Source organism: Phyllostomus discolor, chromosome 2 (assembly GCF_004126475.2).
Source record: "Phyllostomus discolor isolate MPI-MPIP mPhyDis1 chromosome 2, mPhyDis1.pri.v3, whole genome shotgun sequence".
Lineage (NCBI taxonomy): Eukaryota > Metazoa > Chordata > Mammalia > Chiroptera > Phyllostomidae > Phyllostomus > Phyllostomus discolor.
The window spans coordinates 150,531,555-150,652,633 of NC_040904.2; the positions used below are offsets into that span (position 1 = coordinate 150,531,555).

A 121,079-nucleotide genomic window follows, 5' to 3' on the forward strand; every position below is an offset into this window, starting at 1 on the left:
GTACTCCTTGTCAGAACATGCCATTGCTATTTAGATATCTGAGTTTTGCAAATGAATAGACACTACCAAATAAGCAATGTGTATGCATTAACTCAGTTGAGTGTGGTGATGAGCCTCACACTCATCCTCACAGCATGCCAATTTTACAGAGTTGGTATATGAATTTCATGGGTGTGAAATAACTCCTATGTTATTGCAAAGCTAAGCAATGGCAGAGCAGGAATCAGGCTTGTCAGTAATGGAGGCCAGCGTCTGATGACATGTGGGCAGGGGACTTGCTTTGAAGAAGTGTTTGCATAGCTAGCTCATTGCTCTGTGGAGCACATTTCTCTGGACCAGATCGAAGGAGTGATGGGAACTGGGGGCCTTTGGCTTCCCCACAGCAAGCTACTTCTTGGGCTGCCGTTGCTTTTCTGACTCCAAGATCGACTCTCTTTCCATTCATGTATTTGAAACATGAGATCTCAGGAAGAAAATTTTAAAGACAAATATGACGCCCTGGCTGGGGTAGCTCAGTGGATTGAGCGCAAGCTGGGAACCAAAGTGTCCCAGGTTCAATTCCCAGCCAGGGTACATTCCTGGGTTGCAGGCCATAACCCCCAGCAACCACACATTGATGTTTCTCTCTCTCTCTCTCTCTCTCCCTCCCTCCCTTCCCTCTCTAAAAATAAATAAATAAAATCTTTTAAAAAAAACTTAAAAAAAAAAGACAAATATGTAGTTAGTAGATTATCGATCCATAGATTTGTAACTCAAAGTTCTATTCTCTGAGTCTTTTCTGGTACATTCTAAATCACCACAGTCACCATTTCTCACACACTTGGGGACCCAACAACATTGTAGGGGTTTTTTTTTTTTTTTTTTAGACTTTCCAAGGTCCTGTTTTCTCACTTCTAGGTCTGTCTTTGCACAGGTCCTTCCCGTACCCGAGCACTCCCCTTCCACCCCTGCTTTCTTCTGTTCCTATACCCGACCTTCGGGGGGGCGAACTCCTGTCAAGTTTCAGCTCCAGTGTTACCTCCCCCTCCCACACTCCCATAGCATCCTATTATAACCCCCGCCACACCTGCTATTTTTAAGGGAGGCACTGCGGAGCCAACCCTGTGCACTTGAATATGACTTTGCCTGATAGTGCAAGGTTGGGCTATGCACTAAGCCTCTCCATTTTATTTATTTGTTTATTTGTTTTTTTAGAGAGAGGGGAAGGGAGGAAGAAAGAGAGTGAAAGAAACATCTATGTGAAAGAGAAACATCGATCAGTTATCTCTCCTACGTGCCTCGACCAAAGACCAAAACTGAAACCCAGGCATGTGCCCCGACCGGGAATCAAACCAGCGACCCCTCACTTCGCAGGTGACACCCAACCAACTGAGTTATGCCACTCAGGGCTAACCCGCTCCATTTTTTACTTTCCTCACCTTTCAGTGGGGATAACAGTGGCACCTGAGCTTTGAGATAGGTCCAGGATCACTGAGAGAACATGTTTCGAGCATAGAGCTGACCGCTTTTGCAGCAAACCCCCGACTCATGTCAGCCATTACCATCAATTGTTTATAGTAATAGGGGAGGGATGTCACTTGGCAGCCACCACCGTATCCCTACACATTGCACGTACCTATACATGTTTGCTCAATAAATAAATTTCCAGTTGCACAAACATAGCATGCCCACAGCTCCTGGTTCCAACCACCATTATCTCTGGTCGGGATTCTGAAATAGGCTCCTGAGCAATGTTCCTTCTCTGTCCTTGCTCCCCTGCAGTCCAGCCAGAGGGATCTTTTCCAAACTTGTCAGGTCATGTTGCTTTTCGAGTTTCATACTTCACTTGGAATAACAACTAAAGTCCTTGCAAGTGTCACCAAGATTCTGCGTGGCTTGGCTCCCTGTTATCCGCCTGGCCTCATCTTCTGCTGCCTCCTCTTGCTTACTCAGCTTGAGCCACACTGGCCTCTCAGATGGTCCTCAAGCATACTAGGCCTGCTTTTGCTCCAGGGAGTTTACCCTGGCTGTTCCTTTTGCACGGACCACTCTTTTCAGCAATAACCATGAACTAACTCCATCCCCTCCTTCATGTCTTGCTCTAATGCCACTTTCTCAATCACACCTCCATAAATTACCCTATTTCAAATTGCAGCCCCACTACAAGAAAAGGAGAAGGAAAGGAAAGGAAAGGAAAGGAAAGGAAAGGAAAGGAAAGGAAAGGAAAGGAAAGGAAAGGAAAGAAAAGGAAAGGAAAGGAAAGGAAAGGGATGTGTTTATGGCATAGACAGTGGTGATGGTCTTACTGATATATATGCGTCTCCAAAATCATCAAGTTGCAGACATTAAATATATACAGCTTGTCATATGTCAGTCATACCTCAACAAAGTGGCCTTTTAAAAAAAGCAAAACACAAAGTTGCAACCTTGTCTGTGCTTACCTTCAACAATCCAATCCTTCTTACCCTCTTTAATTTCCTTCATTTAATTCATTCCAATTTAACATTTTCCTTAACTTATTTATTATGTTTAGTGTTTCTTTTCTGACTCTCTTTTAGAATGCTAGCTCCACAAGTGCAGGGACCCTCGTTTATTCATGGATATATTCCCAGTGCCTAGAATACTCCCCGGCTCACACCAGGCCCTGAATAACTATTCCCTCAAACACGTGGTTACGATGCATGTGAATGTACAGCTATACGTGGTTTCACTTGATAGTTACTGGTCAGGTTAGCAGCGGGGCCAATTCACGTAGGTGAGAAAAGCAAACACTTCTTCATTTGTAGTTTTGACATAATGCCCTAGATAGATTTCAACTAAATGGATATTCTCAACAAAAGGAGCAATCATGGCACAAAGCCCCACCTCTGTGCAGCCTCCGGCCTTGGGCAGTTTGGATGCTCCGAGGCTAGGTGTGGCCCCGAGCATGCGCCCCGATGGAATGTGCTGATTAGCTCTCAGATGTGCCTGAGCAGCTCTGGGGGAGCAGCTCGTCAGCTCAGGTCTCTCCGTGGGGAAAGGGTTTCTCATTAGCAGCTCCACTGGAATCCCTCTCGGCCTATCTCTAGCCTCTTGCAACTCAAAAAGCATTCTCCCCCATAGTCTCTTTTGTCAATCTTTCTCCTTGTCGATTGCAAAGACAAAGTGATCACTTCTTAATTTATGATTATAATGGCCATTTGGATGAAATATTTCAATCCCATTTCAACTAAGTCTGCAGAACACACAATAATTTCTGTCTACCTTGTATTACACACAAATTGTAACAGGAACATGTTACTGTGTAGACATCACAGGGCAGTCAATTGGACTCAAAATAAGAAGCTTTAACAGATAGATCAACACAATGTAAAATGTAAAATGGAGACAACCAAGCACCACAGGCTACAGAGGGCTTGAACTACAGAAATGTGTTCTCTCATGTTCTGGAGGGTGGAAGTCTGAGGTCAAGATGTCAGCATGGGCGTCCCCCGTGCGAGCTGTCAGGGAGCGGCTGCCTGGCCCCTGTCCTGGGCTTACGTTAGAGGTGGTCATCTTCCCCGTGATCTTCTCATTGCCTTCCTTCTCTACAGGTGTGTATCTGAGCGTCCTCTTCTTATAAGGACACCAGTCAGATTGCATTAGGGTCCACCCTAATCACCTAATTTTAATTTAATTATATCTTTAAAGGCCTTATCTTTAAATACAGTTCCAGTCTGAAGTAGCAAGAGTTAGGACTTCAATATATGAAATTTGGGGGTGACACTATTAATCCCATAACAATATGCAAATCATATTGCAGTGAAACTGTTTAAAAATAACATACTGAGTACTTACTAGGTGCTAGGTACAAAGCCAGTAGACCATGGAGCCGCACTTCGAACCAGAGGATCCAACTCCAGAGCCCGTACTCTTAATCCTTATGTTAACAGTCGGTTCTTCATTTATTTACCTTTTAAAACTCCTCACCTGAGGATATGTTTATTGATTTTAAGGATTTTATTTATTTATTTTTAGAGAGAAGGGAAGGGACAAAGAAAGAGGGGGAGAGAAATATCGATGCAAGAGAGAAACATTGATTGGTTGCCTCTCCTAAGTGCAGAGACTGGGGACGGAACCTGCAACCCAGGCCTGTGCTTCGACCAGGAACTGAACCAGTGACACTTTGCTTTCTGGAAAGACACCCAACCAACTGAGCCACACCAGTCAGGGCTGTTTATCGACTTTAGACAGAGAGAAAGGGAGAGAGAAAGAGAGAGCGAGAGACAGACAGACATGAATGTGAGAAACATCGATTGGTTACCTCCCATAAGGGACCCTACCAATGATTGAAACCCCAGCCTAGGTATGTGCTCTGCCCAGGAATTGTACCTGCAACCTTTGGGTGTTTGGGACGACGCTCCAGTCAACTGACACCCCTGCTAGGGCAGGCCTATAACTTCTTTAGTGGAAGATCTTTTTTTTTTTAATATATTTTATTGATTATGCTATTACAGTTGTCCCATTTCCCCCCTTCTCTCCCCTCCACCCTGTACCCCCCTCCCGCCCACATTTCCCCCCTTTAGTTCATGTCCATGTGTCATACTTGTGAGTTCTTTAGTTTCTACATTTCCCGTACTATTCTTGCCCTCCCCCTATCTATTTTCAACCTACAATCTATGCTACTTATTCTCTGTGCCTTTTCCCCCTCTCTCCTCCTCCCGCCCCCCTGCTGCTAACCCTCCATGTGCCCTCCATTTCTGTGGTTCTGTTCCTGTTCTAATTGTTTACTTAGTTTCTATTGGTTTTGCTTTAGGTGTGGTTGTTAATAATTGTGAGTTTGCTGTCCTTTTACTATACATGTCTTTTCTTTATCTTCTTTTCTTAGATAAGTCCCTTTAGCATTTCATAAAGTAAGGGCTTGGTGATGATGAACTCCTTTAATTTGACCTTATCTGAAAAGCACTTTATCTGCCCTTCCATTCTAAATGAGAGCTTTGCTGGATAGAGCAATCTGGGATGTAGGTCCTTGCCTTTCATGACTTGGAATATTTCTTTCCAGCCCCTTCTTGCCTGTAAGGTCTCTTTGGAGAAATCAGCTGACAGTCTGATGGGAACTCCTCTGTAGGTTGTAGGTGACTGTCCCCTTATCTCTTGCTGCTTCTAGGATTCTCTCCTTCGTTTTTACCTTGGCTAATGTAATTATGATGTGCCTTGGTGTGTTTCTTCTTGGGTCCAACTTCTTTGGGACTCTCTGAGCTTCTTGGATTTCTTGGAAGACTGTTCCCTTTGCCAGACTGGGGAAGTTCTCCTTTATTATTTGTTCAAATACGTGCTCAATCTGTTGCTTTTCCCCTTCCGATTCTGGTACCCCTATAATTCGGATATTGGAACGTTTAAAGGTGTCTTGGATGCTCTTAATCTTTTCCTCAATTTTTTGAATTCTTATTTCATCTTGCTTTCCTGCTTGGTTGATTCTATCTTCCTTCTGGTCCACTATATTGTTTTGAGACCCAGTTTCCTTCCTTTCACTATTGGCTCTCCTCCGCATATCTTCCTGCATCTCTTTTATGGTAACCTGCATCCTTTCATCTAGATTTCGTCCAAAATCTACCAGTTCCGTGAGCTTTCTGATCACCAGTGTTTTGAACTGTGCATCTGATAGATTGGCTAATTCTTGGTCGCTCAAAAGGATGAGTCCTGGGGGACTGATCTGCTCTGTTGAAAACATATTTTTTTTTCTCCTGTCTCTCCCTTTTTTTTTTTTTTTCCGGTCTGGTTGCTCTAGTTACGGTGGGAGGCAGAGCCTTAGGTGCTCACCAGTCGCTAGATTGTGACGTTATATGTGGGGGCGGGAGTGGGGACAGGAGAAAACAATGGCGATAGTTCCGTTGTCCTGGGCTCAGACCCTTGTCTGGGCTTCCGGGCCGTGAGTTCTGCCCTGGTCCACAATCGCTACACCTCTGAGTCTGCCAGCCGCAGCCTGCGTACTCAGGGGTCACCGCTGCCTTCTTACACGCCCCATGGCTTTTGCGCCGATTTCGCGCCAAACCTTCCCCCTACCTCTGCGCGCCGTCGACCCGAGCCAGCCCCGCGCCCGCCCGGTTCGTCTTCTCCTACCAGTCCGGATGAACGTGTCTACTTCAACTTCTTGGCTGCCCGACTTCCATTCAGATAAATCCTCTGCCGGATCTGGGTGTTATTCTGATAGTAAATTATTGTTGTAAATTATTGTTTTTCTAATCTTGGTTGTACGAGGAGGTACGGTGCGTCCACCTATTCCTCCATCTTGCCGGAAGAGTGGAAGATCTTTAAGCCAGCCCTGTCCATTGTTCTTGGGCATCCGGGTGATTTGAGAGAGAGATTGATTTGTTGTTCCACTTATTTATGCAGTCATTGGTTGATTCTCATATGTGCCCTGAACAGGGATCCAACTTGCAACCTTGGTGTATCCAGACAATACTCTAACCAACTGAGTGCATGGCCAGGACCACATGCCTTTGAAATGCAGTGTACTGCTTGAAGGTGGACCTACCCTTAATGAAGCACAGGATCTTATAATCCAATCCCAACCTTTCTCCAGCTCTTCTGTAATAGTAACATATCTTACTTTCCCTTCTTAATTTCAAATGCTTAAATGAAACTGCAAAATTTTTATTTTCCAGAGCATTTGAGATTTTCCTTCCCTACAATTATCATCAGTTTTGGCTCAAATAAATTCTTATACAATTTTTGAATAGGTTTAGGCATTTCTTACATCAACAACGCTACACGCACACAAACACACACATATGGAGATATAATTGACATACATTTTAGTAGCTTTGGGTGTACAAAGTAATGATTCAATACTTGCGTACCCTGCAAAAGGATTATAAGTCTAGTCACTGTACCCTAACAAAAAAAGTTACAAAAAATTTTTTGGGTGTGTGTGATAAGGAATTTCAAGATTCATTCTCTTGGCAATCTTCACATTATAATAAGTGAAAAAAGCAAAAATTAAACCAGATACATGACAGTTCACAGAAAAAAAATTGCCAATAGGTGTATGAAAAACACTCAGTCTCATTCAGAATTCAAAGAAATTCTGAAACCAGTGAAATAGCCCTGGTTGGTGTGGCTCAGTGGATTGAGTGCTGGCCTGCAAACCAAAGGGCTGGAGGTTCTATTCCCAGTCAGGGCACATACGTGGATTGCAGGCCAGGTCCCCAGTAGGGGGTGCACAAGAGGCAGCCACACACTGGTGTTTCTCTCCCTCGTTCTCCTTCCCTTCCTCTCTCTACAAATAAATAAATAAAATCTTTAAGAATAAAACCCAATAATGGTTTAAAGAAAACATTGGAATATTTTTCACCTATGAGATTGTCAAAAAGTTAGCCAGAGGGTAGGGAAACAGACACTCTAATACATATGGTTTTGAGTATAAATTGATATAAACTTTTAGCATAAATTTGGCAATATCATTAAAATTTAAAAATACATACCTTCTTTTTTGACCTAGCAATATTATTTCTAACCATTTTACTACAGGACGATTTTTACTTTGTCCTATAGACGTCGCACATGTATATGCAAAGATGTTCATTACAGCACTAAAGAACTCGGGAACAAGTTAGATCTTCATCAATAGCTAAGTAATTAAATAAATGATGGAACATTCATGCACTGAAACATAGGCAGCCCTTAAATAAATAAATGATGTAGATCTCTAGGTGCTTTTTAACAAAGATATTTACATTAGTAAGGGTCCAGCCAAGAACACAAAACTCATGTTAGATAATTCAACAGAGGGAATACAGGAACTACAGTACAGAAGTGTAGAGGCAAACTATCTTATATCTAGAAGGTGGTGATTTGGGGACATGGGCAGCCCTGCATACAAGGCAGACAGGAGGGGTATTGGGAAAATAGGGTCAAAATTACTCTACTGAAGGTTACTCTGCTTCTTTTGGGGTATCAACCTCAATGCATCTCTGTAAACCAACTCTCTATTCTTCTCCAAGCACGTATCTGCACCAGCCCTAGTTCAAGCATCAGTAATGGTTGAATATAATCTCAGGAGATAAACTGATCCAGATTGGGCTAAGCATCCACCCAAGTCCAGTCATCTCCGGTCAGGCAGGGGAAGGGCCACAGGACTCAGCCCTGTGAGGGGGGACAACATGGGAAACTGTATTGGTGCTGATGCCGTCTACCAAGGTAGGAATTCATGACAGGGAGATGGAAATGGAAGATGATAACTGAAGTTTTGTACACGTCCAAATATATTGTCGAGGAGGTAAATGAATAGAGTCCAAAGTTCAGCATGGGAATTTGGACTGGAAATCTAGGCTTGGGGCAATGAAAACAGAATTTTGAAACTGTGGGTAAGAAAAAAAATAGTGCTGATTCAAGCGAGAACTCTAGAGAATAAAAAAAGTTTACAGGATAAACAGAGGGAAATAAAAGCCTAAAAGAGACTGAGAAAAACTGGCCAAAAGGACAGGTGAGGGAAAGAAAAAAAAAAAGCATGAAGAGAAGAAAGAAATTTTCAAGAAAAAGAAAGTGGTCATTTTTGTTAGCCAAGATAAACCCTGAAAACTGTCCAGTTGGACATCACCCCAAGGTCTCGGATGATGTTGGTGTCAGAGTGAAGGAAGAAACCAAATTGCAATGAGTTGAGGAGGTTATGACATAAATTTCTCAGGGTTGAATGCTTTTGTGGCCAATCAGGGAACAGCCTTGATGAGATTTACATAGAAGAAATGTCAGGTGTTTGTACTTTAAGATTCCTTTGCAAATCTCTTTTGAATAGAGTAGCCTAGACTAACCCCATCAGCTCCGGACGTTTACAAAAGCCCAGGCCCTCAGGTTTTCCTCCGAATTCACAGAGCAAACCTAGAGCTCCCTCTTGAGGCCGCCGATCTTCGTGTATTACTAGCCTGGGAAACCTAAGAAGGGTCAGCAAACTATATGGTTCTGGGTCTGTATCTGGCCCTCCACCTGGCTGTATGTGGCCTGTGAACCAAGAATTTTTTTTTTACATTTTTCATTGTTTGAAAAAATCAAATAAAGGAAAATATTTTGTGATGTGAAAATTATAACATTCAAATTTCAGTGTTATTAAATACATAGCACAATGCTCATTGTTTAGGAATGGCTGCTTTCAGGCTACAGTAGTGGAGTTGAAGAACAGTGGCAGAGAATGTACAGCTCACAAAGCCTCAAACATGCACTGCCTGGCTCTCTTCAGAAAATGTCTATCCTAGAAGATTGGCCAGGGCCATCCTGGGACTTTAGAGGGTTTTTTAATTAATTAATTAAGAGAGAGGAAGGGGAGGGAGAAAGAGAGAGACAGAAACATTGATGAAAGAGAGAAACATTGATAGTTGCCTCCCCTTGTGCTCAGACCCGGGGCTGAACCCACAGCCCGGGCGTGTGTCCTGACCAGGAATCGAACTGGCAAACTTTCACTTTGTAGGATGACGCCCAGCTAACTGAGCCACACCGGTCAGGGCTAGGTTGTTTTTAGAGATATGAAAATAGCTTAGTTCTGGTCATTAAACTTCAATAGAAACTTACTATAAATGTGTCTGGTCTACTAGGGGTGGGGGGTAATGGGGGGAAGGGGGGAGGGTTGGGTGGGTGGGCTGGAATGGGAGTAGGGGGGAGAAAACTGTACTTGAACAATGATTAAAATAAAAAAAAAATGTGTCTGGTCTCTTCAAGTCTTCAGTATAGGAACAACTCGAGCATAAATAGACCCACACGAATGCCCCTATTTCAGGCCAAATCTAGCAGGTTTTCACCTTTGCTTTATTTGTACTTATTTGTGATATCTTGGGACGCTGCTGGGCAAGACTCTGTGCCTAGCCCTGGGAAGGCTAGGGTAGATGGAGGAAAGTCAAGATCTCAACTTGAGTCACAGCGCCTCAGTGTGGAACAGACCCAGGGCAGGTAGGGGAAGCTCAGAGACAGAGAACAGTATAACGCCAGCTAACATTTACTGAGCATTTTCTGTATGCTAGACATGCCCAGTGCTTTACATATAAATGATCAAGATAAGCTAAACTAACTCCCCCTCTTTCACCAAGACTGAAGAGTCTGAAAAATGATAATAGGGATATAGGATTAACATCATAGTTTCCCAGCCGGACCCAGGAGATCATGGCTTCTATTTGTCCCTCTTCAGGTGACTGAACTACAGCACAAAAGAGAGGCAGGCAAGATGCAATGGTAGTTCAGAGGAAGGTAAACTTACTTGTAAGTGGGGAAAGGGACATTTGGAATTGGGAGGAAGGAAATATGTTAACACCAACAAAAAAGATGGGAGAGTGCAGGGCATATTTAAAATCTAAGATTCTACAGGTTGAAATGGAGGGTGTGTACAAACTAATCTTTCAATTTACACATTTATTTCCCATTTGCCATGAAAGTTCTTCCAATGATGCCCCACGGGGGAGGCCTTCTTAGGTTTAATGACACACCGACTCACAGCTCTGGCTGCAGCCCGCATGCGGATGCTCCCTGTGGTGCAGCACAGGCAGCACAGATGGCCATCAGGGCTCCTGGCAGTCCCTGTGGCCATCCCCTCTGCAGTGCCGCGTAGATTCAAGGGAGCCGGGCCTTGTTCCCTACAGGAACTGGGGTCTCTTGTAACAACCTCACAGGGACAGATAGCTTCCAGTGTTTCTGTGAGAGACACACGTTACCAGAGCCACAGCATTCAGGAAAGTCCAAAGCTGTGACTCCCTGCCAGGGACTGGTGCTTCAAAGTAGTTTCCAGAACTGGGGTGCTCTCTCTCAGGTGCAGTGCTGCCTAGCGGCATGGTTGACGCACTATTCTTGTCAAGTTGTCTGCAGAAGAGAACTAGAAAGTTAACCAAGGTTCAGATTTCTCATGCAGAAAGGGAAGAGGTTTTGTTAACCCTTTGCCCATCTTCCCCAACACCCACTCCAAAATCTGTTTTCCTCAAAAGTAACTCCTGTTAATAACTTTTCTAAGAATCAACATTAAATTGTATACATAGCTTAGTTTATCTCCAGTTTTTCACTATTACAAACAAGCAAAGGACATCCTTATATATATAAGAGAATGTTTCCTAGCAGTACAATTATTTGGTTAAATGATAGGTTAAAGTGCTGGTAATATTAAATTGATGTTAATCTTAAATGCATGCCAACAATGTATGAGTATCAATTTCCCTTCACTCTTTTTGTGTATTAGAAATCTTTAAGTGTTATCTGTACACTGAATGAGAAATGGTCTTGCGTTAACTTGCATTTCCCTAATTACTAAGTTCACACATCATCACATGTTTATGGACCACCATTTGTATTTTCCTTCTGTGAATTACTTGATCATACTCTTTGCTCATTTTTTTTTATTGACTTTTATATTGATCTGTGGGTGTTAAAGAGAAAAATCACAGGCTCCAAAGGGCATCACTTGTGCTAAAAGCCCCATGACCTAATTGCAGTTTCAACCTTCACGAGAAATGTCATCTCAACCAGCATCTGGAATGTTCTGGTCAACACCAATGAGATCATCTGTCACACAGGCCCTCTTCATTCCCCTGCCCCACAGAAAAGAAGAGGTAATCTATGTGATAAAAACACCTGCCAGAATGGCTATCATCAATAAATCAACAAACAACAAGTGCTGGCGAGGATGTGGAGAAAAGGGAACCCTTTTTTACTATTGGTGGGAATGCAGACTGGTGCAGCCACTATGGGAAGCAGTATGAAGATACCTCAAAAAATTAAAAATGGATCTGCCTTTTGACCCAGCGATCCCACTTCTGGGAATATATCCGAAGAATCTCAAAACACTATCGAAACTCAAAACACTTATGAAAACATAAGCATGCCCATGTCCACTGCAGTGTTATTTACAATCACCAATCATGAAAGCACAGACATCCATCCTTAGATGAGTGGATAAAACAACTATGGAACATTTATACAATGGAATACTACTTTGCTGAAAAAAGGAAGAAAATTTTACCCTCTGTGACAGTATAAATGGACCTGGAGAACATTATGCTAAGTGAAACAAGCCAGTCAGAGAAAGAGAAATACCATTTGATTTCACCCGTATGTGGAATCTAATGAGCAAACTGAACTAAGAAGGAAAATGGGGACAGACTCCTAGATGGAGAGCAGATGAGAGCTAGTGGCAGGGAGGTGAGGGGGTGGAGGGATGGAGCAAAAAGGAAAAGGGACTCAAGGACATGGACAGCAGCGTTGTGATTGCTGGGGGAAAGGGGGAGTAAGGGGGATAAATTGAATGGAAAAAACAGAATAAAAACATATTTAAAAAATAAAATTCAACCAAAAATATAAAATCTTTTGAGATAAAATTCAATAGTATTACAACCACTTTTAAAATATGCAGCTCAGTGTTCCTGGTAGATTCACAAGGTTGTGCAATCACCTCTACCAATTCCAGAACATTTCGTCACCCCACACGGAAATCCCCTTCGCTCCGTCCCCTGGTATCACCTTTTCGTTCTCATGGAATTGCTCATTCTGAACATTTCATATAAATGGAGGCATACAACGTGGCTTTTGTGCCGTCTGGCTTCTTAAATTTGTTTTCCAGGTTCATTCATGTTGTAGCAGAATCTACTTATTTCCACGGTATGACTATCCTACATTTTATTTATTCACCAGTTGACAGATATTTGGGTTGTATCTTTTTTGCTTATTATCCATAGCCTGCCATAAACATTCATGCACAAGTTTCTGTGTAAAAATGTTTTCATTTCTCTTGGGTGCACACCTACAAGTAGAACTGCTGGGTCATCAGGGTAACTAAGCTTAGCTTTTTGAGGAATTGCCAAACTGTTTTTCCAAGCAGCTGTACCCATTTCACATTCCCACCAACAACATATGAGGGTTCCAAGTGCTACACATCTTCACCAATTTATCGTTTTAAAATTATGACCATCCTCGTGGGTGTGAAGTAGCATCCTGTGATTCTGGTTTGCCTTTTTTTAATGATTCATTATGTTGAGCATGTCCTCCTGTGTTTATTGGCCACTTGCATTTCTTTGGAAAAATGTCTATTCAATCCTTTGCCCATTTTAAAATTGGGTTGTCCTTTTATTATTGAGTTGTAAGTAGTTTCTCTGCATAATCACGGGAGCCTACTTAGATTAAAGCCAACACAGAAATAAGAGCTGACAGAGGGTAAGACGAGCCATGACGACAGATTTTGAACTCTTGTATTCACCAACTGATGTGCAGATTCAGGAATGTGACTCTTTCCCCAGTAGTTTTTCTGATCCATCCCCAGGGCCGACCCTACACTGCAGGCACTGGGGTAAGAGAGAGAAGAAAGCTGAACGATGCCGGCACAATTAGAAGTGCTATCCCCAACTCCCAGAGGGCCTCTGGCAGAAACTTCAAACCAGTGACCTTTACACACCCTCCATGCTTCTAAACACAACTTAAAAAATAAAGCGACCAAGTGAAAAGTAACCAACCCACCACTGCAGATAGAGAAAGGTGTCTTAAAGTGCTAGAGTGGCTAGTTATAACTCTAGAGAACACAGATTCCCTGCATTATGCAAAGGCATGGTTGCATTTTTAGGGCCTTTATAATTTATGTTAATGTTACGTGGTTTCCAAAATACTTTCCTATCTACTATTGTCTCTAGGTTGCCAAGAGGGTTCAGCTAACATGGCCTTAAACATTAAGTACATTAAGTGTTTGAATTATAGTAGGTGAGGCCAAAAGTGGAGGGCTCACCATGTGGATTTGAACAGGAGAGGCTGAGAAACATAGACAAATTAGGGGTAGTGGGTGACGCTGGTGCACAGGTGTTTCCTATGTGTTTTTGGAACATGCAGGAAAGATTAAATTTTTCTATGTGAAAACCAATGACACTATAGTATGAAGGCAGAACAATACAAGATATGATCTTTGCCATCAAAGAGTTTCTGTATACTACAATGGATGCCAGTAAGAGACATGTGATCACGACAGTATGGAGATACATTAATTGTAATGAAACAGTTCCAGGTGCATCAAAGTGAAAAGGGAAAGCAAGAACCACCTCACGAGGCAGGAACAGGATCAGTAAACTACATTTACTGAGTATTTACTGGGTGGGTACGGGCACCTCAGATACAAGAGAATCAGGATGAAGAAAGTTAAGAAATTAAATATACACATTAATCTTACCACTAACTCTAACTACCAGGGAAGTACAAAACAGAAGTTATAATTTATAATGCATTTTTGATGCCTGTCAAAAGGAGCTATACATACAATGTAATCAAAAATTTTTAATTGTGCTTAACATCATAGAATTACCCTAAAATGGGTTGATAAAAATGCCTACACAGCATCCATGTTTTAGACATATATTTTACATTACATACTGCTTAAAAAGCACAGCTACTTTGACCTCGTTGCTGAGAAACCTGTGCCAACAACTACATACATAGTTCTTCTAGGAGGCGCTTGCAGTCCATCCCTCCTCTGAAGTCCACCTTATTTTCAGTTTAGCTTCCTGTCAAGTTCTCTTCAAAACTGTTCATATCTCTTTTGTCTGGTCATCTTCTTCGAGTTTCCTGATTTCATTTTTTAAACAATTTATAGTTTCACGGCTTGCTTTTAATCTCTCCTTAAGCTCTGCAATTTCAAAGCTTGTTTTCTTCTTCGCAGCTTCTAATTTTTCTCTGGTTTTCACTTCAAGCTCTGCAACTAAAAAAAACATATACTTTTATTGGATTATTTCATTTTTTATTAAATGCCTAAGATATGTCATAGAGTAATAAATAAGGCATTTCCTGAGGTCAATATTTCCAAGAAGAAATGTGGACAATTTAAGATATATAACATGAAACATAGGGGTGTGGGTAAGAAAATCTGAGCTCCCAAGAGAGGATCTCAGATATTTTCTCTAACTAATAATGAAATTATGGCCACTAATATTTTAATTTATCATTAGGATTTTATAACAGAGTATCTTTGCTTTTCTCCATATACATGTTAATTTGGAAATAACAAGCCATACAGTCCAAAAGACATTCAGCTAGTGAGAACACTAAATAGATGGTGTTCTTAAGCTTATGTACAGGTAAAACTTACCTAATCAAAATCACACTGGTAAAACAAACCTGTATCCTTTTTTCAAAAAAGAGAGCAATAACTGTCTAGGTTTAAATTTCAGCTCTATCATTTATTAGCTGTGCCACTCTGAATAAGTTATTAATTATCTCTGTGCTCATTTCCTCATTTTTAAAAATGGAGATTATAATAGCAAACACCTCAATATTATTTGTTGAGGAGATTTTAAATCTTTATATAAATGAATTGAGGAGATTTTAAATCTTTATATAAATGAATTCATTTATATAAAGTGTCCAGAATACTATCTGGTACATAAAAAGCCGTATTAACTACTATTATGACAGAGGAACATTAAATGACATTTAAAACATTCTAGCTGGCTATGTAACCAATTGCTAAAGAAAATGTCACTACTGCAAAATAAAATTCATCTATTTAAATATTCCACTTAGTGGTAGCACTGTTTTACAAAGAGAAAAGCCTAGTTTCACCCAACATCTCCACCTTGTGGACATTTCAGGTAATTGCTGATGAACATGAAAAGCAAAGTTGTACTTAGGCTTTAAGTATAGCGTAAAATGATCCCTAATTGGAAGCAGCATGGTTTGGTGAAGGAGAAAAATAAAACCCCTTTGAAATCAGAAAGGCTTGAGTTCGAACACACCCTCAGCCCTTATTAGCCGAACAATGACATCTCTAAGTCTCCCTCAATCTTGTCTATCTATGTGATACGGTTAAAACTTTGTATTTCTCAGAGGATTTATGAAGATTAAGAAATACAGTTGGCCTTGTATTCATGAGTTCTGTACCTGTAGATCAAAAGTATTGGGGGGAAAATGTAATGTTATTGCTAACGTGTACTATGCAGTTAAGCCTAGATCACCACATCTGCACTGAACACATACAGGCTTTCTCTTGTTCCCTAAAGAATACAGTTTACCAATTTACACCACACTTACTTATTTATAATAGAATTATAAATAATCTAGAGATGATTTAAAGTATACAGGAGAATATGCAGAGATTATATACTACACCATTTTATATAAGGAGCGTGTGCATCAGAGGATTATTGTATCCTCAGAGTGTACTGGGACCAATCCCCAAGGAATACCAAGGGAAGATGGTATGTATATGTAAAGCAACTAGCATGTTAAAAACATGTGATAATGTTTTCTTATTTTGCTCATTGCTGGTTACTTTCTTTTTGTGATATATTTTGTAACATGTAAATATTTATATTGCTCTTCTGGTCAAGATGGAGGCATAGGTAAACATGGCTCCTCACACAACCACATCAAAATTACAACTAAACTATAAAACAACCATCACTCAACTTGATTTCTTGAGAAATCAAGTTGAATGGAAGTCTGACAGGTACAGAATTAAAGAGGAAACGACATCCATCCAGACTGGTAAGAGGGACAAAGATGCAGAGCAGACTAGCCCCACACCCATGTGTGGTGGATAAAAATCAGGAGGGATATCTCGGGAGTGAGGGGTCCTAGCTCCACCCCAGGCCCCCCAGCCCAGGGTTCCAGTGCCAGCAAAGTTAACTCCCTATAACTTCTGGCTTAAACACCAGAAAGGACTGAGTCACTGGAAGAAAATGCTGGATTCTCAAGCAGTTCCTCTTAAAGGGACACACACAAACTTAGACTCACTCCCTCTGAGCTCCAGCACCAGGGTAGCAGCTTAAAAGGCACCAGTGGCATACAGGGAGAAACCGCAGTGGCTGGCAACAGAGTGAGAGCTGCGGGACAGCTTTGTATCAGGCAGAACTACAGGCAGAGGCCACTGTTTCTTTTCTGAGCCTTCACCACAGAGAGCCACACAGCAGGCAGGTGGGTACCATATCTGAGACTCCATCAACCTGGCTCACACTATTTACCCTGCCCTGGTGATTCCCTGAGGCTCCACCCCACCCAAGCTGTTTCCAGAGGCTTTTCTATATGGATGACTTGTCTAGGCTTATGCTGCAGATTTTTCTAAGTTTTCTCAAAGAAGCAGCATCTGGCCTTAGCATGCCTTGCTCCTCTTGCTATGTGGCCCCAGGCTCAGCATTAGCAGCAGTGGGCCTTGGTTCAAAGCCTGGCCTTGCTTGGGCACCTCCAAGCCCAGCACAAGTAGAAGCCATCTGCAGATCGCTTTATAGTTTATGCTAAGTGGCTCCAGAGAGACCACAGGCAGTAGCTGACCTTGGCCTGCATCACCCAGGAGACTCTAGAGCCTGTGCACAAAGTGGACAGCTAAAGATTATGTTGGGGCACCATCACCCAAACACCTCCACAAGCAACATGCTCAAGCGGTAGACTCAGAGGGCTCCAGAGCCCTGCTGAAATAAGTCCTGCTCTGTGGAGTGGGCCCCTGCGCAGCTGATGCTCACGAAGGGCAGAGATTGGTTGTCAGTGGCTATAGCCACTCCTTGCAGCTGACTGGCCTGAATAAATCCCTCCCATCAGCAACCAAGGCTCAACTATAAGAGAAGGATGCACTCAGCCCACACAAAGGGCGCACCTCAAGTACCCAGCTTGGGTGATAAGTGAGGTTGTGCCACTGAACCCTACAGGACACCTACTACATTAGGCCACACTACCAAGAGAGGGAGTCATAGCAGCTCTACATAATACATAGAAACAAACACAGGGAGGCTGCCAGGATAAGCAGACAAAGAAACATGGCCCAAATATAAGAGAATAAAACTCCAGAAAAAGAACTGAACAAAATGGAGATAAGCAATCTATCAGATGCAGAGTTGAAAACACTGGTTATAAGGATGCATAAGGAACTTAGTGAGGACCTCAACAGCATAAAAAAGACCCAGGCAGAAATGAAGGATACACTAATTGAAATAAAGAACAATTTACAGGAAATAAGATTAGAGTAGATGAAATCAATGATTTGAAACATAAGGAAGAAAAAAAAATAGTCAGAACAGCAAGAAAAAAGAAGCCCCCAAAATGAGGATAGGCTAAAGAGCCCCTGGGACATCTCCAATGTACTAACATCCAAATGTTAGGGGTGCCAGAAGGAGAAGAGGAAGAGCAAGAAATTGAAAATGTCTTTGAAAAAATAGTGAAGGGAAACTTCCTTAATTTGGTGAAGGAAATAGACATATAAGTCCAGGAAGCACAGCTGAGACAAAGAAATATGGCCCAAATGAAACAACAGAAGAAAACTCCAGAAAGAGAGCTAAGCAATGATAGGATAGCCAACCTATCTGATGGAAAGTTTAAAGCCCTGGTAATCAAAATGCTCACAGAACTGACTGAGCTTGGTCAAAAAATGAAAGAACAAATGAAAGATACCCAAAGTGAAATAAAGCAAAATATTCAGGGAACCAACGGTGACAGGAAGGAAACCAGGATTCAAATCAACGATTTGGAACAAAAGGAAGAAATAAACATCCAACTAAAACAAAATGAAGAAACAAGAGTTCAAAAAATGGTGAGAGGCTTAGGAACCTCTGGGACAACTTTAAATGTTCCAATATCCGAATTATAGGGGTGCCAGAAGTACAAGAACAAGACTAACAAATTGAAAACTTATCTGAACAAATAATGAAGGAGAACTTCCCCCATCGGGCAAAGGAAATAGACTTCCAGAAAGTCCAGGAAGCCCAGAGAATCCCAAAGAAGCTGGACCTGAAGAGGAACACAACAAGGCACATCATCATTAAATTACCCAAGATTAAAGATAGAAAATCTTAAAAGCAGCAAGAGGAAAGGAGAGAGTTACCTACAAAGGAGTTCCCATAGGACTATCTGCTGATTTCTCAAAAGAAACCTTGCAGGCAAGAAGGGGCTGGAAAGAAATATTCAAAGTCATGAAAGACAAGGACCTATATCCCAGATTACTCTATCCAGCAAAGCTTTTATTTAGAATGGAAGGGCAGATAAAGTGCTCCTCAGATAAGGTCAAGTGAAAGGAGTTCATCATCACCAAGCCCTTATTTTATGAAATGTTAAAGGGACTTATCTAAGAAATTGAAGAAGATCAAAAACTATGAGCAGTAAAATGACAACAGACTGACAACTATCAACAACTTAACCTAATTAAAAAAAAACAAGGAAAACAAAAACTAAGCGAACAACTAGAACAGGAAGAGAATCAGAGAAATGAATATCACATGGAGGATTTTCAGTGGGGAGGGGGAGGAGGGAGAGAATGGGGGGGAGGTTCAGGGAATAAGAAGCATAATTGGTAGGCATAAAATAGACGCGGAGACATTAACAATGGTATAGGAAACAGAAGACAAAGAACTTATATATGTACAACTCATGAACAGGAACTAAGGCGGGGGAATGCGAGAGGACTGGGAGGTGCAGAGCGGAGGGGAAATAAAGGGAGAAGTTGGAAAAATAAAAGAAAAAGAAGTATATCAAAACTTTGAACTTTAAAATGACAATAAATTCACAACAATCAACAATTAAATCTAAAAAACATACTAAGCCAACAAGCAAAACAGAAACAGAATCATAGATAGGGAGATCATTTGGAGGGTTATCAGCTGGAAGGGGGAAAAGGTGCAGGGATTAAGTAGTACACATTGGTAGGTACAAATTAGAGAGAGGGGTGTTAAGAACACCATAGGAAATGGAGAAGCCAAAGAACTTATATGCATGACCCATGGACATGAACTAAGGGTGGGGGATTGCTGGAGCAAATGGGAGTACTAGGCAGAGTAGAACAAAGGGGGGAAATTGGGACAACTGTAATAGCATAATCAATAAAATGTATTTTTAAAAGATTTAATAAATAAAAAAATGTTGTTTTCAATTTTCAAATGATGCTTCAGTTTGGAGCAAATCAATCCAATGAATAATAATTATTTGTGCAGGGCCAATTTAACTTACTGGTTTGAAGCACAAATTGTAAGGCTTTACACAAAGATTGAACAGCCTGTTGGTTAAGAAGAGTATGGACTCTGGGTTTAAAATCTTGGTTCTACTTTGTGATACCTACAACATGGTGTTAATAGTGCATCTACCTCCTATGGTTATTATGGAATACAGGTAAGAAATGTTAAGTGCTTGTCTAGTACACAGTAAGCTCTCATTAAGTGTTCATTTTAATTATTCCTTATGGAAGCAGTTATATTTTTAAAAGCTCGATCATTAGTGTTTAAGTAAATTTCCATGTGTTACTAGTATAAATATCTTTATAAACTTTTAATATGCTTCCTAATGAGCAAGCTCTAGCCTGACTACTACTCTATCTAAAAATATGACGAAGTTTTTAAAGCCTAAATTCTGAGGACTGCCTGGGATACAGTCCTGACTCTACCATGAATTATCTGCATTTGTGGGCAAGTAACTTAACCTCCCTAAAAATGCAAAGTGCACCACATTCTTGCTATGAACAACTCTTAAAAAGGTTCCTTTTGCTAATTGGATACACATATGGTCACCCATCATTTGGTTTGCACAGAACTTAAATTACTAGCATAGGCAAATATTTTCCCATTCTATTAACTAGTGATCTCTTCTTTCAGCTGTCCATGTCTTTTGTCCATTTATCAACTGAAGTCTAAAATTCCTTTTTATTTTATTTGCCCGTTTTGGGGTTTGTAAGATACTAATCTTTTGCCATATCTTCTGCAAATTTATTTTTCTTTGTCCATTTGAAATGCAGAAGTTAAATATGTTTTATGAAATCAGATTTGTCTTTCTTTTAATGTAATTTCTTCTAACATCTCAAATATTAAAACTCTACCTTAGCCAGGACAGTCATTTCTCTAATTTTTTAAATAACAGGTTGACTGACTTTAAAAAAGAAAAAAACTATTTAACTATCTTTAATTAAATTTGAAGTTGTTTTGGAAAATGCTATGAAGTAATGATCTAAATCAAGTTTTGCTCTTAAAAGCTTAACGACTGTACCAGTACCACTTTTGGAATTATCTCTTTATTGATTTGATAGTGTTAAAAAATAAAATACAAAACATGCAATTTACTGCTAAGAAGTTCCTAAAGTTATATAGCTCCAAACATAAGTTTTAGCACATAAAAATACATTTATAGAAAAGTATTTTTATAAAACACATTGTGTCTACCTGTTACACATAGATGAATTGTTAGTTTTGTTGAAAACACAAAAATGTGGTCATTTGAATTTTAAAAGAGAAATTTTCTCTCAGTTGGGCACATTTTACGGTACGGGAGAAACTACATCTATGGAGAGCAAATAACCAATAACATTAAAATATCACATTAGAGTGGCAAGATGGCAATGGAGCAGGAGAGTTTATCTGGCACCGCCTCCCAGAACCAAGCTAAAAATAAAAATAAAGAGGGGAACACCCATCGGAAAGGAACTACTGAGGACTGCCTGAGGAAGCAATACTTAACCAAGGACAGACAGGAAACACCTCATGACTGGTAGATAGGGCAGGGACCCCAATGAGGCCGGCACCACTTTCGTGGGTGGCAGCTAAGGGAGTTTCCCCTAGAGGCGAGTGAAGCACGGACATCAGACAGGGTTCCCACATGAAGCCCCAGTATTGGAACCCGCCCACCTAGCATCCAGTGGTGAAAGGCCACAGGGCTTTTTGCGCACCAGAGAGACCCTGCTGGAGACAAGCCACCTTTTCTGTTTACTTTCTTTTGGTCTAAGGGGCCAACGCATAGGTTTCTAGCTCCTGGCCATTCACCTTTGGCTCAGGGGAAGGGAAGGCATCACGGTATGCAGTCATATCAGGGGAGTCTGGAGCGGGAGGCTTGGGGGACAGGCGTGGGGAGTGGCTGTTGGGCTCCTGGTGCTGGGCTTTTATACCATAACAGAGCAGCCATTCTTCTTGAGCAAAGCCAGCCCCTCCCAGAGAAAAAACAATGACCCCAGCTGTGGGAAAACTGCTCTCCCCAGTCTCCTAGCCCATCCTCTGGAATCCTACCTGTCACAGCCTTTGAAATCCTGCTTGCCCACCCAGAAACTTGCTTCCTTTCCCCCAACCTGCAACAACGTAGGCGGACTCAGGAGTGTGAAGAGACTGGCCTTAGGGCTCAGCCTTTCCATATACTTTCCTGGGAACCAGACTGGCACCTCCAACAGGAGAGCCTAGGAATGCCATCAGCCCCAAACTCGGCTCTGAAGAGCCCATCTGCTACCCTAGTAGGAGCTTCAACCTGCTGAGTTCAGGGAAATAGTCCCAGACAGACTCAGACATGTGAACAGCTCACCATCTTCCCGGAAGACTGAACAGCACCTTCCACAGGAAATCCAGGGGTCATATCCTCCCAATTCCACTAGGAGCCCTCTCAGAAACAGAGGCCAGCAGCTAGACTAACTGCAGGACCACAGGCAGAGGTGGAGAAGTGGTACCTACAGTGCTTTCGGTCATGAGTTGACTTACCCTAGACCTTGTGATGATAAAAAGCCAGCAGTGAAGAGCTATGAGGACCAGCCTGAAGCAGCCAAGCCTGAAGGAGACAGCCACAGACTATGGATAGCTTATAGTTTTGAACAGGCTGCCTAGAGCTAGATGGGGACAGACAGTACCTGACATTGGCTTACACCAGCTTCAGAACACCAGAGCCATATCCAGAAGCAGAAGCCAGCAGGTATGCACTCAACTCTGCCAAGATGAATTCCACCTCAATCGTTTTCAATATTTGTGTTATTTTTTCTTTTGCAAAGCTTTTTAACATTTTTCTTTTTCTTCAATTTTGTTCCTATTTTTCACTATTTTTTATTTCAAATCCAATATTTTACTCTTCCCTTTTCTTACTCTATTTTGTCTTCTTCCTTTCCTTTATTTTAGTTTTAAATTTTTTCCCTTTGTCTTGATTCTATTCCTTACTCTTATTATTTCTCCTCCCTCTATCCTCTCAACATCTTTTTATTTCCTTTAGTTACTTCATATTCTTTTTTTTCCTTATAATATTCTTATTCTATTACTACCTTTACTAATCTTTGTTCATTTGTTGTTGATACTGCTTGATGTTTTCGGGGCTATTTGTTATCGGGGCTATTTTTGCTGGTATGAGATTTGTTTTCTGTGTTGTGTTGTTTTGTTCTGTCAGCACCTGTACATAAGCATACAAGACACGGTGGAGGTTGAGACTCTTAGCCAGCTGGAGGGGAGAACACACCAACAAAGAAGCCAACAATTAAAACCAAATGCAACAGGAAAGCCCACATAAACTGCATAAGGGGCATCCCTAAAACCTCCAACTCAGGAGATGAAGGAGAATGCACCATGGAGTCCCACAGGACGCCTACCACAGAGAGCCACCCCATGAAGGCAGGCAGTCAAAGCATATCTAATATGTAGAAACAAACAAAAATAGTCACCTAAAATAGGGAGACAAAGACACAACCCTCATTCAAAGAGAAAGGAGGAATTCCCAGAAAAAGAGCTAAATGAAACTGAAGCAAGCAACTTATCAGATAGAGTTTAAAGTAATGGTTATAAGGATGCGCAAGGAACTTAGTGAGAACTATGAGGAACTTTATGGGAGTTACAAAGAACTTGGTGGGAACTATACCAGAATAAAAAGGGACATAGAAACTATGAGTACGAACCACTATGAGTGGAAAGGAAGAATACAATATTTGAAATGAAGAATACACTAGAAGGAATTAAAATCGGGCTAGATGAAGCAGAGGATTGAATCAGCAAGTTGGAAGACAAAGTAGGAAAAAAACATCCAGTCAGAACAATGAAATGAGAAAAAACTCAAAATGTATGAGAAAAGTGAAGGGAGCTTTGGGACAATATGAAATGTAACAATATAGCATCATAGGGATACCAGAAGAAGAAAGGGAGCAAGGGACAGAAAATCTGCTTGAAAAAATAATGAGAGAAAAGTTCCCTAATTTGATGAAGCAAAAGTCATGCAAATTCAGGAAACACAGAGGGTCCCAATCAAGATGAACTCAAAGAGGCCAACTCTAAAGCACATCACAATTAAAATGGCAAAATTTAAAGACAAAGAGAGAATCTTAAAGGCAGCAGGGAGAAACAGCTAGTAACATACAAGGGAGCTCTGATAAGGCTATCAGCTGATTTCTCAACAAAAACACTACAGGCCAGAAGGGACTGGCATGAAATATTCCAAGGAATGAAAAGCAAGGACTTGCAACCAAGGCTAGTCCATCCAATAAGGTTCTCATTTAGAATGGGGAGTACAATAAAGAGCTCCCCAGACAAAGGCTAAAAGAGTACATCTCCACCAAACCAGCATTGCAAGAGACTGCTAAAGGGACTGCTTTAAGATGAAATAGAGAAGAACACAGGTTAAAAGGGAAAAAATGGCAATGAGTAAGTACCTATCAATGATAACTTTGAATGTGAATGGATTAAATGTTCCAATCAAAAGATAGAGTGTGGCTGAATGGATAAGATAACACAATCATCATATATGTGCCTAAAAGAGATCCATCTCAGAACAAAGATTTACACAGGTTGAAACTGAAGGAATGGAAAACATATTCCATGCAAATGGACATGACAAAAAAAGCTGGGGTAGCAGTCCTTGTATCAGACAAAATAGACTTTAAAACAAAGGCAATAACAAGAAACAAAGAAGGTCACTACATAATATTTAAGGGAGTAATCCAATAAGAGAATATAACACTTGTAAACATATATGCACCCAATATAGGAGCACCTAAATATATAAAGAAAATCATGGAGGACTTTAAGAAAGTGATTGACAGTAATACAGTCATTGTAAGGGATTTTAACATTCCACTGTTAACAATGGACAGAACTTCCAAACAAAGACTATTGCAGCATTAAACGATACTCTAAACTAAATGGACTTAATTGGTGTTTACAGAACATTTCACCCCAAAGATGCAAAATATACATTCTTCTCAAATGCACATAGATCATTTTCAAAGACAGACCACACTGTAGCACACATAACAAGCCTTAACAAATTCAAGAAAAGTGAAGTCATATCAAGCTTCTTCTCAGATCACAATGGCTTGAAACTAGAAACCAACCTCAAGAAAAAAACTCAAAAACATTCAAATACATGGAAGCTAAATAACAGGTTATTAAATAACAAGTGGGTTAACAATGGCATCAAGAAAGAAATCGAAAGTACCTCAAAACAAATGAAAATGAACACACAATAACCCAAAGTCTATGGGACACAGCGAAAGCAGTCCTGAGAGGGAGGTTCATAGCATTACAGGCCTACCTAGAGAATACAGAAAAATCTCAAATAAACAACCTAACCCTATTATCTAAAAGAGGAGCATAATAAACAAAGCCCAGAGTGAGTAGAAGGAAGGAAATAATCAAAATCAGGAGAATTAAATAACATAGACTAAAAAAACAATGAAAAAAAGTTCAATGAATCCAGGAGCTAGTTCTTTGAAAAGATAAACAAATTTGACAAACCTTTAACCAGACTCATTAAAAAAAAGAGAGAGAGGACCCAAATAAATAAAATCAGAAATGAAAAAGTAACAACTGCTACGACAGAAATTCCAAAAATTTATATGGAACCAAAAAAAACCCAAATAACTTCAGCAAACTTGAAGAAGAAGAACAAAGTCAGAAGGACCACAATACCTGATATCAAACTATATTAAAGGCCACTGTAACTAAAACAGTATGGTACTGGAATAAGAACAGACACATAGATCAATGGAACAGAACAGAGAGCCCAGAAGTCAACCCATGTCTCTATGGTCAATTAATATTTGACAGAGGGGGAAGAAGTATACAATGGAGTAAAAACTGTGTGGGAAAATTGGACTAGTACATGCAAAAAATGAAACTAGACCACCAGCTTACACCATACACCTGAATAAACTCAAAATGGATACAAGACTTAAATATAAGTCATGATACCATAAAAATCCTTGCAGAAAAGAGAGGCAGTAAAATTTCAGATTATCTCATATAGCAATATTTTGCTGATATATCTCCTAGGGCAAGGAAGAAAAAAATATACAAATGGGCCTACGTCAAATTATAAAGCTTCTGCATGGCTAAAGAAACCATCATCAAAATGAAAAGGGAACTGACTATATGGGATAATATATTTGCCAATGACACATAGCACAAGGGTTTAATCTCCAAAACATATCAAGAACTCATATCACTCAACACCAGGAAGACAATCCAATTAAAAAATGGGCAAAGGACCTGAATAGACACTTCTTCAAGGAGGACATACAGAGGCCCATAGACATATGAAAAAAATGGTCAACATCACTAGTCATCAGAGAAACATAAATTAAAACCACAATGAGATATCACTTCACACCTGCCAAAATGGCTATCATTAATAAATCAACAAACAAGTGCTGGTGAGGATGTGGAGAAAAGGGAACCCTAGTGCTCTGTTGGTGGGAATGCAGACTGGCGCAGCTACTGTGGAAAACAGTATGGAATTTCCTCAAAAAATAAAAAATGGGGCTACCTTTTGACCCAGCAATTCCACTGCTGGGATTATACCCTAAGATTCCCGAAACATCAATTCAAAAAAAGTTATGCACCCCTATATTCAAAGTAGCGCTATTTACAATAGCCAAGAGTTGGAAACAGCCTAAGTGCCCATTAGTAGACGAGTGGATTAAAAAACTGTGGTACATTTACACAGTAGAATACTATGCAGCAGAATAAAATAAGGAATTCCTACCTTTCCAACAGCACAGATGGAACTGGAAACTATTATGCTAAGTGAAGTAAGCCAGTCAGTGAAAGACATATACCACATGATCTCACTTATAAGAGAACTCTAATGAACAAAATTAACTAATGAGCAAAAGAGAGCCAGAGGCACTGAATCACAGAATAGACTGACAGCTGTAAGAGGGGAGGGGAAAGGTGGAGACGGTTTAAAAGAAAGTAAACGGATTAGTATATGAAGGACCCCTGGACATGGACAACGGTGTGGGGATGGACTACGGAAGTAGGAGATGGGCTGGGAAGTAGGATGAAAGGGTAAAAATTGGGATAAATGTTAACAGCACAAACAATAGAACATTATTAAAAAATAGCATATAAGGTGCTTTTTTACCTTTTCAAAGTAATCATATACATATCTGTTTTACGTTCATTATAAAGTAAGCAAATGCAGCAAGTGAAGCATAAAAATTTTAAATATGATTTTAAATCTTAAATGAGTATCAAGTGGAAAAATTAAAATTAGTATTCAGATCTTTCAACTTCTAGTCATAGGTTTCATAAAAATGTAAGACTATATAACAAATAGTGGTTAAATAGCAACCGCTTTCTCCCCTGTACTCGTCCCCCACCTGTTCTTTTACTGGATCACTTCTTTCAGCCCACAAATATACTGATTTAATTCCCCTGAAAACACTGCCCTCACCCTATATCCTGCTTCTGCTACCACTGCAAGTATCTCCAGTTTCTCTCTTGATCTACTTCAACTATCTTCTGTCCTTCAACTGCTCCTATTAAGGTAATCAAGGCCCTCTACCTTGCTATAGCCCACTTCTTTCTTGGCCCTCATCTAACTTGACCTATCAGCAGTATTGTACATGGCTCATTATTTCTTGATATACTTTCTACACTTGGCTTTAGGACATTACAGGCACCCAGTTTTTCTTCCTCGATACTCACTGCTTTTTTAAAATTTCCTTTGCTAATCATCTCCTTAAATCTCTAACTGTTGCAGTGATCATGGCTCAGTCCTTGGACCTCTTTTCTATTTTACTCACTCCTTTGATGATATCACTGGGTCTCACAATTTATAAATCCATCTATTTATTAACTTCTAAATTTTTATCTTCAGCCTCTCCTTGAATACTAGACTTTTGGGTGCAGTTGCCTTCTCAATGTAACCACTTAGATGTCTTAGAGGCATCCTATATCCAACATGTCCAAAACTATATTAACTAATCTTCCCCCAAAGCCTGCCCCTCTCAGATTTACCCCATCCCTATAGAAAGCAATGACAATTTTTTGGTTTCTTAGGCCCAAAACCTTAAGAGTCATTCTTGGCTGATCTTCTTTTCTTACGTGTTTTTGTTCAAACCATCAGCAAATCCTATTGTATCTATCTTCAAATAGATCCAGAATCTGACCCTTTCTCACCACTGTATACTGCTATCACTCTGGTACCACCCACCATCCTGTCTCATCTAGGTTATCTAACAGCCTCTCTGTTTCTTCCTTTTCTACTTTACAGTCTATTCTCAACACAGCAGCCAGGCTGATTGATCTTTTAATGTTAGTCCCATATTTTCTATCTTTAGCTCAAAACCCACAAATGACTTTACATGTCCTTCACCCCCCTTAAAGTCCTCACAATTACCCATAAGTTTCCACATGATCTGGTCCCCTATTAACTTCTCTGGTCTCACCTCTGACTTCTTGTCCCCTTGTTTACTCTACTACAGACTCTCTGGCCTCCCTGCTGTTTCTGGCATGCCCAGCACACTCTAACCTCAAGGCTTTTGCCCTTGCTGCTCCCTCTATAGGTAACATTCTTATCTCAGATAGCTCCAAGGATCACATTCTTTACTGCTTTAGGTATTCACTCAAATGCCACGACCTCAGGAAGCTTTCTGTGACCTAATACTTAAAAACTGCTCATCATCATCTCCACCAAAGGTGCTTCCTCCCCTGCTTCACTTGTCTCTATGCCAGCCAATCACTACGCTAGTTACACTTTATAAAATCTGTCTTCCTCCCACTAGAATGTAAGCTCCATGAGAGCAAGCCTTTTTGTCTGGTTTGGACACTGCTCTATCCTTAGAACCTTGAACAATGCCCGGCATATAACTGGTAATCAATACCTGTAAGAGGGGATGCAAAAAACTAAACCAAAACAATTATCTTCTGGACGGTGGGCCTCTTGTAGTACAGACTTTCCCCACTAGGTGAGTGTTCTAGGAACCCATCTGTATCAATGTACCAGCTGGTGCTGTGGTGAGAAGCTATGTTCAGCTTCTATGACGTTTTGGGAGACTCTTTCAGTGCGTTTTCCCATTTCATGATGGGTGATTTACAAGCGCACCTGCCCACACCATGCTGAATATACAGTAGTTTTTAACCAAAAATGGTATGACCCCCCCCGGCCCCAGTCTCCCTATCACCTGACTGCACCCTGAGTAACTTTATTTTTGTTCCCCAGAATAAAAAAGTTCTCAAAGGGAAACATTTTGCTGATGTGGAAGAGGTAAAACAAAAACACAGCAGAAGCATTAAAAAGCATCAAAATTGACACGTTCCAAAGCTGTTCTGAGCAGTGGAAAAATCTTGCTAGGCGTATTGCATCAAATGGAGAGTACTTTGAAGGTGACTGAAGTTTAAACATGTAAGTATAAATACCCATTTTTTAAATAAATAAATTTCATTTTGGGGGGGTCCCCTCTTGTCCTGTGGGCAAATGAACAGTGACATAAATGTTAACACAGGATGGCAAATAACTGTCATCTTGAGTGGCAACTGCAAACATTGGCAACAGCTACACAGAGTGATGTGCAGGGTATTCTGGAGCACTGCTGGGTTAGAGGGAAAATGTGCTGTGACTGAACTCAATGTGGCATTCTGGCATTTTCCACCTCAGTATTAATCTGAAATTATATAAAATGACGTAGGTTGAAAAAAAACAAACAAACAAGATCACAGAACACAGAAGTATAATTAGAGAATAAAAGACAAACAGTATTTCAGAGACTATGAGAAGTTTTCCCTTTTGAAAGTAGGCCTACTTTGGCAACAATTTATAATATCCTTCTTACATGTTCTTTAGTAATGCACATCTTACTTTTTTAACTCCTGAAAAATTTATGTATATATAGCATTAAAAAAATTTAAAACTTACTAATCAATCATTTCGTCATCACATAACACATTATTTTTCAGTATTAACTATGAACTCATGGCACTTACATTCTGTTTCATGCTTATAGGCTCCTAATGTTAGCTGACGAGATGTTGTTAATAATTGCTGCATCATTGCTGTTGGGTCTTGAAATATCTAATGGGATATAACGGAAAAAGGCCCAATAACTTCAAAGTTCTACAATTCAGAATGCTTTTAAAGCTCTCATTATAAAACCTTCTTACCATTTCATCATAGAACTCTGAAACCACTGTCTTTTTTCCCAGCATTGCATTGGTGTCCGATTGAAACAGCTTTAATAAATGATACAGGGTTACCTGTGAGATACAAACAGACATAACACATCTGTGCAACGATTATCTTCATCACTGTGAAACACTGTCATTTCTGTAACTGAATTAGAGACCAGAATTAGTAAACATACCAAATTCAGGACCTTATCTCAATTACTGTTTTCTGTGGCAAATCACTCAAACTCTGTGTACTTTCATTTTCCTATAGATATTACCATCCATTCACATCTAAACATGAATTCTTTTTAAAATAAGAGAAAGTTTATTTAGAAAGACACAGGGGTAAAGTCAGCTTCAGAAAAAAAAGAGCTCAGGAAACAAATTACAAAAGCAAAAGAAGGGTCCCTGGAACTTTGAAAAGATGCACAGAAAACGCACTGGGGGAGGTGGGTAGGAAAAGGCATGGACATAGTCTGTAGAGAGACAACTAAACATGGATGTTTTAAAGAAGGTAAGTAAGAGTCTGTTGCAAAGCATTTCTAGAGAGTAACTATATATAAAAATAACATAAGATACAGTTATGTAAATTAAAGTGGGAAATCACTAAAACATAAGTTCTTTTTTAAAAAAGACAAATTCTTTACTAACACAAGTGAAATTAAATCGTGAGACAGTTTTTCTGTGAAGATTAAAGTTTACAAATTTACTATGGGAGAAAAGGTTTGATACTTTCAAATGCTCAGTAGGGCAAGATAATTTGTGATCTATAAGATTATTATATAAGTTAAAAAGTCAAAGATAATTCACTTTGGCAAGAGCAACATGCCTTCAAAATACTTAAAAACAGGTGCAGTAAGATATCAAGGGAAAAGTTTTGCAACACAATGTGTGATTGCTTCAGCAAAATAAAGCTCAGTTGGCAGCCCTGGCTGGTGTGGCTCAGTGGATTGAGTGCTGGCATGAAAACCAACTGTTGCTGGTTCAATTCCCAGTCAGGGCACACACCTGGGTTGTGGGCCAGGTTCCCAGCTGGGGGCATGAGAAAGGCAACTAGTCAATGTATCTGTCACACATGGTTGTTTCTCTCGCTCTCTTTCTCCTTTCCTTCCCATCTCTCTAAAAATAAAGAAAATCTTCTTGAAAAAAAGAAAATCCAGCTGGAAAAACATCAGAGTTCATGTTGGAGAAACCAATTCAGAGGCCTCAAAAAATTTCCCAAACCTTATCAAAAATCATTACAAGGAACACGCATCAATCACAGGCCATATTTCAAGCACATAAGTCAACAAATTCAGGCAGAAACAGGCAGAAAGCAGATGAGACTACACAATGGATACTCTAGAACAGAGAAATCCACAACCTGAAAACGTAAGGAAGAGAACTGCATCACAGGTGGGAGCCAGCGCTCCCAGTGCAGCCCCAGAGAGGTTCCAAGCTCAGCTGGCAGGTGTAGAGATCAAGAATGCTGTGGCTGGCTCAGCCTGTTAACCTTCCTTCCATCTCCCTTCACTCAAAGACAAGAGGGCATATCCTCCTGTGGAATCTACAATTTTTCACCCAAACAATCAAGTATTAAGTAAAAATAAAGATATTTTCAGACAGTAATGGCTCTGAAAGTTTATTTCTCAGGCATCTTTTCTGAAGAAATTCCTCCAGTAAAATGCAAACAAAACAAAACAAAACAACAACCCTGAAATAATGAACAAAAAGGTCACCTGTCATCATTAGGAGTTGACAGGCACTACCTAAAATAAAAAAATTCAAATTTAGAGATTTAAATAAATGAGATGCATGGGAATTATATCTAGAGAAACAGAAAATAGTAACTATGGTTTTCCTGGGAAGAGGGCCAGATATGAGGGAAAAGAGGATGTTATGGGTTGAATTATGTCCCTGAAAATGTTGAAATCCTAACCCTCAGTACCTGTGGATGCTACCTTACCTGGAAATAGGGCCTTTGCAGATGTAATCAAACTAAGATGAAGTCCTTAGGGTGTGCCCTGATCCAATATGACTAATGTCCTCATAAGAGGAGACACAGAGAACGGCCATGTGACAATAAAGATGCAAAATGAAGCTATGCTGCCACAAACTGGAGATGCCTGGGGCTACCAGGAACTAGGAAAGGCAAGAAAGGATCCTCCCCTAGTGGCTTTAGAGAGAGCATCTCCAACACCTTGATTTTTGAACTTGTAGCTTCTAGAACTGTGAGAATAAATTGTTGTTGTCTAGCCACTCAGTTTGTGGTACTTTGTTATGGCAGCCCCAGGAAACTAATACAGAAGACTTGTACTTTTTATTTTTAAAGACTTTTAAAAAAAATCATGTGCCTGTTTGCCCTAACTGGTATGGCTCAGTTGGTTGGAGCAATGTCCAATAAAGCTGAAGGTCACAGGTTCAATTCCCAGTCAGGGCACATGCCTAGGTGGTGGGTTAGGTCCCTTCGCAGTGCACGTTCAGGAGGCAATGGATCAATGTTTCTCTATTTCCCTTCCTCTGTCTGGAATCAATGAACATATCACGAGATGAGGATTAAAAAAAGGCATGTGCATGTTTGGCTTGTATAATTTAAGAATAATTTAAAACTACATCATAAAACTGTCCCTCCCCTAAATTTATTAGACTACCAGAGGCATTCATGCAGATATAGGCAATGAAAAATTTCAAGACAGATGTCTTCAATTTTGAGCTGTGTTTGCTGATTCTTAGAACAATGAAAATGCCTATTACTTGCTACAGAGATAGTGTAACAGAGCCACCAGGACAGATCCTGGGAGAAGGCAGGGGGTGGTGAGAAAACCCCAAGGCAGAATTGAAGATTGAAGCTCTCCCTTCTAACAGAGGGGCTGCCAGAGAATGAATACTGCCCAAGGCAACTCTAAATGAAAGCAACTTCAACCAGCCCAGCCATGCCTGTGTGTGTGGCTGCCAGGAACCAAGTAACTCATGACTCAGTAGAAGGAAGCTCATACAGAGCATGCATGGTTCAAGACTTCTGTCCCTTTGTGCAAAACGTCAGCCAGGAGAGGGGAAAAGGCAAACATGGCAAACATTAGCACACATGGTTAAAATGCCAGGTGCTACATCGCACAGGGATTTCTGGGCCAAGTCTTTAAAATAGAATGTGCCAAGATGCGTCCTCTCTTTCCCCTCACCTGGCAAGTCTGGTTGGCCACAGAGAGCCTGGGTTCCTGAGGTGACCGAAGGGTTCCCTGGAGATGTCGTGGCCGAGCTCCAAGGCCCTGCACTTCTCCCACACAGAAAGCAGCAGCACTAGCTGAACTGCGACTGGGAACCTGCCAAGCCACCTGGATAATCCGGCTGCAGTTATCTGCATTTCATAAAGGACAGTACTTTCAGGAGTGGGAAAAGGGATTCAGGTGCATTCTCGAACTGGCAGTGTGGCAGGGCTATTTGTCTTCGGGTGTTTTAAAGGGAGTGGGGCCCTGAGGCAGAAACCTACCATCATTCCAAAACTATGTAACCTTTAAATAAACAACCCCTTTCCTTTTCACCAGACTCCTGTCTCCAGGATTATGTCTCTAGGCGACAAGCAATAAAATCGCACTGACTATTCTGGAACGGCACAAGGCTGTCCAATAACAGTATTTCTAGGCATAAAAATCTAATTTTAGCATTTCGTTTTTAGAAACAACCATTCCTTTTACAATGCCTTGGCCTATAACAGGTTATTGGATAACAGAAGTAAATCACAAGCTATCCATGTCTATCTTTTATACTTTAAATAAACCTTCACATGAGCCAACTATTATTTTCTGTAAGAGCCAACTATTAAAAAGTATAATGGTTTCATTTTACTAAATGAACACTACAAGTTTTGGGGGAATAAAATTCAGGCCCATGTAGATTTACATGGAAACCTATTTAATAAATTAATCACTGCAGCCCGGGCTGGTGTGGCTCAGTGGTTGAGTGCTGGACTGCGAATCAAAGGGTTGCCGGTTCAAATCCCAGTCTAGAGCACATACCTGGGTTTCGGGCCAGGTCCCCAGTGGGGGGGCACGCAAGAGGCAACCACACATTGTTGTTTCTCTCCCTCTCTTTCTCCCTCCCTTCCCCTCTGTCTAAAAATAAATAAATAAAATCTTTAAAAAAATTAATCACTACAGAAGTGTAAAAGATCATGTTGCCTTACTCTTCCAAGAATGGACTTTGAGGCAGCTCATAATGAAATTACATGATATAAAGACTTCTTTCAGAAATGTACTTCCCAACTGGGATAGAAGGGGACAACAAATGAAGAGATAGATAAGGCCACATGTTCTCAAAATAAAAATCAATTCAAAGCAATCCTACAAAGTTAAAAAGAGCTCTTGTAACTGTACCCTCTCTCTCAATACCGTATTTTGCTGTGTATAATGTGCTCCCATGTATGATGCACACCCATGTTTTGGGAAAAAATCTTTCATTTTAATTTTCAATTCAATTTATTTTTGTATTTAAAAGAAAACTGATTATTGTATTCCAGGGTATTATTTTGCATACAGATATTGTTATTGCTTTCTAGAGTTACATTTTTAACACATAAGCATAAATAAAAGAATTAAAAACTTTTATATAGATACAGAATTAGTACTACCCATGTATAATGCACATCCCTATTCTTCCCTCAAAAATTTGGGCAAAAAAGTGAGCATTATACACAGCAAAATATGGTATCTGCTAAATTCTGTGCTCTCTTCTCCCTTGCAGATTATTTTCATTAAGGATTCAACTTTGTGTCAAGATATTTGAACAATCAAACAAATAATAAATATTTAAGAATTTCTTGCCAAACAAATGTAAAGGTTGTGACAGTACTCTAGGAAGACAGTAAAAAGAAAGAATGGTAGGAGATTCAGAACATTTATCACATAGAAAATATTTAAATGAGCTACAGATATTTTATTTGGGAGAAAATAAAACTAATGTATAGTTATCAATAAAAAGTAGAGCTTTCTTAAAACTAAAACTACCTCAAACCTGAATAGGATGTTTCACTTAATGAGAGAAGTCAATATTCTCCGTACTGAAGTTGACAAATCCAGAGATTCTTATTTGAGAGATGGCCTATCGGAAGTCCCACCTAGTTCACAGTATGGCCTACATCACTGGGTTCTAAATCTTACCATGAATTAAAATCACTTGGGGTGCTGGCCCCTCTCCAAACCTACTGAATCAGACTCTCCACAGGATTAGGCCTATCAGTTTGAATTTTTAAAAAATACCTCAGGTACATCTGATGCAGCCAGTTAGAAACTAAGTCTCTGAACCCCTCGCCCAGGTGATATTCAAGTCCTTTAAAAGTACATACAGTTTTAAAAATGTAATCTGATAACTGAAGTGTAAATGTCTGGTGCTAAAGGAATGAGATTGACTCTATCAAGATGATAATTAATAGTGATGAGTGGTAAAGACCTGAAACGAATTAAACACCAGGCACACCAATGAGAAATGAGAGAACCGTTAACTGGGTTCTGACTCTATGGGTTAAAAATGAAAGAGGCATACTGGTTTTAGTCAAAAGAAAGTGTAAGGTCTAAATGCAAATACTTGGGTTCAAAACTAGCTCTGCCACCACTAACTGTGTTTTTGAGCCTGTGACTTGAACTCTGAGCCTTAGTATTCTCATACCTAAAATGAGGATATCTCCAACCTCACAAAGTTGCTAAGGAATCAAAAGTGAAAGCTTTGAGGGACTTTTTACAATGTCAAGCAATAATCTGATAAGAAGAGATCAAAAGATGAAAAAGTCAGTGATTACCAATAAGGACTCATGAATAAGATATAAAGTAAAGCTGCTAGTACTGATGGCAGCTTGAAAAAGCAGAAAGTCTGCTTTTAGGGCTTTTAACTATAAAAAACTGGACACTCCCATTTCAGACAGCATATGGCTTCAATCTGTTTATTACTATTAACCAAATGATACTAAAGAATTTAAATTTTTTGCTGTAATCATATAACTTTCCTGGTTCATTTCTAATACATGTTCACACTGTAATCCTTATTTCTGTATCGAAAAATACAAATTTTGGAATGCATATCATTTAAAAACGAAAGATCTTAATTCATGGCAAGATACACCATACTATAAATGTCAACATATAATAAACAAAAATGTCAACATATAATCAGCTCTTCATTAAGTATTGTTACATTTTCACAATTACTAAAAAACCTATTTTTATATTTACAAAGATTACCATTACTCACAGGTCTTTCATTAGGATCAATGAAAAATATTTTGATGATTATTTCGAATTCACCCCATCCTGTTTCAGTAATCTCATATGGAGGCTTAGTAACAACTGAAAAAGAGAAAGAATAAAACAATTATTAAGTGTAAATTACTGATGCAATTTCCTCTTTTTAAATTTGTATATTATAAATAAAAAAAACTATACTGTACCTCTTAAAGGATTGCCATAGCTTTCATGTAATTTAAATTGAATTTTCTTCACATATGCTGACATATCCTAAAATACAGATGAATTAATTAGTTCTGCCATCTAACATATAAAACTAAGAGGGAAATACACTGAACATACATATTTAGTTTTATAAAATACACTTCCCTTCAAGTATTATAGAATCCAATTTTCTAAAAAACATGTTTAAACAAGGAAGCCTGTTGCTGAATTCTTTCATAATTCATAATATATAGGAATATACAGCCTTCCGCCGCGGCCCCATTGAGGAACAGCAGCCATGGCTCTCCGCTACCCCATGGCCGTGGGCCTCAACAAGGGCCACAAAGTGACAAAGAACGTCAGCAAGCCGAGGCACAGCCGCCGCCGTGGGCGCCTCACCAAGCACACCAAGTTCGTGCGGGACATGATCCGAGAGGTGTGTGGCTTTGCCCCCTATGAGCGGCGCGCCATGGAGCTGCTCAAGGTCTCTAAGGACAAGAGGGCCCTGAAGTTCATCAAGCAAAGGGTGGGGACACACATCCATGCCAAGAGGAAGAGAGAGGAGCTAAGCAATGTCCTTGCAGCCATGAGAAAGGCAGCAGCCAAGAAGGACTGAACCCCATACCCTCTGAGCAATAAAACCTGTTCGGAAAAAAAAAAAAAAAAAAAAAGGAATATACATATCAATTCACTTGTTTTGCAAATCATTTTTATATATTTATCTATATATAATACTCTAAATCAGTTGATTTTTCCATAAAAACAATAGTATACTATCAATATTTTTTATAGAAATAACCATATAAACCAAAGTAAATTTAATAACTAAGCAACTTCAAAGAACAAATTATGTTATGTAAAACTAAGGTCAACTAAACTAAGTGACCTAAAACTGTTGGATATAAAACTCCTTTTCTTAATTTTATTTTGAAGCACATAAACATATTCATAAGCTCTGACACATAAAAGGGATTCTCCTAGTGAACGTGGCTTTTTCAAAAATATTTCATTAAAGAAAAATAGAAAAATGCAAAACAGAGTAAGAGGCACTCAATAGTAATGTTTATTAATCTTTTTACTTGCTTTCAGGAATTTTTTATTACCTACATATATATTTTTGGATTTTATTTATTTTTTACATATGTATTTTTAAATTGCAATCATACTGTAATGATAAACTAGTATCGGCTTCCATTACTTAACATTATATTGTGAACATTTTTGGGGGGCAGATTTTTTAAAGTATCTTTGAAGGCTCTTTTGGAAATCATTCATTTTTTTTTCCACAAACATGTGTGACTACCAATATTGAGTACCAGATTCCATAATGGTAACTAATAATGAGTCTTGCCCTCAGGATCTCTCTGTGGATTATGGGGCAGACGAGAACAGCATTTCGGTGTAATCTGTGTTATAAAGGTACAAAGTTCAAGACTGTAGGAGGGGCACCTAACATAACAGTCTTGGCAGATCAAGAAAGTAGTTCTAAAGAAAATACACTTGAACTAAGACTAAAGGAACAGTAAGAATAGAGTGGGTGGAAAGGAATGAGAATGAAGGGGTTTAAGAGTGCTCCTTTGGGAAATTGAGAGTAATTTAGTACTGGCAGAATGTAGGGTATAAAGGAATGATGAGGTAAACACAAATAAGCTATATGCTTCAGAGGATAAGGAGAGACCATGGCATGCCTTCTAAAATATGATATTTTTCTCTATTTTTATTTTGACATTATTGCAGATGTCCTCATTTCCCTCTACTCTGACCCCTCCTCTCAGCTTCCCCTTCCCTCAGGCCATCACCACACTATTTCTGTGTCCATGGGTTATACATATATGTTCTTTGGCTAGTCCCTTCGCCTTCTTTCACCCAGTCCCCATAAGATAGTTTTAACTTTATAAGGGCAACAGATAGTCACTGAAGGTTTGTTTTTGTATAATAGCTTTATTGAAATATTGGCACACCACATAATTCACCCATTTAAAATGTACCACTCAATGATTTTTAGTATATTCAGAGTTGTACAACCATCACCATAATCAATTTCAAAACATTTTTAATCATACAATATGCGGCCTTTGTGTCTAGCCTCTTTCTCTTACTATAATGTTTTAAATTTCTACATGTGGTAGTAGCATATATCAATACTTTATTTAATTTTATTGCCTAATAGTAGTTCATAGTATGGATATCTCACATTTGTTTACTCATTCATCAGCTGAGAGACATCTGAGTTGTTTCCATTCTTTTGGCTATTATGAAAATGCTACTATGAACATTCATAAAGAAGTCTGTGTGAACTTTGAAGGGTTTAAATACAGGAATAGTTTATTTATTCAATAAATATCTGTTGAATACCTACTATTTACTGGCTGTATTCCAGGCATTAGAGATTCAGTAACAAAACAACATTACCAGCTGTCAGGTTATACAGCAGTTTTGTCTTCCATCTTTTTTGATGGTCTTGTTACCATGCATAATGTGCACTGTTTTTTGTCCAAAATTTTGAGGGAAAAATAAGGATACGCATTATACATGGGAATTAGCACTAAAGCATGTGTGTGCATTATACTGTAATAATACTGTATATACCTGGCAAAATACTGTAACTACTATTCCTGAAACACCTGAGTAAATACTAGGCTAAGTTAAGACATGGTGATTGCAAGGTGTGCTGTATTGATAGCATAATTTTTGTTAGTGTAACTTAATTTTAATTAGAAAACATTTTTGGAAAATTGATTTCTACTGAACAATTACATTAAGATAATAGCTCTCACTTTATTCTTTCAAATTTGGGGGTTAACATTCTAATAAGGACCAATTTTACAATAAAAAAGTCACTACAAAATAACATTACAATTTATCTTGAAGCAAAACAAACTGTAGCTTCAAAAAAGTTATAGGAAAAAACAATGTTTACCTCATTTCTGTATGGTTTTACATATACTGTCCACTGGTGGGTATGGCCGTCCTCTTCTCTTTTCTTTCCAAAATATCGAGCAACATTGCCATAAACTATTGGTTTTACGATAGTAACCCCCTTAAAGAAAAATAATTTAAACACCAATTAATATTGCATCATTACCCAAACAAAGAGAATAAGAGTTCTGAAAGCCTGTTTTAAGAAATGGCAGGCACTCATTTCAGAATAAAAGATACAGACTGAAAGGAAAAGGATAAAATACTCATGAAAATGGAAACAAACAAAAAAAAGCCAGGCAGCAATATTATACCAGACAAAACAGACTTTAAAACAAAGGCTATATAACAAGAGACAAAGAAGCAATTCCACCTCTGGGTATTTATTTGAAGAAATCAAAAACTCTAATTTGAAAAAGAGATATGTATCCATGTGTTCACTGAAGCATTATTAAAATAGCCAAGATATGGAAGCTACCTAAGTGCCCACCAATAGATGAATGGAATATTATTCAGCCATAAAAGAGAACAAAACCTTGCCACCGGCAGTAACATGGATAGACATCAGAGGGTACTTGCTAAGTGAAATCAGTCAGACAGAGGGAGACATATACCATATGATTTCACCTATACCTGGAACCCAAAAACCAAAACAAACAAAACAAGAAACAAAGTTATAGACACAGAATATTTTGATGGTTGCCAGACTGCAGGGAGGTAGGGGAGATTGGTGAAAGAGGGAAGGGTTTAAGAAGTACAAATTACTAGTTACAAAGTATCAAAAGTCACAGGGATGTCAAGTGCAGCATAGGGAATACAGTCAACAATGCTGTTCTATGTATGGTGTCAGAGGGATATGAGGTTTATCAAGATGATCACTTCTTAGTTATAAAAATGCTAAGTCATAATTGCTACGTCATACAATTGAAACTAATAACATTGTATGTCAACTATAAATGAAAAATAAAAATGAAAAAAACCTAGATTTTGCTTATAACATGGATTTCTCTCAATAAATCAACTTTAGAGAATTACCCTCATTTCATATTAATACATAACTATACACCAGATTAATTGCAATGTTCCCTCTTTGAAAATGTCTATTTAAAACATGTAAAGTACTTTGAGAGTTTTTCTGAAAAGAGAACAAAAGACTCTTTAGTCACAAACTTTAAAGTGCAGCTCTGGAATAAAGATAGACAACTTAGACTGCAATCATCTGATGGTAATGTCCTTAGTCATTAGTTTATGAGAGTGTTTTCCAAAGCACAGTACAAATATTAAAGGCAGCTTGGGAGAGAATTTTAAGTGGAATGAGGACAAACATTTTCCATTTTATTATTTGTAGGTTTACTTTAATCAGTATTAGAAAAACCATAACTATAACTAGCAAGTCAAACCTGTAATTTCAAAAATACTAATGCTTAGGAATGGGCCTTTAAAAATTGATCTAAATAAAAATATTAAATATTACAAATGCATTCAGATAATGAATGCTGAAGTGGCACTTGGATGACTGACACTTGTTTAATACTGGCCGATGGCCGTGTTTGCTACATTTGTGTTCAATTCTGAGATGTACATACATGTTTCTCATCACATCTGGTGAGTGTAAAGGCAGTGAGTGTTGACAGATTATGATGGAGAGAAAAAACTCAAGTGAAGACAAAATGCTGAATGTTGCACATGAATTTCAGACCAACTGTTTAATAGTAAGAATGTATCTGAAGGTCAAAGAGCAAGATATACCGCATGTGATAAGTGCTGCGCCAGTGTAATCAATAATCAATAATAAGGAAAAGCAGTGAACAAATGGAAAAACTTTTAAATGTAGGTGAATAATTAACAAATAAACCCAATACCTATTAGCCTAAAGTTAGTGTAGAAGGCAAACAGTTTGTACAAGAACTTAAATAATCACAGTAAGTGCTACTGACACTTTTGTAACAACCCTCCTGGATGGGGCCTCACATTCAAAGCCCTGGCACGAACGAGTACAAGAGCAGGGACTTGGTGAGTGGGTAATAGATCCCGCGGCTACGGTGTGGTAGAAACTTGCAGAGTGATAAAAAGGGGGCTCATCTGTCAACAGACTTTCTACCTAGATAAAATTTACCTAAATTGGAAAAAGATGCCTACAAGACCACATAACAATCACCACGGCGGAGAAATAAGACTCTAATTTTAAAGCTTTACATGACTACCTCACATCCGCTTTTTGTGAAAAAGCATTTGAAGACTACGGGCCTAATCCCCGCAAGTCACCTAGGACTTAAGCTTACAAACTTTTAGAGCCTAACATGATTGATTGCAAGGATAGAAAGTTCTGCGTTCTCCAAAACGTCTTAACCCTTTGTTTGGTAGAACTTTCCTGTAAGTCCAAAACCATGCCCCAAAACCCAGGCAAAATATGTACGTTTATAAATTTTGCCTGGCATCTTTTTATCCTTATATTAAATTTCAGCTTTTGAAATTTTCAAAAAACTCACTTTATATCATATTAAAGCACTGTGTATGATATTTGTAGCACAGTGTATGATCAAAATTATGTGAAAACAATGACAGATAAGGACTCTTTAAAAATCTATACTAACTAGATTGGTGCAAAAGTGGGTGATTTCTTTTTAAAGGAAAATTTCCTTTCTAAGATACATAAAAATCATTAAGGGGTAAAAAATAGGCATTATATCGGGAACCGGTTGGCCCTGCCTTAAAAAATTTATGTGCCAGGAGATGTGAGAAAGTGGGAGGGAAATGTGTCACCGCATCAAGCATTACGTTAGGCTTTATGATAATAATTTTAATTAAAAACAAAAGAAGCTAATACCAGGTTCCCCGGGTGCCAGGCAATGTTCTTTGCATGCCTTGAGTAATACATCCTGGCTGTAGCTTTGGGGCTTCGTAAACACCAAGAATTTGGGCAAGTTTTCTCACCGTTCTACCCCCACCCAGTTCTTCAGTTATTGCACTTGTAAACACCGTGGTAACACTGCCTTTGTAAGGTTGCTGTAGGGACTTACTCAGAGAGGCAGATCAAGTTTTCAGCCCTGTGCTCGGCACGCGGGAAGCGCTTATTAAGTATTTGCTACTGTTCTTACCCTCACAATCAGGTGGGTGGCATCCCCTGCTTACAGGTGACGTGAGATGCCAGCACCAAGCCAGAATATCCCAGCCCTCAGAAGGGCTTGTTTCCTAGGCAACAATGTCCAGCCTCCCCCAAGACACTACTATGTTTGTTTTTTGGCGGGGATGGGAGGGAGGATGACGCCATGAAGTTAGGGCCCAATGACTCGCTCTCCGCCTAGAAACCACGGTTCAAAACTGGGGCGAGAAGGCGCGAGAGGGAAACACGCGGGCCCTCTCCACGCCCCGCTGGGAGAGGCTGGGTCGAGAGAGCCACTCCCGGACGGAAGGCGCGGGCCGGGCACTGACCTTCACTCTCCCGCCGGAGTCAGGCCCAAATTCGGCCATTCTCTTGAACATATTGTCCTACGGAAGAAGCCGCAGCCGCCAGCGCCAGGGAAAGAGACCGAGGCCGGCGGGGTCGCCGCTCCCCTCAGAGACCCGCTCCTCCTGCGCTGGCCCAGGCGGAGGGTTTCTGGGCGAGGGAGGGCGACTCACTGGCGCTCGCAGAGAGGAGGACCCGCCAACTACTCGCAGAGGGTGGCGTACCAGAAGCCCATTCAGCCAGAGTTCCGGCGGAGAGTAGAACCTGGGCGCCCGAGACGCAGTGCGCAGGCGCGATGAGCACCCTGCGCACGCGCCGGGCCGCGAGGGGCGGCCTGGCGGGCCTTTGGTCGCCTGGGTGTTTGGAAACGCTGGAGTCTTCGCGGTTCGCCTGCCGCCAGCCCGGACGCCTCAGCTTCCTAGCGACTGAGAAGATACCTCTCGGAGGCAATACTTTATCAGCCAAAACATTCTAATTCTGAAATCAAATTCTGAAATCTCGCCCACGAAAAGCTTTTCGTTGTCTTCATTCAAACCTCAGTGCTTGAACCGATATTCCATATTTATCTCCTTCCTTTTCAGTACCCATCTGACACCATACTGTTACAATATTATTGACTGTATTCCCCATACTGTACTTTACATCCCCATGACTTTTTATAACTGCCAATTTGTACTGTTTAATCAAAGGGAATCTCCTTCCAGTTTAAAATCAATCCTTCAGTCTGTGTACCTGATCTTACTCTTTTTGGCTTTTTTGAGGATTTTGCCTCATTAGGCACCCCCAATGTGCCCTATAGCTTCAACTTTCCTTCTTTTTTGGCTCTTTCCCATGAGAAGAGTTAGACAAGCTTAAATCTCACCTGTCAGAAGGGCTAGTATCAAAAAGTGAAAAAACAAGTGTTAAAAAGGATGTGGAGAAAAGGAATTTTGCTCACTTTGGAGGGATTGGCAATTGGAAAACAATATAGAGACTCCTCAAAAATATATAACTACCATGTGACCCAGCAATTCCACATCTGAATACTTAACTGAAGAAAACAAAAACACTCATTTGAAAAGATATGTTCACCCCTATGCCCATTGCAGTATTATTTACAGATGTATGGATAAAGATGTGACATATATGTTTGTGTGTATATATACATACATATATATATCTGGTATATATTACTGAACAATGAAAAAGAATGAAATCTTCCAATTTGCAACAACATGGATAGACCTAGAAGATACTACGCTATGTAAAATAAGTCAACAGAGAAAGAAAAATACTTTTTTCACTTATATGTGGACTCTAAAAATACAAAACAAACACACAAAACAGAAACACACTCATAAGAAGAACAAACTGATGGTTGCCACAGGTGAGGGGGATAAGAGGTGGGGGATGGGTGAAAAAGGTGAAGGGGAACAAGAGATACAAACTTGTAGTTATAAAGTAAATAAGTCATGGGGATGTAATGTACAGCCCAGGGAATGTAGTCAGTAATATTGTAATAATTTTGTATAGTGAACTGATAGTTACTAGACTTATTGTGGTGATCACATCTTAAACTATATAAATTTTGAGTCACTATGTTGTGTACCTGAAAGTAATATAATATTTTATGTCAACTATAGTGAAAATAAATTACTTAATTGAACTTTAAAGTGGTAAAAAAAGTCGAATACATTTTTTTGAAAATTGAATTTATTGGGGTTATATTGATTAATAAAATTATGTAGGTTTCAGGTGTATGATTCTATAATACATCATCTATATATTGTATTGTGTGTTCACCACCTCAAGTCATGTCTCTTTCCATCACCATTTATCCCCCTTTACTCTCTCCTTTCTCCCTCCACCCACCTTTCCAACCAAATGCATCTTTAATTCTGCATATTTCTATCTCTGTGTTGTCAAAGGCTGTCAACCCCATCTGTTTCCATATGCTCCTCAATCCATCACCTTCTGAATTTCACCCTCAATGAAACCTCTCTGACCAGTTACTGACTTCTCTATCCAAAAATCCACCAGCCACTTCCCCTTAATTCACTTGACTTCTTGGCAGGATCTGACAGTGCTATCTATTCACTGCCTCCTTTCATGATGCTACATTCTCTTGGTTCTTCTCCTATTTACCTGGCAACTGATTGCCAGGTGGTTAGTCACTCTATATTTCCATAGTGCCTAAGGGATTATAACACTTACCATGTTGTATATTAATTATCTGTGAACTCCATAAAGACAATAACCATATCTTGTTCATCTTATAGTATCATTTCCAAACTGAAAGATCCTACCAAGCACCCAGAACAAAGATGAAGACAGATCCACATGAAAGCACATCATTGTGAACATTTAGAACATTGAAATAAAGAGGAGATCCCACATGCCTCCAGGTTATAAAGGCTCCAAGATCAGAATGGCTTCACCTTACCCACTAGTAACATTGGAATCTATGGAGCAATGGACTTCCCTAAATTCAGTTGCATAGGTGGTCCCATTGCAATGGACCACCTTCAAAATTCTGAAGGAAAATTAATTCCAACTTAGTATTCCATACTTAGCCAATTCTCAACAAATGGTGGGAATAGAATAAAAACAATTTCAGTCATGCTAAGTCTCAAAAAAGAATACCTCTCATGCACCCTTTTGCAGGAAGGTTCTGGATACATGATCCACAAAATGAGAGAGTGAACCAAAAAGGAGGGAATTATGAAACACAGAAAACACAATAAATATCAAAGATGAGAGAAAAAGAAGGAAATCACAAGATGATGCTGAAAGAAAGAGCCCAGGATGGTAGTTATGTATTAGGCATAAACAGCAACCAGTCCCAATTAGAGTTGGTCAGAAATCTTTGGGAATTACTACTTTAGAAAGATAATATTGACAAAGTCCTAGCTGCATCTGAAGCCTTAAGAGTTAAACATTAGAACTAGATTTTGGGAGTTGGACTAATGACAGATACATAAAAATTATCAAATTAAAGTAATATGCAGTTATTAGCCTTGGGAAAAATAAAATCTTATATAAGATGAGAAAGTAATTTTATTTACGGCTATGTAAATGCTGAGTATTTATTTAACAAAACAATATACGTTGGAAATAAAGTAATAACATAGAAGAATGGGCTTTGGGGAAGGGTACCATGTGTGATGGAAATGGGGAAGGAGGAAATAGAACTTAATCCTTAGCTTTTGTAGTGAGAAGTCAATATCCTAAAATAGAAAAATCAAGAAGGATAAATACAAGCCTAATACTTAAAGCATGCAACTAAATATAAAATTATTAATATTAAGCTAAAAGAGTAGAAAGTGGATGCATGTGATGGGGGGAATGGGGAGGTAGATCCTTCATAACAAATCTTGCAGAACTGTTTACTCTGTAAAGACTGGGAATTTATAACCTTGTTTAAATTTAAAATGATTCAGCCCTGTACATTGTGGCTTAGTTGGTTGGGCGTCATCCTGCAAATTGAGATTGGGGGCTTGATTCTTGGTCAGGGCACATGCCTGGGTTGCAGGTTCAGTCCCAGGTCAGGGGACCTACAAAAGGCAACTGATCGATGTTTCTCTCTTGCATCAATGTTTCTCCTCTCTCCCTTTCTTTCTCCTGCCCTTCCCCCTCTCTAAAATCAATAAGCAAGTCCTTGGGTAAGGATAAAAAATTTTAAATGATTTAAAAAGATAATTTGCATAATAGACATGTTTTTAATTAAAAACATTATGTCTATAAATGATATTAGTCATTCTTGATTATAATTTTTAGTAATTCCCTTTAGCAACTTCTAAGAAAATATTTTTAAATGAGTCTGCTAAATAGAAATGCAGGAAATGTGCTCTTAGTGTTCCATTACAATTAAAACCACATGAGGACTCCCAGCCAAGGTCAGGCATAGGTAAATATACTTTGCCTCTTCACACAACCAAAAGAAGAACAACAACAAATTTAAAAACAAAAAACAATCAGAATTGCCAGAAAATCAAACTGTGTGGAAGTCTGACAATCAAGGAGTTAAAGGAGAAACATTCATCCAGGCTGGTAGGAGAGGTGGAGATGGGCCACCAGGGCAGAGAGGGCATGTGATGAGGTGGCAGTTGGAGGACCTGGCAGGCTAGGGGGTGGCTGGTGGACCAGGCAGACCCATGTTTGTGTGCAGATAAACTGAGAGGAACAACTAGGGAGTGAGACAGACTGCACAACCCAGAGTTCCAGCGTCAGAAAAGAAAGCCTCAAAACCTATGGCTATAAAAGCCATAGGGACTGCAGCAGCGGGAGAAACTCCCACCCTCACAGATCCATTCATTGGAGACACCCACAGGGTTCTAGAATATACAAAGCCACCCACCTAGGAATCAGCACCAGAAGGGTCCAATTTGTTTGTGGGTAGCAGAGGAAGTGACTGAAAGTCAAGCAAGCAGCATTGTTCCCTCGCAGACCCTTCCCCACATACAGAAGTGGGTTGCCTCACCCTGGTGAATACCTAAGGTTCTGCCCCTTACAACATAACAGGTGTGCTAAGACAAAGAAATATGGCTCAAATGGAAGAACGGATCAAAACTCCACAAAAACAACTAAGCAACAAAGAGATAGCCAACCTATTGGATGTGTAGTTCAAAACACTGGTAATCAGGATACTCACAGAAATGGTTGAGTATCATCACAAAATAAAGGAAAAAGTGAAGGCTAGGAAAAGTGAAATAAAAATATACAGGAACCAACAATGAAGATAAGGAAACTGGGACTCAAATCAACAATTTGAAATAGAAGGAAGAAATAAACATTCAACAAGAACAGAATGAAGAAACAAGAATTCAAAAAAATGAAGAGAGGCTTAGGAACCTCCAGGACAACGTTAAATGTTCCAACAACTGAATGATAGGGATGGCAGAAGGAGAAGAGGAAGGCCAAGAAGTTGAAAAATTATTTGAAAACATAATGAAAGAGAACTTCACCAATCTGGCAAAGGAAATAGATTTCCGGGAAGTCCAGGAAGCCCAGAGACTTCCAAAGAAGTTGGACTCAAGGAAGCACACACCAAGGCACATCATAATTACATTACCCAAAATGAAAGAGAAGGAGAGAATCTTAAAAGCAGCAAGAGAAAAGGAGATAGTTACCTACCAAGGAGTTCCCATAAGACTATCAGCTCTTTTCTCAAAAGAAACCTTGCAGGCAAGAAGGGGCTGGAAAGAAGCATTCCAAGTCATGAAAGGCAAGGACCTACATCCAAGATTACTCTACCAGCAAACCTATCATTTAGAATGGAAGGACAGATCAAGTGCTTCCCAGGTAAGGTCAAGTGAAAGGAGTTCACCATCACCAAGCCCTTATTATATGAAATGTTAAAGGAACTTATCTAAGAAAAAGAAGCTCAAAACTATGAACAGTAAAATGACAACAAACTCACAACTATCAACAACTGAACCTAAATAAAACAAAAACAAACTAAGCAAACAACTAGAATATGAAGAGAATCTCAGAAATGGAGATCACAGGGAGGGTTATCAGTAGCAACAGGGTGGAGGGAGGATAGGGGAAAAGTATAGAGAATAAGAAACACAAATGGTAGGTGCAAAATAGACAGGGCGAGGGTAAGAATAGTATAGGAAAAGTAGAAGCCAAAGAACTTGTAAGTATGACCCATGGACGTGAACTAAAGGGGGGTGATGCTGGTGGGAGGGGGATGCAGGGCAGAGGGGCATAAAAAGGAGGAAAAAAAGGGGACAACTATAATAGCATAATCAATAAAATATGCTTAAAAATTATAGCCACATGAAGAGCTCAGTTATCATCTGGGATATCATTCTACATTTGAAATACTATCCTGGGTGAAGCTAAACAACATAAGAACTGAGTTTCTTTTAAAAATGATCAAACATTGTTATTGATTTTTATTCCATTCCATAATAAAAACAAATTTGGGGAATTTTATTGTACTAAAATAACAGGTATAGCTAAAAAATAATGTTTTATCAAAAACACTAAGCAAAATCTCCAACAAACATTGCTTTCTCTCTTCAGCCAACTTTTGCTAATCTCTGGAGGTTTCTTCTGTCAGCCTGTGTTGCTGGAACACATCCCATCTCTGCATCTGACTTATCAGTCCTTGAGTCTCTCTCCCCTACATTGACCCACTCTTCATACACCTCTGGATATTCTGATATGAACAAACCTATATTCTTTCTGGGTTTCTTCACATACCAGAATGGTCCCAGAATCTTGAAGCATAAGGCAGCACCTGTGTTGGGTCCCTCTGCTGCCCTCCCATGGTTGGTCTATTCACTACAGTCACATAGACTTGGGGCTTGAACCTAGGAATCCCAGAAGCTGTTGTGCTGGATTCATGTGGACTTGATAAGTTAGAAAAATCTTAGACTGCTCAACATTGGGAGATATACTAAATAATCAAAAAAAGAATTATTAAGTCAACTGATATTTACTGCTTATGTATCATGTTCCAGGCACTATTCCAGGTGTTGGAATATGAGCAAAAACAAAAGTAAATGATTTCAGCATGGGAAAGGGCAGTGGCCCAGCATGGCATGTTAAAGATGTAACATAGCAAATATGGTGCCCTGATGTGGGAGAAGAGGAAGCCCAATGATGGGTATTGGAACCTGAGTGGAGACATGTGGCAGTGTTGGGAGACAGGTTACCAACAGGCAAACTGATCAAATACATACAAGTACGAAGACTATAATTTAAGGATGCTAAGGACAATGGAAACCTGGTTTCTCAGTGTCAGAGAAGGGAGTTACCAACATGAAAAAGGAGAAAACTTGAATAACACCCTGAGATGTAGGATCAGAATTGGAGGTGTTGATGTGAGTTCAATATAAATAGGTCAATAGAGAGATAAATGTTGTGTAAATACATGTATCTTCTAGCTCTGTCCATTGTTGGGGCTGGTGAAATGCTAGTGCCCAGATTTTGTTTTTTAAATACCATTATTCACTCTGAGGAATCAAGGCTTGTTAGAGAAATGGCTGATTTCAGGGCTGGAACAGGAACAGAACAAGGTGAGCCTTGGAACTTCTTGTGCCAGAAAACAAGAGAGTGCTCAGAGAATTATGGAGACATTGCAAAATGACACAGAAGCTAGCTTGCAGGGGTTCCACTGGCCAAATCAGGGACAATGTGACCATCAGAATAAATGATAATAATGGATTATAATCCATCATAATTTGAATCAAGAAGGAAGCCATGCGGCCATGCTGATATAATAAATAATATATAAATTTAAATTTTGATAAGGAACAGTCTCAAAGTACCTTAAACCCCTCACAAATACTTTACAGTGGAGGTAACTTGTGAATATCACCTTAATCAAGTGATCAGAGTGAACATTATCAGTAAGAGAGCATTTCCAAACTACATGCCACCTGAGAGGATGCAATGAGAAGAGCACAGCATCACTTCTGTGCTGTTCTGCCAAAGACCCATAACCTAATCTAATCAAGGGAGAATAAAACAAACCTTCAGACGTTTTACAACATAACAGGCCTATAGCCGTCAAAAGTGTGAAAGTCTTCCTCTGGCTGGTGTGGCTCAGTGGATTGAGTACCTGCCTGTGAACCAAAGAACCACCGGTTGGATTCCCAGTCAGGGCACATGCCTCGGCTGCAGGCCAAGTCCCCAGTAGGGGGCACGTGAGAGGCAACCACACATTGATCTTTCTCTCCCTTTCCCTCCCTTCCCCTTTCTCTAAAAATAAAAAAATAAAATCTTAAAAAAACAAACAGTGTGAAAGTCTTAAAAATCAAGAAGAAAAACTGAAGAAATGATCCAGATTAAAGAAAACTAAAAAATCAAAAGAGAAACATGCCAACCAAGTACAACACATAATTCTGAATTAGATCTTTTTATTACAAAGTACTTATGGGGACAATTGATGAAACTGAATGAGACCTGATGATGATTAGGTGGCAGTAATGTTTCAATGTTAAGTTCCTAATTTGGATGGTGTGTTTAGATTTTTAGGAATTACACGCTGAATGATTCAGGTCCAGTGGACACTGTTTTGATAATTTACTCTCAAACTATTCAAAAAATAAATAAAAGGACTCAGTACTGTGCTTGCACATTTTAGGAAATATTGAGATTATTTCAATGTCTTCGAAAAGTGGAAAAAGTTTTCTTTTGAAAGTTACATTTCAGCAAGAAGAGACAAATTAAAAAATAAGTAAAATATTAGGCTATAAGTAAAATATTAGATGGTTAGAAGTTTGAGCCCTGGGACACACTCCCACAGTTAGAAATTACACAGCAGAGAGAGAGAGCCAGCCATGGAGTGAGGCGGAGCAATCAGAGCGGCAGGATGGAAACGAGGGGAAGCTGAAGGAGGAACAGTTTTCTAGAAGCATGAAATGGTTCGCTTCGCAGATGAACATAGAATGGGTGATCATTGACATTGGCCACAAAGAGCCATGAGAGAAGTCACGGAGTCACAGTTTAGCACAGTCGGAATAACAGGCAGATTAAGAAAGGGTGAAAAGAGACTGGGAGGTGAGGATGTGGAATTGGTGAGTATAGATATTGCACTCCAGAAGGGCTGCTGTAAACGGACCAGAGAATGAAGTAGTAGTTGGAAGGTTATGTGGGGTCAACGGAAAGTTCTTGGTAACAGAGGTTACTGGCGCAGTTTGGACAATGACAGGGGTGACTCAGCAAAGAGGGAGAAACTCAGGATGCAGGAAACACTCAGACTAACTTGCAGCACTGAGAGGGATGCGATGGAGATTGCGTATGGAGACACTGCCGTTGGCAGGACCTGAAGCCTTTCATCCCAGTAACAGCAGGGAAGGAAGAAAGAGTGGACCTAGGGGAAGGTGTTGTTACAGTTTACAGGAGGGGAGTTAGCAGGCTTTACATTCAGATTTTCCCAGAGATGCTCTAAACTTGCTGATCTGATATCAGATGACTTCAATAACGTATCTGTTTACCTGGAATGTGAATGTAGTTAATTCTCTTTGCCAAATTGACCGTCTTGGTTAGGTACTGTTGTGAATCTGTAAGGGCTACAACTACTATCTTCAAACGCAGGTTTTTTTGTCTTTTTTATAAAAACTTTGGTAGCAACTGCTTCAAATACTTTGTAGTCCATAAGTGCTTGACACACTCTTACCACTTTGACCTGAGGAATGGCTACATCATCACAATATTTATTCTGAATTGGGTGAGAAAAAATGACATCTACAGCTTCCGAACCAACAAAATAGTTATTTTGTCTTTTTAATGGTGCCTTCATTTTTTCACCTCCACTTGTGTTTGAAGGGTGTTTATGAGGCTGCTCCACACATATGTGGCTCCAGATGGGTTCTGGGCCACCCCGAAACCAGGAGCCTTCTGTGCCAGCTGTGGAGAGCGGGGAGGTTCAGCGTGGCTGCCTTCTCCTGCACGGTGGCCAGGGCCGGAGACCCCAAGATACCACCTCCTTGGAATGAGTGGCCAGAGGGGAAACAAAGGCAGGGAAGAGGGATACATGTCCCACCCACTGACTCAGCAGTCCTTGAAATTTTCTGTAGCTTTTCCACTATCTGGGAAAGAAAGCCTTTGAAACTGTGCTTTCGTCCCAAGGCCTCAAAGGCCTGAAAGGGCCCATAGGGCCTAAAGGAAGAAGCCCATTAATACCTTTGGGTATTTCTGGCCCCCACTTGGAAAGCTAGCACCACCTTTACCTGGCAGTCAGTATGTAACCACCTCACCCCATGCCCTGACAACTACATATTATATAAGTCCTTAGAACAAAGGGCTTGCGCTCTTGACTCTCTGGCTTCCCAGCCAGGCTGCATGGCCCAGGTCACCTGGCCTCTGGCCGTATGCAGGTGCCCTACCACCCCGGCACTTGCCACCCCCACCTTTGGCCACCATTACCTTGCCACCCTTACCCTGCTTTACCCTGAACCTATGCCTTTCAGCCTCCCACCCACCTTAGCTAGGCCCCTTCTCTTCCATGTGGACAAATCACCAATAAACCCTGCTTGCACACTAACTGGCTTCCTGATCTTACGTTCTTTACTGCATTGGTGAGAAGAACCAAATGTCTGGCAGTTTCTCCCATAGCAGTGTTGCCCGTTACGGTGACAAGCAGGGGAGAATTTTGTATGAGATTGCTTCTATTCTCTCACAAGGCAGGGGCCTGGCCCTGCATGGGTCTGCCTAAGGCCAGCTGTACTGCGTGGGTCTTTGACTTCACGTAGGAAAAATTTCACAACAGAGTCCAGGTGAATATGAGGATGCATTTATTAAAGCTGGGGACAATGAAACAAGGAAGGGCTTAGAATAGAGGAAGGGCCTAGGCTGGGTTGCCTTGGCTCACTGGGAGGTCAGAGAAAAGCTGCCTCTGGGGACAGGCTCAGGGGATTAGCCTGGGACAAGTGGCCAGCTGCCCACTGCCTTAGAGTTTAGGAGAAGAGTGCCTGTGGGGAGACAAGGTAAGGGGAAGGGGGGAGAAGGGAAAGGCAATGGCACAGGCTGCTCCTTGAAGGAAGAACGTGGAGAGCACGCCCTGAGTCCTTTGTCTTGAGGCTTTTCTCTCCTTCTAGCAGGCAGAAACCTTAGGAGAGTTCTCAGGGGACAGCTGCAGTAGAATATTCATCATTTTTTCAGGTTTGCCCTTTCAAGGTCATGATCTCTGATTGGTCAGTGGCAGGGCAAGGGGTCTTTACTCATTGCAGTTGGTCCTGGTGTCACCCACCTGGTTTTGCTGATTTTCTGGGCCTGAAGCTGAAATACAACTAAGTCCAGGGCTGTAAATTGCTCGGCCATTATGTTCAGCTTTCTGCCTGCTTCCCTATGCCACTTGCCAAGGAATTTTCCTAGCTTCTCACTATCCTGTCTCAATATGAGGCCAATACTGAATGCAGAGACGAGTAGAGGTGAGTGGTTAGATATGTGTGCTAGGGCTTGGAAGAGAGGGAAGGAAAAGTAAAACAGTACTAGTTATTTTGGAAAATGGGGACCCCGACAGTGAAGGGCCGCAGAGAAGTGACTCAGATGGTCCGGCAGACTTGGGCGCCCCCATGGGACTGGTGGTTGTGAATTTGAAGTGAGATATGTCAGCATGCTTGTGGATTTTTCCCCAGCAATATCCAGCTGTTTGGGTACAGATGAGGATATAAGGAAATATTAACAGGGCCAAGTAATTTATTCCAAATATATATATTTTTCTTCAGAGACACTAGAGGGGTCTAAACAAAGACAGACAAAGGTATGAGTTGCAAAGACTTTATTGATAATGGTTTTTTTACATGATAATCTCACTCTGGTGGTTGATTAGCAATTACTTAAATGCTTGCAAACTCATCTGCCTCCAGTTTAGTCATAATGCTTGAATCTAAGCTTGTAAAATTAAGAAACAGGAGCAGTACATCTAATCCTTCTTCAAATTCCTTCATGATTAGCAAGATGCATAAAAGAGTATGCATAAAGATGCATACTCTAAAGGGCTAAAATAGATGGATATATAAATTGAGTTCATTTTTAAAGCTGTATAAAAGCAACATTCCTAAGAAAACATTTAAACCAAAGGTCATGCTTTATGAAAACAAAACTCTTGATTCAGGCTGTCTTCATTTTGAGGCATTTGGCACTCTGCTCTTTGTAAATTGTATATTGCCCAACAAAGAATGGTTATTTATCTTTTGCTGTTTCGGGAGGCGACCAAACAGATGAAAACATCAAATGCCTACACAACTGAGATTTTGCCTAAGATCAGTGTGTTTTAGGACAGTCTTTGGCTACATATTTATCAAATATTGAGGCATACCTGTAACATTCAAGATGAAGTCTGGGTTATTTCTCTGATTAAGAACTGAATATACTGGAGAGGTATTTGATAATCAAGATTTTGGATAAATATTCACCAGCATTAGTTCTATTAGCAAACCAAGATATATTGTAGGCTTACTACCCCATAATAACCACATTGGAAAACATTAGCCTCTTAGAAGAAAGACTGCATTTTGCTCCTGCTTCTATAAAAACATGATTTGTTTGAAAGGACAGTAATGGGAACTTTCACTTAACTACTCTCTTAATACAAAAAAGAGACAAAATGAGCTGCAGAAGGACAGTTCCAGTTACACTCCACAACCCTGAATATACGAAGTGAGGTCTTGGTTCTGGCAATGATTTCTCCATGCCACCCTGTAGGGAAAGGCAAAGCAATCAGTGATCGGGTTAAAGCATGTCCTTATTGTAATATACACACGCCCCATGCTTTGAGAGAACAAAACATTTTATCAATATATAAAATACAGACTATTGACAGATCCAAATATTGCTATATTAAATGGAGCAACGTACACCAAATGCTTCCCTTTCCCCCAAAGCCCTCCCTAAGGCATGGAATGCCGAACCCAAGAGGCATGGGCATTCCCCGACAGCAACTGCAAAGTGCATTCCACATTTACCTCGTTCCCAAAATTTTCAAACTATCAGCAGGAACTGGTAGAATGTAGAGAATCTTAAATATTTTAGAAATCCCTTCAAATTAATTGAGAAGTAAAAGAAAAAGATTCTGAATTAGTTGAAAGTTGTTGCTTCTAAGTGATACATTATTTAGTGTGAAGTCTAAAGCTGCAACTTCCAGTTCTCAGCAGCAGACTGTGGTCTTTGTAAACCTTCTCTGGCTCTCCGAACAGCAGGGTAAAACAGCTTTTTCCCCTTAAATGCTTAAAACGTACCAGGCTCTGATGCCTTGTGGATCCCTGACAACCCTCTTTGCACATGATACAGCTTGAGTGATGTCATCTTGCAGCAAAGCTGAAAAAGAGGTGGCAAGGAATGAAAACAACTTTCACAGAAATTTCATTGTAAGTTTTATTCCCTTAGGCTGAAGAATGGACACTATAATTATTTTTCACGAGTCCATGTATCTGTGAACGTTGAGGGGAAATGTTTTCTCCATTCTGTCCCACCTGGTATGACCTAAACCATTCTGTTTCTCATTTACCAAAGTCATTGGAAGCTCTGGAATTATTAACTAATGTCATGGTTTTCTTTGTAATAGGCACTGTAAAAAATAAAATAGAAAAAGAGGAACCAACCTAGCAATTTTTTAGTGAGCAATTCTACTACTGCAAATTTCCCCTAAAGAAACAATAAGAAGTACACCCAAAGATGCTTCTTTCATTGCAATTAATAAAAGCAGAACATGGAAACAGCCTGACTACTTAACAGTAAGGGCTGGATCAATAAATTACAGAATAATCCGGGTTAGGTGGGATATGGCATTTGTTTATTTCATCACCAGGACATACCGAGCACTTGAAATGTGGCTAGTCCAAATTGAGTGTTACAAATTAAACTGCAAACTGGATTTAAAAGACCTATTATGAACATAAATTAATAATTTTATATTATGTTAAAATTATAACATTTTAATCTATTGGGATAAATAAAAAATATTATTAAAATAAAAAATAAAAAATAAATTAGTAAATATTTATACTGTGGAATTCTATTCATCCTTTTAAAATAATAAAAATTAGTACTTGTTAAAATAGAAATAATTGTGTATGAAAGAGTAAACTGTAAACAGCATATATAGTCCCATTCATTCTTGTTAAAACCCACATTGCCGGGCTGGGAACCAAAGTGTCGCAGGTTCGATTCCCAGCCAGGGTCCATGCCTGGGTTGCAGGCCATAACCCCCAGCAACCGCACATTGATGTTTCTCTCTTTCTCTCTCTCTATCTCCCTCCCTTCCCTCTCTAAAAATAAAAAAAAAAAAACCACATTGCTTGCCTATTTGTGGATATACATGTGTGTAATACAGCTTTACATTCATATGCATGATTGACATATATGCCAGAAGAATGTATACCAAAAGTTACATGTGGTCATACATCTTTTGGCTGTGAGAATCTTTATTCAGTGACCACAGAAATATTTTTAAATAAATTAACTGGTTTCAAAAGAATATTCTAAGAATAACCTTCTCTATGAGGAATTTTTAACATTTAGAAATTTAACATCAATTTTACAATACTGCTCTAATATTTTATGCATTAAAGATTCCACAGATTATTTCTTTTTATGAGTTTAATAGAACATTTGTTTCACTCCAATTAAACAAATTAGTCCATTACCTTGTTAAATATGACAAAAATTATATAGGCGCTGTATTTTTTTTTTGGAGATGCAAACTAAAGAATTTAGGGATGAAATATCATAATGTTTCTAATTTACTTTAAAATCACTCAGCAAAAAAAATATGTACATATGTACACATAAGTAAATATGACAGAAATTTTTTTTTAAAGATTTTATTTATTTATTTTTTAGAGAGGGAAGTGAGCGGGGGAGAGAGAGAGAGAGAGACATCAACATGTGGTTGCTGGGGGCCATGGCCTGCAACCCAGGCATGTGGCCTGACTGGGAATTGAACCTGCGACACTTTGGTTCGCAGCCCACGCTCAATCCACTGAGCTATGCCAGCCAGGGCTAATATGACAAAATTTTAACAACTGTTAAAGTATGTGATGGGCATGTGACTTTCTATTACACAAATGTCTCTAATTTTCTATATATTTAGAACATTTCATATTTAAAAATTAAAAACAATTTTTTAAAAAAGGACTACACAACCAAAGTATCCCTAAACATCCCCAAATAAGTGTGGGTCATTCCAGGACTTTTGTGTATGATAAAACAGAAAATTTTTATGATACCAGCTCCTTAATTTCTGACTTAGGAAATTATGAGGAGGATAATAAAGAGTTTCTAGAAGTTGAGATAGAATTTTCCTAGGTCTCTGATGAATTTTCATTTGTATTGAATTTGTCTTGTAAGTGTAACCTGCCGGGTCCTGGGTCATCACTCAGACATGATTCTGTCTTACCATTGCAGGATATACCACAGGCGTTAACTGCTCGCGGGGTTTTGCCATCATTACACCAGTAGCGGCTGTTGATCTGAAATATCCCGTAATCAGTGCTTTGGCTTCCAGGATTGTAGTTTGTAGCTCGTGTGTTGTAGCTACTTTCCCATTTGGCCAAACACATCCCTGAAAAGAACTGATTTTTAGTAACAAAGAGCAATATCACATGACATACTGCATACAATAATCAGTTCTACATGGCTGATATTTTTTACTAATGACTTTATTAGCATAAAAATGTAAAACAGAAAGACTATTTCATCAGTCCATCCACCCATATATCCATCAGACTACACACTCACTCATTCAAACATAGTTATTAAGGGGAAATGTCTGGATTCAACCTAAAAACACATTGTCAAATATGGACTAAAATATAAAGTAGCTTTTATACAGGTGCATGTTGGATTGCAAGGAAGAAAATGAAAACAGTTAATCAACTAGAGTGAGTAAGAATAATAAAATGTAATTTCATGCTGCATTTCAGGGATCCTTCTTTAAACAGTGACTGAAGGAAAATAGGTTCCTATTGCCTCTGTGTTGAGAATTCAACATAATTTTTTTTCACAAACTTTGCTATTAAAAGCCCTGTGTCATGCAGGAGAATTTAAAAGAAAAGAAAAATGCTGCATTATTGCTGCATTACTCTAGGCTGACAGAACCCAAGTTCCACACAGAAAATGGCTAGAATCAAGTACCAAAGACCTGACAGAGATTTCTCAGGTGCTCAAATGTATTAGTCAGCCTCCACATGCCACTGAGTCTGAGGCAACTGGCAAATTCAGTGGCACTTGAAGGCTCCAGTGGGCTGTGGTTTCTTTAGAATGGTACAGAATTTTGCACCCTCTCCACCATGCCCTCGTTCCTTCATCAGTATATCTGATTCTAAAGGAACAAGTTTATGTTTTCAACCATTTTAAGTATACAAACACTCAAAGAAATTTTTTTGAGAGTCCATTCACTCAAAACCCCTTTTTTATTATTCATCCTCTATTAGAATCTGTTCCACACCTGGCTGACTACTTGGACGCCTGAAAAAGAGTTAACTTACAGTTGGCCAGGCTGACTCCCTTGTAGCCATCCATTCCAAGTCTTTTTAGAGTTCTGGCCAGCTCGCACCTTTCAAACACCTTGCCCTGGACAGTGACAGAAAGCAGGACAAGCCCCAGAATGAGGAGAACCTTCATGTTGACTGGAAAGCTAGACCTCTAGCCTGGCCAGGGTAGCCTGGCCCCAGTATTTAACATCTCTCAACTTCCTTCTTCTCCTAGTGGTTTGGAGGTTCCGCCCTCTGAGATATGTGGAAAACAGGAATCAGTTTTTGGTTCAATGACTTTAAAAGGTTAAAAGAATTAGCGTACAGGAAAATGAAGAAATTAGATTGTTTAAAGACCTGGCTCATGAAGAATTGGTATTAGCACTGTTTCCCAAACAGGAACTTCCTCCTATTATAATTTAAGCAACTAGAAAGAAAAGAAAAACAAATGAATACTTTACACAACTGAAAATGAGCTCTGATCTTTGATTAACATTCATTTCATTAAAGTGTTCTGTGTGCACTGTGTTGTCTAGTCTTTTTCACTTGACATTATTTTATATATTCTTTGCACAAAAGAACATGCCACACTGTCTGTCATTTTAATAGTTCTATAGCAGAACACCACGTTGTTCAGCCAGATTTTTTTGTTACTATGATAAATTTTTTGTTTATACATAAGCCTCATGTGAACAACATTCCTAACTCCTTTTCAACAATGACTTACCTCAGATTTTCATGTTAGAACATAGGGGTCATCATAATGTAGAAGAGCATTATAATGAAACCTACAGAACATGCCCCTTTACCATAAGCAATATGTTGAGCTGAAGGCAGTTGAAAGAAGCATATCCATGAAAAGCTCTGTGCTATTTGCCTGAAAGCAGATCATAAATCTGCACAGCAATTAACCACCTACAATCCTAGATGCTTATCAAGCCCGAGGCAGCACCAAGGGTGCTACATAACAAACTTTACTGACTAGCCACCATTTTCCATTAGTCCCCCATAAATTTAGTGCCCACAGTTTGCTGCACTTTGAAGTCTGAGACACATTTCCTCTGTCTTGTCATTTCTCTAAAAATGTATTGTTCTTGATGAAGATGCTATGTAAGCCCAAGTTTTAGCCACATCTTTGAGTATATATGAGATGTGCATATTAATAGACATATCTGTCAACTTCCAGTCAAGATGAAGGTGTAGGCAGACATGACTCACCTCTTCACAAAAGCACATCAAAATTACAACTAAAATATAGAACAACCATTACTCAGAGACATCAGAAATTGAGCTGAATGGAAGTTTGACAACTACAAAATCAAGTTGAATGGAAGTCTGACAACTATGGAGTTAAAGAAACCATATCCATCCAGACTGGTAGGAGGGGCACAAAGGACAGGCTGTCACCACACCCATGCGAATAAAAATTGGGGAGGAATATCTTGGAGCAAGGAGTCCCATCCCACACCAGGCCCCCCATCCCAGAACTCCAGTGCCAGGATGGTAAGGCCCCACAACTTCTGGTTGCAAAAACCAATGGGGATTGAATCAGGGAAAGAAATTGCTGGAGCCCCAAGCAGTTCCTCTTAAGGAACCTCCACACAGACTCGCCTACTCAGACTTACTCCCTCGGAGCTCCAGCACCATGGTAGCAACTTAAAGGCATACAGGGAAAAACTGAAGTGTCTGGCATCAAGGTAAGCAGAGGCCATTGTCCCTTTGCTAAACCCTCCCCCCACAGAGCCAGTAAGCTGGTCCCATATTTGAAACTCCAACAATCTGGCTAACACTGTTTGACCCGCCTTGGAGATCCCCACAAGCTCTGCCCTAGCAAACCTATGGGCCCACCCAAGCTGCTTTTCAATATGAATGGCTGGTCTTTGCTTCTAAATCCTATCAAACAGGCAGCAGCTGGCTTCAGTGAGCCCTAGTGGCAGCCAGATTAGAATCACAGCTTGGCTTCACCTAGGAATCTCCAAGCCCAGCACAAGTAGCAGCCAACTCAGATTGCTTTACAGCTGAGGCAGGGTGCCCCAGGCAAAACACAGGAAACCCCAGGGCCAGCCTGTTCAGTGGACAGCTATAGACCACAGCAGAGCACCACCACCCTGTCCCTGCACAGCTGATCCTCCAGGGATGGTGGAGGCTAGAGATCAGTGGTCACAGCCATCATTGCCGCTGACTGGCCTGGGTAAATTCTTCCCATTGATCTGCCAATAGTAGTCAAGGCTCAACTACAAGAAGAGGGTGTACTCAGCCCACACAAAGGATGCACCTTGAGTACCCAGCTTGGGTAATAGGGGAGGCTGTGTTACTGGACCCTATAGGACACCTACTACATTAGGCCACACTACCAAGACAGGGAGTCACAGCAGCTCTACATAATACACAGAAACAAACACAGGGAGGCTGCCAAAATGAGGAGACAAAGAGAAGTAGCCCAAATGAAAGAACAGATCAAAACTCAAAAAAAAAAAATAAAAAGAGCTAAACTAAATGGAGATAAGTAATCTATCAGATGCAGAGTTCAAAACACTGGTTATAAGGATGCTCAAGGGACTTAGGGAGGACCTCAGCAGAATAAAAAAGATCCAGTCAGAAACAAAGGATACACTAATTGAAGTAAATAACAATTTACAGGGAAACAACAATAGAGTGGATGAAGCCAAGAATCAAATCAATGATTTGGAACATAAGGAACCAAAAAAAAAAAAAACCAACCAATCAGAACAACAGGAAGAAAAAAGAATTCAAAGAAAAATGAGGGTAGTATAAATAGCCTCTGGGACAAATGGAAAAGGTCCAACATTTGTATCATAGGGGTGCCAGAAGGAAAAGAGAAAGGGCAAGAAATTGGAACTCTATTTGAAAAAATAATGAAAGAAAACTTCTCTAATTTGGTGAAGGAAATAGACGTGCAAGTCCAGGAAGCACAGAGAGTCCCAATTATGAGGGATGCAAAAAGACCCACTCCAGGGCACATCATAATTAAAAGGACAAAGGTTAAAGATAAGAGAGACTCTAAAAGCAGCAAGAGAAAAGAAGTTAGTTACCACATGCTTGCCAGATGGGAGGGGGCAAGGGAGAGAAATGGTGAAGAGGTGAGAGGATTAAGAAGTAGAAATAGGTAATTACAGAATAGCCATGGGGATGTAAAGTATAGTCTAGGAAATGGAGTAGCCAAAGAACTTATACACCTGACCCAATGGTGTGGGGATTGCTTGAGGGAGTGGAGCATGCTGGGTGAAGGGGGTCAAAGGGGGGAAAATCAGGACAATTATAATAGCATAATCAAAAAGTATAAATAAAAAATAAAAAATAAATGTTTGTTTTCTCTTGTTAATCTATCTTTTGTTACAGAGACCCAGCTGAAACCTTGAAAGGGTAGAAGGGAAGACATTCTTTTCCTCCTGTACAGTTTCTGGCAATGAGGATGGGGCAGTAAAAGACTGGGATACCCCACTGTCTCTAGAGACTGCGGGTGAGACGAGGGATAACTGATGACAGACGGCAGAAGGTAAGAGTTCTCACCATGTCAGTGTCCCACATCTGATGTCAAGAGAGGAGGATAAAAATTTCTCCTTGTTCCCTCCTTCCCAAATTTATAATGGCAGGAGAAAACATTTGTAAAATAGATTTTGAGTTGTGACTCTTGTAAATTTGGTTTTGGGTACCCATAAGTTATTGATTCTTAGCCTGCCATAAATAGTTGTGTTTTCTTTTGTCACTGTCTTTTGTGTTATTTTTCATGAGGATAAAAATCATAAGGTGCACATCTCCATTTGTCTTATTTTATGTACAAAAAACCTGGCTTTGTAACCAGTGAGAATATTCTCTGGTTTCTACCACTTGGGGGGTGGACAGGGTCTTGGATTGTCAAGTTTGCACAGGGCAGCGAACTAGCTGGCTAGCAGCCTAAGACATGTGTCAAGCAGCATTCTCCTTGTCCAGCCATGCCAACTTTCAAGGGCATTTGTCTTAATAAAGAGTCCCAGTATATAAAAGGCCATTGTCATCTCTACCTTTGTTGCCTTGTTTATGCTGGAAGAATTCCCATCTCTACATCAGCTTTCTGTACACAGGTTAATGGGTCTGTGATTAAAGTGTGTCACCTTGTGAGAGAAAGAAGTTCCTTTACTACTTGTGACAATGAGGTCTTTGCTTTTTTAGGCTATCTTTGGAGTGGCCCTGCAATCTTGAGAAGCCTGCATCTTTTACATGCTCTTTGGAGACAGCTCTTGTGTCCATGTTTAAACCATAAAAAGGCTTATTGGTGAGCAGTCACAATTGAAATATGTATATTTTTTAATATCTGTCTTTCCACATCTAAAAGTAAGGAGTTCCCTCAAAAAATTAAAAATGGAACTGTCTTTTGACTCAATGATTCCACTTCTGCAAAAATACCCTAAGAAACCTGAAACACTAATCCAAAAGAGTATGTGCACCCTGTGTCCATTGCAGTGTTATTTACAACAGCCACAATCTGGAAACAGCCCAAGTGCCCATCAGTAGATGAGTGGATAAAAAAGCTGGTGCATTCACAGAATGGAATACTTACTCAGCTATAAAATAAAAAAGAAATCTTACTTTTTGTGACAGCATGGATAGACCTGGAGATTATTATGCCAAGTGAAATAAGCCAGTCAGAGAAAACCAAATACCATATGATCTCACTTGTATGTGGAATCTAATGAACAAAATAACCTGACACACAAACCAGAAACAGAGGCATAGAAACATGGAACAGACTGGCAGCTGTCAGAGGGGAGGAGGACTGGGGGAACTGGATGAAAGAAGATGAAAGGATTAACTAAAAGTATACACACATAACACACAGACACAGACGGCAGAGGGGTGGTAGCTAGAGGGAAAGGGGTGAGGGGTAGGCAGAGGTGGGCAAAAGGGGGAAATGGGGGCATAAAGAGACTTTGCTTGGGGTGTTGGATGCACAATGCAGTGTGCAGATGATGTTTTGTTGAGTTGTACACTTGGAACCTGCATGTTTTTGTGAACCAATGTCCCCTTAATAAATGCAATGAAAAAAGGAAAGGGATATGTCTCTAGAAGTTATGAAATGATGTATGCATGAATATGCTGATCTACTACACAGTGTTAGCACATGGCAGGCAGTCGACAATTGCTTACTTCTTAGCTTTAATTTGAAATTAAGGTTACTAAAGGTTAAGAATTCTAATCTATAAGTGAATGAAACTACTAGAAATAATAAGTGTAAAGGAAAAAACTATATGCCAAGTGGATAGTTTTTAATGTATGTCAGCATGGCAGGAAAAAAAAGCCCTATGTTTAACTTTTAAGTTGTTTTTGTGATTTTTACAAGGAAAGTAAGATGAGTTTTGGGTAGCAAAAGGTTTGTAATATGAGGACACATTTTTGTTAAGGGGAAAAGGAAGTAATTTTGTCCGAATTTAGAGGTTATTTTACATTAGGGAAAAAAAAGATAAAGGATAAAACCTAAATAGGTATGGAAAGTGAGGCAAAGAGAAAAAGGTGGAGGGAGAAAAAAAGGGAGAGATTCTTATGTTGTGTAGTCAAGCTGGCAAAAATTGAATTAAGTTACTATAAAAGTTTTAAAAATAACCTTTAATAGCAATAGTGTGCCTGGGCAAAACCAGAATTTAATTTTCTCTCTCTGATAAAAGGACAAAGTGTTCTTAAATTATTGTAAAGATTTCCCTTTACTGATTAAATAACTTGCCTGGGAAACAAGACTCTGTCTTATGGGGATAACTCCCTGTGCTTCGTGTTCCTTATTCAGTCTTCAATTCCTTAAGAAAACCAAGTCTTCTCAGTATTCAAAGGGAAAAGTTTTTTTTTCCTCAAGTGTGTTACTTTCTGCATTTGCCTTTGAAATCTTTGTCATTTGGTTAAATTATAACTTGTTGTGTTTTATAATTACCTGTGATCCTGTATAATCAGTGTTCAAATCTTTTGACATTTTTTACAACTTCCCAAAAACCAAATTCTAAATAAAGTCTTCTTGACCTTAAACTGACTTTGAGATTTTGTAAAAGGCCTCTGGCAAAGATTTGTTCTCTGTCCTTATAAATAATGTTAAACTGCCCTGGCTGGTGTGGCTCGGTGGATTGAGTGCTGGCCTGCAAACCAAAGGGTCACTGGTTCAATTCCCAGTCAGGGCACATGCCTGGGTTGCAGGCCAGGTCCCCAGTTGGGAGCATGTGAGAGGCAACCACACATTGATGTTTCTCTCCCTCTCTTTCTCCCTCACTTCCTCTCTCTCTGAAAATAAATAAATAAAATCTTTTTAAAAATGTTAAACTACTCAGGTTTATTTGATATGTTAAATTACATGGCAAACACTGTGAAATAAAAGTGATATTTAACAGTTCCTTGGGTTATCTTTGTATGAGTATATGTTATATAATAAAAGTGTTCCAGAAATTGTATAAAGTTTCTAGAAATCAGGTATGTCCTGGTATAATGTTATCTGTCATAATTCCAGTTACCATCTTACAATGCTGTATGTCACAGAAATCACCAAAAAAACCCCTTTTTTTTTGCCAAATGCATTTAAATGAACTCTCATCAGATCTTTAATCACAGCATTTTAAGTCTTTTGTCCTAATCTTTCTCATCTAACTAACACCCAACATTAGAGGTACTCCCTGTTGAACTTTTCTAGCTATTTCTTCTAGTATTTACTGCCATATATCTCAGGAGCATGTTTACACTGCTCTTTCTTGATTTTCAATCACAGACATTTTCTTTTTATTTCCACCAAGGGAGAAGAAAATTTAGCTATCTCTCAATTCTTCTGCCATTGTTGTTCCTCCTTATAAGCAAGTAGTCACACTCACAGATGAGTATAATATTACAGCATAATTTGGTTGTTTCCATTCTTAAGTTTTTTGTTTTTTTCTTGGTATTTGTAATTGCCTTGTTTTTCTGTTTACTTAGCTGTCCACGTACTCATTCATGTATTAACTGTCACCCAGAGTCTCAGCCAGAGTGGTCAGAGCCCCCGCAGTAGGTTCAGACATTCTGGGCCATCTCCAAGTTAGGGTTCCCCATGGAGTCCACACACTGGGAGCCCTGCTCCCCCTTGCTGCAGTGTGGATTGGTTGCTCTTAACCTGTAGTATAGCTGCCAATGTTGGACAACATTTCTCTCTTAATCTTGCTAATTTCCTTCAGGTCCCTCCTGTGTTAGAACCCTGTTTCCTTTCTTATTTGCTCTTTTTAAAAAGTGGTGGAACATGTCCTTTGGGGGTTTGCTGATTAAGGATGCAAAGAGGCACAGTTTTTCTGTCCTTCCATAGCTTTTTCTTCTTTCCTCTCACACTTGACTGTTTGACTGGGAAAGAGATTTTAGGTTGAATATCATTGTCCCTAAATCTTAAATTTTCTCTTTATCCCTGGTGCTCTGGAACTTCATGATAATGTACATTGCTATGAATTTTACTCCATACCATTGCACCAGACAGTTGGTATCTTTTTGATGTGGAAATCTGTGTCCTTCAGTTTTGTTCAGTTTTATATTTTTATAAATATAAAATTTATTTTATATTTCCTTTTCCTCTGTAATTCCTTTTGAGAATTCCTATGAATTGGCTGTTTGATTGCTTTAGTCTCTAATTCTCTCAGTTCTCTCTCCTTTTTTTTTAAATCTTTTTATTCTATTTCTGGGAATATATCTCAAATTATATCAACTCTTTTTGCTAAATGTTTAAATCATCTCAGGGGCTCCTTTTTATTCTCTGATTATTTCTTTATTATAGCATTCTTGATTGTTCTGTGGATATGGTATTTTGTCACTTCTCTGAGATACTCATTATAGTTTAGATATTGTTTTGTTTAGCCCCCACATGTTCTGAGTTCCTGATCTCTAAGTATATACTTTGAGCTGTTGTTCACACTGTGGCTGTTATCAAATATCTGGTGACCTTTGCTGATTGTATATGTTTAAGAGTTAAACGTTACGAAGCTGAGTGGAAAATCTGTGAGCTTGGGTGAATCTCACCACCAGCAACTGGACAAGACTAGCCATCTCACTGTGTGCCTCCAATAGTGGTATGTGTAGGCCTTTTCTCCAGGTTCATACATTTATCTAAGAAAGGAGTCATACCAACTCCTGCCTGGGAGGTAATGTTGGCATGCAGAAATCAAGGAGCTCAGTAGGGGCGGGGTGAGAGCTAGGGGACTGGCTTGCTGCTCCAGAATTCACTTATCTTCTGGTATTCACTATGTCATTGCACCCTCCTGCCTTTAGCTGTAGCTGTGTCCCAAGTTCAGGGTCTTTCTGGCTCATCCTCCCACAGAGAACACTCCCATCCTTCTTCAGGGAGTGGCGAGGAGCAGTGATCTGGTGTCCCAGCCAGCAGCAGAAGATCTGGAAGTGGAACAACTCTCTACATGCACTTCTCACCAGTAATCCTGTTTACAGCATCACTCTGCAGCTCTGCCTTCAGAGTCAGTTACTACTCTGTTCTAGGTGCTCACTGATTTTCCTTCTGCAGACACTTAGTGTCATCTGTCTTCATTATGCTGTTACTTACCCATCCTCTACCCCCTTCCCATGTTACAACATTTTGGCATTTCTCATCTATTGTTATCTTGTCTTCTTTTCCTTTGCCCTTGTGATTTGTACCTTTAAAAACCTGTTTTGTTGCTATTTCATTGGGATTTGGGAAGGGAGCAAACATAAACCTATGTGTCCACCCCACCACTTTTACAGAGGTCCTATAGCACATTCTTCAGAATACCTTAAACCCTGGATTTTTTTTTCTTTTAAGGATGGTTTTAGTTTAGAGGATTAGTCAAAATTCTGAGAGATTGTTGGTCAAATTCCCTTTTCCAGTCCTGAAGCCCCCAATACATCATATTCATTATTTTTCTCTAACATGGGAAACAAATAGGAAGAATAAATTATGACTATTGTCTATTATAATGCAACAAAATAATCTGGGATGTATAAACACCTTTCCCCCAAAGATAAAATGCATATATTGAACCAAATAAAACAGACAGTACATACAAGATTTCTGGGGAAAGAAATCTCTGTGTCAAAGTCATGCTTTCTTGTTCTTTTACTTTTAAGTTACTTGTTCATTACACTTACCTCAAATGATATAATAGAGTCATAATTGAATGTTTTCACTGACCATAACTTCAGTTCCAGGAGAAATAACTTAAGGGGATCAAAATGCCCTCCCCCCTTTGAAGTAGTTACACAATATCACAGTATCAGGCGGTTATGGATGGCAAGCAAATGCTTCCTCGTTGCACCACACCAAACACAAGCCCGTAACTATTAAGATGTATGATAAGATGAGTTAACCCATCAGGGGAAGGATGAAACTAGCCTGGGTAATTACTAGGTGTTCTTTAGCATTGACTTGGGAAGAATATAAAGAGAACCAAAGATTACTTCTTTTAACAGGTTTCTCCCTCTTTGGGCCCTGAAAATACATCTAATTATTTATTATTAAAGAATTAAAATTAGGACTTCTTTGAAAAAAAGGAGTTCTTTATTTTTTATTAAATTACAAGAATCAAGTAGTCTTTTAGAATCAAATTAGTGAATAATCTCAGAGACAGCAGGAGCAGACAGCAATTGAAAAATAAGGGTAACTACAAAATGATGACATTTTGTGTGGCTCAGAATCCTTCCTCATAAACAGATACAGAAGCACAACATCTTTTGAGTTCTGCCAGCATAGATTTTTAAATTGCACAGCATCCTCTGATGACCATCTTTAAAGGTAGCATGTAGTTGAAAATACATGTTTAAACACTGCAGGAGAATAAAAAATCTTTTGTTTTTTTTAAAAAATTGTTTTCTAGAACATCCCAGTAATGTATTAAACAAAGAGTCATTTAAAAGTTATAAAAAAACTTTCATCAGTTCATGTAGCCTTGTGTAATTAATTCTTATTCTGCTATATAAAAAGTAACCCAAGAGAATGCCTCACTACAATGCTGTTTTGGCAGAATTGTTTTTATTGCATAATTTTCTTCGTTAAAGACTAAAATAAGCTCTTATAAGAAGAGCATTATAGTTCTTGGAATAAAGCACAAGTTTCCAAGCTCCTGGAACACTAGTCTCATACAGGCTTTTGTCCGGGAGACTAAGTCCATTGTGGGGGGAGGATAAACTGGGGAGGAGGTTCACTGAGGCCATGGTATTGAGGAAGCAAATTTGGCTAGATATAAGATGACAGAACTTTGAACTTCCTGGTTCAAAGGGTGTCAGGCCCTGCACCCCACTTCCATGTGGGGTCAAGACCAATAGCAAGGGGTCTCTTGGAGGGCACGTAGCTGCTGGGAAAATTGAACACTAACTGCCTGCCTCAGGACTCACGAATCTCGGAAAGGAGTGTCCTGCCTGTGAATGAATTGCAGCAGCTTGGGCAATAGCCCCTGTATGAACAGCTCAGGCACGACCGTGATGGACCGAAGCTCTAAGGTCTTCCTCGAGTTTTCTGGACTTTGTAGCTCCTGGGCAGCTCCACGTGTGTTAAACAGGATCAGCTAAAGAAGCTGAAAAAAGACTCTTTGCTTCAATACTTGGGGAATTAGGGCTTAGAGATGAATTTTGTTTGCTTTAGAAAAATAAAGCAAAGTGACGATTCTTGTGCCCATTTATGGTACAGCAAAGTCATACCTACTCCACTGCTGATCCAGACTATTTGATTTAGACTTGCCTGTTCTGATTGGAGTGTGGTTGGAGGGTATGAGGAGCGGGTGCCTGGGAGCCCTAGAGATGACACTACTTTCCTGAAATGACTCTCTGGTTTCCATGATTTGGTCAACCACTAACCCTGGAGGTAAGCCTAGGTGTTTTGGTTTTCAGTGACCCGACAATCGGGACAGACCTCTCTGCCTTCGCAGTGTTGTTTCACTACCATTCAGAGCCATCGCTGTTTTTGGTGGCTTGTTGTGGCAATCCTGGGTTCTCTATTAGCATTAAATCATTAAAATCTCTTTGTATTAGTTTATGAGGAAGAAGAAAAAACTGTATGAAAACCAAACAGGCTTCAAAAGTAATGGACACTGGCCAATTAAAGTTGTATTGGTGGAAGGAGGTAGGAGCATGGGTTTGTCAAAGACCAGAAATAACCCACTTGCCAGTGGAGCAGTTCCCTTTTATTTTAGGTTTCAAATGTACTTTATTTCCTCCCATCAATGGCCATATTTTAATGTGGTCTTTGACACTTGCTTTCCACTTGGCATCATTTAGGAGTTAGTTTTGACACAATTCATTATTACACCAAGCTGGGATGATTACTGATCTCCCCACTCCTTTAGGGTGACTCTGCCAGTTGGGGGACAGGTTCCATCCTATTCCAATTTGTGTTGCTATTGTGTGCCCAATGCAACAACACAGAAAGTCACCCTCTTAGCTAACAGAGTGTTGCCATATTTGTCATTGGAAAGCAGGTGTTTGTTTCTGGTGGATTCTCTGCTTGCCATTACTTGCTTGATTGCTTTTGAACTGGGAACGACCTGGTTTGCATTTCGCTGATGGAAACGGCATGAAGCTGAAGACAGAACTGCAGCAACTGCAGCTGCTGGTTTGTTGGAACTTCACGTCAAGCTCCCTTGACAAAGAACCTCATTTCTTTGAAGCCATTAGGAACCTTGGAGACCATGGTCAGGCAACTGCGCTGGTCCTGTCCCTGTAGTTTTGGCTCAGGATGCAGAAAACCAGTGTCATCTGATGTGGCAGCACGGCGCCCCGGAGCTATCAGACGTGAGTGATTGGGAGGGTGGTGGCCAAGGGTAGAGGACTAACAACACCTTGCTGCCTTCTAGGGGCTGAGAGGTTAAAGTGAAGTCAGTTCTCACCCCAACTAGTGGAGCTGCTGCCCTCCACTGAGCTGTGTTACAGCCTTGGAAACAGGACCAGCGGTCCTAGCAGCTGCTCCCTGCAGTCCAGCGAAGGCAGGGTGACTTCCTGGAGGAACACTTCCTGCCTAGAAGCAGGCTCGACCCCAATCCCGAAAGTGCAATTTGTTGGCCCCATCGGGTGCACGAGATGCCAGCGGAGGGTACATAATTTGGGTTTGCCTAGTCCAGACTAGTGCATTTTTTCCCCCAAGCATTAGTGATCACTTTCTTTTCTTTCAGCTCTCCATATCCCTGTAATTTAAATTCCTGCTCTTTGCAAAATAGCAAGATAATTTCTGTCCTGGGTGTCCTGACACCATCCAAACTCCAGAAGTCATCTAACCTGTGCACTTAATTTACTGTATGGTCTTGCTGCTGTTGTCTTTTGAGTCAGGTAACTGATTCATACCTAGAGGAAATAAATACGAGTTAACATGCACCAGAGGAATGATTTCTACTGTAGTGCCAATCAGCACTGTGCTACTGAGTCTCTAGCAAGAGCTACACATACTGTGTTTGAAGCTCATCACTCAACCACTAATGCCTGCTAAATAGCACTAGACTAGTAAAATGTGCATGCGCTTTCCCACCAGTTACTTTACCCTGCCTGCCACTTGCCATGCACTCACCCTCTTCTCTGCCTTCGCTTCCGCTGTCTCTCAGTCTGCTGTGCAGAACTGAGAGAAGCGCTGGGATGCCTGGTAAAAACTGGCAAGAGGAACAAGGTTGCAGGGCTGAGCAGAGCAGTGTGATTTGAGACGTAATCCCTGAAAAAACGGGGAACTATTCCGAAGTAAAAAAAACTGGAGGGTAACAGGATTAAAAGCTTAAAAAACATTGCCCTAGTCCTGGCTGGTGTGGTCCAGCTGGTTGGAGCATCATCCCATAGACCACAAGGTTGTGGGTTTGATTTCCAATCAGGGCACATACCTAAGCTGTGGGTTCAGTACCCAGTTAGGGCATGTATGAGAAGGCAATTGCTCTCTAAGATCAATAAGCATGTCCTCTGGTAAGGATTTAAAAATAAAAGAATCATCCTAGATTGCTAGATTGGATTAGGGACTGCAAGTAATCCAGACAGCAGGTGATAGTGAGGTATGGAGTAAACCCCGGGGTCCAAGAGATGTTTAGGAGGTTTGGCTCATCAAGATTGGTGATCACCCAGAGATAAGGAACAAGGAAAGGTAAATCATACTTGTTTTATTTATTGAATGCTTACAATGAGCCAGTCACTTAATAAACATTACCTATAGTTCTTATAGGGGTGTTATAGGTAGGCGTTATTCCCATTTACAGATGGAAAAAAATATGTGCCCTGGAAGAAGAAAAGTTACTTGCCCAAGAGATATAACTAGTGAGTGGCAGAGCTGGAGTTCAGGTTCAGGCCCATTCCAGGGTCTTTTCTGTGTGCTAGCTACATTAGCTTGTGAAAATTGAAGTGAAAAGGGAAGAAACTCTATTGACATGCTGTAACTTCTTTGTCTACCTCTTGTCTGAATTTATTTCCTGATATAGTCATGCAAACCCCTTTTTCATATATTTATTTCAAAGTGTGAGTTTTCTCTAGGAGGTTGCTCTAACACCAGGCAATGCCGTTGGACAACTGGAGACTATTTTAAAAATCAGTGTGCTCGGTGTGTGGAGAAACTGACAGAATAATTCTGGGTGGCTTTGATTTCTTTATGAATACCTTCTGAACCCTCCACTACTTCTGTCTTCTTTAAGCTCCAGGGTCAGTACAGCTTGGGCTGGATCTCACATCCCCTTTTCACGTTAGAAACAAATGTTTTACTTCCCACTGTGGTCAGGTTACAAAAATCCTTTCTCAATTTACACAATAATTAGACATTCAACATTGAGAAATGATAATGAAATAGCTAACTGATTTTTTCAAAACGTGATGAAATGCAACTTTGCAACTAGATGGAAATGTTCCTGTTTAATTTCCCTTTTTCAAAAGAGTTTTCTGATTTTCTTACTTTATTAAGTGAGATCATTCAGTTGTGTTCTGTCTGCTCTTTTCATTTGTGCCAATGCGTCTGCATGTTCATTACATTTCTTTTCATTGAACTAGAAATCAGTGATTTTAATCTTTTCATTACCTCTGATAATATCACAAAATGTTGGAGAGAAGAAATTGTTGAAAATAAAGGAATAAGATCATATACTTAGGTTACATTTTCTCCCTCTCGACAAACAAACTTTATTGCTACTCTTAGCAAGTAAATATGATAATATGCTTAACCTCTCATTAACAATAATTTATAAACACACATTTCATTGCAGCTGATGCTCTTCTCCCTTCTGTCATCACTCCAAGATGTTTGAGGATGCAGCCACACTAACCTTCTCCCCTTCCCACCCTCCCCGCACCCTCCCCACCCCACCTCAAATCAGTATCACAGCTCTGTAAGGTGGCTGATTGCTGGTACAAGAATAGTCTAGTTCCAACTCACACAGGATCTGAACTCACAAACATAGCACCCCTTACACACAGGCCTAACAAGGGCCTGACCCAAAGATGGCAGGGGCCAGTATTAGTTTCTCACATATTATTTTGGAAAATAGTTTCCTTACAGCTGATTCAAAACGATTTTCATTTAAAGAATAAATTAGACTGGTAAACTAACTGCTTAAAAAAAATGAAGGGATGTTCCAAACATCTAGCAAGTAAAGATATTTTAAAGTTTTTTAAAAGTGTGTTATTGTCTAAAATAGAAAAGTTCATACACATACACACACACAAGTACTAACTTTGGAGATAAAATAAACCTGAATAAACACTTAAAATATCTTCCTCATGTAAGAAATTCAACCACATTTCAAGATATCCTCTGTGTATTGTGGTGTATGGCATTTGGTGTGGACCCGAGTTTCACTGTGGTGGGACTACTGACGTGGCCTTCTAAGTAGCCTCCTTAACCCCGTTTCTCTCTCCTCCAACCTCCTCTGCCCCTACAGCATGCAGCCCTGAACTCAGGGTATTCAGTGATTGTAACATACACATGTCAATCACTGTGGTTTACTGAGATAATGTCTTTATATTCATCATTATGAGCTCCTTGAGGGCTGACATCCTTTCAAGCCATTCCTCTACTTTATCAGTGAGAAACTCCACTCACATGTACATGTAGACCTTAAAAAATTGGTAAATTTATGGTGTAAAAAGATGTGTTTCACCTACAATTAAGGTGTTACTCTCCTCTCTTGAGCGCTTGTGTTAAAACAAGATTCTGCCCTGGCTGGTGTGGCTCTGTGGATTGAGCACTGGCCTGTGAACCAAAGGGTGGCTGGTTCGGTTCCCAGTCATGGCACATGCCTGGGCTGTAGAGCAGGTCAGGTCCCCAGTGGAGGGTGCACAAGAGGCCACCACACACTGATGTTTCTCTCCCTGTCTTTCTCCCTCTCTTTCGGTCTGCCTAAAATAAATAAATAAAATCTTTTTTTTAAAGGATCTTTTTAAAAAATCCTTTTTAAAAAAAAAAGATTCTGACATTACAAATGATGCAAGAAATCTCCACAAGGTCACATGTAAAAACCAACCACAATTGTGGAAGGATGTGTTTCTCAAACATTAGAGAATAATTACAAATGATAGCCTAGAATTTTAAACAGAGAGGATAATTTTCTACTGAAAGTTAACTCAGATCTCTAGAAAAAATTAGAAATAAGGCCACATATTCAGATTCCTCATGCTAATGTAGGTAAAAAAATTTTTGAAGGTATAATTTAACAGTTCATTTACAATTAGGGGAAAATCTTTTCTACTTCAATTGCCAAGAAATTATCTGTGAGTAATTGTATATGGAAGAAGATCTTGTGTAACAACTGGCTATAAAGCTTAGGAATTTGTCCATTAATTAATGCAATAAATAATATAAGTCAATTGAATATCTTCTATATAAGAGGCACTGTATTAATGCTGAGGATGATCCTAAGGGGAAAAAGCATAATTGTTTTCCTCTGCAAGACCTGCAAACCAGCCCTGGCTGATGCTGTTCAGTGGACTGAGCACAGACCTATGAACCACAGGGTTACTGGTTTGATTCCCAGTCAGGGCACATGCCTGGGTTGCAGGCAGGCCCCCAGTTGGGGACACACGAGAGGCAATCCACATTGATGTTTCTCTCCTCTCTTTCTCTCTTCCTGTTCCTCTCTCTAAAGATAAATAAATAAAATATTTAAAAGAAAAGGCCTGCAAACCAACAATTACAATCCAGTATAACAGCTGCTTTGATGCTGGTGTGTAGAAAATGCTGATGGAATGTGCAGGGAACCCGAAGCCTGTGGGGAACAGACAGTGTGGTTTTCACAGCATTTCAACTGAATGAGAAGAAACACAGGATTTTGCCTGGTAGGCAGTTTGGGTAGGAGACTTGCAGTAGAAACCTCTAATGCTCAGGCTCTTGTCTGCTCTTCTCTCCTTTCAGCCACAGGGGAGGATTATATATTTCCCCGCTCCCTTGTTGTCAGGCATAGCCATGTAACTAAATGAATGAGCTATGGGCAAAAATGACTTGTTTCACTTCCAAGCTGAAGCATTTAATTGCTGGTCCAAAACCCTCTGGTGCCCTTTGCCTGCTTTGGCAACTGGTAAAGTTGGACATGTCAGCAGGGCCAGACCCCTGATGGTGGAACCTCCATGAGCCCGGGTGCCTGAGAAACCATGCAGGAGACCACCTGTTGAAGCATGACAGACATCATGCATGGGCGAGGAAGCAACCATGGGTTGAGCCACAGAAACTTTGGGACTGTTTTATTCCAGCATTTCATATAGAGGTAAAATATACTTTAAAATAAAAGAAAGGGAGAATAGACAAATCTCTCATGTAAAAGAATTGCACGTAATTTGCGTAGACACTGCCTTCAGGGAAGTGGAGTGTAACACCCCACTCCTTACATGTGGGCTGTGCACAGAGATTTCCTTCCAAAGAGTGGGGCATGGAAGGTGCGGGGAGAGTAATTTTACAGTGGGAAAATCTAACAAACACTACCTCAGCCATAGGAGCAAGGACAGTGTCACTAGTGATAAGTTATGGTGATAGTATGTATCCTAGATACGATGAGATAAAATGGAATTTACCTCTGTGGTCCTCCTCCCCAAGACACATAACCCCAGTCTAATCATGAGAAAGATCCCAAAGGGTTGTTCTTCAAAATACCTGATTACTACTCCTCAGAACTCTCAAAGTCACCACAAATAAGAAAAGTATGAGAAACTTATAGTCAAGAGGAGCTAAAAAAAATTAAAAAGACAAAATAACTAAATATAATATGATACCCTGGATAGGCTCTTGGAAGAGAAAGAAGGCATTTGGTTAAAAACTAAGGAAATCTGAGTAAAGTACGGACTTTAGTTAATAATAACATATCAATATTGGTTCATTAACTGTCACAAATGTACCAGGCTGATGTGAGATGTTAATAACAGGGGAAAGTGGGGGCAGGGCACACCAAAGCTATCTGTACTATCTTTGCAAGGTTATGTAAATCTCTAATTATTATAAAATTAAATTTTACTTTTTTAAAAAGGAGGTATAAGAGAGAGCATGATATGTTCTGGAAATTCCTTTTGAAGTGGAGGGTGGAAATTTAGAGTTTCCTTGGAGAAGCAAAAGATCTTCTATGCTATTCAAAGGAGATTTCATTTTTTAAATTGTATAAGCTGAGTGAGGGAGCCTTAGAAGATCTGCAGACAGGCTTCAGGGATGTTGCAAAACCTCTGAAATTAGGTAAAATTATATTGCATGTATGTGTACATGTGTGTTTTTCTCTGAAGGAAGTCAAAGCTTCATTACTCATTTGTTTTTAAAGAGCAAAGTAGCTACAATGTGTTAATAATCATTGCTGAAGGCAACGAAGAAACTCTGAAAGAGACTGAGCAAGAGAAACAACACAATTATATTTTTGCATAGTACAGTCTAAAGTGATTGTGTATGTGTTCAGAAAGGGAAGGCAGGAATTAAAGGCAAAATGGCAATAAAGACAGTGGTCTTCAAACTCTTTTGATTATGGCCCACCTTGCAGGGGGAAGAAGTGATCCCATACCTTGCTGCACCCTACCTTTACCCCTTTCCTGAGGAAACAGTCCTAAGTCATTCCAATGAAATGCCCGTTTTCAAAAACCTAAGTTTGGTGGGATTATTTATACATCTATTTTAGCATTAGAGTTGTGAATGATTAAGATTTGAAAAAAATGTATGTAGGTCTTTAAAGATAACTATAAACCTAAAGCACTGTGGTATGAACCCACATTTATGGGAAGTTAGAATTAAAAAACAATTAAACGTAGGAACTGAGAACCATGACCCCGATAATGGCATTCTTTATGAAAACTAGGGTAATTCCAGCTGTGTACAGTAACATTGCATTCAGCCAGACTTCTTTGTAGAATGGAGTTTATTGGCTAATTTTAATTTATTAATGCAAAATGTCAGTAATCTTTAACAACTCACTTAGGTGGTTATTTATACTTAATTCTTTGCTGCACATACAAATGAAAATATATAGAATTGTATATCATTAGTCCATAAAAATGAAAAACCTTTCATTTTTGAAAGTTTTGAAACCATCAATTCATGGTTTCTTAGGTGCAAAACATTCTTTGAGAAATTGCCATTACAATCTACAAGAGAAATAACGAGGCTGGCATAGAAGAATGCAGGAGATACACAAGACGGGGAGACAGATAAAATATATCAAGGAATCAGAATCAGCAGAATTTTTTTGATTGCTCAGATGGGGAGAAATAAGGTAAAGGGCAAAAGCTAGCTTGATTTGGGGGTTTCTGGTGGGCCCATTATGAGGCATGCAGGATGGTGGGTAAACTTGGAGGAGGACAGGATGGGTAGGAGACAGGTGGTGAGTCCAATCTGGAATGTATTGTGTTTGAGACCTCAAGTGACTATGCTGTCCATGTGGGCAGATGGATCCCAAGATCCTTCAGCTCAGAAAAAAGGGTCTGAGCTGGAGCTATAAATTCCTATAGGAAAGTGAGGCATTCATAGTTTGACTTCTCTAACATTTACAACAATAAATAGAAATTACAATAAAAAAATTCCATTATATGTCTTGAAATAAATATAGACAACCAGGATTAGGGAAGGGAGAAGTCAGACCAATTAAGAATCCATGAGATCCTGCTGGAGCATGTGATTAGAAATTCTTTTTTTTTTTTCAATTCTCTCCCAAGGATATGTATATTGATTTTAGAGAGACAGAGGAAGGGAAAGAGAGAATGAGAGAGAGACCCCAACTGGGGATTGAACCTGCAACCTCAGTATGTGCCCTGACAGGGAATGGAACCAGCAACATTCTGGTGTATGGGATGATGCTCCAACCAACTGAGCCACCCAGCCAGGGCTGATTAGAAATTCTCAGTGAATGAAGTTTCCACTGCCTAATTTCTTGAAATCGTGTTCTACACATCTTTCTTTCTTTTTACCAGTCTTTCACTCTTTAAATCATGGAATTTGAATATCCATTTATTGTTGTTGCTGCTGCTGCTGCTATTTTACTTTTCATTGATATATAACTTACGTTTTAAAATGTTCACAAATGTTAAGTTTCCAGCTGAACAACTGTTTACATACATATTTTTGTGTAGTCAGCACAGAGATCAACATACAGAATATATCCAGCACCCCACAAGGTTCACTACGCGTCCTTCCATTCAACATTTCTCAAAAGGTAGCCACTATTTTAATCTGTAACACCACTAGCTTGTCCTGTTCTCAGCTTCATAAAAATGGAATCAAAGAGTGTATTTTCTTCATGTGTGGCTCATCTCTTACCACATTATGTCCTTGAGATTCATTTATGTATTGCCATTTCGTAAAGGTGGTTTTTTTTTTTTTGGTGTAGTAGTACTTTGTATAAATATATCACAATTTATCCATTCTATTATTTGTGAATTTTTCATTTTTTGGTAAATAATATGAATAAAATTGCTATGAACATTCTTGCACATGTGTGTGGTAGACATATATACACTCACCTCTCTGGAGTATTATCCAAGAAACGGAGTTGCTGGCTCACGGGGTAAGCATTTGTTTAGCTTTGGTAGATTTTGTTAGTTTCCCAGAGTCGTATACTTAGACTCCCACCAGCAATGATGAAAGGTTCCCGTTTCTCCATACTCTTGCATTTGCATTTTGCTAGTGATTCACAATTTGGAACATTTCTTCATGTTCCAAAGAACCATGAGCCATATACTGATGGTTCATTTGCCATCAGTATATGTTCTTTGATTAAGTGTTTGCTGAGAGACTTTCTGCCAAGATGGAGGCATAGGTAGACACACTGTGCCTACTCGCACAACCAAAAGAAGGACAACAATTTAAAAACAAAAAACAACCAGAACTGACAGAAAATTGAACTGTATGGAAGTCCAACAACCGAGGAGTTAAAGAAGAAACATTTATCCAGACTGGTAGGAGGGGTGGAGTCGGGTAGCCGGGGTAGAGAGGGCTCGAGGCAAAGCAGTGGCTGGTGGACCCAGCAAGGTGGCGGATGGTGGAGGGGCATGGCGGGAAAGGCAGCTGGCAGACCAGGTGGTCCCACATTCGCTTGCAGATAAACCAGGTAGACCGCGCAACCCAGAGCCCCAGCGTGGGGAAATAAAGCCTCAAAACACCAATTGGAAACACCTGAGGGGGTTGAGGTGCTGGGAGAAACTCCCAGCCTCACAGAAGAGTTAGCTGGAGTGACCCATGGGGTACTAGAACATACACAAACACACCCACATGGGAATCAGCACCAGAAGGGCCCAGTTTGCTTGGGGGAAGCAGGTGAAGTAACTGAAATCCAGCAGAGATGGAGCAAACGCCATTGTTCCCTCTCAGACCCCTCCTCCACATAGTGTCACAGTCCAGCAACTGGGTTGCCCCACCCTGGTGAATACCTAAGGCTCCACCCCTCACTATGTAACAAGTGCATCAAAACAAAAAACAAACAAATAAAATGGCCAAATGAAAGAACAGATCAAAGCTCCAGAAAAAAATACAACTTAGCGACAAAGAGATAACCAACCTATCAGACGCACAGTTCAAAGCACTGGTAATCAGGATGCTCACAGAACTGGTTGAATTTGGTCACAAATTATATGAAAAAATGAAGGCTATGCTAAGTGAAATAAAGGAAAATGCACAAGGAACCAACAGTGATGGGAAGGAAACTGGGACTGAAATCAACAGTGTGGACCAGAAGGAAGAAAGAAACATCCAACCAGAAAAGAATGAAGAAACAAGAATTCAAAAAAATGAGGAGAGGCTTAGGAACCTGCGGGACAACTTTAAATGTTCCAATATCTGAACCAGAGGAGTGCCAGGAGGAGAAGAGGAAGGCCAAGGAGTTGAAAACTTATTTGAAAACATAATAAAAGAGAACTCCCCCAATCCAGCAAGGAAAATAGACTTCCAGGAAGTCCAGGAAGCTCAGAGAATCCCAAAGAAGTTGGATCCAAGGAGGAACACACCAAGGTACATCATAATTACATTACCCAAGATGAAAGAGAAGGAGAGAATCTTAAAAGCAGCAAGACAAAAGGAGAGAGTTACCTACAAAGGAGTGCCCATGATACTGTCAGATGACTTCTCAAAAGAAACCTTACAGGCAAGAAGGGGCTGGAAAGAAGTATTCCAAATCATGAAAGGCAAGGACCTACATCCAAGATTGCTCTATCCAGCAAAGCTTTCATTTAGAGTGGAAGGGCAGATAAAACACTTCTCAGATAAGGTCAAGTTAAGCGAGTTAATCATCACCAAACCCTTATTATATGAAGTGTTAAAGGCATTTATCTAAGAAAAAGAAGATAAAAAACAGGTACAGTAAAATGACAGCAAACTCACAATTATCAACAACACCTAAAAGAAAACCAAAAGCAAATTAAGCAAACAAATAGAACAGGAACAGAACCACAGAAATGGAGATCACATGGAGGGTTAGCAACAGGGGAGTGGGAGGAGAGAGGGGGAAAAGGTACAGAGAATAAGTAGCATAGATGGTAGGCAGAAAATAGACAGGGGGAAGGCAAGAATAGTATGGGAAATGTAGAAGCTAGAGAACTTACAAGTATGACACATGGACATGAACTAAAGGGGGAAATGTGGGTAGGAGAGGGTGTGCAGGGTGGAGGGGAGTGAAGGGGGGAAATGAGACAACTGTAATAGCATAATCAATAAAATACATTTTAAAAAGTGTTTGCTGAAATCTTGTGTTTTTTAAAAAATGAGTTATTTTCTTATTGCTGAGTTTTGAGAGTTCTTTATGTATTCTAGATACAAGTCCTTTAACAGATATTTGCTTTGTATCTGATGTTGTCTCCTCATCTGTGATCTGTGGTTTGTCTTTCAGTCTCCTAACATCATCCTTTGAAGAATAGCAGTTTTTAATTTTGATAAAGTTCAATGTATCAATTTGTCCTTCCTTTGATTGTGTTTTTGTTGTTCTATCTAAGGTCCAAAGACTTCCTCCTATGTTTTTCCCCCCCAGACAATTTATAGTTTTAGGTTTCACATTTAAGTCTATGATCAACTTAAGTTAATTTTTATATATGGTGAAATGTATAAATCCAAACTGGCTCTAGCTGGTGTAGCCCAGTGGATTGAGTGCCAGCCTGCAAACCAAAGTGTGTTCGGTTTTATTCCCAGTCAGGGCACATGACTGGGTTGCAGGTCAGGTCCCCAGCTGGGGATGTGTGAGAGGCAACCAATCAGATGTATCTCTTGCACCCTGATGTTTCTCTTTCTCCCTCCCTTCCCCTCTCTAAAAGTAAATAAATAAAATCTTTAAAATATATGCATATTTAAAAACTCCAAACTGATTTTTTTGCATATGGATACATGCACACAAATGTATTTGCATACATACAATATATATACACACACACACAATTTAAGCTTACTAAATAACCAGAGATAGCCCTGCCTGGTGAGTGCCGGCCTGTGAACCAAAGGGTCACCGGTTCTATTCCCAGCCAGGGCACATGCCTGGGGTGCAGGCCAGGTTCCCAGCGGTGGTGTGTGTGTGAGAGGAAACTGATGGATGTATCTCTCTTTCTCATTCCCTCCCCCTCTCTCTAAAAATAAATAGTCTTTAAAATAAAAATAACTAGAGATAAAACCATAATCTCAAAGAAAATAGCAGATTTCTTCCTGGGTGGAGATTACCACTAAGGAGCATTTCTAGACGCATCTCCTCTTCCCTGTCAGGCTCTTGGAAGTCCACTTGATATGTAGTTGAGCTGCACCTGGCTATGTTGTGGCTTTGGTTTGGTTCAGTCCAGCACTGGCTTCAAATGCTACAAGAATGAGATTAGGATCTTCCCTTCAGCAGAGCCTGGAACCTGAGAACTAACAAGATCTAGGGACCCACTGAGACTTCACAACCCTGCCACCAGTTTTCAGGACTATGAGGGATGACCCCTGCTTTATAGAGAGGCTACCAGGTTATCAGGCCTTTGCGGAGTTTTCTTTGCTCCTCAGTCTAGCTTCCTTCCATGCTTGGAGGTCTCTTTCAGCTTTGCGTGCTGCCCATCCTCTGGCCTTTGCAGGGCAGCTGCACTTCCCTCCATGAAGGCCCAGAGTGCCTCAGGGGGGAATCCCTCCCCTCCTCCCAACATTCTGCCTGCTAGCCCGAGTAAAGGCAGTGTGGATGGATGCAGACTTGCTCTGTGGCTGGATGTCGTTGGAATTTTAATTTGTCACACTTGCCCATATGTGGCCATCAAATGTTAACTAAAATTTAGCCAATTTTTTCTTATGCCTGTCTTCAGTGGCTTCTTCTTCCTGTTGCTCCAATGATGAGAGCAGCTGTGGGTACCTTCTTTCCTAGAAAGGGCTCATTACTTTGCGTAGTCTCCTTGTATTTCTTTTCCTTCTATGTTCCCTTGTGTCTTCAGCTCTCCAAAGCACTTTCAAAAACCATGGCTGGCTTGGCCCTGGCCGGGTAGCGTAGTTGGTTTGAGTGTCATCCCAATATGCCAATGTTGCAGGTTTGATCCCCAGTCAGGGCACATATAAAAATCAACCAATGAATGAATGAATAAGTGGAACAACAAATCTCTCTCTCTCTCTTTTAAATTACTAAAAAATAAAAAAAAAGTCTGGCTTAACATGAGATTGACAGTCTTTCATATCTTTCTACAATTAAATCAAAGCAGAACTGAGATTTGTTTTCAATTTGAGAATTGTGGCTTTACAAATAAAACCATTATGGTTAAATGGGTAAGGTTCAGAGAGGGGAAGTTATTTGCCAAGGTGAAGAAATGAGGGAGAGGTTGTGTTAGCTCAAGCTGTCCTAAAAAAATACCACAAACTGGATGGCATAAACAAAAGAAAATTACTGTCTTATCCATCTGAAGGCTAGAGTTCCAAGACCAGGATGTCAGCATGATCAAGCTCTGGCGGGATCTCGCTTCGTGGTTTACAGATGGCTGCCTTCTCACTGTGTCCTCATGTGCAGAGAAAGCTCTGATGTCTTTTAGTCTTCTGGTAAGGGTACCAGTTTTGCTGGATCAGGGCTGCACCCTTAGGACCTTAATCTCAATCACCTACTTGAAGTCTCTGGCTCCAAATACTGTCACACTGACTTCAACACATTCATTTGGACGAGACACAATTCAGTCCACTTCAGGAGACTAAATGAATTATAATTGAAAGCAGCCCTTTCAGGGTGAAGTCTGAGAAGGTAAATATAGGGTCAAGGGACTCAGGGTCGGGTTATACTTTAAAAGACATGGGCTTTAAAGTCAGAAATTTTGAGTTTTATTTCTGGCTATGCACTAAAACTGTGGGATTTTGTGAATGGTCTTGACCTCAGTGAGCCTCATTTTCTGGAAGATGTGAGTTTCACAGGATGACACATGAAAAGTACCTACCTGTCTCAAATGGACTTGTGGGATTTTTATTTATAGAGGTGACTGAATGATGACACAGAGAAAGCTAATGTCACTGAGAAAATATTTTACTGTTAGAGTTCCCAAGACGACAGGCACAGCACGCCATGCCAGGCCTAGGGAAGCCCCCTCGTCAGTCGGGAGGCAGGACTGGGGAGAAAGTATGGCTCGGAAATGTTCCTGTGATTGTCACGGGGAGAAGGGAGTGAGGCAGAGAAAACAGCTTGGACTGACTAGTTTGAATCAGTCAGTTCAGTGGGCTCTGGGACATAGGGGTGTCTCTAGCTGTTTGGTACCTGGCCTTGTGGGGATTTAGGGCAGGAAAAATACTGACTTGGAGTGTAAGTTTGATAAAGGAGGTGGTTGGAAGTGTGGGCTCTGGATTGGTGGGTTTGCACACAAAAGGCAAGTTATCTACTCCTACCTGTAGGTGTTAGCTAGCCCCAGGTATTAGCTCCCTAGCCAGCAAGTCCCCCAAGATATCAAACAGTCATAAAATGCAGAATATAAAAAACACGATTAATGCTTCATCCTAGTTTTGGGCACATTAGTATAGGCTTTGTGAGTGCTGGTTGCTTTCATGGTGCCTCCTGTCCTTGTCAACCCACTCTCACCTCAGCAGCTTCTGACAGATGATTCCATTTCTTTTCTTTCCCTCTTGGTGATCCAGACCTTGGTTTCTCTCTGTCATAGTCACATGCTGATGCTTCCTGCCTGGGCAAGGCTGACAGCCCCATTAAGATGGGGCCCCTCTAGACTCTTGTGGAGGTTGGGGGGCAATACTAGGAAATAAAAGTAGTCTGGAAGGCCAGCTTTGTTTGGGGGAAAGACTTGCCTGGTCTGGGGTTTGGAGGACAGGAAGTCTCAGTCTGAAGCCTCATGGGAGGTCAGTCATGAATCACCCTACATCAGCATTCTGGTCACAGAGAAGACAAACAGAAAATCTATTCTCCCTGACTGGGTCCCCGACCTGCTTGAGCAGCTGTCTCTGGGTTGGTGAAAAGGACAGTCTATTGGCCTGTTCTCAAGAAGGACTGAGGCTTAGCAACAGCGCCAATGGCTATGATAAACAGGTCATTGTCTTGAGTTATCTGGGCTATTGAGATTCAGGATGAAGTGATAGCAAATAGGACAGGTTCTCTGAACTGAGAATCCTTGGATTCTTTGAACTTCAAAGGAAGTGGGGCTTATAGAAAATAAGCCTTAACTGGGAAAGCACTTCTGAGTGACAAAGCAGGAAGGACACTAAGTAGAGGATAAATATTTTCCTTTACAACCTCATTCTACCAAGAAAACATTATCCATGGTTGAATTAGCACCATCAGAATCCACAGTTCCTGGAAATGATATAAATTTGGCTCTAGGTGCCTCATATTTATTTGCCTAAATAACCTCTCAAAGAAGGAGGAGGAGGAGAAGAAAGGAGGAAATGAGGAGAAGGATAGGAAGAGAAAGAAGAAGAAAAAGAAGAGGGAGAAGGAGGAGGAGAAAAGAGAAGAAGGAAGAGAAGGGGGAGGGGAAGGAGGAGGAGGGAAGGAAGGAGGGAAAGAAGGAAGAAAGAAATTAAAAGAGAGAAAGAAACTACACTAATATTTATGATCCTGGCCAGTTATTCATTCTCCATGAAGTTCAGCTCTCCCTCCTCTATACAATGAGAGCACTAATTTTTACTTTGTAGCTTCACTGAAACCATATACTAAAGATTATGGCAAATTTTTAATAGTCAAGAAATGATAGCTTCTCTTCTTCCCCTCCCCAGTTTGCTCTCCTCTCTAAATAATAAAAATGAGTTATTATAAAGTAACCAGAACAATTAAGTTGGTATAGATTGAATTTACAGTGTGCTAAAGACTATTTTAAGCATGTATGTGTATGATTTCATGGTTCTGTCAATATAATAGACTCAAGAAAATTCCAGACTTTTAAAATATCACATGCCAAAGCATTTTCATATAAGACTCCCTTGACTGTTTGAATGAACCACAAATCCACATAGACAACATAAGATGGGAAGATTTTTTTATCATAGTTGACTCAATCTTCTACTAGGATAAAAATGAGATAAATTAGAAAATTTGTTAACTTCATCACAACTAATTATTAGTTAATTTTAGAAATTTTTGAGAAAAAAATAAACAGCAAAATGATACTAGTTGGAAAGGCCAATATTAAAATTGATGACGGTGACTAATACTAATACCAAAGGAGAGAAAAGACGCAGAGATCAATGGAATGCAATAGAGAGCCCAGAAATAGCTCCACATAAATATGCCCAGAAATTTTTTACATAAATGAAAAAGCAATTCAATAGAAGAGGGATCACCAATGCAAAAATGGTGATGGGATAATTGGACATCCATTTGCAAAAAAACCAAATCAAAACAAAATAAACCCAAAAAATGAACAACTTAAACCTCACACTTCATGTAAAAAATATAAAAAGTAGATCATGAACTTAAAAGTGAAACTATAAAACTTGAAGAAGAAAACAGGAGATAATCTGTGAGACCTATAACTAAGTAAAGAGTTCTTAGACTTGACACTAAAACCATAATTCATAAGAGAGAAAATAGATAATTGGACCACAACAGACCACCACCAACCTGCCCTGGCACCGTTGATCCTCCACAGAGGGCAGAAATTGGGTGTCAGTGGTCACAGCCAGTCCTTGCAGCTGAGTGGCCTGTGTAAATTCCCCCCACTGATCTGCCAACAGCAATCAAGCCTCAACTACAAAAGGAGGGTATACTCAGCTCATATGAAGGGTGCACTTCAAGTACCCACTTAGGTGATAGGGGAGTTTATGCCACTGGACCCTACAGGATACCTACTATATTAGGCCATACTACCAAGACACAGTGTCATAGCAGCTCTACCTAATACATAGAAACAGAGAGTTCTGGCCAGATGGAGGTGTAGGTAGAATCCCTTTGCTTCCTTGTACAACCAAAAGGAGGATAACAACCAATCTAAAATCAATAAACCACCAGAAGCACCAGAAAATCAAACTGCATGGAACTCTGACAACCAAGAAACTAAAGAAAAAGTCAGCCAGAACAACCAGACCACAGGTGTGCCAAGACAAAGAAATACGGCCCAAATAAAAGAACAGAGCAAAACCTCAGAAAGAGAACTAAGTGAGGAGGAGACAGCCAACCTATCTGATGGAGAATTTAAAGTCCTTGGTAATCAGAATGCTCACAGGTCTGATTGAGCTTGGTAGAAAATGAAAAAACAAATGAAAGATACCCAAAGTGAAATAAAGCAAAATATTCAAGGAACCAACAGTGACAGGAAGAAAGCCAGGACTCAAAGCAATGATATGGAACAAAAGGAAAAAATAAACATCCAACTGGAACGGAAATGAAGAAACAAGAATTAAAAAAAGTGAAGAGTCTTACAAACTTCTGGGACAACTTTAAATGTTCCAATATCTGAATTATAGGGGTGTCAGAAGGAGAAGAACAAGAGCAAGAAACTGGAAACTTATTTGAACAAATAATGAAGGAAAACTTCCCCAATCTGGTGAAGGAAATAGACTTCTAGGAAGTCCAGGAAGCCCAGAGAGTCCCAAAGAAGTTGGACCTGAAGAGGAACATACCAAGGCACATCATCATTAAGTTATCCAAGGTTAAAGATAGAAAATCTTAAAAGCAGCAAGAGGAAAGGAAAGAGTTACCTACAAAGGAGTGCCCATAAGGCTATTAGCTGATTTCTCAAAAGAAACCTTGCAGGCAAGAAGGGGCTGGAAAGAAGCATTCCAAGTCATGAAAGGCAAGGACCTACATCCAAGATTACTAGCAAAGCTATTATTTAGAATGGAAGGGCAGATAAAGTGCTTCCCAGATAAGGTCATGTTAAAGGAGTTCACCATCACCAAGCCCTTACTATATGAAATGTTAAAGGAATTTATCTAAGAAAAAGAAGCTCAAACTACGAACAGTAAAATGACAACAAACTCACAACTATCAACAAATGAACCTAAAGAAAAGAAAAACAACAAAAACCAAAACTAAGCCATCAAGTAGAACTGGAACAGAATCACAGAAATGGAGATCACATGGAGGGATTTCAGTGGGGAGGGGAAGGGAAGAATGAGGGGGAAAGGTACCGAGAAGAAGAAGCATAATTGGTAGGCATAAAATAGATGGGGAGCGATAAAAAGTAGTATAGGAAACAGAGGACTCAAAGAACTTACATGTACAACCCATCGACATGAACTAAGGATGGGGGAATGCTGGAGGGTTGGGGAACAGAGCAGAGAGGGGATAAAGGGGGAAAGAATTGGGAAAACTGTAATAGCATAATCAATCAAAAAATACTTAAAAAAAGAAAATATTATGCCAAGTGAGAGACATCAGTTACAAAGGACCACATATTATATGATTACATTTACATAAAACGTTTGGACTAAGGAAATATGTAAAGACTGAAAGTAGATTAGTATCTGCCTAGGGCTGGGCCAGAAAAGCAGTTAGAGGCTAAGTGGGTGGTAGTTAAAGGGTATCTGGTTTATTTTGAGGAGATAAAAATGTTCTAAAATTGACATTGATAACAAATAAATATATCTGTGAATATACTAAAAACCATTGAATTGCCTACTTTAAATGGATGAATTGTACACTATGTGACCTACATCTCAAAAAAGGTGTCAAAAAAAGCAAGGGCAAACAAAAGCAAGGGCATTGTATATAGCAGGCTAATATTTGTGTAAAAAAAAGACGGGGGAGAGTCAACCAACTATTTCAGCACAAAATGCTTATCCATGCAAAATGTGTCAGGGAGGACACAGGGAACTGAACATACTTACTGCCTTCAAGGAAGTGCATTGGTGGCCGAGGGACATGTTTGGAAGAATCTTTACATTGTATTATCCTTTTGTACCTCTTAAATTTTATACTCTGTGAAGTTTTAACAGGTAGATTAACCACATAGCTAATGGCTTTCCGGCCCCTCACTTGCATGGGTCCTTCATAAAGCCTCAGGAGGGGCCCTGATAAGGTTGACATGCTCATATGGTTTTGTAAAATTTGCAAAATGAGATATTAATTTCTAACAGCTAATCTTGCTGGTTCTTTCCACTTCAAATTCCCCTCCATTCACTTCTCTTTTTGTGCAATGTGCAGGGGAAGGAGAAAGGGAACTTGGCTGTAAACATTTGTGGGAATATTGTTAAAGTAAAGTAGACTCAAGAGAAACTTCCACTTTGGATTATGTGGATGGCTGTCGGGGACCACTCTGTGTGGTTTCGGAGATTGAAGTCCCGTGAAAGCAGGCTCTGAAAGGGGCTAGTAAGTCTCCCTGGAAAACCAGGTAATGCAGGTGGCAGACATGACCCGACTCTAACATTGAGGGTTCCCGTGGGAATCAGGCCTGAAATGTACATTGTATCCTTTGAAGCTTGCTGTTCTTTATTTTGTATAGCCCTGGTGACATAAACCAGATTTTTAAGTTCAAGGCATAAGGAGTAAATTCATCTCATGAAACACATCTTAAACACCCTCTGGTGTCAGCATGTCTCATAGACCCTGACCTATGACAGATCTCTGTGTTCTTTCAATTGTTGTCTATAGATAATACCTGTTTTTGTATGACTGTAACCTTTCGACATTGATTGATGAGCTATCCACGTATGCTGTATACACCTACACATACCATTCCCAAAAAAAGCCATTTGGGAGAAGGGCTCGGGGAGTTCCCCACTAGAGGGAATCGCCACCCCCTTTCCCTCCAGAACAACAAGATTGTGGCCAGGATGATTTATTTCTCATCCACAGTGGACAGGAGGAATTCTGCAGGATGGAGTTCCTCCCGCAGATGGCACAGTTAAATTATTGCTAGTAGACCTGGTGTTAGAAATGAATTCCAGAAATACTCTTATTATCCACTGTGCCAACTTATCTGGCTTTGTAGTAAGAAGGGGGAGGAATGGTTTTGTTCATTGTGCAACTGTATTTGTGCAAATGTATTGCACAATTGCACAATGAACACATCCTACCACACTCAGTACCATAAATATATGGGTATGGGAAAAGGAACAAGGTTTGAAGTGTGTAGAGTCACAAGACCATTTGGGGAAATTTTTCCAGTTGTCTGTGGGATAAAATTCGAAGCAGAGGATGAGGTTCTCATCAATGCATAGTCAAAATAGAAGACTTTACCTACACTTTCAAAAATTATTCCATTTCATTACTTTCTATCATTTATAAGTAATATACAAAAAAGCTATTTTAATTCCATTTCTGAGCCTCACAACAGTATTGGCCCTCACACCATCCTTCACTGCTCCCATCCCCAAAGTGGCACAGATCAGAGATAACCATCGTATTAAATGTTTGGTAACCAAAACTGAAGTTTTAATATCATGGCACTGGAGTGTCAATGGAAGCAGCACAATGTAAAGACACAATAACTTTATTTTCTTTAAGTATTTTATTTATTTTTAGAGAGATGGGAAGGGAGGGATAAAAAGGAGAGAAACGTGGATGTGAGAGAGAAGTGTCGATCCATTCCCTCTCACACACCCCAAACCAGAGACCTGGTCTGCAACCCAGGCATGTGCCCTGACCAGGAATTGAACTGGCGAACTTTCACTTTGCAGGACGATGCTCAACCAACTGAGCCACACTGATCAGGGCAAGACATGATGAGTTTAAACAGTTTAACTCATTTAGTGAAAAGCAAGCAGTTTCCATGGAGAGAATATAGGGTGCAAAGGGTGCATAGCCAGAAAAGATACTGGACATGTAGGAGGGTGAGATGACGAAGGGTCAGGCTAAAGAGTTTCAATTTTGTTGTTCTTAATTATGTATGAGTATCAGGAGTTCCATGAACCACTTTGAAACTGTGGGCATGTAATTTTTTTCTAGGGAGAAACTCCATAATTTTCACTGATTGCTGTAACCATGGAAGAGGCAGTTACATTCACTCAAAAACTATTGTGTTGGTTTACTATATGCCAGGTAAACTATATACAGAGCTTGTAATATGTGGAGGATAATTTGGAAGAAAGGCTGGCTGGGATGTAGTCATGGGGGCGCAATTTGTAGACTAGATTCAGGTTCTGTTATCTTTGGCAGGAACACTACAGACATAAGGCTATGTCCTTCTCAGTGCATCCAACCATGGTTCCCGTTGTCCTGTTACTGATGGTCTTGATATTTGATCACTTGATTAAGGTGGTGTCTACAAGCTATCTCCACTGCAAAATTAATGTTTTCTACTCAATAATTAGCAAGTACTTTGCAGGAAGACATTTGGAATGATGCAAATATCCCATTCCTTATCAATTTACCCTCACCTTTGATTTTTTAAACCTATATAGGCTCATGATTTGTATTTTTACAGTGTGCTAAAATCTTTTAACACCACTTTTTAAAAATTTTATTTGAGAGAGACAGAGAAAGGGGGCGAGAGAGAGAAAAACATCGATTTGTTATACCACTCAACCTTGGAGTATGGGGACAACGCTCTAACCAACTGAGCTACCCAGCCAGGACCCTTTTTTGCTTGTTTTTTGAAGTTTTAAAAACTGTGGTAAAAAAATACTAGCATAAAAGTTAACCCTTTAACCATTTTTAAGTATATGGTTCAGTAGACTTAACTATATCCACATTGTTCTGTAACAGATCTCTAGAAGTTTTTCACATTGTAAAAATAAAAAACTGAAATTCCATACCCATCAAAAACCAGTTCTCCTTTTCTCTCTCCCCTCAGCCCCTGACAACCACCATTTTACTTTCTGTTTCCATGATTTTGACTGGAAATTCGGAATCATGATTTTGACTGGGAACTACTCTACATACCTCATATACATGGAATCAGACGGTATTTGTCCTTTGTGATCACACTTATTTCACTCAGCATAATGTCCTCAATGTTCTGTAGCCTATAACAGGATTTCCTTTCTTTAGATGGAATAATATTCCATGTATGTCTATATCATGCTTTCTTTATTCATCTGTTGATGGACATTTTGGTTGCTTCCACATCTTGGATTTTGTGAATAATGCTGTAATGAACATGGGTGTTTAAATATTTCTTAAAAATCTTGCCTTCACTTATTGTAGATATATACTTGAAACAGGATTGTTGGATCATGTGGTAATCCTATTTCTAGTTTTTATTTTTTTATATTTTATTTGCTTATTTTTAGAGAGAGGGACAGGGAGGATGAAAGGAAGAGAAACATCAATGGGTGGTTGCCTCTCATGAGCCCCCTACTGGAGACCTGGCCCACAACCCAGGCATGTGCCCTGACTGGGAATCGAACCAGCAACCCTTTGGTTCCCAGGCCAGCGTCCAATCCACTTAGCCACAGCAGCCAGGGTCCTATTTTCAGTTTTTAAAGGAAGTTTTTTTGCTGATTTCCATAGTGGCTGCATCACTGTACATTCCCATCAGCAGTGCACAAGGGTTCCAATTTCTCTACATCAACGATTGTTTTTAAATTAAAATTTTATAGTGGCCATTCTAATGGGTATGAAGTGATACCCTATTTTTGCTTTGATTTGCATTTCTCTAGTGATTAGTTATGTTGAGCATCTTTTCATATTCTTGTTGGACATTTGTGTGTCTTTCTTTAGAGAAATATGTATTCAGGACCTTTGCTCATTTTTTGATCAGGTTAATTGCTTTTTTTGTTATTAAGATGTTAGAGTTCTTTAAATATCTGGATATTAATGCTTTATCAGATGTATGATTTATAATATTTTCCTGTTCCACGGTTGTCTTTTTATTCTGTTGTTTCCTTTAATGTGCACAAGTTTATAGGTTCATTGTGGTCCCATTAATCTATTATTGGTTTTGTAGCCTGTGCTTCTGGTATCATATCCAAATCACTGTCAAATCCAATGTCATCAACTTTTTCTCTATGTTTTCATCTAAGAGTTTTATCATTTTAGGTCTTATATTTAGGTCTTTCATCCATTTGGAGTTAAATTTTGTATATTGTATAAGATAAGGGTCCAGGTTCATTCTCTTGCATGTGGATAGTCAGTTTTCCCAACACCATTTTTTGAAGAGACTGTCCTTTCTCCATTGTGGACTAGGCACCCTTGTCAAAGATCATTTGACCACATACATGGGGGTTCATTTCTGAACTCTCTAATCTGTTTCAGTGGTTTCTGTCTGTACTGTCGCTTTTTTTGTTGTTGTTGCCCAAATTGTCCCCAAGCTGGCCAAGGGAACAGCACTCATTCTAGCTGGCTTCTGGGTCATTTTGATACGTCTTCACCATTCTTTGACAACCTCCCTGCTTCCTGGTACAAGATGTTCTGTTCTTTCGCTTTGCCTGTGATGGTCTCAAAATCAGCCATTTCTCTAAGGAGTGCTGATTAGTTTTAGTGAATAGGACATTTACAAGCCAAGATCCAGATGCCAGGTGTCCCTATTGATATTAAAGTGTCACTGTTCCTAGGCTCTCTCAGTGGACAGATAGGAAATATATTTATGTACGTAAAACTCCAATCCAAAACCACAAGTTTCAGTCTAGTTTTCACCCTTCCTGTATTAACTCTCTACTCAGATGATGTGAAATCTATCTTTTATTTTCCTTTTCCTCGTTTAATCAGTTCCCCATGTGTAACAAATCTCCCATCTCCACTGCTACCCGCTTACCCACACAGATACCTCCTCTCCTGCTTGGGCTCCGCCACCCACACCAGGCCTCCCCCCTGCATGAATGCCCTCCTCACACCCACTTATCGCCTCTGACTCCCATGCTGGGTGACTCCCATACATGGAGGCCCCCTCACCCTACAGGCTGTGACAACCCACAATTACTTGACTTTCCTCACCTTTCTCAGGCTCTGACCCCTGTGCCAGGATGCAGCCATCATGGACCCCTCCTCATTCACCTTGGAAAATAACACTCTACAAGGCTATTCCTCCATATGAACACTTGGGATTCTCACCCTGCCCCCTCCCCAACACACACATGCACAGGCACACACACAGCTTCCACAGGCACCTTGCTCATTCCATATGGGCTCTGGTAGCCAACGTAAGGCTGCCCCCGTGTGGGCAGCCTCATTCCCTTGCTTGGGCTCTGACACCACACACCGAGCCAGCAACCTGCATGGACTCCCTCTTCACCCTGCTCAGGTGAGGCCGGATCAACCTCTTTTATTCTCTGAAAAGTTTTGTGTAATTGGTGTCACTTCTTCCTTGATCATGTGAAAGAATTCACCTGTTGTTTCCTTTGTGGGAAGTATGAAATTCAATTTCTTAAATAGACAAAGGACTACTCACTTTTCTCCTGTCAGTTTTAGTAAGTTGGTTTTTGCCCTAGGAATGTTTCCAATTAATATACATTTTCAAGATTATTAGCATCATTTGGTTGTTAAATGTCCTTATTTTTTAAACTAAGCAGAACTATGTTAATTTCCTCCTTCAATTCCTGATACTGGTTAGTAGTGTCTTCTCAGTCTCTATCTCTCTATCAGTCTCATTAGGGTTTATCTACTTTATCATCTTTTCCAAGTACCAATTGTTGGCTATGTTGATTATGTTTACTATTTCACTAATTTCTGTATTTATCTCTATAATTGTCTTTCTTCTATTTTTTAAAAAATTGTTATTGTTTCTTATTGTATCTTATTGAGGTATTAATAGCTGCTTAGATTAAGGGAATAATAAACTTTTCCTGTAAAGGGCCAGATAGTAAATATTTTAGGCTTTATTGCTCAGGGTTCTCTTCCATCTCCCATGAATTTGTATATGATCACTATCCTAGTAATTTTTAATATTTTATTTTTTTCATTAGGTATTAACTTAAAGAAGTGCTGTAGAAAGAAGTATGGATAGAAGGGGCTTTATATGATTCTAATAAATAATACCTTATTTAGTGTACATTGTTACTATGCTGTTAGTAGTATGAAAGCAGCCACAGGCATACACATGAGAGTGAGTGTGGCTGTGTCCCAATACACCTTTATTTACAAAAACAGGTAGAAGGCTGGATTTGGCCTATGAGCCACATGTCGCTGACCCCTGACTTAGATCATTAGATCCCTGACACACCTTTTTCCATGGTCTGTTATTTCTCTTGGCTTTCATCCATATCTTGTCTTGTGGTAAGTCAGATTATTTTGGAGTGGATGTTGGAATTGCACTTGATAAACTGTAGATAGTTTAAAGTTCTGGATGATGTTTTTCTTCCTCTAGATAACTTCCTTTTTCTTCTGACAGGCAGGTAGACAGACTACTGTCACTTGTAGTCTCTTTAATCCAAACAGGGAATGAGATAATTTGATGCTGGGTGAGCCCACATGCATTCCAAATTATAACTTGATGTGTATACTTTTCCCTTGCAGCTCTCCACTCTAATTTTTGTCCCTTCAGCTCCCTGCATCTGTTAAAAATTGTGTTAGCTTCTAGACCTCTGGGCCTCTACTTTCAGAATTGACATGAGAGGTGGTCTTAAATGCCAAACTCACAACCCCTTTCCTAGGTTTTAACACCATATTTCCTTATGCATTGCTTTCTTCCTGATACTTTCAAACAGATATACAGGGGTGGGCAAAAGGAAGTTAATAATGATACAATAGGACTCTACAAATGGCAGCAGAGTAGGTGGAAGCTACACTAACCTACTCCCAGGACCAAACTGGAATTACAACTAAATTACAGAAAAATCATTCTGAACAACCAACTGAACACTAGCTGCAGAGAAGCCTTACAACCAAGGACTTATGGGAGAAAACACACCGCCACAATGACACTGGCAGGGACTGTGAAGGAGGCAAGAGATGGCTGGCTGGGCTCCCACGAGCAGCAGCTGAAGTGACAGAGGAATATTTCAGCAGCTGGGTCAGGGAGGGTGGTTCCCCCTGAGGTGTGTGGAGTCTAAATCCCAAGATCAGCTCACCAGCCTAGAGCACCAGAACAGGGAAAGGAACCCAAGTAACACCCAACTGTGAAAAACAGCAGGGTTTCTGTCCACCAGGGAGATATGGCTGCAGACACAGAGTGCCTCTTAAAGGGTCAACACACAAAATTTCGTTTGCAGCCACTTACCCTGAGCTCCAGCACAGGGAGGGCAGAGCAGACTAGAGACACGTGAGGAGAGACGAGTTGGTGGCTCTGGGGAGAGAGCTGAAGTGTCAGCCACCAGGATCCCTGTGATGAATCAGTCCCCATACTGCAGAAGCCATCTTGCTCAGGCAGAGCATTCTCCTCCAAATGGTATAAGCCTGGAAGGAAGCAATAGCTTCACCTGCAGGAAACCCTCTATCCTACCTGTGGAGCTTAAGCCGGGTTGCTGAATACAGCTGGAGGCTATTTCGTGATGAAGCCTGAGAGCAAAGTTGTGTCTCTGAGATTTCAGCTGACCTTCCCCTGGTCCTGGTCCTGGTAAAAGCTGGCTTTGGTGTGCATCTTTGGTTCTTTCTGCATACACCAAGGCCCAGCAGAGGGAGCCACAAGCTGTGGATTGCTGATACCTCCAAACAGGTTGCCCAGGGCAAATCACACGACATGGTCTGCACCAGATTCTTTGTGGATCTACTTAATACATAGAGACAAACACTAAGATACAGCCCAAATGGGACGACAAATAAACAGGCCCCAAATGAAAGAACAAGAGAATTCTCTAGAAGAAGAATGAAATGAAATGGAGGGAATACAGCATTACATAAAAAAAATGATACCCAATGATCAAGTGGGATTTATTCTGGGAAGGCAAGGTTGATATAACATGCACAGATCAATAAATGTGACTCACCACATAAACAAAATGACGGATAAAAACTACATGATCATATCAATAGATGCAGAAAAAGTATTTGATAAAATCCAGCATCCTTTACAATAAAATACTACCAGAAAAGTGGGAATAGAGGGAACATACATCAACATTATAAAAGCCATATGTAACAAACACACTGCCAGCATCATACTCAATGGGCAAAAACTACAAGCATTCCCTTTAAGATTGGGAATAGGGAATTCCACTTTCACCTTTCCTACCCAACATAGTACTGGGAGTCCTAGTATAGCAATCAGACAAGAAGAAGAAATAAAAGGCACTAAAATTGGAAAGGAAGAAGTAAAACTATCTTTATTTGTAGATGACATGGCACTGTCCATAGAGAACCCCAAAGATTCTACCAAGAAACTACTAGAACTGATAAGTGAATTCAGTAAAGTAGCAAGATACAAAATTAATATCCAGAAATCAGCTGCATTTTTATATGCCAATAATGAACTATTTGAAAGGGAAATTAAGAAAACAATCCCATTCACAATTGCTTCAAAAAGAATAAAATACCTAGGAATAAACCTAACCATGGATGTAAAAGACCTGTACTTGGAAAATTGTAAGACACTGGAGAAAGAAATTAAAGGAGATAGAAATAAGTGGAAACACATACCATATTCACAGACAGGAACAATTAACATTATTAAAATGTCCGGACTACCGATAGCAATCTATAGATTCAGTGCAACTATTATCAAGATACCAATGATGTATTTCACAGAACTAGAACAAATATTTCCAAAATTTCCATGGATCCACAAAAGGCCCCAAAGAGCAACAGCGATCTTCAAAAAGAAGACCATAATACCTAATATCAAACTATACTTTAAGGCCATAGTCATCAAAACGGCATGGTACTGGCATAAAAAACAGTCACATCAATCAATTGAATAGTATAGAGAGCCCAGAAACAAACCCATACCTTTAAAGTCAATTAATATTTGACAAAGGAAGCAAGCACATACAATGAGCTAAGGATAGCTTATTCAATAAATGGTGTTGGGTACATGCAGAAAAATGAAATTAGACACCATACAACAATAAATGCAAAATTTATTAAAGACTTAAATGTTAGACTCAAACCATAAAAATTCTAGAAGAAAGCATAAGCAGTAAAATCTTGGACATTACCCATAGCAATATTTTTTTTCTGATATATATCCTCAGGCAAGGGGAGCAAAAAGAAAAATAAACACATAGGATTATATCAAATTAGAAAGTTTTTGCACAGCAAAGGAAACCATCAACAAAATAAAAAGGCAACCTCCTGAATGGGAGAATATATTTGCTGATATATCTGATAAGGTGTTAATATTCAAAATTTATACAGAACTTATAAAACTCAACACCAAAAAACACCCAAAAAACAAAAACAAATAAGTTAATTAAAAATGGGCAAAGGACCTGAACAGATACTTCTCCAAACAGGACATACAGATAGCCAATAGATCTATGAAAAGATGCTCAGCATCACTAATCATCAGAGAAATGCAAATTAAAACCACAATGAGATATCGCCTCACACTTGTCAGGATGGCCATCACCTATAAATCAATAAACAAGTGCTCGTGAGGATGTGGAAAAGAGGGAACACTTTTGTACTGTTGGTGGAAATGCAGATTGTTGCAGGCACTGAAGAAAGCATTAATTATGGAGTTTCCTAAAAAAAATTAAAAATTGAACTGTCTTATGACCCAGTGATTCTACCTCTGGGAATATTTCCAAAGAAACCCAAAACACTAATTCAAAAGAACATAAGCAACAGTATGTTCATTGCAGGGTTATTTACAATCGCCAAGACATGGAAGCAGCCCAAGTGTCCATCTATAGATGAGTGAATAAAACAACTATATGTATACATAGATATACACAATGGAATACTATCCAGCCATAATTTTTTTTACCCTTTGTAAATGAAGGGTAAAATGAATGAATGAACCTAGAGAACATTATGTTAAGTGAAATGAACCAGTTGGAGAAATACAGGTTCCCTATTATTTCATCCACATATGGAATCTGATTAACAAACTGAACCAACAAGCAAAATAGTGGCAACATCATAGATAGAGAGCAGATGACAACTCTAGGGGGTGGAGAGGGGTTAGAGGGTGGAAGGATGGAACAATAAGGAAAAATACTCATGGACATGGACAACATGTGTAGAGATTGCAGGTGGAGGAGTGTATAAGGGGGATTAATGGCAATGGAAAAATACAACTAAAATGTGACTATTAATAACACAATAAATAAGTAAATAAAACAAGAATAAACTGTTTTGCATACTCACAACTATAAACCTACTCTTGTCCACTCCTGTATAATTTCTCCAGCTTTTAAAATAGTATTCAGTGAAAGAGTGAGCCCAAGACATGTATTCTGCCAATGCTGGAAACAGAACTCTCTTTGTATTAATCATTATTTCTTAGCCTAGAATGGGCCTTTTCAATATATAGATTTCTGCCTTTGGTTCAGGAAATTATGTTGATTTTCTCCTTAAAAATTCAATTGCGGGTATAAATGTTACCCTTTTTGCCTGCCTTTTGCTTATTTCAGTCATTGTTGTACCCTTTTTTAAAGCATTAATTCTTAACCCTTAAAAAAAAACCCACTCAGATATCATGATGCTCCTTTCAGTTTTATTTCCATTTCTACAATGGTTTTGCTTTTTTCTTTTATTTCTTTCCTAAGTTGGTCACTTCATAGTTCATCTTCTGTTATCTAACCATCTGTATTTTTACATTTTTGCATTGCCTTCTTCTACCACAGCAGTACACCAGTCGCCCCTTGTCTGTGGTTTCACTCATCAGGGTTTTAGTTACTCCAGTCAACTGTGGTCTAAAAATACTAAAATTTCCCCCAGACTATAAAAAGCAAAAGGAGTTCATCGCCACCAAACCAGTATTAAAAGAAATGTTAAAGGGGCTTTCTTTCCCCTTAATTTTATATATGTTTTGGAGTCTTTGAAGTTTATTTATTTTCAATTTTTTAAAATTACATTTCATTGATTATGCTCTTAGGGTTGTCCTGACTTCCCTCCTTTGCCCACATCCACCCAGCAGCCCCCACTCCCTCAGGCAATCCCTACACCATTTTTTTTTTTTTTTTATCTATGGGTCATGTGAATAAGTTCTTCTCTACTCCATGGCCTACACTGTATTTTCCATCCCCATGGCTATTCTATAACTGCCTATTTGCACTTCTTTTTTTTTTTATTCTTAATACATTTTATTGATTATGCTATTACAGTTGTCCCATTTCCCCCTTCACTCCCCTCCACCCTGCACCCCCTCTCCCACCCATGTTCCCCCCCTTTAGTCCATGTCCATGTGTCATACTTATGAGTTCTTTAGCTTCTACATTTCCCGTACTCTTCTTGCCCTCCCCCTATCTATTTTCAACCTACATTCTATGCTACTTATTCTCTATACCTTTCCCCCTCCCTCCTCCTCCCCCCCGCTACTGCTAGCCCCCCATGTGCCCTCCATTTCTGTGGTTCTGTTCCTATTCTAGTTGTTTACTTAGTTTCTTTTGGTTTTGCTTTAGGTGTGGTTGTTAATAATTGTGAGTTTGCTGTCCTTTCACTATACATGTCTTTTCTTTATCTTCTTTTCTTAGATAAGTCCCTTTAGCATTTCATAAAGTAAGGGCTTGGTGATGATGAACTCCTTTAATTTGACCTTATCTGAAAAGCACTTTATCTTCTCTTCCATTCTAAATGAGAGCTTTGCTGGATAGAGCAATCTGGGATGTAGGTCCTTGTCTTTCATGACTTGGAATATTTCTTTCCAGCCCCTTCTTGCCTGTAAGGTCTCTTTGGAGAAATCAGCTGACAGTCTGATGGGAACTCCTTTGTAGGTTACTGTCCCCTTACCTCTTGCTGCTTCTAGGATTCTCTCCTTCGTTTTTACCTTGGCTAATGTAATTACGATGTGCCTTGGTGTGTTTCTTCTTGGGTCCAACTTCTTTGGGGCTCTCTGAGCTTCCTGGAATTCTATCTCCTTCACCAGAATGGGGAAGTTCTCCTTTATTATTTGTTCAAATAACTTTTCCACTTGTTGGTCCTCCCCTTCTGGTACCCCTATAATTCGGATGTTGGAATGTTTAAAGGTGTCCTCGATGGTCTTAAGCTTTTCTTCGATTTTTTGAATTCTTATTTCATCATGCTTTCCTGCTTGGTTGATTCTGTCTTCCTTCTGGTCCACTGTATTGTTTTGAGACTCAGATTCCTTCCTTTCACTATTGGCTCTCCTCCGTGTATCTTCCTGCATCTCTTTTATGGTAACCTGCATTTTTTCATGTAATTTGCATCCAAAATCAACCAGTTCCGTGAGCTTCCTGATCACCAGTGTTTTGAACTGTGCATCTGATAGATTGGCTATTTCTTGGTCACTCAAAAGGATGAGTCCTGGGGGACTGATCTGTTCTGCTGGAAACATATCTTATGTCTTTCCCTGTCTGTCCTATTATTTTATTTATTTATTTATTTATTTATTCTCCGGTCTGGTTGCTCTTGTTACGGTGGGGGGCAGAGCCTTAGGTGTTCACCGGGGCTGGGCACCCCAGTCGCTAGATTGTGACGTTATATGTGGGGGCGGGTGTGGGAGTGGGGATGGGAGGAAACAGTGGCAGTAGTTCCGTCCTCCTGGGATCTCAGTCTCTTTTCTGGGATCCTGGGCTGCGAGCTCTGCCCTGGTCCACAATCGCTGCCCCACTGAGTCCCCCAGCCGCTGCTTGTGTATTCAGGGATCCCCGCTGCACCACTGCGCTCCCGCGCCCCAGATGGCTGTCGCGCCGACTTTGCGCCAAATTTCCCCCGACCTACGCGCGCCGGCAACCCACGCCAGCCCCACACCCGCTCGGCTCGTCATCCCCTACCAGTCTGGATGTACGGGTCTACTTCAACTTCTTGGCTGTCCGACTTCCATTTAGATAAATCCTCTGACAGTTCTGATATTATGACTGCAAATCATTGTTGTAAATTATTGTTGTTCTGTTCTTGGTTGTCCTATTTGCACTTCTTAATCCCCTCACCTCCTCACTCATCCCCTCACACCCACCTCCTACCTGGCAACCATCAAAATGCTCTACATATCCATGATTGTGTCTCTGTTCTTTAGTTTGATTTTTACATTGAAATTTTGATAGATAATGTGTTTATCACCATTTAGTTACTCCTAGTTTTGATCTTTTTCTCAAAAAAGTCCCTTTAACATTGGTTTTATGATGATGAACTCCTTTAGTTTTTTCTTGTCTGGGAAGCTCTTCACCTGTCCTTTGATTCTAAATGATAGCTTAGCTGGGTAAAGCAATCTTGGCTGTAGGTCCCTGCTTTTCAAGACTTTGAATACTTCTTGCTGATCCCTTCTAGCCTGCAAAGATTCTTTTGAGAAATCAGCTGACAGTGTTATGGGAACTCTCCTATAGGTAGGTAATTTCTTTTCTCTTATTGCTTTTAAGATTCTCTCTTAATCTTTTATCTTTGGTATTTTAATTATGATGTGTCTTGGAATGGGCCTCTGTGCATCCATCTTGCTAGGGACTGTCTGTGCTTCCTGGACTTGCATGTCTATTTCCTTCACCAAATCAGGTAAAGTTTTATTTAATTATTTCTTCAAGTAGATTTCCAGTTTTTTCTTTCTCTTCCCCTTCTGACACCCCTATTATGAGAATGTTGGGCCTTTTGAAATTGTTCCAGAGGCTGCTTACCCTATTCTTGTTTTTTGGTCTTTTTCTTCTTGTTGATTGGTTGTTTCACTTTTGCTTTCTTGTATTCCCAATCATTGATTTGATTCATGGCTTCATCCACTCTACTGTTGTTTCCCTATACATTGTTCTTTATTTTTAAAAAATTCTTTCATTGCTGTTCAAGTACAGTTGTCTACATTTACCCCGCCACCACTCCCCCGCCCCACCCCAGCCATCCCCACCTCCCTCCTGATTCCACCTCCCATTGTTCTTTATTTCAATTAGTGTATTCTTTGTTTCTGACTGGATCTTTTTTTATGCTGTTGGGGCCCTCAGTAAGTTCCCTGAGCATCCTTGTAAACTGTTTTGAATTCTGCCTCTGATACATTGCTTATCTCCATTTTGTTTAGCTCTTTTTATGGAATTTTGAGTTTTTCAGTCGGGCCACATTCCCTTGTCTCTATTTTGGCAGCCTCCTTGTGTTGTTTTGATGTATTAGGTAGAGCTGCTAGGACTCCCTGTGTTGGTAGTGTGCCCTAATATTGTAGGTGTCCTGTAGGGTCCAGTGGCACAGACTCCCCTATCACCTAAGCTGGGTACTTGAGTTGTGCCCTTCATATGAGCCAGGTACACCCTTCTTTTGTAGTTGAGGTTTGATTGCTTTTGGGAGGTCAATGGGAGGGATTTACCCAGGCCAGTCAGTTACAAGGAGTGCCTGTGACAACTAAACCACCAACCTCTACCCTCCGTGGAGGATTAGCTGTGCAAGGACAGGGTGGTGGTGCTCTGCTGTAGTCTGTAGCTGTCCACTAGGTGTACAGGCTTGGAGTTTCTTGGGTGGTGCAGGCCAAGGTCAGACTTTACCTGTGTTCTTCCTATGGCCACTCTGCCTGAGTTATAAAGCAGTCTGAGATGGCTGCTACTTGTGCTGGGCTTGGAGATTCCCAGGTGAAGCCAAGCTGTGAATCTAGGCTGGCTGCTGCTAGTGCCAGGCCTGGGGCCACTTAGCAAGAGGTTCAGGTGCAGAGGGCTTACTGAAGCCAGCTATTGCTTATTTGATTTGATTTAGGATGTTATGAAGCATGAGCCAAGACCAGCCATTCTATGGAAAAATCAGTTAACAGTTTGGGTGGGTCCATTAAGTTAGGTGGAACTGAGTCTTGGGGCATCTCCAGGGCAGGGCAGTGTTAGCCAGGTTGATGAAGTCTCAGATACAGCACCCACTTGCCAAGTCTGTGGCTTATGGGTGGAGGGCTGAGAAAAGGGACAATGGCCTCTGCTTATCTTTCTGTCTAGGAGAACGCTGTCCCCCAGCTCCCACCTTGATTCCAGACACTTCAGTTCCTCCCTGTATGCCACTGGTGCCTTCCAAGCTGCTACTTTGGTGCTGGAGCTGAGAGGGAGTGAGTCTGAGGAAGTTCATGTGTGCGTTCTTTAAGGGGAACTCCTTGGCACTCCAGAAGTTTCTTCCACCCACTCAACTCCCACAGGTTTTTTGCAGCCAGAAGTCATGGAGACTTACCTTCCTGGCACTGGAACCCTGAGACGGGGAGCCTGGTATGGAGCTGGGAGTCCTTGCTCCTCATATACCCCTCCTCAATTTCTTCCGCCACATGTGGATGTGGGACCAGCCCATTCTGTGTCTCTGCCCCTCCTACCATTCTGGATGGATGTGGCTTCTTTAAATCTGTAGTTGTCAGATTTCCATTCAACTCAGTTTCTGACAGTTTGAGTGATGGCTGTTCTATATTTTAGTTGTAATTTTTATGTGGTTGTGTGAAAAGGTAGGCCATGTTTACCTATGCCTCCATCTTGACCAGATCACATTTTTCACTGTACTTTTTCCATTACCATTTAGTCCCCTGCACCCCCACAAACACCCCACTGTTTCTATGTCCGTGAATCCTTTTCCCTTTTTGCTCAATCCCACCATCCCCTAACCTGCCTCCCCCACTAGCTGTCATCTGTCCTCCATCTATGAGTCTGTCTCTGTTTTGCTTGTTAGTTCAGTTTGTTCATTTGATTCTACATGTGAGTGAAATCATATGGTATTTGTCTTCTTCTGACTGTTTTGGCTGTAAAAAAAGAAAATTCTATGCTTTGAGACAGAATAAATGGACCTGGAGAACATTATAAAGTGACTTCTTTAGGGAGGAAACCCCCTCAGAAAGGAAGAAAACCCATAAATATAATGAAGTGGTAATAAATATGTATTTAGCAAGAATCATTTTAAATGTAAGTGAATTAAATTCTTCAATCAAAAGACATAGAGCAGCTGAATGGATAAGAAATCAAAACCCATATATACGTTGCCTACAAGAGCCTCACCTCAGAACAAAATGCACACACAGACCGACAGCACGGAAAAGGATATGCCATGGAAGTGGAAACCAACCAGAAGAGCTGGGGTAGCAGAACTTACACCAGACAAAATGCACTTCCAAGGAGAGATTGTCTTAGGTAAACCTGACCTAATCAGAGGTGTCCTTTAAAAGAGGACTTAGAGGCTGACTGTGGAAGAAGCCAGAGACTCTGCTGCGGCCCCCCCAGCAACAACGTCCAACATGAAGCACCTATGCAAAGGGCCGTGTGTCAGGCAATGGCAGCTGTTCTCTAGCGGCTGAGTCTTAGACCTATGACCACAAACAACTAATCAGCATGAGGATTCATTTAACTCTGAAACTGCCATTATTTTTCATGTCAAAGATCAGAAGTTTCTGATGGCACAATCTAGATATACAATGCATCATAAATAATATGGTTGGTGATCTGTATTGGTTATTTGTCACTGCATTACAAATTACAACATACTTAGTGGCTTAACCTAGTACCCATTTATTATCTCACTGTTTCTGTGGGTCAGAAGTCAAAGCACAGCCCAGATGGGTTCTCTGCTCAGGGTCTCACAGGCTCAAACCCAGGTATTGAGGGGTTGGAGTGCCTCATTTGGAGGTCAGGGATCTCTTCCATTTCCCATGAATTTGTATGATTATCCCAATTTCTTTTTTACCCTCACCCAAGGACTTTTATTTTTCATTGCTTTTAGAAACAGAGGGAGAGGAGAGGGGAAACATTGATGCAAGAGAAATATTGACGGGCTGCCTCCCATACACGCCTGGACCAGAGATCTCATGCACCCGAACCTCAACCTAGGCATGTATCCTGACCAGGAATCAAACCCACAACCCTTCGGTTACTGGGCTACACTGGTCAGGGCTATCCCAATGATTTAACATTTTGTTTTTATTAGGTATTAACTTAAAGAACTACTTTAGATAGAAATGTGAATAGAAGGGTCTTCATGTGAATATAATAGACATTGTGATATTTATTAATCTACATAACTAGCATTCATTAATGAAAGATGCCTTAGGTGTACTATTGAATAATACTGGATATCTAATATACTGGGAAAACTCAAACTGAAATAAAATAAAAATATTAAACTCCAACCACTGGCACCATCATGGTTCGATGCCTAACACTACACCCAATGCCCATGCCATTCACCTCCCCTCACCTCACCATGCAGGCATTTTATAATCCCACATCATCACTGGAGGGCGAGTACAGTCTAAGAGTTTGAGAGAGAACACATTCCCGTAATTTTTATTACAGGATATTGTTATAATTGTTTTATTACTATTGTTGTTAATCTCTTACTGTGCCTAATTTATAAATCAAACTTTATCACAGATACATGGTATATATAGGGTTTGGCACTATCTGAAGTTTCAGGCATCCACTGGGGGCCTTGGGATGTATCCCCCATAAATAAGGAGGGATGACTATAATTGCTTCATTGTCTGTTGGTTTTATAATTTATGTCAGGTGTTTGGCAGGCTGTGTCTGGGGCAAGAGTACAGATATGAGCTCTGACCAGGTCTAAATTTAAAAGTATAAATTAAGCTTTAAAATTATTAAATAAAATATATTCTACCCTTCTACCTTGACAAATGAGGGGAAATGCCAAAAAAAACTCAGTTATCATCTGGAGGGTGGGCCCCATGTACTACAGGCTTCCCCAAATAGGTTAGTGTTCTAGGAACCCATCCCTAACAATATGCCAGCTGGTGTTGTTGTGAGAGGTTGTGTTCAGCTTCAGTGAATCCCTTTTGAAGACTCAACGTATTTGCCCATTTCACAATGGGTGAGTTACGAGTGCACCTGCCCACACTGCGCTGAGTGTTCAGCAGTTTTTTACTAAAAGTGGCATGCTCCCTGTGCCCTACCCTCTCTATTCACCTGATCTTGCCCCAAGTGGCTTTTTCTGTTTCCCCAGATAGAGAAAAAAAGTCCTCAAAGGGAAATGTTTTTGCCGATGTGGAAGAAGTGAAGCAAAAAATAGCAGAAGTACCAAAAAGTACCAAAATCGATGAGTTCAAAAACTGTTTTCAGTAGTAGGAAAAAAAGTTCAATAGGCGTATTGCAAAGTAATGGAGAGTACTTTGAAAGAGACTGAATTTAAACACAATTTTTTAATAAATAAATTCTGAGTTTTTTGGGGTCCCCCCTCATACACCTTTAAAACAACGAAAATGTGTAAAGCTCTATTATTGAAATTCAGTAAATATCAGAGAACTTAATTATTACTGCACGTCTATGTGTTCTCTTGATGTGCCAGCAATGTTTGTATATAAAATAAAGCAAGTACACATATTCTGTAAGTTAAATTACTTATTCCATGAATTTTACTTTTGGCCTCTATTTCAGCACAACCACTAATAATATTGTTATATATCTTCACATAATTTGTGTTCCACTGACAGTAATGATCTACAGGATTGCAAATTTAAACATGATTACATTAAGAGTATACCAAATTTATATGGGGCATAAAAACTTTGGTACACTTTGAACACAAAAGAAAATCAATGGGAAACAGTACTTTTTTTTTATGCAGGAATCTTTCGTATTTGTGCTGAAAGAAATTGACAAGTTAGTCTTCTGTTTCCTAAGGTTTAACGCTCAAATCCTTTCTGCTCTATGAAGCAATGTCAGTAGCAGTGCAATCCACAAATCTGCTGTGGTGTTTGGCAGTTTTGTTTTGAAGATATTAACCAAAGAATTTGGAGAAACATTTCCCTAGAGAGCTGAATGGGGATATTCACACAGAACTTCAGAGTTACCGGTATTAATTGCATTGTGCTAATACTGAGCATCAGCTCCAATGTGACAGAGCAAATTTATTGTTAATAAATTTGTGTGCTTGTGATACGTGGGTCCCTCCAAAGTGTGGGACCCAGAGCAGGGACCCCTTTTGTCTGGGTCTAAGATTAGTACTGGTATTTGATTATAATTTTCATCTATGAAATGTTTTCCTGGTTACTTTTTGTCCGATGACAAGCTTTACTGCTCTTCCTCACTTATTTTTTCCTTTACTATCTTTGTATCAGTGTAATGCCAAGTATTTCATACTATATATCCTTCCTTCCTTTCTTTCTTACCCCTATGCTGGATGTAAAAGCTGCTACCTATCTTTCCTCCCCTATTACTCCAACAGTCCTCTGTACATTTACAAGTCTTCAATACTATTTATGTACTTTGCCATTTGTGGATTTTGACATCCAGTTTTGCTGGAAATAGTTTGCATGGTGGTACAAGTTGAACTGTGTTCCCCCTCTCCTCCTCCTTCAAAGGTAGGTGGAAGTCCTAACTCCTAGTAGCTCAGAATGTGACCTTGACATTGCAGATGCAATTAGTTAAGAAAGTCATACCAGAGTAGGGTGAGCCCTAACTCAACATGACTGGTGTCCTTACAAACACAGAGCCATGAAAAGTCAGACACACAGGGAGAAGACCACATCATGGTGAAGGCAGATACTGCGGTCATGCCACTGCAAAACTGCCAACAAGGTACAAGAAGCTGAGAAGGTGCAAGGATGACCCTATGGTTTTCAGAGAGCACGGCCCTACGTACACCTAGATTTCAAACTTCTAAGCCCCAGAACTGTGAATCAATAGATTTGTTGTTTTTGTGGTACTTTGTTTACAGCAGCACTAGTAAACCAACACACAGGGTGTGCCCACCGCTGCCCCCGCTGCCTTCCCAATGCTCTGGTTGATTCTTAGGAAAAGGTGGAAGGAACTTTGCACCTAAGCTGTTGCCAAGTTCACTGGTCACCATTTTCCACTTGTACAAAAGAATTCAGTCACTAGAATTGTCTATATGATTGCCCCCAAAAGAACATGTTCCTATTCCATATGCTAATCACAAAGTATCCTGACTAAATAATAACAAGGGGTATTTATACATATGGAGGCAAATAAACTTCCCCATAGTGTGAGACTGCAAAATGTAAAGCTTTTGAGTGATTGTTTATGTCCTTGCTAAGTGCTTGCTTTGTTACTGACAGAGGCTGTCTGTAAGTTGTTACATACCTAGTTCTGGTAAAAGTCCGGCGTGCCCTCGAAGTCCCATAGGAGAACACAAGTTTACTCTATGAGAAAAATAGGAAGCTCCATTGTTAGAGCTGTGGAAGCCTCAATGAGGTCACTATTCCAGACCTTCATGTACTCCTGCTACTCCCTGACCAGTATTAGTTCATTAGAGGGTATTTTGTAAAAATATGTACTTCTTGGGGGCTTCAACTTTGTACTAGGCAAGTGTGTAAGATAGCCCTTGAAGTGTGGCTTGGCCATTCTGAATAAATCAGGACACTTGGTTTGCACAACACTTCAGGCTTCTATTGATTAATAACATCCCCTTTCAGCTACTTTCCCACTTCCTTGCTCTTTGCAATACTCTTTTTAAGACTATCTCCTTCCCTCCCATTCCATTCTGAATTCATTCCAATCACCCCTTTCCCTCACTACGCAGTCACCAATGAATTTCAGATCATCAAATCAAATGGCCAATTTAGTCACCTTATTGAATCCCTCAGCTACATGTGACACACACTTGATGCCCCTTTTGTGAAACTTGGCTTCCAAGACACCATTTTTACCCCTTCGTCTCCTCCTCCCTCCCTCTTCTCCTTCCCATCTGGCATTTAACAGGCTGCCCCCTCTCAGTCTTCTTTGTTGCGTCATTCTACTTTCCCTATTTGTAGGCATAGGAGTTACACTACCATTCGGTCTGCGCACCTTTTCTGTTTACCCACCATCTGTTTCCGAAGAATCTCACCTGGTTCCACTGGTTTAAATACTATTTAGACACTGATACCTCCCACAATGATTTCTCCAGCACTGAAAATGGTCCCTGAATTCCAGATGTACCCAAGCAACAACTTCACATTTCCACGTGGGCTAGTTTGGAAGTAGATTTCTCAAACTCACCACACCTGACACAAAACTTTTGATTTCCACTCCCACCAGAAAATGTTTTCACCCCTCTGTAGTTTTCATTCACCTCAGTAAAAGATAACATATTTGGTTTCTTAGGTCAAAAGCTTTGGAAATATCCTTCACTTCTTTCTCATTTCACCTCTTGTCCAACAAATGAAGTTGGCTGTATCTTAAACATATACTCAAAATCTCATGTTTTCTCCACTGCTACTTAGTAATTTAAGCCACTATAGCTTCTTACCTACACTAATGCAAAATCATCCCCATTGGTCTGCCCATTTCCACAACTGCTCCCTAACAACCTGTTCCTCAGACAGCAACCAATGATAAAATGTAGGGTTGTATCACTCCTCTGCTTATGTATGCCCTTCCACTTTTCCTGTCACACCACAAGTAAAAGCTAAAATCTTTACCAATGCCTATAAAGCCCTATGTAACCACACCCCCACATTCCTTCTTAAATCCATTTCTGACCATTCTCTTCCCTCATCCTACCAGTCTTTGCTGCTACACTCACCTTTTAGGGCATTTGCACTCAATTATTTCCTCTGCTAGAATGGTCTTCTTGATATCAACTCTTTCACTACCTCCAGATCTGTTGCACTGTACATTACAAAGGCCTTCCCTGATGAACTTATGTAAAAATACTCTCCTTTATTTCACTTAGTAACTTTAACGGTAACTGGTATATTTGACTGTTTTATTTCCTCACTGTAAGTCCCAAGTGAAGGATGTCTGTCACACTGTGCTGCATTCCTAGCACCTGCATCAGTGGCCAGCATATTTGTTGAATGAATGAATGAATGAATCCTATCGGATACTAGAGAGGCTGACTGTATGATGTCCCAATTTCACCTCATATAAACCTCTCCCCAGACTTCCTGAATACTGCAGCACCACTTCTTCTGCAGCTAACCCTGGAAAGCACACGCGTAGAAGCAGGCAAATAGTGACATTTCTGAGCTACATCCTCAACAAAATTATCTTCATAAAGCCAATGAAAACTCATTCATAGATTAGAGTCCTTCCAAACTGATGAAAATATACCCACTGCTTCATGGAAAAAATTAACTAATTTCTTCACTAATCACAAGATGAAGGATTTTTTCTTTTTAGTGTGGCCCCAGAACAGTGCCTGGCACCTAGCGGGTAACTCAGCTCCTAAAACGAATACACAAACACATGGGCAATGAGGGTCTTTCAAACACTAGGAGACACTACTCACTGCCACCGCACTGGCTCAGCCTGCCATCTAGTGGTAGTTATTTCCAACACAGTACTAGGGCCCATTCTGTCATTAGACTTTGGTTCTGGTGACCTCCATCTTAGCCAATTTCTTCAGGAAACAGCCTCCAACTGAGGACATCATTCCAAGATTTGGGACCTGTTGGCATAAATAGCCGTTTTCCGTGAGTATTTGAAAAAGGGGGCATCATACCACCACAAAAAGGGCATAAATGGTTTGGCACAGGTAGATTACTATCTTAAGTACAAAGGTGTTGGGCATAAAACTCCTGAATGGTCTGCCCAGTGAGGGATGGTGTTCAGTCTACATCCAAGTACTTTACTTGTAATGATCACTGCATCCCACCCAATAATGACTGACAAATTTCAGAATGTTTATACCCACTCTAGTACCCTAGACACTGTGACCAGGCACTTGGCTTCCTCTGCCCAGGACGATATAAAAGTACTTCCTTTTTAATTTTTAAATTTTAGATAGAGGGGGTGTGAAAGAGGGAGAGAAACATCAACGTAAGAGGGAAGCATCAATTGGTTGCCTTCTGTACACAACCCACCTGAGAACTGAACCTGCAACCCAGGCATGTGCCCAGACTGGGAATCAAACCAGCAACCTTTCATTTTGCAAGCCAACATCCAACCGAGCCACTACAGCCAAGCTGAAAATACTTTGAGAGAAGGTAGTGTCGTGAGATCACTTTAGATAAATACCTAAACTGTTTATAACATTGCCTACTTACTATCTCTATGCCCTCCCTGGACTGTTATCTCCCACTTCAGGTCAACTGTAGTTAAAAAAACAAAACAAAAAAACCCCTATAAATAATAAATTGTTTAGGAGAAATAACAAGCATTCCTCTCCCCCGCTTCTTCTGAACTATGACTTCCGTGTAATACTTTTCTATTATTTCCCTAATAAAGGAATCTCTAACACACATTCACAATTTTGGCTGTTTGGGGACTTTCTAGAAATGGAATAAAACTTTATGAAATACTTGCTTTTTCAGTCAATGTAAGTTTTTCATTTATGTTGCTGTATGCAGCTGGAGTTCTCATTATTTTCAGGCTACGTAGTATTTCATTGTACAAATAGTCTATGTACTCTTCAGGTTTGCTAATCGAAATGTTGTCATGATATTCTTGTATATGCCTTCCAGGGCAGAGATGGAAGTTGCCCGTGTTGTGTGTGTACAGGTATGTGCACATTTGCTTTACAAAGTAATGCTAAACTGTTTTCCAAAGTGATTTTTATCAGTTTTATCCCTTTCAGCAGTGCTTTTCATTGGACCATATCCAATACTTAGAACTAAACAAACTTTTTCTTTTGGTCAGTTTTGTAGTTGTGAAATGGCACTACTGATTTTAATACACATTTCTTAAATTACTAATCAAGTTAAATAGTTTCATAGTCATTTTCTGTGAAATGGCAGTTCATATCTGTTGCCTCCTTTTCTAATGGGTGTCTGTCATTCTCTTGCAGATCTGTATTATCACATATTCTTGATATTAGTGTTTTATCAGTTTTAAGTATCTTCCCCCAGTTTGGTTCTATTTTGCTCATTTACTTCATCAGATTCCACTCTAGGTGAGATTATATAGTATTTGTCTTTCACTGCCTAGCTTATATTCTCCAGATCCATACATGCCGTGTAGGAGTTCCTTCTTTCTGCTGCACAATATTCCACTGTGTAAATGTACTAGTTTTTTGATCCACTCATCTACTGATGGGCACTTAGGCGGTTTCCAGCACTTGGCTTGAACAAGGTATGTATAAGTTCTTTTGAGTTGGTGTTTTAATTCTATTAATTTACCTGTAGTCTCATACCATCTCATATCCTCTGTAAATAATGACCACTGGTAAGTCCCACTGTCACATTCTCTAGGCTGGCTTCTCGGACTTCAAGATTTATTCCTTTTGCTCCTCAATCTGAATGTTTGTTTCCTCACCTATAAAATAAGGAACGCCAGTAGGACTGCTTTGCACTTACACATGGGGAAATGGCAGTATCGTCTCTTTAATTCCTTTCTTTCAGATAGCACATTGTTTTATTTCTTTGTGTGCTCAAGGGATTTTACACACTGCACTCATTTTGAGTATTCTCTCAGTAGAAATTAATTTATTTCCAGATTCCCAAAGGGCAGAAAGGATATTCCTTGGTTTGTATACCCTTCCTGAATCCTATACTTAGTACAAGGTAGGCACTCAAATGCTTAAAAATATACACTCTCATCTAGTGTTTAAAAAAAAAGCAGTATTACATAGCTAAGTAAAAGACCACTTTTATGCCTACCATGAGAATTCTGTTCAGAATGACATCAGAATACTATACACTTCTTCAAAGGAATACTAAATATATTCTCTTATTAAAGTATCTGTATATATAAACACAAAATACGTAGGTACAGAATACCTTCCCTTCAAATGATTTTTGGTGTGCAATGAGAAAATTTAGAAACATTTTCAGTATAAGAATGGAAATTAAAAAGCTTTACTGATTTCACCAGAATAATTAAGAATATTATTACTTCATTCATTCAATCTGACCATACCGTTGGTTGACTTAACAGGGACATTGATTTAGAAAAGAATCTCTGATACCCTTTTGGTGACTGAAGCTTGGCTTGGAACTTTTAGTTCTTATGTTTGCCCTTTACTGGTGGTATTCCTTTGGTCCTGAATGCATACACTAAACTGTTCCTTCAGTTACAAAATGGGAGTTCACAAATCACGGCCTACACTTTTTTGACATAAAGCCACCACTAGATGGCAGCACACTAACATTTAAAAATATTTTAAAACATGTAAAACATTTAAGCTGCTGTAAACATCACAAAATATTTAAATATACCAGTTTTCACCTCCAAAATTGATGGATTTTTAAGACCAAACACTTTTTTAAATCCTCGCCTGAGGATATGTTTATTGATTTTGAGAGAGAGCACAGGGAGGTGGAGGTAGGGATGGGGGCAGAGAAACACGGACTGATTGTTTCCTGTGTACCTGGCCATAGCTAAAAAGCACCCATTACTGAAAAATACATATGTGAGAAATACGCATTTTCATATGCAGCTGGAATGAAGGTAAATCAGAAGGCAACTTCCTGTGTCAAAAACCTTAAATGTTCATATTCACTGAATCAAGAACTCTGACAAACTTCTTTTGGAAAACATTTAGATGAACATATTAGGATAATCATTGCAGTATCCTTTATACTTGTAGAAAAACCTACTGGAACCACCTGAATATCCAATGGCAAGAACTGATTAAAATCATGGTATAAGTTTAAATACCTGGTAGCCATTAAAAGCAGTTTTAAAACACAATCTGTCCTTTTTTAATATGCATATAAATCACTGGGCGGATCTTGTCCAAAATCAGATTCTGATTCTGGAGGTCTGGGGTGGGGCCTCAGATTCAACGTTTGTATCAAGTTCTCAGCCCAGGTGATGCTGACATTGACAGTCTGTGGACCCCACTTTCAGGAGCAAGCTTTGAGTCCATTTAACGACAGGAAAATGTCAATACTGTGGAGTGCTCCCCACATAACCAACTTATGTTATACATTCTTTCTATACAACTGATTTATTCACACAACATACACATCCAAGAACTTCTGCTTTAATTTTGTTTGCTCCTAAACTATGTCAACAGTACTTTTTCCTGTGATATCACAACTTAAAATTATGTAAGCCAATGAAATGTGAGTGCACACAGAATTGTTTCAATAAAAACTAAGTTAATATTTTGACATTCCACTTTACACCCTTTAGGAAAATAAGTGTTGGTCAGGATGTGGAGACACTGAAAATCTCACACGTTGTTGGTGGAAATGCAAGATGGAGCAACTGCTGTGGAAGTTTTGGGTTTTCTCAAAGGTAAACAGTTACTATATGACCAACCCTACAATTCCACTCCTAGGTACATACCCAAAGCCCAAGCAGACTCAGATACTTACACACCAATGTTTATCACAGAATTACTCACCACAGCCAAAATGTGGAAACCCAAATGTGCACTAACAAAACCTGGTAATATGCTTACAGTGGAATATTACTCAGCCATAAAACTGAAGTTCTGATGTTACATAAATGACCCTTGAAAACATTATGCTAAGTGAAGTAAGTTGGTCACACAGGACCACATATTGTATGATTCTACTTATTTAAGATGCCTAGTATAGAGCCCTGGCTGGCATAGCTCAATGGATAGAGCGTGGGCTGCGAACCAAAGTGTCGCAGGTTCAATTCCCAGCCAGGGTACATGCCTGGGTTGCAGGACATAACCCCCAGCAACCGCACATTGATGTTTCTCTATCTCCCTCTCTAAAAATAAATAATTTAAAAAAGTACACATTTAAGATGCCTGGTATAGGCAAGTTCAGACACAAAGTACAGTAGAGGCTGCCAGCAATAGGGAGTTACTGTTTAATGAGAACTTTTTTTAAAATTCCGGAAATGGACAATGGTGATGGCTGCACCTTGATTTTACTTATTGCTACTGAAATATACACTTAAGGTGGTTAAAATGGTAATTTTTGTTATATTTTACATTTTGGAAGACACTAAATTAGCTTAAACAAAATGTGATAGACCTACACTATGTGTCGTATATTGATTTATAGGTAGGCACTTTGTACTTAACAGAAGATTGTTTATATTGTAACGGACAACGAACACAGCACATATTGAGCTTGGTAATAATATACCATGTTAACTAAAAAATTTTAAAAAGTGCTTAGAAAAATAAGAGTAAGGGAGAATGCTTAAAGAATAAAGAGTAGCGGGCCCCATTATTTAGAAAGACGAAAATAAACCTCATTAAGCTGTAGTGTAAGATATCCAAAGCAATCTAGGCAGGGCAATGGCCTATGCAGCAAAGGTTTAGAAAAATGAGGCTAGAACGCCTGGAATGTAGTGAGCATGGGGTAAGGTACTGGGAGATCTGTTCGTAAAACTGGGGCCAAATAATGGAGGAACCTTTGTAAGGACTAAAGCTTTACTCATAGAAACGAGGAGCCACTGCAGATTTTTGAACTGCGACAATACAAACTTGACAGATGTGCTGATTAAACTGTAGGGGCATAAAAGCAGAAAAATCTATTAGGAACACTGCAATAATATAGGCAAACAATGAAAGCAATGTAATGTAAATAAGTGGTCAGATTCCAGGTATTTTCTGATGGTAGACAAAGATTTCCTGATGTACTGAACATGGAGTATAAAGGGTCAAGAATGATTTCAACGTTTTTGCACCTAAGGAACTGAGGTGATGGTGTTGATGTTAGCTGCTGGGGAAGACTGTGGGAAGACTGTGGGCTGACTAGGTGGTGGGGAATGGCTGAGAATGAAGACTTGAGATGCCCATTAATTATATTCAAGTAAAGATGTCCAGTAGGTAAAGTCTCTGGTTTGGGGAAAAAGGTCTGAATTGGAAATCTAAACTTAGAAAACTGACAATACTAATTCATAAATCCATGGACAGGAAGAGTGTCAAGAAATGCAAGAAATTAAACCTCCTGGGAGTACCCCAAAATTAAAAGGTTAGGAAAGAGACACAGCAAAGGAAACTCAGGATGGATGGTATCGTGAAAATTTAAATTAAAACCTTCACTCTCGACTCCCTGCTTTACCTATTTATGCTAACTGATCAATTAACTTCTGAGAAGAGGGCTTGTTCCATCTTCAGTATTCGTGTAAGCAGGGGTCCAGTAACTCTAGGTAGATTTACTAACAGGTATATTCAATATGGATGAGAGAAGCCGGGCCATTCATCTCTGTCCTCCAATTAGTGTTCATTCATTGACTCAGACCATTTAGAAAGCCATAAACTAATTGCAACTTAAGTTTATGGCAGGAAGTCTCCCAGTTGGCATAAATGCACAATGCATGTTTACAAATAATGTGAAATATAAAATAGCTATTATGTAAGTAGAAACTGCAAGCATCTATGAAACATTTTCATACAATAAAATTCCATGCAACTTGTGGAAATATACATTTTTTAAAGATTTTATTTATTTATTTCTAGAGAGAGGGAAAGGGAGGGAAGAGAGGGAGAGAAACATCAACATGAGTTTGTCTCTCAAGTGCCCCCAAAGGGGACCTGGCCTGCAACCCAGGCATGTGCCCTGAGAATTAAACCAGAGACCCTTTGGTTCGCAGGCCAGTGCTCAATCCCCTGAGCCATGCCAGCGTGGGCAAAATACATTTTAAAGTAATATATTCTGTAATGCTCACAGTTCAGGTACTGATAAAGCCTTTACAGTTAGCACTCAAGGGCAGTGCTAACTGTAGTTTGGTAAAATTTAGCAAGTCACTGAAATAAGCTGATCTGGAATCAAATCCATTCTAACTTCAACTCACCATTCTGCTATCTAGAAATCCTCAGACATCACTGGCTCACTTGTAAAAAGAGAACACTATCACTAGTAAGGTGATATAAGAATAAGTACAAGAGCAATTTTTTTAAGATGCCAATGGCAACCAAACACCCTACCCCACCACAAAAATATGGATCCATGAGTGACTCCTGCAGCTGGGTTGACAACCACTGAATTGAAAAGAAATGAGTTATGCCTGTCCCATCCCGTAGCTTGATCCAACTACCTACTTTCTGTGTCTGCATGTATTACTAAGTGGACTGCTGCCACAAAAATGAAGCCTACTTTCAGCTAGACTAACCAAGTCCTGACCACACTTCTACATCATCATTGTCCCAAACTTAAGCCATGACCCACTGTACAAATGCCCTCAATCTTACCTTTTTAAAAAATCCTCACCCAAGGACATGCTTACTGACTAGAGAAACATCGACTGGTTCCCTCTAATACATGCCCAGAATGGGGACTGAACCCACAGCCTAGCTAGGTGCCCTGACCAGGGACCAAATGCCCAAGCTTTTGGTGTATGGGATGGCATGCTAATTAACCAAGCCACCCAGACTGCGGTGCCCTCAATCTTATCTTAAAGTCACCAGACAGACCTTAAAATTTCTACCATCTACCTAAAGCCCACAAACTTATCTTGATCTATTCATACTTTCCCTCTTAAGATGTGTGTTTTCAATCCAAAGCCTCTTGTTGCATACTACTTAATCTCCAGTTTGTTTCCCAAACTAAGAGCCTGAAAAGTTATACTAGACTCCTCACCCCCCCTCCACATTGTCCTCATATTTAATTGGTTTCTTCTCCATTTCAATGGATACTAAAAAGTTACGGCTTTAGCCACATCTACTAAACTCCAAAACCATATGGCTACATGACTAGGTACTAGTTCTTGGATTTCAAAAGCACTTAATTCATATGGCCTCCACACATCTTTTACCTGTTTCTCATTTCAGTCGATGGCATGCCATTACATAAGCTCTAAGTCATTCTTCTTACCTTGTCATACCCAAACTTCCACTAAATACTGTCAACTTTGCCTTTCACTAACTTCTCTATTTCTTCCTAATGTCCCTGTGATCGAAGACTTTTAAGTTTCACCAGTTTACCTCACTTATTCTATCCCTGCTGTATTCTACAACCAAGGTTTCTGAAATGCTATTCTAATCGAGACACTTAAATGATTCCACATCATACTTGGGACAATATTTAATGTGATTTACAAACCCTGAAACATCCTATCCCTTGCCTATTTCTTGAGCCCACATAGAAGCTATGACCCTCACTCCCTATTTCAGCCAAACTGGCATTCTTCTAATTCCTAATGTGCTCCCTTCCTGCCAAAAGGCCTTCTGTTCAAACCTATTTGTCTCTAGAAGTCTTCCCTTCCCTGTTCATCAAGTTCTGTTATTTCTTCTTTGTCTCAGTATAATATTAAAGAAACAAAACCTGTTTTCTGAATGTAGCTTTTTGTAAAGAATGTATATAACCTTTACCTGGCATTGACAATGACAGCTGATTGAAACTGATGTAAAATCCAAAAACTTGCCAGTAAAATATAAAAGGGAAACCATTTCTAATACTATCTGTTTTTTGGCAATTAGTGGTTAGGAAATAAAAGTAGGGAGATTGAAAAGAAACTTCTGTCTGTAGTTCTTTTATTTAAAAAACCCTGCCCTGGCTGGGTAGCTAGGCTAGTTAGAGCACTGTCCCTATACACCCAAGGTTGTGTGTGGGGTTGTTCCTGGTCAGGGCACATCCAGGAGACAACCAATGGATGCATGGATGAGTGGAACAAAAATTGATGTTTCTCTTCCTCTCTCTAAAACCAACAAATAAAAACAAAGAAAAAATAAAATTAAAAAAAAAAAAAAAACAACAAAAAAACCCAACCCCAAAACTTTTAGGCCCCCTTCACTAAACTACGCCTTAACTGACTCATAAAGTTGTGTGTGGCACCTGCTTTAAAGGATGTACCTAATAATTTTTCCTTTCAGTAAAATGCTTTTTGCAAGAATCTTAATTCAAATACAAGTGAGGATCAATGAACAGAATTTTATTTAAAAATGTAAACATGTAACAAAGTTATTAGGTAAACTAACAAAACCTGAACCACAATTTTAATTGGGATATGGAAAAGGTTCTCTATAATCTTATTCCTCATTAGTCATTTCAACTGTTTAGATCGTTACCTTCAACACACTCTGAAGCATACAGGTGAGAAATCTGCGGCATGATGTAATACCAGACACAAAAAAACTTACTGAAATCACAATTTGTTACTGTTTTAAGTAAACTTATTTAATAGATTATTTTTAAATATTTATTCTGGTAACATAAGGTTTGTTGTTAATACTTTTAAATCTTTATTGTACTTTTTCTATTACCACAATTTGTTGTTTTAAAAGTACTGGTAAAATATTTTTTCTGTGCTCTACATTTTTATTGATTCAAATCTAGTAATAATCCCTCAAAAGTTAATCCCTCAGAATCAGGCAAATGTTCTCTGAATCCTTAGAATATTACGCTTCTAAATCTTTAATTTTAGCCAGATACCATCTGCTTTAAGGACCACCAAATGCCAACACAGGAGGAAATAACCACCACCCAGGAGGCCAACTTAAAATACAGAAAACAGTCCAAATTCTACTATACTTCATATGGCCAATAGATATACGAGGTCTGTCAGGAAAAAGTCCAGCGACTGTTAATGTAATGAGAACAGTTTGCAGGACATCCATGTAACCTGGCAGACAAGGAGAGTGGACTGAAATGTGCCTACGTGAACAAGGACGACTTCACTGTATTGGCATATGTGGATGCCTTTGAGTGAGCATGTGTACTGTGTGGCTGTCACATTCAATGACTGGGCATGAGCACTTCTGGCCAAGATGAAAGTGTAGGCAGACACACTTTGCCTCCTAATACAACCAAAAGAACAAATTTAAAAACAAAAACCAACCAGAACTGCCAGAAAATTGAACTGCATGAAGTTCAACAACCAAGGAATTAAAAGAACATTCAGACTCGTAGGAGGGGCAGACAAGCAGACAGGCAGAGATGAGGGGTGGCAGGGCGGCAGCTGGTGGAGCAGGCTGTCCCACAATCCCATGTGGATAAACTGGGAGGAACAACTGGAAAGCAAGACAGACCATGCAATCCAGGGTACCAGTGTGGGGAAATAAAGCCTCAAAACCCGACTGAAAAAACCTGTCGGGGCTGCTGTGGTAGCAGGAGAAACTCCCAGCCTCACAGGAGTTCACTGGGGAGACCCACAGGGTCCTAGAACATACACAAACCCACCCACCTGGAAATCAGCACCAGAAGGGCGCAAATTGCTTCTGGGTAGCAGAGGAAGTGACTGAAAGCTGGCCAAGACCCCAGCAAGCGGCACTCTTCCCTCAGATCCCTCTCCCACATACGTGCCATAACACAGCTCTGTGGGTTGCCCCACCCTGGCAAATACCTAAGGCTCCACCCCTTACTACAGGCCCACCAAGACAAACATAATTAAGGAGAACTTCCCCAATCTGGTGAAGGAAATAGACTTCCAGGAAGTCCAGAGAGTCCCAAAGAAGTTGGACCCAAGGAGAAACACACCAAGGCACATCATAATTACATTAGCCAAGATTACAGAGAATCTTAAATGGAGCAAGAAAAAAGGAGATAGTTACCTACAAACGAATTCCCATAAGACTATCAGCTGATTTCTCAAATGGAACCTTACAGGCAAGAAGGGGCTGGAAAGAAGTATTCCAAGTTATGAAAGGCAAGGACCTACATTCAAGATTACTCTATCCAGCAAAGCTATCATTTAGAGTGGAAGGGCAGATCAAGTGCTTCCCAGATAAGGTCAAGTTAAAGGAGTTCATCATCACCAAGCCCTTATGATATGAAATGTTAAAGGGACTCATCTAAGGAAAGGATCAAAACTATACAGTAAAATGACAACTATCTCACAACCATCAACAACCGAACCTTAAAAACAAAAATGAACTGAGCAAACAGATTCACAGAAACAGATACCACATGGAGGTAGAATGGGGGAAAAGGTACAGGGAATAAGCATAAATGGCAGGTACAAAATATACACGGGGAGGTTAAGAATAGCATGAAAAGTGAAGACAAAGAACTTATATATATGACCCAAGGATATGAACTAAGGTGGGGGAATGATGGTTAGAGGTGGGTACATGATGGAGGGGGAAAAAACGGGACAACTATAATAATATAATCAATAAAATATATTTAAATAACT

General features: G+C 39.8%; 3 protein-coding genes and 1 long non-coding RNA gene across 4 annotated transcripts; 2 read left to right on the plus strand and 2 right to left on the minus strand.

Annotated features, from left to right (window-relative positions):
• Positions 1-13,032: 13,032 nt before the first annotated feature.
• YEATS4 (YEATS domain containing 4) lies at positions 13,033-43,064 on the minus strand. The gene is made up of 7 exons (XM_028533038.2): positions 42,776-43,064; positions 39,345-39,464; positions 36,424-36,490; positions 36,228-36,322; positions 30,006-30,098; positions 29,829-29,916; positions 13,033-14,632 (listed from the first exon to the last, which is right to left on the minus strand). The coding sequence occupies exons 1-7, from the start codon at positions 42,824-42,826 to the stop codon at positions 14,463-14,465; spliced, it is 684 nt and encodes a 227-aa protein (XP_028388839.1). The 5' UTR covers positions 42,827-43,064; the 3' UTR covers positions 13,033-14,462.
• On the plus strand, positions 36,688-37,072 carry LOC114513675 (60S ribosomal protein L36-like). Its single transcript, XM_036018696.1, has one exon. It carries the CDS (start codon positions 36,723-36,725, stop codon positions 37,038-37,040), a length of 318 nt encoding a protein of 105 aa, XP_035874589.1. The 5' UTR covers positions 36,688-36,722; the 3' UTR covers positions 37,041-37,072.
• A 10,930-nt stretch (positions 43,065-53,994) lies between the features above and the next one.
• On the minus strand, positions 53,995-58,906 carry LYZ (lysozyme). The gene is made up of 4 exons (XM_028532760.2): positions 58,718-58,906; positions 57,628-57,792; positions 55,469-55,547; positions 53,995-54,929 (listed from the first exon to the last, which is right to left on the minus strand). The coding sequence occupies exons 1-4, from the start codon at positions 58,851-58,853 to the stop codon at positions 54,863-54,865; spliced, it is 447 nt and encodes a 148-aa protein (XP_028388561.1). The 5' UTR covers positions 58,854-58,906; the 3' UTR covers positions 53,995-54,862.
• A 29,449-nt stretch (positions 58,907-88,355) lies between these two features.
• Positions 88,356-111,533, plus strand: LOC118499026. Its single transcript, XR_004901524.1, has 3 exons — positions 88,356-88,367; positions 103,034-103,038; positions 111,277-111,533. It is a non-coding gene; the product is annotated as an uncharacterized LOC118499026 (long non-coding RNA).
• The last annotated feature ends 9,546 nt before the right edge of the window (positions 111,534-121,079 follow it).

Bases quoted from the DNA above. Each gene is read 5' to 3' on its own strand.
- LOC114513675 (XM_036018696.1), top strand. From the start codon at position 36,723: ATGGCTCTCCGCTACCCCATGGCCGTGGGCCTCAACAAGGGCCACAAA.
- YEATS4 (XM_028533038.2), bottom strand. From the start codon at position 42,826: ATGTTCAAGAGAATGGCCGAATTTGGGCCTGACTCCGGCGGGAGAGTG. The intron at 39,465-42,775 runs GTCAGTGCCCGG...TTTTTCTTTAAG, and splicing joins ACTCCGGCGGGAGAGTGAAG to GGGGTTACTATCGTAAAACC. The intron at 30,099-36,227 runs GTGAGTAATGGT...TGTATCTCACAG, and splicing joins TTGATCCTAATGAAAGACCT to GTAACCCTGTATCATTTATT.
- LYZ (XM_028532760.2), bottom strand. From the start codon at position 58,853: ATGAAGGTTCTCCTCATTCTGGGGCTTGTCCTGCTTTCTGTCACTGTC. The intron at 57,793-58,717 runs GTAAGTTAACTC...AGTTCTTTTCAG, and splicing joins GGGAGTCAGCCTGGCCAACT to GGATGTGTTTGGCCAAATGG. The intron at 55,548-57,627 runs GTAAGACAGAAT...CCTCTTTTTCAG, and splicing joins CTGTGGTATATCCTGCAATG to CTTTGCTGCAAGATGACATC.